This window comes from Tursiops truncatus, chromosome 8, assembly GCF_011762595.2.
Source record: "Tursiops truncatus isolate mTurTru1 chromosome 8, mTurTru1.mat.Y, whole genome shotgun sequence".
In the NCBI taxonomy this organism is placed as follows: domain Eukaryota; kingdom Metazoa; phylum Chordata; class Mammalia; order Artiodactyla; family Delphinidae; genus Tursiops; species Tursiops truncatus.
In genome coordinates, this window is record NC_047041.1 from 38,132,902 (window position 1) to 38,264,744 (window position 131,843).

At 38.9% G+C, this 131,843-nt stretch overlaps 1 protein-coding gene and 1 long non-coding RNA gene across 14 annotated transcripts; one reads left to right on the forward strand and one right to left on the reverse strand.

The window, feature by feature from the left end:
- Positions 1–28,748: 28,748 nt before the first annotated feature.
- On the reverse strand, positions 28,749–47,305 carry LOC109548058 (uncharacterized). 12 transcript variants are annotated; one of them, XR_012333361.1, is made up of 7 exons: positions 46,873–47,305; positions 45,326–46,230; positions 44,587–44,668; positions 44,005–44,198; positions 34,035–34,167; positions 33,467–33,520; positions 28,749–28,955 (listed from the first exon to the last, which is right to left on the reverse strand). It is a non-coding gene; the product is annotated as an uncharacterized lncRNA (long non-coding RNA). The 12 variants fall into 12 exon arrangements; XR_012333355.1 differs by lacking the exon at positions 44,005–44,198 and having other exon boundaries at positions 46,873–47,304; XR_012333360.1 differs by having other exon boundaries at positions 34,035–34,164; positions 44,587–46,230; positions 46,873–47,304.
- Positions 46,237–120,637, forward strand: SESN3 (sestrin 3). Of its 2 annotated transcripts, none has more exons than XM_033862123.2 (10): positions 46,237–46,586; positions 93,590–93,655; positions 96,220–96,417; positions 97,873–98,055; positions 100,109–100,345; positions 101,073–101,247; positions 106,854–106,993; positions 107,821–108,011; positions 110,396–110,540; positions 112,600–120,637. In XM_033862123.2, the coding sequence occupies exons 1-10, from the start codon at positions 46,509–46,511 to the stop codon at positions 112,684–112,686; spliced, it is 1,500 nt and encodes a 499-aa protein (XP_033718014.1). In that variant the 5' UTR covers positions 46,237–46,508; the 3' UTR covers positions 112,687–120,637. The 2 variants fall into 2 exon arrangements, with proteins under 2 accessions (XP_033718014.1, XP_033718015.1); XM_033862124.2 differs by having other exon boundaries at positions 46,239–46,586; positions 106,875–106,993.
- Positions 120,638–131,843: the final 11,206 nt, after the last annotated feature.

Sequence of the window (131,843 nt, forward strand, 5' to 3'; positions counted from 1 at the left end):
AGAGCTAGCACCAGGGAACATGATCTGGGTAATGAAGGTAGGGCCGTAATCCCCACCCTCACAGAGGACTCCTCACAATAACCGGCATAACCTTCACCTCTTTCAGAGCAACCCCTTGGGTTATACACAAGAGAAAAATGTAGAAGGCCACTCTGTATAAGGACTCTCTTATCCATCTCTATCTGGCTGTGTGTGAAAATGCTCTGACTCATTCTTCATTCAAATAGAAAAATTTAAGAGAGCAGTTGTTATAGAAATACATGGCAACATAGAAGGTTCTGTAGACACAATAAAAGTTCCTTTCCCAAGAGAGAAATCTTCTTCTGTACCAACTGACTAGTTGGAGAGGGATATTCTGATTTATATTTTCAATAAATCTTCTAGCAGCTCTATGGAGAGTATACTTTCAGGGCCGTAAGAATGGAAGCAGAAAAACCAGTTAGGAGGCTTTTTAGGAATCCAAGTGAGAGATGATAGTGACTTAGAATTCCAGCATTCACCTGTATCCATTTTCCTCACCTTCCATGCACGTGGAAGAATTATACTTCCTTTCCCCCTTGCAGTTGGGTGGTGCTCCATGACTAGTTCTGGCCAATGGATTGGTGTAGAAATGGTATGTATTGCTTCCAGACTGGAGCATTTGATTTCTGGATGAGACCTTCTTGTGTTCTTTTATCCCCTCAAACTGTGGCTAGTAAATTTCCAGATTGTGCAGACACTTCAGTGAGGGGCCTGGAGTGTGGAGGAAGTGGAGCAGAGCTCCCCGCTGATGTGCAGTGGACATGTAACTGAGTGAGAAGTAGATATTTGTTGTTTAAACCACAGAGATTCGGGGATTATTTGCTACCACAGCATAACTTAGCGTATCCTAAACGATATTGATACTAACGGTAGAAATGGTGAAAGTTAAGTAGATTTGGGATGCAGTTCAGAGGTTTGATTGACAGGACTTTCTGACAGATGAGAGATAAATGGCAAAACGAAGACAAACCAAGGATGACCACGCCAATACAATAAGCCCATAGCTGGCGTTGCTAATCAGTTATAGCTCTTGTTCATACCGAGCTCAATTCCGTTTCACAAGCCTTATTAACACAAGCTCTAGAAATGTACTAGAGTAAGAAGGAGAGATGAATGATATGATTGGCCTTACCTGGGAGAGTATGGTCTCTTGCATCTTCTAATTCTTATAGTCTTTGACTCTATTAGGGGCTTAGAGTCAGTTGGTTAGAATTTTTTATCATTGGGTTGGGATGAAGTGAACACAACCAAATTCATTTCAACCTCCCCCAACAATAAAACTGAGGACATTTCTATACCATTACTAACTTCAGAGAAAGTCAGGAAATAACTGAAGCATTAAAAGACATCTACCTCACGGGCTTCCCTGGTGGCGCAGTGGTTGAGAGTCCGCCTGCCGATGCAGGAGACACGGGTTTGTGACCCGGTCTGGGAAGATCCCACATGCCGCGGAGCGGCTGCGCCCGTGAGCCATGTCCGCTGAGCCTGCGCGTCCGGAGCCTGTGCTCCACAACAGGAGAGGCCACAACAGTGAGAGGCCCGTGTACCACAAAAAAACAAAACAAAACAAAAAAAAACATCTGCCTCAATAAATATTTTATGAAAACCAAAAATCAGAAAAGAAGAACTGACTTCTTGAGTAACAACAATTGGTAGATTTAGGTGTTCAAAAAACTTACCCTAAAATACTTCACCCTAAAGCTATATTTGATTGAACTAGATTTAAAAGGGAATTGACACAACAAACTGGTGAATATAACATAAAAGAAGCAGACTCACAGATATAGAAAACAAACTAGTGGTTACCAGTGCGGGGGAGAGGCAATATAGGGTTGAGGGAGTGGGAGGTACAAACTATTGGGTGTAAGATAGGTTCAAGGATGTATTGTACAATGTGAGGAATATAGCTAATTTTTTGTAATAACTGTAAGTGGAAAGTAACCTTGTCAAGTTGTATAAAATTTTAAAATTAAAACTAAAAAATAAAAGGGAATTTCAAAAGTCCTTTGTTGAAAAACCTTGCCTTCATACAGGACTGTGGCTCTGACACTGATTATGTGACTCTGGACAAGTCACTCTAACCTCTCTGAGGTTTAACTTAGTCATTTATAAATCAGGAGTAGTCATGAAGGTTGTTTTGAGAACTAAATTAAGTAATGTGTATAAAACTCATTGTCAACTACACAGTAGTAGTCTAATAGGTGGCATTATTATTATTTTTAAAGACTGAACTACAGGGGTTCTCTTTCCCTTATTTTTGAGCCCACGTAAAACCTGATGAAGCTACGAAGGAGACATGAGAAGTTTAAATCACTATAAATTCGAATCATGACACTGTGGCATTTTCAATGTATCACTGCCCTCTGACCCTGCATATCAACTCATGAGGGAGAAATTAAATCACTATTCACTGTTAGTTATTAGAACTAATGAAATCAGTAGAGCATGCTCTCACTAATTCAAGCATTTGTTAAGCAGCTTCTTTCTTTTTTTTTAAAATTTATTTGTTTATTTGGCTACGTTGGGTTTTTGTTGCTATGCACAGGCTTTCTCTAGTTGCCGTGAGCGGGGGCTACTCTTCATTGTGGTGCACGGGCTTCTCATTGTGGTGGCTTCTCTTGTTGCAGAGCATGGGCTCTAGGCTCGTGGGCTTCAGTAGTTGTGGCGCACAAGCTTAGCGGCTCCGCGGCATGTGGGGTCTTCCTGGTCCAGGGCTCGAACCTGTCTCCCCTGCATTAGCAGTCAGATTCTTAACCACTGCGCCACCAGGGAAGCCCTGTTAAGCAGTTTCTGGTAATAATCACATAGACTAATCTTAGCTTCATTCTCCCCACCCCCAACAAACCCTACTTCTAAGAGGCTGATAGAAGGAACATATCCGAACCTAGCTCCCAAATCACTCCAACACCAATTTCTCAATTCCCTAGATTTTAACAATGGAATTAAAGCATGACAGCTGAACACCAGAGATACAAGGTATTGATAAAAGAAAGGGAGCCCACCAAAAAGAATCTTTGAGTGACCATTAAGTTTAATGCATGCACATAACAATAGCAATTTGGTCATAAGGTTTGAAGACACCCTGTATCTCTATTACGGTGCTGCCATGAAAAATAAAGCAAACTAGTCTTGACAATAATTTAGAAATGTGATTAAATCCAATCATGGGTAGGTACAATTTTAAAGAGTTTCTCTAATTAGATTCTGAACAAATTCAACCACATCTTGACTTTTTTCCCTTTGGGATATCCAATAACTTAGATAAGACGTGTAATGTCTATTCCCTAAGTCATTAGTTTTAGTTAACAGCTAATTGAGTCTTAGTTTTTGATATCAAAATTCCTCTTTGTATCTATCTCCAGGTCTACACAGCACAAAGCAATTAAAAACTCAAACAATTATACAGTAAATCTAGGGAAGTTAACTAATAAGATACATTCAGACTCTGGTTCTGTTTAGAGTGTTTCATTCAAAATTACCTGAAGGCCTGTTTGTAGTATGAATCCACATGCTAGTTTCTTTTTTTTTTTTTTTTTTTTTGCAGTACGCGGGCCTCTCACTGTTATGGCCTCTCCCATTGCGGAGCACAGGCTCCGGACGTGCAGGCTCAGCGGCCATGGCACACGAGCCCAGCCACTCGGCGGCATGTGGGATCTTCCCGGACCGGGGCACGAACCCATGTCCCCTGCATTGGCAGGCGGACTCTCAACCACTGCACCACCAGGGAAGCCCCACATGCTAGTTTCTGATTCTCCACTATGACAATAGTTTTAAGAAATATTTATTGAACACTTATAATGGGCCAGATAGTTGTGTTAGGCACTAGGAGTGCAAAAATGATTTACACTTTCCTGCCCTCAAGGTGCTTAGAGTCTAATAAGAAAGACACACAAACCACACTGACACAATGTGATAAATGCTTAGGGAGATGCACAGGTGATGCTGAACTTTCAGCACACCTTGGCTTCCTCAAAGAGATGATACCTGAGCTGAATTATAAAGATACACAAGAGTTATTCACACAGATGGATTAAAGCAGGCACCTTGGACACAGGAAACAGCCTGATCAAAAGAAATGTAGGCGAAAACAACTATACCTCAACTAAACTAAAAAAAAACAGTAGGAGCCACAGATTTGGAGACAATGATTTGCAATTCAGCTTGGGATGTGTTGTAGGAGGATGAAGTAAACCTAGCAGGCATCTTGATAGAAAAAAAACAAAGCTGAGAGGAGAGTTAGGGCTGGGAATGGAGATTTGGAAGTCATCAAATGACGCAGGAGAGGAAGACAGGAAAACACACCAAGGGAAAAGATCGTAAGGTGAGCTTGGGATCTTGAGGAGCACCCAGGCTTAAGGGGTGGAAAAAGGGGAAGAATTCATGACAGGAAAACAGAGAAATGATCAGAATGGTAGAAGAACCAGGAAAGAAACCCAGAATGTTGAAAGTTTCAAGGAGATGGCCAACAATGGCAAATAAACACCAAAATGCAACTAATACCAGCCTAAAGTAATATGCATTCCATTTAGCCATAGGAAGAACATTTACAATCTCTTAAGCCATTTCAATGGTGTCCGAGGAGTAAGAAGGGGAGCACGAGTTTAGGTTGCGCTTCTTGACTAAGAAGAGGAATGAGCTGAAGGAAAGTTAAAGAAATAAGAGGGCATTCTAAACTAAAAAGAAAGAAGTACTAGAAAGTAAGAGATTGACTAAGTAGAGAAGACAGAAGATAGTGGAAGGCTTGAGGATGCTGTGGAAATGTGAAGGAGCGGGGAGAACGGCTTTGGATAGGCCGATGTTCTTAATATTTTTTACTGTGGCCCACTGTAAGAAATACATCTCACACAGTACACCCTCAAAGATATACGCACAATCATAGATGTAAAGCAAAGTTTATGAGACAATATTTGCCCTTACTACATATTGTGTACCCTGAAATTTTCTTTTCATTCTACTTTATTCCATTAAAAAGTGCTAGTCATACCCTGATAGTTGATTTCATGCCCTCCCGACACATCAGGGCCCACAGTTTTCAAGAACACTGGAATGAATGACTCTTCAATCTCAAACTTCAATCTCTAAATCTCTAAACCTTCCAAAGTTAGAAAAAAAATAAAGTAGGATAGAGATGAGGATAAATATATAGTTACACAGAGTAAGTTGAGGTATTTCAGTCCTCACGGCCTCACTTTTCTTTCCTTTTTTTTAGTTGAAGTATAGTTGATTTACAATGTTGTGTTACTTTCAGGTGTGCAGAAAAGTGATTCAGTTATACATACATATATATCTTTTTTTTTTCAGATTCTTTTCCCTTATAGGTTATTACAAAATATTGAGTATAGTTCCCTGTGCTATACAGTAGGTCCTTGATGTCTATTTTATATATAGCAGTCCATATCTGTTAATCCCAAATTCCAAATTTATCCCTCCCCCCCTTTCCCCTTAGGTAACCATAAGTTTGTTTACTGTGTCTATAGGTCTATTTCTATTTTGTATATAAGTTCATTTGTACAGTTTTTAAGATTCCACATATAAGTGATATCATATGGTATTTTTCTTTCTCTGTCTGACTTACTTCATTTAGTATGATCACCTCTAGGTCCATCCATGTTGCTGCAAAGGGCTTATTTCATTCTTTTTCACGGCTGAGTAATATTCCATTGTACATATGTACCACATTTTCTTTATCCATTCATCTGTGGATGGACACTTATGTAACTTCCACATCTTGGCTATTGTAAACAGTGTTTCAATGAACACTGGGGTGCACGTATCTTTTCAAATTATGGATTTCTCCAGATATATGCCCAGGAGTGGGATTGAAGAATCATATGGTAGCCCTATTTTTAGTTTTTTAGGGAACCTCCATACTGTTCTCCTTAGTGGCTGTACCAGTATACATTCCTACCCACAGTGTAGGAGCATTCCTCATTGTAGTTTTGATTTGCATTTCTTTAATAATTAGTGATGTTGAGCATCTTTTCCTGTTTCTTTTAGCCATCTATATGTCTCTTTTGGAGAAATGCCTGTTTAGATCTTCTGCCCATTTTTTGATTTTTTTTTTTTAATATATATTGAGTTGTGTGAGCTGTTTGTATATTTTGGAAATTAATCCCTTGTTGGTCACATCATTTGCAAATATTTTCTCCCATCCTGTAGGTGTCTTTTCATTTTGTTTATGGTTTCCTTCGCTTGCAAAAGCTTTTAAGTTTAACTAGGTCCCATTTGTTTATTTATGTTTTTATTTCCATTACTCTAGGAGACACAGTCAAAATGGTATTGCTAGAATTTATGTCAAAGAGATGGCCTCACTTTTCTTAAAGTAAAAGTTGAGGTCATTAGTTGAGTCCAGGGAGAATGGAGCAGGGTGGAGGGCATAATGACAATGATGAAGGTATAGAAAAGTCACTGAGGAAAATGAAACAGGATGCTGAGCAGAGAGAAGGAAAAGGCTGCCCAGTGGTGCTGAGGACCCATTTAAGCCAGAAAGCAAGCATTTGTTGTAGCCCCAGTCTTGATGGTTTTACTGATCAGGTTCTCGGTTGCATCAGGTTTGTCAGTTGTATTTGCTACTCTTTCACCAGAGAATCTGGTAAATTCTCAACAAATTGTTACTGAGTGAATGTTACTCTACCTAGGTGAGCTAGTTCACTACCTGAGTTGAAAATGTCATACTGGCCGTTTCAATTCCTGTCTCTTGTGCAGAAAAGATACAATGCACCCTCCTTAGATCCTCCTACCTCCCGCCACCCGCACTAAGGCTTCCCTTGGGAGCTTCTGCACTCGGAGAAGTGTTGAACTGTCCAGTTGACAGCACTGAGCATGGCACTTGGCACCCTGTAGGTGCAAGTTGTTTATTGATTGGCATCTAGCTTGTGATACGTTGTGAGAGCGCGCTGTATAACCAACTTTGTGTTTATGCTGTTTGTCCAACAGGACAATTCTATGCAATGAAACTGTGAAACAGTTCTCTGTGTTTGAAGCAATCTAGCTCCATTCATTCATTCAACAAATATTTATTGAACCCCAACTACATGCCAAGCACTAGGGCAAGCACAGGGATTGAGTGTGAACAAGAATGACAGGGTCCCTGTGCTTAGGGAGATAATATCCTCTCTGGGGGAGAAAGAGAGATGACTTTGTTTTATTTGGTTTGGTTTTTGAGTGATGGGGGAGGGGGGTGTGGACCGTACACGTGCAGGAAGAGAGAACAGCACGTGCAAGCTTAAGGCTGTGATGACGTGGTGCATGGTGCTGGAATGTTCCAGGAACTGAGATGAAGCCAATATGACCACAGCCCAGTGATGGAGGGGACAGGCACAGACTGGGGGTCTTGCAGGCATGTTAAAAATATCCATCTCCTAAGAACAAAGGAAAGTCATTTTGGATAGGGGAATGATGAACAGGTTGCCATTCCTGGATGTACCTAGGCGTCTGAATACTTAACCAATTGTTTATCCTAGTGAGGTATCTCTCAGCTGGCAGATCAGTCGCAGATCTGGTTTCTGTTTTGCTTTGTTTTGCTCTTGTAAGTATTGCTGAGCAGGGTCTGCAGTTTTGAGCCACTTCCCTTCCACCCTCACAATTTCATTTTAATTGTCTAGGAGAATCTTCTTCTTCTCCCCCTTCCAACTTTCAGGCCAAATGGTGACAGGAGTCTTTGGAAGAAATTTACATTATTAAGAGCCTGGGGTTTGCAGAGAAGATAGGACTGAGCACTCAGGAAGTTTTAGAGGCGAGCTTAAATTTCAGTATCACAACAGAAGGCAGTAGGGAAATTTCTCTTTGTCAGAGTGGAGGGGTTTGCCTCCACTCCAGTCCACAGTGTTGACTTCATTCCAAAGGGGGAATCTGGGAACTTCTAACTCCATTTTGCGGTGTCAGTTCTCTTCTGGATTGCCTGTTGCCCTGGGAGCTTCGGAATTCACAGGAACAACTCCCTTCCTTTCCCTCAGCTCCAGTGGTGACTGCGGTTCTAGGCTGGGGTGCAGAGCTGACTCGGGGAAGTACACCAGGCCGGGTGTGGCAAGGGAAACTAAGTTCCCAGGGCATGCACAAGGTTTATGTCTGGTGTCTGCAAATCCCCAGGCAGAATAATTCATTCAAATGACAACAGAGTCCTGCTCAAGGTGGGTGCCCAAGATTCAAGCACAGCTGTACCTCAGGGAGGCCTGGCAGTCTTGCCCCTGTGGCCACGGACATGGGGCTGATGCACTGTGTGTATTTTATTCAAAGTAACTGCTCCTTGACAGGGAGACCATGACTCCAGTCTTAAGCAACCACCTTCGTTAACTGTGAAGGATGGAAGCTATTGTCGCCTTAGGAGAAAAAGCAGGAGCTGTTAGTTTTGTAATTATCTCCACTCCATTTGCTGACCTTTGACTTCTGCCTCTTATGCATTCTGAAACTCACCCTCCCACCCTGCTAAATCAACCCCAGTTCTGGGAAGTTTCGCATTTTCCCCTCAGCTCTTTGGACCCATCAAAGAAAGTTTTCTTTAATTTAAAAAAATGTTCTATGATTGCAATGAAATGCAATTAACTCAACAAACAGAACTGGCTTTGAGGCCGAGCTCTGTGTTTTACTATTTCAGCAATCTAACCCCATCGAACCTTAGTTTCTCAGCTATACAATAGTGGAGATAATAAAAGTCATGTTGATGGGTTGTTGGGGAGATTAAATTCAGTGAGATGATGCAGTGATTGGCACATAGCGTGTGCTCAGTAAAGCATGCACTATGTCCTCCACTAATCCAGGCAGCAGTGAGTCATCTGGGGATTGATCTTATAGAGAAATCTTGGACACGAAGAAAATCTGAAGTTTGTCCACTGCAGCTCAGTTCTGTGTCTTCTTTGCTGGTGCAGAATTTAGACAGGATTTCCAGCAGCTCTAACTGCCTAGGTGAGGCGGTGTGGGTGGGGATGAACCACCTGCTGGATGCAGCTCTGCGTTATACAGATGTGCTTCAGGACTGCATGCCCTTCCAAGCAAATGGATTCATGTAATGGAAGTACAAGTATGCTTTATGTAGAGTCCAAATGCAGAGACAGGCTAGTTCCAAGCCAATAAACTCAGGGTTCCAAAGTCTTAATTTCCTAGAATTTGGTGAAATCCTCCCATAAACTGCTGGTGGGTGAGTTTGGAAACAACAGGCTAATCAATCCCATGCTTCATCCCTGTCTGTAGCTAATTCCACAGCGTGGAACCTTCTCACTGGGCCTTGGGGATGCTCGCTTTCACAGCCCTCCATTGAGGTGACTCATAGCTTGTTTACTGAACCTTGGATGGGCTTCTGGGCTCTGTGCAAAGTGTTCTGGAAACAACCCCTGTCCTTAAGTTCCCTTCCAGTCTTCTGTTTGTGAGTAAAATTGTACTTCTCCTTGCCCCCAAACGTACCTGGTTCTTTGCTACCTCCAGACCCTGGCTTGTGCTGTTTCACGTCCGGAATACCATCTCTGTTCCCTCCTCTCCTCCCTAACCCTGTTATCTCTGCTTGTCAACATTCTTCCTATTTGATTTAAGCTCAGTTCAAATACCACTCCCCCTTCTTCCTCTGAATTCTCAGCTTAAAGTCCTCATCTTATTCAAAGAATTACTTGGAGTATCATTTCTCCATGTATACATTTCTCTCCCCTAATTCAGTGTAATATACTAGGGAGAGAAATCATCATTACTAGTCTTGGTGTCTCCCATGACATTTACAGAACTTAACAGTGGACACTAAAGGTTGAGTGATTGATTGAGTCAATTCATTCATTCCACAAATATTTACTGACTGCCCACTATGGACCAGGCACTGTTCTAGATGTAGAGGATACAGAGGTGATTAGATAAGCAAAGTCCCTGTTCTTGGGAGTTCACATTCTGTATGAATAAATTCCAAAATTGTTTAAAAAGTAAAGGCAAGAGATATTAAAACAACAACAACAACAAAAAAACAACAACTAAAAAACCTTGATGTTATCACAAGACAATAAACTATTGCAAATATCTACTCTCTTTGTTATTCCTATCCTGATTTTCCCATCGACTAATATTTGATTTAAACTACCACCTTCTATTGTTTAGTATTTGCTGGGAACTCTGCTAAGTGCTTCACAGAAAATATTTCATTTCATCGTCACAACAATGCTAAGAAACAAGAACTAGTAATCCATTTGAGGAAACCATAGCCCCTGAAGGCTAAATAGCCTACCCAGGCACAAGAGCGTAAGGGAATGAAAACGCTGAGATTAGAACCCCACTCTACCTGACTCCACACAGGCTATCTCTCAACCACTGTGTTGTATCAACCTTCAAACCTTAGCAACAAGAGTCTCAATGCCATAAACCACATGACCTACAGTTTGCATTTGTTGGTCTTCTGCTAGGCAAAGTTTCCCTGAAACCAGCCTTCGTTGCCAAAACTTTGCATGCCCCTTCTGATATACGTTATCAACTGGAAACATTTTCTCCATAAATTTCAACAAGCTCAATTGCTACATTTAGAAAAACATGAGTCCAGTGGTTCCTTTCTCCAAAGATCATGTGTTGGGACAGCAGCCATTGTTAACCTGGGGCTCACCGTGTCACATGCAACAACAGCTTAACCCCTTGGCAGGATTGCCACACCCGTCCACCCAACATGGCAAACTACTCACAACGTGTCCATTCTCCACACATTGTCAATGATTAATTTATAAATCACATTCTAAAGCTCTCATGATTTCAACATAAGATGCCCCTATTGGGATTTGATACGATTCTATCCAATACCATCCCTGTGGGAAGCAGATCCAAACAGAATCAGTTGACCTTACAGGCAGATTCACGTAGTCCTTAAAATAAGGCGTTGCGGAGCCAGCCCCCAGTGGAGAACAACGGTCTTTCAAATTTATTATCTCCACTGACTACGTCTGGAACACACTCCTCATTCGATAAATGTCTGTTGAATAAATGAATGAGTAAATGATTTTTTGAATCACTCTGAAAATGATTTAAGGTAACATGTATAGTGTGGCCAAAAGAACATTGAGCTTGCCGGTTTAAAAAAACTAAAAAAGAGGTTTTAATTCCTGGCTCTGCTACTTAAGACCTGTATTGTGTGCGGCATCATGCAAGTAAATGAACTGCTTTACAGTTGCCATAAATTGAGGATATTATTTGGCCCCACTGTTGAGAAGAAAAAATGGAATAACGTGGCAGAGCACCCAACAGTCTTGGTACATGGTAGGTCTTCACTGTTGTTTCTCTCCTTCAAAAAAGAAAATCCACTTGGCTGGGTTGCCCTTTTCTGTAAAACATAAATGGAAAGAGCTAGATTAGATCTGGGGTGCACTCTTCTCTTAAAACTCTTGTTATTTGGAGAAGGGGGTACGGAGTAGGGGTTCTATAATTTTAAAAAGTCATTGACGGGCCAGAGGCAAGTGCTGAGTTACTCTACTTGCTGGGAAGTCGGCAGTGGCACATTATCTCACAATGGCCAGGTTGTTGTGCTGCTTGAAATAGCTGCAGACTTCACAGGAAGACTGTAAGTTAGTTGAACTTGATAATGGAGGGAGTTTCAAGTAACCAGAAGTTCCAATTATCCCACATCAGTGAATGTTACTCTCATCTTCCAGAGGTTTTCAGTCCAGTGATCTGATCTATCTCCAGATATCACAGAGTCCCAATAAGGGAGAATGAAGTAAGCAAGATCTCAAGAAAACACTCAAGAGTGCTTGAAACACGATAATGTAATGTCAGCTCATCTGACTTGTTCAAGAATTTCCATAAGCTCTGCCATCAGGTAGCTTCAAGAACTGTAGGTAAAGCTCAGGGCGCTGGTTCCGGGTACAGAGCAGACTCTCAAGAAATGTTACTGCCTCTCCTCACTTTTCTCCTATAAGAGATCATCATATCACAGACACGGTATTTGGGCAAAAGCTAAAAGTTGATCAGAGAAAGAGGAATAAGAGAGTGCAGGGCAGTGGCTTCAGCAGCTACCAAGCTAGTGGCTTTGCACATGTTTTTCGCCTGTGTAACTGAGTGACAACCACTTGCAAGTTAATTGTCTCTTTCTACCCTCTTATTGGTTCTTTGAGATAGGTATTGTTATCCTCCTGGTGACAGATAAGGACAACGGCTATCAGAAAGGTTAGAAAGTTCCCCAAGATCACACAGCTTGTGTGTACTAAAGCCTGATTAGAACCCAAGGTCCCTTTGACAGCAGATTATGGTTCTCATCTCCATACCTCCAGATCTTCAGCTCTAAAATGGCATATTAATCTTTTCCCATCTCTAAATCTCTAGCAATTTATTATTTAATTCATTCAAAAATATTTGAGGTTCTACTATGCTAGGTAGAGTTGGGTGATATTGGGAAGAATAAAACGTGAAATTTAAGATCTATGTGGACACACATAATAATAACACAAGATAGAAGTAGAGACAGTCCCCAAGCGGTTTTAGAAAAAGGGCCCAGGGACTTTAGAAGAGAAAGGAATTTGTCTTGCTGAGCAGGCCAAATGAGACTTCCTGGTGGAGAAAGAACCTGCTCTAGACCTCAAATGTCTACTCAGTGTCCAGAGCAAGAGACTCTTCTGCTTCCCAGGGACTGAAACTCCTGAGCTTTTTCTGCTTCTCCATTAAAGTTGAGAGAACCCCTCTGTGAATTGAGAGCTTGATGGTATTTTGGACAATTTAAAAGCAAGAGAACTCCGAGTGCCCATAATAAAGTACACTTCAAAATGCTTGCTTTAAAAGGCCCTGACATTTAAGTTTCAGTTCACCTAAATTCTTCAATTCATCATCTTTGTCATTTGTTCCACAAATCATGGACACATGGACATCCAAATAATACAGGAACCTTACCATAAAGCTTCTCCTCTTGGTTTGGGAGGGTAAGGGTTTGGATTTCAAACGCTTGACACTAAACAGAGCTCTGCTTGGGTAGAAGTCATGCTATGGCAACAGCAAACACAAGGACACTCAGTATTTGCCAGGTGTGGTTCTAAGTGCTTTACATATATTATTCTCATTTAATATACACAGTTACCCTATGAGGCAGATACTATTAATATTCCCATTCGCAGATGAAACTCCAAGAGGTTAATTAATTTGCCAAATGTCATCCAGCTAGTAAGTGTCAGAGCCCAGGAATAAACTGAAAAGCCCAGTTCTGGAGAATATGCTCATCACCGCGATTCCACATGGCTTCCTTCTATGCTTACCCAGGTTGATTTACCTGGTTTAAAAGTAATAAAGGAAGAAAAACTAGCACTATTCTAATATTTGGGGAAAGCCAAAAGTGTTTTGTTGTTTGTTCATCTTTTTGTTTTATTGTAAACTTTTGGTTCAATGCTAGTCATAGTGGTCTCAATTTTGTAGGCTTAGATTTGAAAAATGATTATTAAAATGTTTGTATTGCTATTTTCCTAACTATAAATGTAAATCAAGGTCATTGTAGAAAAATGTTTAAATACAGAAGAGACAAAAAAGAAAACAAGTCACTTATGAAGTAACCCCTGTTTACACTTTGGGGTATTTTGTGGTCAATTATTTTTTCCTATGTAGAGCTTTAGCTTTGCCTTCTAGAAGTGCCTATTGAGGATCATGGTATACCCAGTTTAGTTTCTTGACCTTTGTCCATTTTGTACCTTGTTACTAAAAATTCTTCTGAAGCCTCAGGCTTCAGAAGAGGGCAGAAAAATATTCCACCAATTGGATATCCTATTTCATCAAACCTCTATTTCAAGCATTCAGACTGTTTCCATTTTCCTAATTAAAATAAATGCTTCAATAAGCATCTTTGTACATTTTTATAACTGATATTACTTTCTTAGGCTTTGTTAAGATTATATCAGATTTGCTTAACTAATTCCACAAATACTAAATATCTACAATGTGCCAGTTGCAGGGCCTGAGGACACTGTGGTGTTACTGGGTCAAAGGGGAGGAATATGGTTAAGAATCTTGACATGTGGCTCAGGGCTTCATTCGAAAGGTTGTTTTAGTCATTTATGCTACGTGAGCTGTTGAAGAGTTTGCATTTCACTGAATCCTATATGGATTAAGAAACATATTTTCCAGTTTGAAAGATGACAATTATGTTTCATTGTTGCCTTTCTATTTCTTTGATTTTGAGTGAGATTATACTTTTTGGTATATTTATTATTCATAAATGTTTAATTTTTAAATTCTTGTTCACGCCTAGTCTAATTGAAGAAATTTCTCATTTCATATTTCTTTATAGTTTGAGAAAATGCAAAAATACTGCCTGAAAGCCTTAATGTTGCCTTTTAGTACCCATAAAAGTCAAGGTCAGGCTTTTGATGCCTCCAGCTCTCAGAAATCTGGGTTACTGGAGAATATGAAAACTGGGCACACTGTATGAACTGAGGGCTTAGAATTACCTGGGCAGAGATAGTAAACAAATTTGGGCAGAGGTATAAAATCTGTTGGTCTCCTGGCTAAAGGAAGTTAACTGTATTAATAGTTGGAGTTCTTCTTTCTACAAAATAGTTTTTAAATCCTAGTTTTGTCTCTAAGGTTAATTGTTACTTAATATAATAGCATAAATTAGCATAGTCATGTCACTTAATGGAACATGTGCATTTCACTGAATCTTAGATGCATACAGTATTTCAAAGTACTTTAAAAAGATTTTCACAATCTATTGTCAGAAATGATGTCCATTTACCTTTACCATATTCCATCAGTTAGAAGTAACTAGGTCCAGTTCACACTTAAGTGGTCACACAAGGGCATGAAAATCAGAAGGTGGAGATTGTTGAGGACTGTCTCCGAGGCTGCCACTCACACTCTCTATGCTTTACAGTTTTATTTTTTTCATAACACTTATCATTAGCTAAAATTATTTGCTTATGTTTTTATTGTCTATCTCCCTTCTCTAAACCGTAGCTCCATAAAGGCAGGGGCTTTGCCTTGTTTGCCACATTACTCCCAGAACCTCAACTGTAATTGGCACATAGTAGGTTTTAAATAAACATTGTTTAGTTACTTAATTAATTTATTTATTAATCTGATAGACTACAATGGACTGGGAAAGCAGTATTTTAGTGGTCAAGGGCAAAGTCTGTTAAGTCAAACAGACCTGACTTAAACTCCTGTCTTTGCCACTCACTAGCTGTGTAACCTTGGGCACATTGCCTCAATGTCCACATCTGGAAAATGGGGATAACATTATGTACCTTGCTGAGTTATTGGAATTCACTTTAATCATATATAGAGATATGCAATATCATATATATTCACTTTATATCATATTGTATATATATATTTTATTGTATTTATTTTATTTTGTATATATACACATATATATTTTAATACTACATAGATTTTATACCATATATAGTATATATTTTATATTTTTATATTTATTTTATATGTAGTATGTATGTGTGTGTGTGTGTGTATATATATATATATATATATATATATATATATATATATATATAAAGACTGAGAGAGAGAGAGAGAACTTGGTACACAGTAAGTGTCCAGTACATGGTCATTATCATTACAATTATAACAATTCAAAAGATGATTCTCCTGACCTGTGGGTAAACTCAGCCCAGCGACTGATGCTTTGCACTGGGCTCCTCTGCTGTGAACAGCTGCCTGAAGAGGAGGGTGTGTGTCACTTCCTCACACCCACCCAGGGTCTTGTTTGGCCAAACTTAGCCATAGAGAAGGAGAAGTTGAGGGCAGGCATCCCAAAGGAGAGATCCACATTGTGTGGAGCTCATTTCTAGTTACTCCCCAGCTCCTGGCCTCCGCCCTCAGGTTGAGCTGCTGACCTTCACGGTGAGCTTGTGCCAACCCCTCCACACCCTTTCACTCTGGTACCCTAGTAACGGAGGGGGAAGCCCTGCCCTGAAGTTTCCCAGTGCCACCTGGGGTTTGGGAGCTAGCTGCGCCTGACCCCAAAGGAGGGCAGGGCTCTATAGGAAACCAACCCTCGGCACATGTCTTGACCATCTGAACTAAAGCGCCAGGGTCACAGTCTGATGAAACAAGAGAAGTCAATCAAATTGGGGTTAAAATTTTCCACTTACAGCAAATGATTCAGTTTCACACTAATCAACAACAATACATACACACATTTCTAGTAATAATGTGTCCATTATGTCTTTGTCCAACTACTCCACAAACATTCATGTAGTACCATGTACCAAGTGGATTCACAGGTGGGAGAAAGGGTATTATAAAATCATGATAGAGTGCTGCAGGAGCTTGGAGGGAACACCTAATTCAGATAGTTATAAGGGAAAAAAAAACATTGAAATGGGTTTGGAGGAATAAGAGATTCCTTCCTTCAACTCATACTTATCTTACTTACTCTTACTCTATGCTCTTACTCTATGCTCTGTGCTCAGGTAAGTGCAAGGTAATGGAGAAAAACAGTGAATAAGATACAGTTCCTGCCCTCAAATTGCTCATGGTGCTGTGGGGAATCAATCGGTAGGTGAGAAGTCTCCTGGGAGTAGATGGGTGCAGGACTTTAGGAAAGGGAAGTCCATGGCTTGTTTGGGAGACAGTATGGTAGGTTGGCTAGAATACATGAAACGCAGGGTGAGGGGAACTTGGCAGGAGTTGGTGGGAAGCAGCCTGAAGGGAGAGGTTTGGTTTCGATGTGAAGAGCCTCATGACAAGCTAAAGAGTTTCCGCAGTATTCTGTAGGCAACATCAGGCTGGAGAAGGTGTGTGCAGAGGAATGATGTTACTGGATCCATGTCTACAAACACCCCTCAGGCACTTGTGTTATGTATAGGTCGGGGAGAACCATTTTCCAATTTTCCAAGCAAGAAATGACTGGGCCCTGACCTAAGACATGGGCAAGTGCAGAGAGAGAGAGATGGGGAGGGATTCAAGAACTAGATCAGAGGAAGAAAAACTATCACATATTGGGAAATAACTGCCTATTCTCAAAGTATGTTAGAGTCCTTTTGAATCACCTACTCCATCTCTGTTTCACGGATCAGAAAACATTCTTCCAGGAAGGTCAATAATTTGCCCAAGCATACAGATGCCAGCTTTATCCAGTCTGAAGTGACATCAGTAATTTTGGTTAATGCCATATGTATTAGTTTCTTAGGACAGCTGTACCTCAAACCAGGTGCCTTAAAACGACAAATTTATCACCTCACTTTTCTGGAGGCTAAAGTCTGACGGAAATCAAGGTGTCAGCAGGGCTGGCCGTGCTCCCTCTGAAACCTGTAGGAGAATGTGGTTTCCTGGCAATCTTTAGTGTTTCTTGGCTTGTGGATGAAGCCCTCCAATCCTCTGTCTTCAAACTGCATCCTCCCTATACATGTCCATCTTCACACCATCATTATCTTGGAAGGACACCAGTTATATCTGATAAGGGACCAGCTCTACTCCAGTATGACTTCACTTAATTTAACTAATTACATCTGTAATGAACCTATGCCCAAATAAGATTGCATTCTGAGGTACTGGGGGTTAGGACTTCAACATATTTTGGAAGGGGGACACAATTCAACCTATAGCACCATATCAAGTTGTCCTGACACAAAATGGCACTCTCTTGGAATAAATTGGCTTCACCTTGCCTAAATACAGGAAAGGATCTGCTAGGGCCTATATACAGAGGTCCAATCAATCAAAAACAGGCAGGTCTGGACTCTTGGTTAAAGTGCAGGTGCAATTTTACCCATTTCTAACTTCTCTGCTTGGATTTGAAATGATTGTAATAACGGAGGTAGGTCAGGAGATCTCAGATTTCTGTCTCATTGTATCCCTACTCAGTATCTCCATTCTGCTGTCCTAATATGGGCTGATCTTTCACAAATGCCTGAGCTTTGCCCACAAGCTATCAGTTTATCTCTCTGTAAAGTGGGATGAAGGTATCTTCTCAATACCTTCTCTCTGGTGCAATAAGCCTTGAGTGAACAGAGAATCTAAGACATTATATCTTAGACAAGCAAATGCATATTTCAAGAGAAAGGCCCTGTTGAAATAATAGAATGTTACCGTTTCTGTAATCTTCTTGACTGCTGACTAAAGAGGAACCAAGGAGTCTAAAATAGCTAATTCGGTCTCGCCCAGGAAGTACACCCCCCCACCCCGACTTCCTCCTGTCTTCTCCTCCGGGCACCACAGCTGCTCTGACCTCTAACCTGCCCCGGGGCTTTCACATCCTCTAAGACTCCCAGTCTGTCCCAGTCGCAGAACGCTTTTCTAAACTCTGGGCACAAGAAGCATGTGCCCTTCAGGGATGTGTAGATGAAGAAGGGGATGAACAGGATGGGTTCAGATACTTGACAGTTCCATCTTTCTTGTCAAGAGTGCCAGGGCTTTAGAGAAGTATTAGAAAGCCCACCGCATTCATCTCAAGGCTTCCAGAAAAGTGAAACTTAGATCACAATAAAGCCACCTTCATTTGGAGTTTGGGGTCATTCAAACAGAGCCTGAGCTGAAATTTAATTTCGTCCTAGCAGTAAGGATTTGCTGAGCAAATTAATGCTAGAGTGTAAACAAGGCTTCCCAAGTACGCCTAAGAGCCTGTAAGGGACGACCCGCTTTCAAGGCTTGGAAGCAATCTTTTTCATGGTAATTACAAACCCTTCGGTATTTGTGAATGCGGGTCCCTCTGGGATTTCTATTTGCCAACAAGTTGTTTATTTCCAGTGTAAAGGGGGCGGTGGGTCTATGAATTATTGAGTAGCTACAACGCGCCTGCCTGTGCTCAGTGAGAGATTGTTCCTCTATATCTTCACAGCCATCCTTGAAGCTAAGCATTGCCCCAGTCTGCACCTGTGGAACGGAGATTTGACCGCAAGGGGCAGAGCCGGTAAGTAGTGGAACTGGGATTCAAACTTGGGTGAATCTGATCTCCAGAACCCATATGCTTTCCTCCAGCAGAACCACCCTTTGAACATGTTAGGTCTGCTTTTCTCTAAAATAAATTCCCAGAGTCAGTCTTCTCAATATTTCAAAATGGCTTGCCCCTAATTAGCCCTAATTAGCTAGCTTTTCTCAACTCTGTCTTCATTTCAGTAATGAGGAAAAAAAGAGGCAGTCGTCCAAGAACCAAGCTGTCGAAGGAGAGAGAGGTTACGGCAGGTCTGGGCTTATAAAATCCTAGTCCGCGGTGCTTCCTGAGACCTATGGCACTGAAGGAGACAAGGTGGAAAAGCACTCCCTCTTTGTTACATACATTTTGCTTTTGGAAAGATGTTTCCACCACTTGCAGGAGAGATGCCTCTGGCCTTAGTGCCAAGTTAGTGCAATTGTCCTCCCGCAGTGCAGGCTGGGTAGGTGAGGAGCCTGCCTGGGAAGTGTAAGAAAGAGACTGGGATGCTGCGTGAGTAGGTTTAACCTTTTGCGCCCTTTTCCGAGTCTGCTGTCACTGTATACTAAGGTCAGAAAAACTAATAAAATGCCAGAAGATAACTGCATGTTCTCAGCAGTACCACAAAGCTCTACCCTCACCAGCGTGAGCCGACTTCTGCAAGTCACCTCATAACCTTCCCACTTATTTTTAAAGCATACACAAAACACATTTTAGTGCAATTAGAGAACTGGAGCTTTTGACCCAGAAATGAAACAGCTGTTGACTTCCAGTCTGCCTGTCTCCTCAGAGAGGAGACTTGAAAAATCAGAAGCAAGTTCAAACTCTATAAGGTACAGTATTGAACTTCATATGTAGCTCATGGGCCCAGAGCTGCCCAGCAGCACATAATGCATGAAACGAAACAGGTTTCAAACAATTATAAGGCATGACATATAAATCAAGCCTTTAAAATATTTATTAATACTGCATTTTTAATTGCCAAAAAGTACTCGCCGGAGAGCATAGCTATGACTCTTATTACTCATAGGACTGGCTGTTTGGACGCGAATAATCTTAACTGCTTGCACGCCCATTGGTACCCTTTCAGCTGAGGAGCCATTGAGTCTCAGCTTCAAGTGCAGAGGAAGTGCAAAGAGCCTCTGCACTTCAGAGCTGAGCTTGCTTTGCTAGGAGACCGTTGAGCAGAATCCCAGCACGCTCTGATTCATTCTGCCTGCTGATTGGCGGTTCTCCTGGCCGCTGACGTCATCCTGTTGCTGGGTGGAAAACTTCTGCCGCACCATCCTCGACACTGACTTCATTCAGATTGTCCTGAAGGGGACGGTGTACCCAGCAGTGAAATCAGATTACAGCTCAAATGGAATTAGAAGGTCTTCTTTTTGTGTGATCGTTTCAGTTACCTTACGCCTCTTAAATGAGAGCGTGCTTCCCCCTCCCCCATAATCTAGCAACCCGTTTTGTGTGGCAGTGTCTCCTCCAGGCCGCCCAACCCCCAGCACCCTCTAGAGCACCATTTTCCTTTGAGTGTAGATGGAAGGCGTTTTAAATATCTACCAGTTGAGGCTGGTTTTCTGACTAGTTTACGTTTCCCTTTATCAACAGATTTGAAGTATGTCCTTCCTCGCCATAATGATTGTGAAGTAGTGCTTTGGACTTTCTATAATAAACCCTTTCTAGCTTTCATTTATTCTCCCAGTATTCTGTGAGGCACAGAAAAACCAGGAGAAGTGAGGGCTCACTTGTCTATTGCCTTTTACAGATTGCAAAGCCCTTTTTATGTGCATCATCTATTTGTCCCTCACAGCAATCCCATGAGTGAGGTACTATTACCTCCCCGATTTTGTAGATAAGGAAACAAGCCTCCAAATATGAAATTCTTTGCCAGCCACATAGCTCATAAATGACAAGGTGGGGACTCAAACTCAGGCTTTCTGACCTTCATTTCTGAGTTCTTCCCACCCGGACATAGCATCTTCTGGTCCTGGGAAATTAAGTGGTTTGCAAGAGCCAGTGCAGAGTAAAGAGCTAAACCAGTGCCAGGACCCACCAATCCCCCCTCTCCATACAGGGCCTTTTCTTCCAAACCTCTTGCTAGATCTCAAGAGGTTTTCTTTAGAGAGGTTCTTAGATATACATTTATTTTAGAAATTTCTAGGCTTTCACAAGCTTTTACTTATTAAGTGCAGCTTTGAGGGGGGAAAAAATAGAAGCCTAATAATTTAGATGCACATTTGCATACATTACATAATGCTTCTATAAGGGGTAAGAGTCTCTAGTTGCAGGCTTATTTTAACTTTTAATAGAATGACTTTGACAGAGCAGAAATAGCAGGCTTAGTACCCAGCTCAGGTGCTTAGATGTCAGAGACATTTTTGCCCTGGCAGGTGGGGCTCTTCCTCATCTCTGAGGAGACACTGGATTTCTCTTGTCGATCTCCAGCTGGGATGATTAACTGCTCTTTGCTTGGCTTTCATCTTGCCTGGCACAGATTTCTCTTTCATCGCAGTCATTGCTCCAAACCCTTTCTCTCTTGAACTTTTCATACCCATTTGAAATAGTTCAGCTTCCCTAAGTTCCTTTTACATAAGCAGAGCAAAAAAACATGGAATCCCTGGTTTGCTCAGGTGAAAACAATTCTCCCTCCCCCATCCTTATTTTTCAGTGAGACAGAATCCTTCAACAAAGGCTGAAGAGACAAAAATGTTGGAGGAGGGAACGTGGGAGTGAGGGGCACAGATGACTCAGACACTAAAGTGTAAGTTTTTATTTCCTCTCTCAATCTCTGTGGCTGCAGCCCCCAAACACATAGCACTAGGACTTACGTTTCACAATTGACATGGCTGATTTCATGGACTTTACATGCTTCTATCATTTTCCCAAGAGTTACCTTTTTCCCTCTGGGGACATTGTGGGACCATGTGTCCCCCTCCATCCTCCTGTCTCTCGCTTGCTGTGTGTGACTGATGCACACACGTCACTCTCGATTTCAGCAAAATGCTCTCTCTGAAACTGGCTTCATTTCACACTGCTCAGATGTTCATGTTTTCACTGCCTGTGAAAGTACAAACTTATTGATTTTTATCTTTCTGGGTTATTTTAAGGTTACAAATAATTTTTCATATTGAAAAATAGAATTGGTCTCATGGACACTCCAGAGTGAACCTAGACAGTTCTGACATCCAGATCTCCCCTCTCTGTTCTGTGAACACAGTGCACCTTCACTCCTGCTATCCTTTTGCCTGAAATGTATGTCTTTAAAAATGCACAGTTAAGACAGTAAATGTTTGGGAAAAAAATCCTTGGCCACATCGCTAGTTGATGGCAGTCAAAGCTAAAATGAGATTCCAACCTCAATTATTCAACAAATATTTTCTGCTGAAGTAATACATTAATGTAGGCTTAGAATTTTGTATAATATCCATCCAATTCCAGAGCTTTGGACATGAAAGTCCTCTCCTGGGATCCCAGGAGTTAGAGTCACCCCCCTTCTCCCATTTCACCCATCCCCCTGCTTAGCCTGTCACTCTCCATTGGGAGGGTCATTTTGTCTAGAAAGTGATAGAGAGAATCAGGTTCATAAGTGTACATCATGTCCTAAGCCAGACAGTCTCAAAGGGCACTTCTCGCACAGCATTCTAAGTCTCTGGGCCCTTTGCAGAATTGTGTGTGCTGGCTTAAGAGTCTGGGTGCTGGAATCAGGCCTCATTCAAACCTCAGGTCTGCAACACTTTAGGAGCCTGGGAGGAGGGACAGAAACCAATATAAATGTATAGGCAATTTAATCTCCCCCATTTATGTCATTTTTTTATAAGTCAAGAATAGTCATATACATACCTCTTATAAGTGAGGATTAAATAAGATAATGCCTGTGAAATCCATATTACAGAACTGGGATGTGGGGTGTAGAAAAGTCCCAATAAATGTTACCAAGAATTTTTTTAATTTTTTATACCATTTTTAAAGGTTACACTCCATTTACAGTTATTAAAAAATATTGTCTGTATTCCCCTGTAGTACAATACATCCTTGTAGCCTATCTTACACCCAGTAGTTTCTATTCAATACCTCCCTCTCCTGACCAGTAACCACTGGTTTGTTCTCTGTATCTGTGAGTTTGCTTCTTTTTTGTTATATTCACTAGTTTGTTGTATTTTTTAGATTCCATGTATAAGTGATATCATACAGTATTTGTCTTTCTCTGATTTATTTCACTCAGCATTATGCCCTCTAAGTCTATCCATGCTGCTGCAAATGGCAAAATTTCATTCTTTTTCATGGGTGAGTAATATTCGTGGTGTGTGTGTGTGTGTGTGTGTGTGTGTGTGTGTGTGTGTGTATACCACATCTTCTTTATCCATTCATCTGTTGATAGACACTAGGTTGCTTTCATATCTTGGCAACTGTAAATACTGCTGCTAGGAACATTGGGGTGCATGTAACTTTTCGAATTAGTGTTTTCGTTGTTTGTAGGGGATATATACCCAGGAGGTGAAATGCTAGGTCATACGGTACTTCTATTTGTAGTTTTTTGAGAAACCTCCATACTGTTACCCACAGTGGCTTTACCAGTTTACATTCCCACCAACAGGTTACCAAGTACTTTTGTCAAACTGACAGAATTTCAGATGCAATAAGAAAAAATCAAGGTAACAAGGTATTAATAAAAGAAAATTTCAAAAATGAGTTATCTGTAGTATCCCATGGTTAAAAAAACACAAGTGCGGGAATTCCCTCGTGGTCCAATGGTTAGGACTTGGCACTCTCATTGCCAGGCCCTGGGTTCAATCCTTGGTTGGGGAACTAAGATCCCGCAAGCCGTGCAATGAGGCCAAAAAATAAATAAAAGAAAATATGAAACATGCAGGGATAATATGAAAAGCTATAAATTTGTCTAGATGATTAACATCAAAAAGAAGGATTTTTTTATTTTTTATTTTTATTTTTTTTTTGGCCTCACAGCATGTGGGATCCTAGTTCCCCAGCCAGGGATGGAACCCGTGCCCCCTGCCTTGGAAGCGCAGAGACTTATCCACTGGACCGCCAGGGAAGTCCCAGATTGTTGTTATTAATAACCTTTGCCAAATTAAACCATGGCTGTTATTATATTTGGTATACGTGTTAACCAAAGTTCTGTTGGCAAAATCCAGCCAATATGTTGGGCACCATACAGTATTTTTTTCCTAGAAACAGTCTTCCTATCTTGTAGCTAGAGATAAGTGTACTCTTTATAAGAATCCATAGGGCTTCCCTGGTGGCGCAGTGGTTGGGAGTCCGCCTGCCGATGCAGGGGACACAGGTTCGTGCCTCAGTCTGGGAAGATCCCACATGCCACGGAGCGGCTGGGCCCGTGAGCCATGGCCGCTGAGCCTGCGCATCCGGAGCCTGTGCTCCGTAACGGGGGAGGCCACAACAGTGAGAGGCCCGCGTACCACACACACAAAAAAAAAAAAAAAAAAAAAGAATCCATAGCGCTTGTGAATACCCACATCACAGTATGTGTGACATCGCATTTTAATTTTGTTACCTATCTGACTCTCAGTATGGGGCTGACATACCCTGCCCATGAAATTGCGGGATTAGTTATGTGCAGAAGGGGTTACACATCTCTTTTCTCCAGATTTCACTGCATCACTTGCAGAATCTCTAGGATAAACGGAAGACACTAAAAACTTTTATGAAATATCAGGAAATGTTCCAGAAAGCAAAGGGTATGATACTGTGGCACCGACTCTGGGGAATGAATGTGAGGCCTTATTACTGACCCGTGTAGAGCTAAACTGGCCACAGGCCTGGGAAAGGTCTGGAGGGCTAAACTCTATATTTCAATCCTTGAAGTGTATCAAATAGCCTGGCTGTTTCTGCAAATTCATAAAAAGTTATGCAGGCTAAGTCACTGAATAAAGTGTGTATTGAGTGCCCACCATATGCAATACACTGTGCTTGCTGTTGGGAATATGGTGCTGAACAAAACAGCAGTCCCGTAATGATGGTCAGAGAGGTAACAAAATTAAAATACAATGTTACAAATACTGTGACACAGGTATTCACAGGTGCTGTAGGTTCCCATAAATAGTGCACTTTAGCTACAAGATAGAGAGATTCTTCCCAGGAAAAAATACTATAAGGTGCCCAAGGTGTATTGATTAATCAGTCAATAATCACCCCAAAGGGAAACTCTGTTACTACCATGCTAAGAGGCTTAAGGTCCCTCTGACACCTGTGACCAATTTTCAATGTAGGGTCTTAAATTTTCTTAAAAAGAGGACATATTCATCAGATGGGCATGTGGCATAAAGTTGGGAGAGAGAGCTAGAAAATTGATGACCAAAGCAAGATTCAAAAAGATATCGCAGGTTGGGAGGATGGCCTGAAACCAAGAAAAAATGTGAAATTTTGTATAAAAGTATACATAAGAACAGAAAGAGGGAAAACTGGCTCAGAAGCAGCCTATGTGGGAAGACTTAGGGAATGATTAACTGGAAGTTCTTCTTGGTCTGACTGTAAGCTTCTCTAACAAAGCAAAACATCATTACTAAACTATGGTATCCTTGAGGGCAGGAATCACATCTTAAATATTGAATACCCCTCCCTTGCCTTGCATAGGACCTAATACAGAGTGTGAGCTCCATAAAACTTTCTTAAATGGAGTCAAAACTAAAGAACCCAAAGTAGTAGACTCCACGAACGAATGGACTTTGGTCAGAACCATCAGGAAAGACTATCAGCTCTCCCCCTATGTACCACCTTCCTGATACCGCTCTGGGCTTTCTCCTCCTAGTTTCTTCTTGCAATAAAAATCAGAATCCTCTGCATGATTGACGAGTTGACCCCATCTCCCACCTGACCTCCAGCCCCACCTCACAGGACCTTCCTCTATCCTCACACGCTGCTCCAGCACTTTTGATTCCTCCAAGGCCCCAGTGGCCCTTCCAGCCTGGTCTCTGATGGGAGATTCCACCCCACCCCCTCATACATATATACATGTGTTCCACTTGCTTCTCCTGGTTCACCCTGGCTTTTCACTGTAACCTATGCAGGGAAACCTCCCCTGAGCCCCCAGCCCTGGGCATGTCCAAGTTCCTGATATGTCCCCTTTCTAGCGCTTATCACCATCATCATCCAATGCTGACCATGGAATTCTTGTTTCAGATCTGCCTCCCATGCAAAAGTGTGAACTCCATGATGGTGCAGACCTCAGCTGTCTTGTGTCTTCACCACTAAATCTCAGGTACCAAGAGCAGTATTTCTCAAGCTTTAATGTGCCTATGAATGAATGAATGACCTGGCAGATCTTGTTAAGCTGCGGATTCTGATCCAGTAGGTCTGGGGTGGGGACCGAGAACCTGCTTTTCTTCCAAGTGATGCTGATGCTACGGGTCCTCTGAATCACTTTGAGTAGCCAAGTCTTACAGCACAGCTTGTCCCTGTGTCCTCACTGCCTTTAATCCATCCCCTTCTTTCCATCCTTACAGCTATTGCCTTAATGGAATCCTTTTGCATCCCTTATCCAGATGATCTTATCTCCCAGCTGTTCTTCCTGCCTCAGTTTCCTAGAGGTCCAACGCCTGGGTCTTACACCTTCAAAGTGTCTTTCTAATATGTAAACCCGTCATGTTGTCCCTCTTCTTTAAAAACTTTAGAGATTTCCTGTCACCTTGTAGGAAAAAAGTCTAAGCTCCTCAGTATGGCATTCAAGGCTCTACCCTGCCTACCTTTCTGATCTTACCTCTTTTGTACCCCAATCTCATATCCCACACTCCTGACCTATCGAGGCCTTTGCAGTTCCATGGACTCACTAGGCGGTTTCATTCCTCCCTACCTTTGCTCAGGCTGCTGACTCTCCCAGAAATACCCTCCCCCAGCTCCATCTGCCTGTCAGAAGTCCACACTCATACTCTGAATTACCTCCCCTTGGTAGGAAGCATTTCCAAGGATTCCCCTCTCCAAGGAGAACTGGCAGCTCCCTCATTTTCTTACCAAGTCCAAGCTCGTACTGCTCACCACATGACAGGTCAATAAATTGAGAGACAATTTGTTGGGGCAAGGAGTAGGGACTTTATTTGGAAAGCCAGCAGGCCGAGAAGATGGTGGACTAGTGTCCCAAAGAACCATCTTCCCTGAGTTAAATTCAGGCTTCCTTAATACTAAAAGGAGAGGGGGTAAAGTCCTGGTTCCAGGATGTGTTAATTTCTTTTTTCCTGTAGCCATTTACAGGTGGGCCTGGTCAGGAGGTTTCCTGTGGGCTAAACAAAGGCATTTTAGCTTAACGCTCATTATATGGGAGGCAGGGTTCTCAGAGATGAGCTATTATGTATACCTTAAGCTATAGGCAACATCCCTTTAGTCATTAACTTGTAGCAAAAGCAACAGAATACGAAGGTTAAAGTAATTTGTTCTTCCCTATTACAATTTGGGTTTCACTGTAGCTGTCTATGCTGGACTATCTTATTTACAGAGCAGCCTCCTCCTTCTGGGCAGTGAGTCCTCTGAGCACAAACCTGTCTCATTCATCCGTGTTACCCTTACACCTGGCACATGGGACACTTAAGTCATGTTTAACACATATGAATGGATGTTATCATGCTTTGCTCCAGATGCCATATTTTAAAGGTGATGTTTGACACAGTGGAGTCCTCCTAAGGAGGGAACACCAGTACTGGTCCAGAATCCCCGTGACACGAGAAACAGTTCAAAGAACAGTCTAAACGTAAATCCTGAAGAAAAGATGTGCCTGCACATTGTAGGTGCTCAATATTTATTGAACGGATGAACAAATGAGTCATAATAGCTCTCTTCATATGGAGCTGTCAGGTAGAAGAGAGCACACACGCATCCTGAGTTACCTGGAGCTCCCGAAGCTCCAACATTCTATCTAAGGCAGAGATTTCGGTCCATTAAAATAATGAATTTCCTAACAAGACCAAGATGTACCAAACCGCACTTCCTCTAGGAGCCACCTAAATGATTTCTTTCTTTTACAAAGACAAAAACAAAGTAACACAACACATTCTCTGGACCAGTTAGAGTTATTTTTGTGGCAAATGACAGAAAAAAGTTACGTTGTGGGTGATTTATTGTCTCTAATGATGTATGTCCTCAGGACCCTCTCTCTCCTGCCCTCTTTCCCTTTATCTCCCCACTCCCCACTTTCTCCTCTGTTGGCTTCAGTGTAGAGACTCCACACACAGCTCCAGCTCACTTCTCCCCAAAGCAAAGAAAGGACATGCTCCTCTGACAGGACCAGCTGGAACTGTGGCTGAACAAAGCCCAGTGGCCCCGGAAGACGGTTCTCTGGTACACACAGGATCACCTACAAGGGTAGGACCCAGTGTACCTGGGGGAGGAGAATAAGATGGGACTGAGGGTGAAGGAGGGGGCAATTTCCTAGACTAACACTGGCTGAGAGTTACCCGAAGTAAAAATAAAAGCTGGAGGACAAAAACAGCACTTAGCCACCGTGGCCTGAACACTTGTCCCTATTCCAGAACTTATAACTGCATTCAGTATTACATTTTCCCATAATATACTTTCAGCTGACAAACACTGGTTATTAAAAATTCCTGAGCAATTCAACCCACATTTTACTAACCTAAAAAGATTTCACTATTCCTATAACATAGACTAGAAGACTTTTTCTGAGTTGACTTTCTTTATTCATTTCTTCAAAAAAAAACGTTGTTACTGTATTGAGGATACAATGAGGAGGAAAACTGTCCTCATGAAGCCTATAATCTCGCAGAGAAGGCAGCCAAGTAAAATGACAATCACAAAGCAGGTGACAAGTACTTTAAGAAAATAACTCGTCTCCGTATTGTGGTATTGAGATAGAAAAAGATAAAGCGAAAGTTTCATCACACTCCTTTATGACCAAACATCGTTTTCTTTGTTAGCACGACTAGCTGCCTCTCTGAGTTAGGATGTCGGCTGGCAGAAATGTTATTTTGGCTGAAGTAATCTCAACGTTTCCCCGGCATAGCAGCAGAAGAAAAGGGATCTTCTTGCTTAGAGCGCTCAGTTTCAAAGCTGGAAGAACTCATGGATGTAACATTGCAGTCGTTGGAAATCAGCACCTTCAGAGCACAAAAAGCAACTGATCACTTCACATGAAATCGGCAGCTCCTATCAGTGGCTGGGTCTATAAAGAATAAAAAAAGGAGGAAGCGAGGAGATTAGCAATGTCTTGATTCCCACACCATTTAATCCCTTGTGCCACCCATACTTCCCACTCAGTCATCAGTTTCACTTATTTTTCTCAGATGGATGTTTTGAACTTCTATCATGATCCCACAAACTATATGACCTCTCAGATGTCACCTTGGCTGTGGACATCCTTTTCTCTGTCCATAGTGACATGGCATACTACTCGTCTTTCAGAATCTGCAGTAGGTGAAAAGGTTTGGGTGATACCCTTTTCTCAGGCAGAGAATAACGACATTTTCTTTTACTTGCCGCTCCAGCCTTGATCATATATTTCAGGTTATTTAGGTTTTGAGTGATGGCAGTGGTTGCTGAATTACAAAGCTCATCAGAATTCTGATCTCTGCTTCTCACCTTGCTTTTAAAAATTTTCCTGTCGCTTATGAAAATCTTAGTTGCTGTTGTTAAGTAGCAACTGTGTTAACACTGAGTTAAAGAGACATCTAAAATAACTGCTCTGGATTCTTTTGCTGTCCCTTCTGCAGGAGGCACAGATGTGGTGCACTCAGGTGATCGAAGAGGCAATGGGTTCCATTGTAATTGCTGTGGGCCCAGCTGGGCTGACATTTTAATTTCTGTCTCTTTTGTGGCTCCCATTATCCTGGGGGCCAAGGTAAGAACGTGTCTGGAATCACAATTTGTGGAAGGTTAGTGAAATTCTGGAACAGGGCCAGGACCATTCAGTGCTTGGGATGGATTTCTTGGAGTCTCTCCAAATGTATGGGTTGTCCATCAGTGCCACGTGGCCAGACCTGAGTTTAGAATAGAGAGTTAAGACAAAATTACGCTTACTGCAGCCTGGTTGTACAATGGAAAAGAACAGAACGGAGATGAGTGGTCTGGAGAGAGTTGCTTCAGTGCTTTAGAAAGCTAGCTCCACAGAGGAATGCTCCCTGGGCGTATAAAGGGTTTAGGGTGCTTAGAAAGCAGTTCTTAAATAAATATAAAAGATGAATTACAGGGAAAGTAATGGCTAAGACTGAAAAGGCTCTGGTTTGGGGAAAATGTCTGTCTCCCAAAAAGAAGGTAGTTCTATGTAATGAATAAAAGCATGGCATTCTGGTTCAGCCTGGGTGGGTGTCCCAGCTTCACCAGTTATCAGCTGTAAGACTTTGAGAAAGTTAACTTCTCAGAAAAGCAGCAGTCTTGTGAAGTTACGGTTAAATGAGGTAAGACATATAAAGTGTTTCAGCATAATGCCTGACACATAGAAAGTGTTATTTCAAGCCTTATAAGGAGACAATCTAAAATGTTATAATCCAGTGGCTTGTAAGGTTTTGGGGTCTCAAACTACCTTGGGAATTTGATGAAAACTATGGATCCTTGTTCCTCAGGGGAAAAAATGCACATATATAAAATTTGTATGCACGGTTTTAGGGAACTCAGATATACAAGGAAGTACAACCCTACACTTCAGGTTAAGATTTTTTGTTCTAGGGCTACACTCATTCCCAAAAGAGAGACTAAAGACGTCAGTTTTGTTTGTTTTTTATATTTTTTGATGATTTATAATTGTAGTCTCAACTTTTTAGAATTGGAGGGAATTTCATCTAGTCTAAAGCCCCCTTGACTCCTGCTTTTTAGGAATAATAATATTAAGGTCCTAGGAAAACTTGGTGTTTCAGATAAACAGGGAATTCTTTATCAATTTCACATTTCTATAATTAAAAAGCTTAATTTTCTCTTTATCAGCTATCCTTCATGTTCAAGATGCTTCTTAAAATTTAGTATATTTCTACTCCATTCTTAGTCCTGTTCTCTGAAATACATTTACAGCCCTCAGAAGCTCACGTTCATTCAAAGCCCATGGTATTTACAACGATCTTTTTTTTCCCTTGTGTATATTAATTAGCATATTAAAATCGACTCTGCTATACCTGTTTGATATTGTGCTATTTGGTGGAGAAGAGCCTTGCTGAAATGCGGTACTAAAGTAACAATTCCATCGGGCGGGAATTCAAATTAACAGACTTATCGGGCACCTACAATGGGACAGGCTCCGTTCTGTGCACCTGGGATGCATGAATGAAAAGAACTCAGACAGAGATGTGTGCCCTCAGGGAGCCTACAGTCTACAACGAACATGATCTTTGCTTTTGGAAGGATTTGGCTGGGGTTGAGATTCTGTTCGTGGGCAGGACCAGAGCTAACCTGAAAGGTTATTATCTACATGAATGTCACCCACGCCTCCATCACTGTTCCTCAAGGATACTTACCTTCATTTGTTTCAACAATAGCTGACTCAGCACGGGCAGCACAAAACACAGAATGGCCAAAGCGTGCCTGGGCAAAATCCCACCATCCCTTCCCCCTGGCCAGAGCATGAACTACATCAAGCAGCAAATAGGCCATGCTTGGGTAAGTCGTCTCTAGGCTTTCCACTGCAAAAATAGTTTAAGCTCTTCTCCTTTGCTTCCTGGAAACTTTGGGTGACTTTTGAGGGGAATGTGAACAAGAGAGCAAAGGTACTGGGGTTGGCAGTTTGCTCTAGTGAGAAGGGAGCAGAAAGTAGGGCTGATGATACGGGAAAGAGTCAGATGAAATAAAAGGGATGGGAGATTGGAACATGAAAAGTTGGAAGTAGGTCAGATAAGTGACATGCCAAAGGCAAGAGACATTAAAAGGCTCTGAAAAATCATGTGATCTTGTTGAATCTGCTTCTGGAGAAGCAGAGGTGACACGAAGTTGGTGTAGCTAACATGTCACTGGGACCCATGGGCTCTGAGGAAGCCACCTAATCTCACTCTGAAATAGGGTAGAATGATGTCAATGAAGCCCCGAAGATAAAGAGCAAATAGAACCAAGCTGAGGGGGCGCGGAGCTGGCAGGTGGAGCTAGAGCCGCTCTTCACCCCCAGGTCGTTGTCCTGTCTTGGGGCTCAGATGGCTGGTCTTCACTCTGAAGATACTTTGGGCAGCTCCAGGGCTACAGAAATTAGGCCACCGACACACCCAAGCATCTGCCTTCCCTTTGCTTTTTCCACCTAGAAAAATCTTACCGCTCCTTGTTACCCTCCACATCTAGAACCTTATCCTCGTCTGGCTAAATCTACTCCTTAGTTCTTTGAAAAAGGGGAGAAAATCTTATTGATGTTGTCAGGAGGATCCAACTCAGACTTTGCTTCAGGCCCTTTTTACCTGAGATGTCACTGCACAAGCAACTAAGAACTATAGTGAAAAAGCAAAAATTATGTTCATGACATCTGAGGAAGGCGAAATCAACCTAAATGAGTTACATCATTTGTTCAAGAGAACAAAATCATTGTCTCATGACGTGGTAATGCAGTGACTTCTTTCTCGTGCACTCAGAATCTTCAAGCCACAATATTTTTGTCAGATGAATCGCTTATCTCTTCTTCCAGTGAATGCTATGATAGACAACAGTATAAATATCCTGTGTCCTGGGCCCTTGGTTTTGTAAACAATCATGAAATAAATAAGGCATTTTCCCTGATGACCAGGGCAGACTCATAAATAGGTTTCTATAAACAGAGGGCAATTGTAAAAGGCAAAGAGGAAAGAATCCATGGCTTGGTCCATGCTTTATATATCCTGCCCATTACACCTCCCAGAAGACCCTCTCAGCCCAGACCTATATTTAAAAAAAAAAAAAAAAAAGACCTATTTATAGTATGGTTAAGTTCTTCTAGAGTCATACAGAATACATGAGGTATATTATCTTTTGTGATTTTGTCCATCTCCCTAAAGATAGTTACCTCCTGTAGAGTAAAACTGAGAATCATCAGCTATTAGCTAGTAGGCAAAGCTCTTGATGGCAAGAGCCAACGCACTCTATCTTAGGACTCCAGCTCTTAAATGGGTTAATACGTCCCGTTCATTAACTGGCAAACTGCAGTTCTTCAGTTAAAAGCTTAAGGAATGGGACTTCCCTGGTGGTGCAGTGATTAAAAATCCTCCTGCCAGTGCAGGTGACATGGATTCGATCCCTGGACCGGGAAGATCCCACATGCCATGGAGCAACTAAGCACGTGTGCCACAACTACTGAGCCCACGCGCTGCAACTACTGAAGCCTGTGCACCTAGAGCCTGTGCTCCACAAGAGAAGCCACTGCAATTAGGAAGAGACCCACACACCGGAACGAAGAATAGCCCCTGCTCGACACAACTGGAGAAAGCCCGTGTGCAGCAATGAAGACCCAACAAAGCCAAAAATAAATAAATAATTAATTAAAAAAAAAAAACCAAGGAATGATTATGACTCACTATCTCTAGCTTAGCAAAAAAGAATTTGTTGGGAATTCCCTGGCAGTCCAGTGGTTAGGACTCCACTGCGCTTCCAAAAGCAGGGGGCTCCAGTTCAATCCCTGGTCGAGGAACTACGAAGAACTAAGATCCTGCAAGCTGTGAGGCACGGCCAAAAAAAAAAAGAATTTGTTGAGAGCAGGACACATAAAGGCATATATCCATGCGTGTGGACGCATACACTCACCTAATACGCGTGAGAGCCCAAGTCCCAGAGAAGATGGTCCTTCTTCATCTTCATCTAGAGAGAGGTTACAATGGGGGTTACATTGTGGTCATTTAATTTCTCCAGACACTTAGGTTCTTCATTTTCCCACAGGCTCTCTGACACAGAATTCTCTATCTTGTAATGTGATTGAACAGACTAACTAAAAGAAGACCAAAATGTACTTTGTGAACACAAGTGCAATAAAGATGCTTTGATGATCAACCTTGCATGTTATCAAGTACTTGAGGCCCTTTTAAATCAAAACAAACAGTGGTAAATGGCATCAGGGAACCCAAAATATTAAAATTCAAGTAAATTTCAATTGCTACTGAACAAATATATTATTGTTGTATGAAAAATTTAAAAAATAATAATAACTAACATTTATTGAGTGCTCATAATAGGAGGAACACTGTTCTATGCACTTTACAGAAATTTTTTCATTTAATCCTCAAAAAACCCTACAAAGTAAGTACTAAAAAATGAAATTTGAAGAGTTTTTGAACAGCAACTTGATTATACAATACCGAGATAGAAAAAATTTCACCTGTACAGAGTTCTTAGGTAATACATTTCAGGTCACAGCTGAAGTTCCACTTGTGTAATATATTTCCATTTGTTTCCATTCCTCAGCATTCCAATTCCCCATAGACATGTGACTCTCTAGATGTTCATGTCTTCTTGAAGAAACAGAAAATGAAAAGCGACAGGCCTTGAGTATACAGAAATAACTGTAGAGTTATTGCATCAACAGCAAGTCCAACACGACCACAACCCTTCTAGTATGGCCCAGGGAGAAGCACCACTTCCTTTAATTTCCCATCCACAAAGTTTCCAAAGTTGTGGCAAAAACAATCCTCACTGGTCAGGTGAAGTACCTCCTTTATTTTCCAAGGTCTTAGCAAATCCTAAGAACTATTTTACCTACAAGATAGAGAATGGGTTCAAGGGTGGCTGAGCTCAGAATAAGCCCAATATAAATGAGAGAGAGAGAGAGAAGGAGAAGGGGAAAGGGAAGAAGAAGAAGGAGAAGGAGAAGAAGGAGAAAGGAGAAGGAGGAGAAGGAGGAGAAGAAGAAGAAGAAAGAAGAAGAAGAAGAGGGAGAAGGAGGAGGAGAAGGAGGAGAAGAAGAAGAAGAAGAAGAAGGAGGAGGAGAAGGAGGGAGGAGGAGGAGGGAGGAGGAGGAGGAGAAGGAGTAGGAGGCAGAGAAGGAGGAGAAGAAGGAGAAGAATGAGAAGGAGAAGGAGAAGAAGGAGAAGGAGAAGAAGGAAAAGAAGTAGAAGAAGGAGAATAAGAAGAAGGAGAAGAAGGAGAAGAAGAAGAAGAAGGAGAGGGAGGAGGAGGAAGGGGGAAGGGAGGGCGGAAGAAGGAGAAAGAGGGAAAGAGGGAAGGGGAGAGGGAAGGAAGGGAGGAAGGAGGGGAGAGAGAGACTTAGAAAGGGAAGGAAAAGCAGCGGCTCCTGCAGAGACAAGGCATGTGAGGCACAGGAATGGAAACCAAGAATATTCCAGATCTATTCTGGTTAGCTGAGTTGAGCTCCTCCAAGGCTAGTGATTGGCCCTACGGAAACAGATCACTTGTTGAGGCACATTCCTCACCTGGCAAGTTGAGTCAAATTAAAGCATTTATACCTGTTCATATTTATATGCCTGGTCCCCTTTGTACTTCATAAAGACCACCACAGTGATCTTTAACCTGCCAACTGACACAAAGCTGCCCTTATTCACTTTATCTTTTTCTTGACTAACTACTTAGTTCTTGGAAACATTCAAGGACATTTAACTTTGACTTCTGTTTTTACTTTTTAAAAAAATCTTTTTGGTTCAAAAACTCTAGAAAATCATTAAACTGGGCCAGCAGGCATGAGATCTGAATGAAGGATAAAGAGTGGAAAGGGAGAAAGCCTTTTGTCTCTCAAAGTTTTCTTCACAGGCAGTTGCTCACATAGACACATTAGAATCACTTTGACATTAAACTTGGAGAGAAGCAGTTCGGCTAATAGATTACTGATCTCCATTCTCCAACTGGGAACACAAAATGTTCTAAAAAGTTTTGAGAGCAGCCTTTCTTAATGAAACGTATGCTTAATGAAACGTAAAAATTTTCTATGTGCAAAAATCAAAATGTGGTTTTCTGGCTCAGCGCATTCCAGTTCTTTCTTTTGAATGTCTGACTTTTCACATCCATTTACTAATGAGAACTAAGAGTAATACTTCATATTTGTAAGTGCTTGACATGTAAGGGAAGGAAGATGGTTTTAGTCTCTTTTGATTGAAAGAAACAGGCACACTCAAGTTACTTCACAAAATTAGTGGTGGAAGGAGATTCAGATAGGGGAACGGGCGGTTACAGGGATACATGGCAGGGACCAGAACTGGAAACACCCAGGATCGAAGGCACTTCTAAATACAAGTGTCTTAGTGTCTTCGCCTTCTTTCTGTGCATTGTCTCTATGCTTCTTTTCCAACCAGCTTCCTCAGCCTTTACTCTCTATCTCTTCTGCCCCTTCATAGTTTTAGCGTCCATATGGTTCATGGCATCCTCTCACAATCTGACTCTGCTGCCAGCTGGTCTGGTGCCTTAGTTTCCAATTGCTGAATTTCCCAGAAAGGCAACTGATCGGCCCAGATCATCATTTTAAGCTAGTCCATCCAGATGGCTGGCCAGGTCACAGAATGTCTGTCTTCCAGCAAGCATCTACCCCTTGGTCCACTCATCTGAGACAAGGGGCAAACACACAGTATAGAGCACCACTGTGTAGAATGAGGCCACAAGCAGAAAGGTTTCCTTAGAGGAGAATCTGGATGGGACAGGTTGAGATAAATATCTCTAGTTCTCTGGCAGATTATGTGGAAACCAGTTCATTCACCTTCTTTCTTAGAGGAGCTAATCTCAACCAATCACAATGGACCCGGATCATCCTTGATACAGCATGTAAGAGGAGCATTGACAACTTCTTTCCTCTCCCCTCTCCCTCAACTTTATCTCCATTACATCCATCACTTTACCTTCATGACTAACCAAGTGCCTAGGAATCATAAGACTTACATATCAAAACATTTGGCATTTCAACTTAAAGTGTCAACAAAAGAATTTTTCACATCCCAGGATCATTTAGTTTTATTCTAGAGTAACATGCCAGTGGGCAATAAAATATTAGAATAGGGAATAATGCGTATTTCTTTTCCTACTCCCATAGCATTGATCTCAGTAGGAATCTGACTACTGGAGGTGCCCACACTGTATTTGGTGGATGTTGGGAGATCTAAGTCAGTGGACCTCACAGTTTGGTAACCTATCACAGAGAATTAGTTCAAAGAATATTTACAATATTCTGAATGTATGATGCCAAGGCAGGACTGAATAATACTATAAACACTGGCATCGAGCAAATCTGGGTTCAAATCTCAAATGTCTTGTAATAACTGTGACTTTGACCAAACTTTTAATCCCTATAAATCATTTGAAAAATGGAGATAATAATAACCATTTCATAGGCATCTTATAAATATTAGGTAAGATAATGTATATAGGATATTGAAAAATGACTGGTACATAGTAAGCATTCAGTAAGTGATAGTGGTTGCTTTTATCACTATATCTATTATGATTATAGTATCATTACCATGGATGCTGTGGGGATTAGAGAAAATAGGTTAGAGATATGAGGATTACCTTCAAATACTTTAGAGTCTTAAGAGAGATAAAATAGATGTACCTCTTAGAAATGGTGCCTACATTTAACTTGCACATGCACGGATGGAACTCATCATGGTGGTGGCCTGAGTGAGAACTGTCAAGTGTGAAATAATGATGTTAAATGATATTCTTTAATCTGGAAAAAGAAGTTAAATAGGGATAGTGCCTCTTAGAAAAAGAAAGGAGGATGGCTTCCAGCATAAAAGTTTGTCTACTGTACTGTAAGAAGTCAGGATTCATAGGAGTTTTATAACTGGAACAGGAACTATATTAAAAGGAGAATTGAAACAACAAGATGAGAGTTGCAGATGGAAAGGACCTACTGGCTGGAATATGGGGGAGTCACTGTCAGAAACAGTGGACACCCCGCCACTTGGGTTTCCATTTTACTTCCTCAGGGAGGCCTGGACCAGGTTAGATTCCCCTGCTCTATGTTCCCTTCCTGTGTTTTCCCTACTATAATACTCATTACATATTGGCATTACTTGTTTGAAGTCCATCTTCTCTGCTAGATTATCTGTTCTGTAAGACGCTGACTCTCATGTTTATCACTTTATCTCCATGGCTAGCCAAGAGCCTGGCACGTGGTAAGTACTCCACAGACATATGTTGAGGAAATTAATGTGTGACTGCAGGAATGAATTGAGTAATGAACATGGAATTAAAAGGTGATCTCATTATATACTCTTCTGTATTGTTCTCTAGTATTTGTAAGGGTTAATCCTATCCTCCTGTTGACATTGTAAATTGCATGGAGACACAGCAAGAATTCTGTATCATGTGTCTCCATCACTACGATTAAGGCATCCAGTTACAGGCATAAATGCTCAAAGGAGCTTTCTGAGTTCTTTGCTAATAATTCTCTTACCCTCTATTCTCCATTTTCTATTTATCTTTTACACCAATGCAGAGATTATACCCCAGTCTCACTATTAGATTATAAACTTATCTTTTGTTATTTTTTGTCGCCAGGACTTACTACTTGCTGAGGGTCCAATAAATAAATGAGCAAATAAAAAACTATCTGTACAGCATGTATTTCACAGTATACTCTTCCAAAGTTGCAGCCTTCCAGAATCTTACAAGATGCTATTGTGATTCCAAGCTTGCAGCTCATGTGGGAATGCCAACATTTTATCTTTGAAATTGCTGTGTTTGTTACATTTATATAATTGTTGAAAGTTGCTTCTTGAGAACAAGGCAAATTTTACCTTTGCATGAAAATCATTTTACAGTTTTAAGACAACTTGGGAACTTTATTTGGTAAAAATATGTGTACTCCTTTTCCGGTTAACAAACTCTAATACATCCAACCATTTCATCTAACAAGGTTTTTCAAGCACCTCCTCTTAGGTTCCAAGTACTTGAAATACTCAGATGAATAAGACTCATCCCTGAAGATGCTCCAAGTCTGTATGTAATTGTCACTTTCAGAAGGTCTGAAAGTGGAAGTATAGACTGTTTCCTTCTAAAGGTCCCTTCAATCCCACCTTGGTTCTACATGTTGATTTCCTGCAAATCCTTCACAATAGAATACTATGTCATCTAAGATACCCGAGTCTAAAAATTATAACTCTTCTGTGCTCTTAATTGGATCGTACTCCCAAACTCCTTCACTCTCATGGGGATTTTTGTTTTATTCACCCACTTTCTTTTCTAACACCCAGACAGCCGGCATATTTCACAATGATCTTTCCTTAAAATATATAAAATTATTTCTCTATCTCAGTTTCCTTACATCTGAAAGAAGGATACTGAGAACTGGGGAGAGTGAATTTAGATTATCAAGGAGACGAGCAGACTCACAGAAGAAATAAGGGAACAAAGGAATACCAAGGCAACTTTGGGGATTTTTGAGACTAGAGCTCCTTTTACTTTCTCCCTGCTTACTTGCAGAAATTCTCCTACTTCTCCTATCTTACTAATCCTGCTTGCACTAGATTCTCATGGAAATCCTAAGACAAAACAAATTCACAGAATTTTAGAGCTTGGAAAGGTCTTTGCAATTCTCAGACACGGATTAACCACAAATTTAATAAAATTTAAAATTTAGTGTCCATCACTAGCACTGGCCCCTTCCAAGGCCCTTGGAGAGGCCAGAGCAATGTGTTCACGTGGTCATATTCTTAATTAAATTTCAAAAGCAAGCTATTTTAACCATTATTGGTAAAGACCACAGTCTCTTTTCACTCAAGTTACCTCTTTCAAACTCTCCTTCATGCTGGAAGAATTGGGAAGCCATGTGTATTTTTGTTATTCTGGCTAAGGGAAAGTTAAGATGCAGACACCTTTAGCTTGGGTTTGGTGGGTTATAGAGAGAGAGCAAGATCACAGTCATTTCAGTGTGTGGTTGCTGTTTTGAGTTGTCCCAACGTAAGAATGGGTTCTAGGAATATTTCTATCGCCCACCGGGCCAATTCACATGCATCAGATCACAAAGATGTAGGTTGGAGGACGTTTCATGATGCCTAACTATCCTAGGGCACTAGACTAGAGAAAAAAATTGAATTACCTTTCTATTTTCTCCATAGAAGATAACATTTCAAAAATCGTTGTCATATGAAGAGGAAATCAAAATATACTGCCCAAAATATGTAGGGAAAAAAGTAATACAGGGTTGTGTCAGGTAGTTAATTAATAGAGATTTGTTATTTATTTGGATTTTGTGATGTTTATAGTATTTTCAACTTTTTAAAGTTTATTGATTCTATTGATGATTTTAAATAAGTATTTGCTTTCATAAATAATTTTGCATCCATAGTTTTATATTCTTTTATTAAGTAAGGTCCCCACATTATATAAGCTTCAATTTTCCTACAATCTGGATTTGGCCCTGACCCTACTTAATCACCCTTCCACATTTAATAGATAAGAGAACTGAGACCCAAAATCACATCATTTACAGCACTACTGAACTAAACCCTGGATCCTCTGACTTTCTGTCCATTGCTATTTCTACTACCCTACATTACCTTTTGAGAAGTACCTTGAAAATCAAAGATCTTCACAGAAAAAAAAGAAACAAATAAAAAAGATCTCCTGACCACTGTATATAATAATAGTAAATATTTATATAGCATTTCTTATATGCGAGGCATTGTTTTACAGTGCTTTACATATAGCTCATTTAATCTTCAAAACAACTCTATGACTAAGCTAATATCAATATCCTCTTTTCAGATGACAAAAATCAAGACATAGAACAGTTAAGTAACTAGACCAAGGTCACACAGTATGTAGAGAACATAACATCCTTTGTATTGTGGCAGCTAGCAGCAAACATTTTCTGAGGGCTTGCAAAGTTCTAGTCACTTTGCTGAACACTACAGTGCATTAATCTCATTCAATCTTCACAATCACTCTTTGAGGAGGTAGCATTATTACTCGGTCTTACAGATGAGGAAACTGAAGCCTAAAGACGGTAAGTAACTTGCCCAAGGCCATATATCTAGTAAGGGGCAAAGTCAGTGCTCAAATCCATACCTGACTAGGAAGAAACACTCTCATGGTCCTTCTACTATTGCCACATTCCCCTTGGTCCCTTTCTCCTAAAGCTACAATTAGAATGGGGATGCGGGCAGACTTAGAATAAGGAGTGGGGTGAAGAGTGTAAAGGACATAATAGTCCCTTCTTAGACAACTGTCCTTCCCATTTTGTACACACACATGCACACACACACACACACACACACACACGTGTCAGGGTACCTAGCTATCCATCATGATATTCCTTTTTTAAATATATTTTTTTATTGAAGTATAGTTGATTTACATATCATGATAATCTTTACATCTGACCCCTTTCCTCAACGTTTGCTATAGCCAAGAGATGATGTTTCTTTTCAATTCATATTCTATAATAAAGTTAAGAGGGACAGTCAGCAGATCAGTAATTTAGGTATTTAGGTGCTGGAGAAAGTTTATAGAGGTGGCGAATCCTTACAAGGATCAAGAAGATAATGTAAATAAAGTGGCAAAATAGAACCCCAAAGAGTGACAGAGATGTTGGTAAACTAGAAAGTGCATGTCCAAACCCAAAGAGCAGGTACTGGGTTCCAGCAGATGGTTGCCATGTGGCAGTATGAGTCCAGTGTGATCAGATCTGACAAATTTTCAGGAGACGCCAGAAATCTAGAGTTGGGGGTGGGGGGCAAAATATCCTAAATTATAAATATTTAAAGTAATTCAATGTTTAAAAAGCACTGTGCTGGCTAACATCTTGCAGGCCAAACAAATAGCAACAAACCCACGTCTGAGGGCCTCGCTCGCCTTTGCAGTCTGCTTTACATGGGGTTAAATGCAGGAAACTCTGAAATAGGAAGTTAGAGGAGAAAGCCGACAAAAATTTGGATGTTGGTGGAATATTTGTTCTTTGAAAAATGAGCTTTAGTAAGAATAATTTTCTCAGTGGAGGTGGGCGATGGAGGGGGTGGGATGGGAATGGGCACTCAAGCAGTGGCCTTTTTGGATCAGATCCTCATAATTTCTCCTTTGGAGTAGTATTGGTCTTGGACCGCAGGAATCTAATTAACAGCTCAAAGGGAGCAATCAATTTATAATTGTGTGAAGTACAAATTCCTTTGTGCACAAAACAAATTACAATATTTGCAAATTTGTAAATAATGCAGTACTTTCCCTGAAATCCAAAGGCTTTGGGTGCTCCCAGGGGAAAGAAAAAGAAGTCTGAGGAGGCAAAACGTTAGAAAATGACCTATTGTCTCAAGAAATGGAATTTAAAAAATATCTTTAGTAATTGATTTTTTTCAATCGAATCCTTATTTAGGAACTATAAAGGGGCCTGTTCTTAGGTCAGTAGAATGAGAATATCTAGAGAAATAAACAGTTTCAAGTCCAAAAGTCACAGCACGTTACTAACAGGGTATCTTCTTTCGAAAGCACCGAGCATAAAAATGTGCCTCAGCCCTCCCTCCCTACACCCTTGGTTTGTGGTAGGAAGTTTCATTTTATAAAAGAGATAGCAAGTCCCAGTTATGATCATTATGTACAATGTCAGAGAAGGAACTGGTGACAGATAAGGACACGAATCCAATCTCTCTGCTTTGCCAAATAGTTGTTTTGAGCCATTCAATTCACAAATATGTACTGGGATCCTTTTATAAGTTCCTGTAGCTGTTATTAGAGATTCAAAAGAGATGTTCTAGAAGAACTTATGGTGTACTGAGGAAAGTCAGAGTGAAAACTCCTTATTTTCTCCAAGATTTTTTAAGCACTTCTCTTCAAGTTGGTTGAGCTAGGAGTTGGGAGTGGATAAGTGAATGGAGTCCATCCCTGCCCTTCAGGGGTTCACCAGTCTAATGAGAACATAGAATTTGAACCAATCATTTCAGTATTGAGCTTGATGCTAAGGAAGAGCTACAGGAAAGCACTTTGGATGCTTTGGCAAGTGCTTATTTCTACCAGGAGATCTTTCAAAGAGAAAGAGATGGAGGGCATTCGAAGTAGAGTTAAGTGGACTATTGACTGGCCTTCTATAGGAGGATGACAGATCAGATTTGTGCTTTCAAATGATTCTCTCCCCTGTGCTCTTATTCACTGTGAGTTGGTTGCAAATTGGTTAAACCTTTCCACAAAATCTTTTAGCAAATTGCATCAAAAGCCTTAAAACATATTCATATCCTTTAGGTTAGAAATTCCATATCTAGGAATAAAAGATGCTGCCAGAAACTTATATATGAGGAAGCTTATCAGAGCATTATTATTTATAATCATGAGAAGCTGGAAACAACCTACATGTTCCATAGTGGAGTAATGGTTAAATAATTTACGGTACATCCAAGCCATGTGATTTTATGCACAACTAGGAAAAAAAAGTCACATTGAAAAAAAATAGTTCAAAACAAGCAAAAACTATTTTTAAATGATGTGAAATGTTTCGTGAAGTGTCATTCTCATTTTGTAATTAAAAAATTAAGAAGTAGTGCTCCACATTGGTTGTTAATTTTCACCCAGATCTTACTTTCCTAAAGTTCTTTCTTGTTTTAGATCAACCAGACAACAAAAGGGGCGGAGTTTTTCCTTGCTCTGTACAAAGTTCAAAGAATGGGCTTTTGTTTCCTTCCCTCTTAACTAACAATGTGATCCAGGATTTGCAAGTCACTTATTCTCTAAGTTACAGTCTCCTTCTGGTATCCAGGCTAGCTGGGAAAGAAAGGGAGGTCAGGTGAGGAATGGAAGAGAAAGGAAGTGTCCAGAAGTTGAACATTACCGTGAGAGGGGAGAAGAAGGATGATGGGACTGAGGGTGTGAGAACCAGAAGAAAGAGTGGTCATTGTGTATTGAGAATGAGTTACTGGATTGGAGATTTCAGGGGTGGGACACAGACACATATACCGTGGTTCAATAGAAGAAATGTTACAGTGCAGTACATGGTTGACTGCCAAATAAATGACAGTATAGACAATGTTACAACAGTTTGGAGGATTTGGTGGAGAGGGCCATCATTTGGTCACATACATGTATATGACCATGGATCAATGAAGAGATTCCTCTAAAACCTCCTTTTAGCAATTTTTGTTAGACGGTATAACTGTATAGGGCTGGCCTCTCTTGGCCTCCCTCTTGAGAGATTTAGTTATGGAAGAACTTAAAGGACTGCACTGTGAAAGAATTTTAGCTATTAAATAGAAGGAAAGGATATAAAAAGTATATGATAGAAAATAATTTGAAGTTAAAATACTGTTTGAGAAAACTCAGTCTCTGCACAAAAATTCACTTCATCCTTCAATTTCTCCTTTCCTTTAAAATGTATTCACATAAAATCTGCTTTACAAGCCAGGAACATAACTCAAGATATTTACCATTAAATGGGGACACCTATGTGTTTCAGTTCTTAGGACAACTGAGACTTCCTTTCTCCCTGGATTTCTTGGTTCTCTGCGTTGAAGTGTACGTAGTAATTTCTCCCTTTGCTGAATCTTCTTGCTTTTACAGTTTCTTCTAACTGCATGTTATACACCTTCCCCATGCCATTGCTATTCTAGGCTCTATAAATCTGCACAGCACCAAGAGAACGTTAGCTATCACTAGTTAAATGGATCAACACATTTACCCAACCACATAACTTAGACCCTTTGGGGGTTTTCCAGTCTATTTTAATCTATTTAAACCTGACACTGGCAGATTTCCATTTCCTTTGTTCCTTGTGTAGGCTTGGTTTATGCCTGTTGGTCTCTAAAAGGGACAGAGAGGAGGCAGCTGTCGAAAAATGAGGAGATTGGCAGGTTTAACCACACAATTTGGTCTAATAGCTTTGATATGCTAAACTTGCTAGCTCCTCCAAGTGTACCTTTCTGATTTTGCATCACAACACTACACTGAATCCCTAAGGAAACCAGGGTAGTTTTTTAAAAAGAAAGGGAAGAAAAGAAAGAAATGCAAACCAGTGAAACCGTTCTTTTAAACCATCTCCACAGATTCATTCTGCCAACTGCAGGCCTTCACAAATCCTCGTACACCAGAGACCTTTAAAAAAAAGAGAAGCAGAGAATACCGATCGTGTTCTCAACAGCGAAAACAGGTGATGTCATAACGCACAGTCCTATGTGGTCCCGGCCAAGGCCGGGTGGGGAGCTGGGGCGCCAGTGCGCACGGAGCTCCGCGCCAGTGGGCAGAGCAAGTTATCTCCGGGGTCCGGAGGACACCGGTGAGGACCGGGCACCAATCAGGTTCTCGCTCGGAGCCTGCCTTTGTTCTCACTGGGGAGCAGGTTTCGGGGCGTCTCGCGTCGTCGGGAACCAGCATTCGACTAGCATGCGCGCTGCTAGCTCCTCGGGAGACCTCGCTCCCCCACTCGCCTGTCCCCCACACCCTGCCAGCCTGAGCTTTCCCCAATTACATCTGCCTTCTCTCCCCAGAGCGTGAACGCCAAAATCCTAAATCCATTTTTAGCTTCGGAAGAGGCAGGTCCAGCCCAACAGTTTTAAATGGCAATTTGTTCTCTGAACCTTCGCTCCCAGGCAGAGCTCCATGCTCTGCGTTTATCTAACCAGCTACCTCAGAAGGACTTTTGGGTGGAAGACAACCCTGTCTCTTTGGCCTTTTCGTGTTGGACAAATAAAGGAATTTTCGTTGCTGAGAGACTGCGAGAAGGGGCTTTAGATGGAGGAGGAAACCACTCACCCACAGGTTTTGTGTCTTTTCTTCCCTCTAACTCGATTATTGGTGCAAATATACTTAAACATCTATCCCCTACCCGCTGCCGAAGCCTCAGGTAACTGGTCTTTTGCAAAACAGGGCTCACGATAAATGATGCATAAAGTTCTTTGAGATCCTTGGATGCAAAGTGCTACGTGATTGCAGTCTTCTTTACAGCTAAGATTTTGGTTAAGAGAAAGCCTAACCACTGCCCTGACGGTAAGGACGTTTTAGCTCCCCCCACCCCCATCCTCTTTCTCAAGAAATCAGGAAATATTTAGCTCAGTCTTAGACCCACTAGCGAGCTCTAGCTCCCAGTTATTTATCTCATTCCCTCACCATTTCTGCAGAGACCTAGAGCAGGGGCTGTGCCTTGTCTTAGGGGAGGGGCTGGACTTCACGGGGTTATTTGCATATGACACACCCTCTTCCTCCTATTGGTGGAGCAGCACACTGTATTCCCACCCACCCCACTACCTAACTAACCCGCCATCTCCCTTCAGTTCGGAGCCTCGGAGACAAACTTAACTTGCCCAGAGATTCAAGGCGTCTTCGGCCTCTCTGATTGGCCGGTGCAGCTCCCAGCCGGGCTCTAGTTGCTCATTGGCTGTGGGCTAGCGCCCGGGGGGCGTGGCTGGAGCGGTCCGATTGGCGGGAGGGGGCGGTGCCCGAGCGTGGAGGTGGTGAAGGTGGTGGGGAGGCGGGGGCGGGGCCGCACTGAGGCGCTGCGGCGGCGGCGGCGGCGGCGGCGGCGGCGGCGGCGGCGGCGGCGGCGGCGGCGGCGGCGGCGGCGGCGGCGGCGGCGGCGGCGGCGGCGGCGGCGGCGGCGGCGGCAGCGGCAGCAGCGCGGCGGTGGCGGCTGCTCGTCCTAGCCTGGCGGGGGCGGGGGTCTGGAGGATGGGGGCGGGTGGAACAACGGGCCGGTGAGGAGCAGCCGCCACCGTCTCCGCCGTCGCTTCGGTAGCCGCCGCGGTGGTCGCTTCGGGCAGCCGTTCGCTCTCGGGGCGTCGCCTCCCATCCCGACATCCCGCCCGGAGGACGCTGAGGCTGAAGCGCGGCCGGCGGCTGGGGGACGGTCCGGCCCCTCAGCTGCGCGGGCGGCCGCAGTGACAGCCCGGCCCCAGCCCGCCGCCCGCCCTCGCCCTCGCCCTCGGTGCCCGCAGCCACGATGAACCGGGGCAGCAGCAGCCCGTCGGCCGCCGCCAACTACCTGCTCTGTACCAACTGCCGGAAAGTACTGCGGAAGGTACGGGCTCGGCCTGGGGTCCGGCCCGAAAAGGGCGCTTCCTGCCGGCCGCGGCTCGGGCTGCTCGGCCCCGGGGCGCACTCTTGGAGCAAGGCTCAAAGGGATCCCGGGGCACCTTCCCTACGCCGAGACCCAAAAAGGGGGCATGGGTTGAGAGTGGAGGGTTTAGCCTGCTGCTGCTTTTGATGTCTGCCGGGACAGACGCTAGTCCCCAGGGGTTGGGGATTTGGGGCCGCGGGGGGGGGGCGGGGGGACCTGTGGTCTGTTCCTCCGTTCACCTCCTTACCTTGCCACCCCCGGCCTGCTCCCAGGGCGGAGGGAGGGACGGACCTGTTCGATCCTTCTCCCAGTGCTCTTGATGGAGGTCGGTGTGAAATCAGAACTGCTTGGTCTGGTCCAGAGGAACCTGGCTCCCTCTTTGCTGTGCCTAACTCTTGCGGGTGTTGTTTTTGTTTATTCGGTTGCTTCTGCCTTCCTTGCACGCTTTCCCCGAACACTCCCTTTTTACATTCTTTGGATGGTCGTCTTGTGGCTGCAGTTCGATCCTGAAAGGAACTGGTAAAGCAGCTTGAACTTTATGCCCATGGGAAATGCTATTCGACGTTACAGTTTCTCAAGCTGGGGTTGGGGGAGGTGGAGACTGAGGTGGACGTGAGTTATCCCTTTTTAGCACTTACTCATCCCCAGCCCCCCGGTGTTGCTCCAGAAAAATCAGACGCACAATCAGCTTATTGCTTCCCAGAGTGACTGATAGAAAGTTTACTCCAGTATTGTTTAGCTTACTTGGCTTAGTCGCTCCGTTAAGGGGGGTGGGGTGAGGGGGCTGTGAAAAGATGTCGTTTTAGACCGAGAAAAGCTTTTTATCAGACTTTAACAGCCGCCACTGGGTAATATTATAATCAGTTTATTCTTCTCGAGACTCTATTTTTACATTTCATTAAGTGGAAACAGTAGTTGAGGTGCTTCTGTTTGTCCAGTACAAATGAATTAAAATTGCTGAGCTGTGCAAATGCGTCGGGACTGAAAGACTAAGATGAATACTGCACCGTTTTTAGTCAGTTTCTCTAAATACAGTTCAATTGGGATTGTTCTTTATATATTAAAAAAAGAAAGAAAGAAAGAAAGAAAGCATGTAAGTAAGCAAGCTCAAATATTTGCGCTCTTTGTCCAAAAACTGTTTTTCTTCCTCTGTGGGTCAGGCCAAGTGCCAATCAAAGTTGTTTTTCAAGCCTCTTTTCCCTGCAGTAGGGCTGCTGCTTCCCCCCCCCCCCGCCCCCCCATTTTATTTGAGAGCACGAAGAAAGCAAAGGGGTTGCATATTTGAAGTTAATCAAACAGTGAAATATGCCTTAAATTGTGTTTATCGGATATGTTTTTCTTGAAACAGATTTTTATTAAATGTGCATGTTGAGTATGTGCAGTTATTTTTTTCCATAAACTCTGGGATCAAATTACAGTTGATACTTGCTCAGCTCATTGTAGGGCAGCTCGTGAGAAATGTAATGGATCAGAAGCGCAGAGCAGCTTAGTTGAATGTTAACTCTTTCACTTCTGGGCCAGATGGCATCTGAACTTAGCTTTTTAAAAAATGATGATGATGATGATTTTCCAACTTTAAAAGTGATGTTATGTCTTTAACATGAAAAAAAAAAGTGTTGTTGAGACATGTTTGATTAAACTAAAGCCTGGTTTAAAAAAAAACAGCTAATTTTTTTTTTAACTGAATAAGGGAAAAATGAGCTGTATTGACTTGGATTTTTTTTAATGGCTCTGGCAATTTGGTGGACTAATTAAATTTTTGGAGGTAGTATTAAGTTTCAAAATCTATTTTTCTTTTGAGAGAACCATGGCTGTGGATCCATGACCCTTTGCTAGCTTTCAAGACATCTTTATATCTTTCTCTTAGCTTTTAAGAAACTACTTCTATTTACCTAGAAGGAACATCCTCATTTCTAGCTATTATTAAAAGACAGAGGTAGTATATGGAAAATGGATAGTCACCATTTTCATATCTTATAATTGCTATGCACACCTCTGCTAATTCCCAGTTTTCAGTAACTCCAAGGTATTTAATATTGATTCGTGCAGTAGCATGAAATAACTTTAGATGGAAATGGGATTGTTTGAGCCAGTTATGGCATGACTTGGCAGACATTTGTAGCTTTTTAAGAGTGCCTTAAGTGCTCTTAAAAGATATCAAGTGTTTAGCATTTTAAGTTCTTCATCATTCTAAAAATAGCATGTAAGAGTTTTCTAATAAAGAAATGGTTTTCTTTTTGATAGAAAGTATATAACTCTAAGCAAAATTCATCTATAACGCTCAAAATGGGATTCTCTGGATTTATCTTGTGTTTTCCACTTAATAAAGTGTTCAGTAATAACCATGTGAGTCACAGCATTTTGAATTTTAGTTCAGTGTAGTTCATGATGGAAGAATGAAAATCATGCACATCCAGTGTGAATTACTCTTTGCTGTTATAATCCTAATTAATGATGGAGGAAGAGTTACCTTTATTTATGTGGCATGACACCTTTTTCTCTAAGTGGCTTAATTTGTTGCAATGTATTGAATTGGGGGGGAACTTCAAAAAGAACTGGATTCACCTTCAAAGAAAATAATTTGGTTCAACCCAACATCTGAAAATTTAATTGTATATTGTATGAGAATTACATTTATTCTTAGAAGTACCTTCATAATTTTGATTCAGTGTCTACCAAAAAAAAGAGACTTTTTTACGTATTAAATATACCTAATTTGGTAACCTTAGGTCAGTAAAAAGAATGGAGAGGTAAACCACATAGGGAAAGAAATGAACAAACAAAACTCTCCTCAAATCTGTAACTCCTACTTATTCTAACTTGCTCTGTTATCAAAAATAATTCAATAAAGGTTTTAATAAAAGAGGAAATGTTTCTATTTACTTTGGAAAAGTTAATGAGTTGTGAAGTGTAATACATTTTACCTGAAGAAATTCCACTGACAACTAGATAAATTTCAAAGTGGAGTGCCAAACTGCATTAAGAAAGGTAGGTAACTCTCAGTCCACTCATCTTCCAATAAATAAAAGGGTGCATATTACAATGTATTTTGAGTATTGAGCAGTTAGTGCTACTGAAGTGAATAAAACTCTGCACTTTAAGTTAGAGGATTTACCACTTTATAATTCTTAATATGTTTAGGTAGTTCCAGTGATTTATCTTTGTTGGATATTGCACTTTTTCCCCTTTGCTTATATGATCACTTATTTTGACAACTTTTTGATGAGTGAAGAGACTGGGAAAATAAAATGGGAAGTATTAGTTTAAGTCATATGAACCTCATTTTTATAGTCAAAATTGTCAGTTAATAGCAGTTTTATATGGTTCAACCAAAAGAATCGTATTGCTTTGACTGTGGATGAGTAGCTGTATTTTTCTTTGGTTAATCAGGTTTCTTATGTACATATTTTTGATTGTCAAAAGTAGTTTTTTATTTAGTTTTATCTGAAAATGAACTAGACAGAGACCAAGCAGTGAATTTATGACAGCAAGCCATTATGCAGTGGTTTTCAAACTGCTTTTTACGGAGCCCTAAGATGCTTCAGTGTTCAAAAATACTTGAGTTGGATTAAATTTTAAGTACTTTTTAAAATTATAATTTAAAAATACAACCACCCAAAAATCTTTTGTTACGAGACTATTCTTGTGCCGGCCTTGAATTAAAATTTATTCTGCTCCCTTTGTACATATACTTGAACATTTTCGTTAATAAGACATTGATCAGAAAGATTGTCATTGATTATGAAGGCACTGGCCTTTAAAAAATCTTCCTTCCTGTGCATATCTACTCATGTTCAATTTTCACTTGTGAGAAAAACTTATCAGTAATTGTTCATTTATAACTAAAACACTTATAAAAATGCTTTTGTGTATTTATGTGTTTCATAGTTCAGATTCAATGTAAGGTTTCATTTGTAAAGGGATTCTACTGCTTCTATAACCTCCCCACCACCAAATAAATAAACTGCTAAAATATAACTGCAAATGTAGTGATACTGGGAGTCACAAGATATGCTCATCATTAGGTCTTTGATACGTGTTTGAATTTTGGGCAAGTTAGTTAACTTCTTGCAGCCTAGTTTTCTCTGTAAAATGTACATCATTTCTACTTGCCTTGCAGGTTGCTGCACAGCTGGAGAGAGGTAATCTGTGTTAAAGTACTTTGTAAGCCATAAAGTACAACTACAAATATAAGAAAGACAAGTCTAGGTATTTTCCCTATTCCTAGAATAGGTCTTTTGTGTGTTGTGGCAATATATTTCAATACATACGGAGTAATTTGGTTAGTCTTCACTTTTCTGTCTTGTCTAATGATTGCCTGTAAGTGAGAGGTAAAGATATTATGCTTTTAATTAGCGTGATCAACATACTGATTTTTATTTGCATATTCTACCCCTCCCGCTCCTTAAATAGTAATCCAACGCATTGATTTTGATGTTTCAAATAATTAAATAAAGTAAAATTGCCTTTTGGACACCTCAGCAGATGAGGGATATTGGTATTAAGTTTGAAAAGACTAAGAGTTAAGGATGATCGTGCTTAATAGAAGTTGGGGCAAATCTAGGGTAAAGCAAAGAATGTTTAATTATTTTAATTTAGGAGAAGAGCCTGGAAGTAAAAACATGTCTCAATCTTTTTCTCCCAATTTCTTCATCCTCTTTTTCCCCTTTGAAGGGACTGGGTTATAACTTATGTTTGGGTAGACCTTCACAATTTTTACAGTGCTTTCACATTATCAGTTGATTCTCATAAACTGAGAAAACTTAAAAGGCATGGACTCTGTCATACAACTCGTATGAAGTCCATTTAATTTTTAATAACACCTCTGTAATAAGCTATAAACTACATTCGAATTGTCCCCTGTAGTATTGAGGCCATCAGGGAATATCCATCCCCCCCATCCCCCAGCTTCAGCATCTGTGGAATGCCTATAGGTACCTAAAACTCTCCAGGTAACATTAGTTGGAAATGTGACTTTTAGCCACTCTTTGACACATTATTGCAGATCAACTGGAGGGGAAAGAGAAGAGTTAGCTGGCTACTTTTATTATCTCTTTAACAGTAGTTTGGTTAATTCTTTAACGAGGTAAAGCACAGTTCTCAAATATGATCTTCAGACCCTGGGAGTATCCAAGATCATTTCAGCAGGCCTGGGAGGTCAAAACTATTTTCATGATCATACAAGACTTTATTTCTTCTTTCACTGTGCAAAAGCAGTGGAGGTAAAACTGTGCTGGCCCCTTAGTGTAACTCAGGGTAGTGGCACCAAACGATAATCACTGTTAAATTTTGTTAAATCCTGACCCTTGAGTGATGAGAAGTATACTATGTGCTTCTACTGCACAGCAATCTGGTTGTCTCTAGGGAAAGAATCTGTGCAGTTGTTTTAGTTGCAAGCTAAACTAGCCACTTTTAAAATGAACCCCATTTTTACTTAAAAGAACACCTGTTAGGCAAACTTTGGTTTGTCATACTTGGGTATTTGATAACAATTTTCTTAAGATTGAGTAATGTGACCCTGAAAATTTAAGGAAAAACACCGACAATATTTATTGCCAGTGATAAAATTCAAGCTTTCAAGGAATAATTCGAATTTTGGAAAATGTATATCTGTCACCATTAGCCTGAAAGCTTCCCAGTTCTTAAAGGTTCTCCTTTTGAAAGGAAGGGTGATTAATGGGTGTGATTTTTTTATAGTATATTATATTACAAAATGTGTCAACGTTTGGAAGATCTGCATGACTCAATGAGCCAGTATCTTTTAAGTGACCAATGCATGAAGACATTGCTACTCAGGACCTTGCTTGCCTTCTCAGCTCAGAACCAACCAATTAGAGCACAATGGACATAATCTTTGCCATCTGACCATTCTTTTTACCACTGCCAATGAATATTGTCAGTCGTTTTCCTTGAATTTTCAGGATCACTTGACTCATTTTTGAGAAACTGTTTATCAAAATCATGCATGGGTAAAAAATCCATTCAAAATACAACATAGAGAAATGAATTTTAATATAATATAGAAAGTGAAGTTTACTGATTGGGCTTCAGATTCCACATTGTGACTCACCTTTCAGAAGCTCTACTTGTCAGGTTTTGGTGTAGTATCAAAGCAGGGTATTCACAATTATCTCTTGCATTGTCCAACTAAATATCTGTGTGAGGCCAGATTTTCCTTCCATACCTTCAATCAAAACCTATCACGACAGATTGAATACAGAAGCAGATATGAAATCCAGCTGTCTTACATTGAACAGACGTTGAAGAGATTTACAAAAATGTAAATCTCTTCCATTTCTTCTGTTTTGAAAATAAAATTATTTTTATAAAAACCATGTGCCAGGGCTTCCCTGGTGGCGCAGTGGTTGAGAGTCCGCCTGCCGATGCATGGGACGCCGGTTCGTGCCCCGGTCCGGGAGGATCCCGCATGCCGCGGAGCGGCTGGGCCCGTGAGCCATGGCCGCTGGGCCTGCGCGTCCGGAGCCTGTGCTCCGCGATGGGAGAGGCCACAGCGGTGAGAGGCCCGCGTACCGCAAAAAAAAAAAAAAAAAAAAAAAAAAAAAAAAAAAAAAAAAAAAACCATGTGCCATGATAACATGTAGTGGATTTGTTATTATTTTAAATGAATTAATAGACATTCAAAAATTTCTGTTTTAACTTCTACACTAAATCCAATAGTAAATATTGACAGTTATAACGCACACATAAAGAGAAGCTCTTTGGGGACCTCAAGAGGAGGTCCTCTTTGGAGTTCCAAGACCAAAACTTTTGAGAACTGCTGAGCCAGAGATCCTGACAGCAGTGTATGTTGCATATACATGTAATTCTTTAGAGTGTCTATGGGGGAAATAAAATATCACTGGCAGAAAATGTAGATAAACCCAAACCAGTCATCTCTGCTCTATGTGGGGATCACTTGCAGATGCTGCCAGCACCTTTCAGTGACATCTCAGAAGCTTCTCTAGTACCACAGTACAGATGGTCCTTGATTGAGGAAGGTTTGACTTACAATTTTTTGACTTTATGGTGGTGCAAAGGTGATAGGCTTTCAGTAGAAACTGTATCTTTGAATTTTGAATTTTGATCTTTTCCTGGACCAGTGATATGCTTTATGATGCTCTCTTGTGATGCTGGGCAGCAGTAGCAAGTGGAGCTCCCGGTCTGCCATGTGATCATGAAGGTAAACAGCCAATTCACTTACAACCATTCCAGACACATACAATCATTCTGTTTTTCACCTTCAGTACAGTATACAGTAAGTTCCATGATGTATTCAACACTTTATTTTAAAATAGGCTTTGTGTTAGTTGATTTTGCCCAACTGTAGGCTAATGTAATTGTCCTGAGCACATTTAAGGTAGGCTAGGTGTATTAAATGCATTTTTGACCTAGGATATTTTTGATTTATGATGGATTTATTGGGATGTAACCCAATAAGTGAAGTAAGAGCTGTAGTAAGACTTAGACTAGCTAGAGATATCTTTCTGTAAGTTTTGTGAGCATCCCTTTACCTGGTAGAAACCGGGGATGGACAAAAACAAAGCTCTTTGGCTCTAAAGGAATGCTCTCCTTAGTACTTACTATGCAACAACTAAAGAATGGTCAGATCCAAAGATTATGTCCATTGTGCTCTAATTGGTTGGTTCTTGGCTGAAAAGGAAAGAAAGGCCCTGAGTAGCAAAGTTAGCCTTTTTTTCTTGAAAGCTGAGAAGTGTGGGAGAAGCAACAGAAGAAGGGACAAGAATCAGAAGAAAGAGGAGTATCAGTGTAGACTACTGATAACTAGATTGTTTCAATAAAGAACAAGAAAACCACTACTGTAGACAGGAGATAGGACAGCTCTGAATGTGGAAATCCCTAAATATTGCAGCCCTTTAAGGTATAGGGCATTTTCCACTTTATGTGTGTGTGTGGGGGGGGGGGGGTTGGGAGAGGGGGGGTTACCCTGTACACAAAGCTATGGCAGCCAACAACTACCTGTAATTCAGTGTGGTGTTGAAGGCATGGGCATAAGGATCTATCTGATTACATCTGGTGAGACCTATGAATGACTACCAGTAGCTGACCTGTCCATTAGACATCACTGTGGTAGGAGTGGGGATAGAGGGAGGAGGTGGAATTCACAATACACAGTACATACGTTGCCAAGCCAAAACATTTAGTCATGTATTGTGTTAACAGTTACGTTAAATGTATGAGTAGATGTATAAACTATTTGAAAATATCTATCCTATACCATCTAAACCTACAGTTAACATGTAGAATTTCTATTGTTCAAACTTTTTCTTAACAACTGTGACATCTCTAAAAAGTCTTTCCTAATCTTCAAACGTTTTTTTCTTCTGTCTTCTGGACTGCTATGCTAGTCAAGCATACTGCATTTATTGCACTTTGCATGTTGAATTATAATTAAAATTTATATATATCTTTCCCCTACTAGGTTGCCTCTTATTTGGGATCAGGTTAATGGAAAGTTTATTTTTAGCAAATATTGGCAGTACATTTATATTGAATACAGTATAATCTAGCTAAGAAAATGACAACTCTTTTCTCACTTTCCAAGATTTGTCTGTTCTTTATAGCCATATTTTGTCCTCTTTATTGATAAGATTTATCTGAACACTTTGAGAAGTTTAATAACAAAAATTATTTTTTCATCTTTGTGACCATGAGAATGTTTCGATTAAATATCATACCACTTTTTCGAGGGAGTTCTGATAGGCAGCAAGAATGTCAGTTCACTAAGAGGATCAGGACACTGGCCTTAGCAGTTGGTCTCTCTCAGAAATGTAAAATGGCCATTGCTTTGATAGGTACACATGCTTCATCTCCTGGAATCTGCTAGACTTCTCTAAGGGAAGGCTACTTTAAAGGAGTAACCTTTAAACCTCAATTTCTCTGCAGGTCTCCTCCTGAGGCTTGTTTCACCAGAGAATTCTGGCTAAGCCTTTCCCTCTTCTACCTCCCCCAAGTCTTTTACTTTGATCTCCTTGGCCACCAAAGAGATCACCCTTGGTAACTGTTAACCAGAGAATTCTTCATAGGCCTGGACTACCTCTTAGCTAGCCTTTAATTTTTAGATACTCCCAGAAGTTATTTATTGGTCTATGGGCCAGAATACTGACTGCCGCGCTAAGGGACACATGAATATTATGGGTTATTCAGTGGTGGGTTGCATTTTGCTGCTCCAAGCTAATAAGGAATGACAGCCATTTTACCTATGTTTCACAAAGAATGTATTGAACATAGCATATGCGTAAGTATGATCAAGTGTAAAACTGGCTGACTAGGGCCATGTTATTTTTTGTACCAGAGATTCTTTAAAGTATAGATTTGAGTAAGACTTACTTTCTCTACTAATTAATAGCTACTTGTACTGCAGGTATATGTTCTCATTTCTAGATATATATTTTATTTTTGCATCTTCCTATATTGCAAAGATGGAACTAGGCAGTTGAAGAAATGAAATCTCTCTTTCTTTTTTTTTTAGATATATGCAGAATTAGAAAGGTCAAATTTACCTCACAGGTAACTAAAACTGGATTTTGTGGAAGATTATGGTAATTATCTGAAACTGTAACTCTTAGTTTTGAAATGCGTTTTATAATGTCAATAACAATAGTAGCTTCTATTGAATACCACCTATGTGCCATGGACTGTGCTAAGTATTCAGGCTCTACATGTGTATTATTATATTTAATCATCACAACAAACCTATAAAGAATTATTATTCACACTTTATGGATGAAGAAACTAGAGCTCAGAGAGCCTTAGTTACTTGCTTAAAATCATAGTACCAATAAGTGACAGACTCAGGATTTAAAACCAGTCTAACTCCAAAGCCTGGCTCTTTATACAGCTATAAACACTGCATTGCCTTGTACTCCACATGTTTTCTTTATGTACAAGATTCAGAAAACATAAAATTAATGAAACAATAGGACCTGATTACTTGAGATTAATAGGAGTGATTTCAAGTTCAGATATTTTCTACTACTTTAATTTTACATGAAAAATGTAATTTTTTCTCTTTATAAGATTAAATCAATGAGAATCAAATTGAAGTTCTCATTGGACAGTTTTGACCTATCTAGTTCATTGTTTTATCTATGTAAATCTATTGTTAATTTTGTGACCATTCTTATCCCAGGATATATTTTTCCTAATTTCCCAGCAAACTTTGACCGACTCCTTTTGCCAGCCAGCCATACATTAGTTCAATAACATTGATTCATTCAATAGTGCTATAATGTCTGTGACCAACGACACTGTCTAGAAACATTTTACGTATTGTGTCTCATAAAGAGGACCTCTAGAAAACATTCTCACTTTTTGGTAAATTTTTTTTTGCAGTAACAAAGAGTTAATTTATGAAGATAAGAAGTAGCATGAATGATTATTTCCACTATTCATTTTATTTAATTAATTAATTTTTATTTTTGGCTGCGTTGGGTCTTCGTCACTGTGTGCGGGCGTTCTCTAGTTGCGGTGAGTGGGGGCTACTCTTCGTTGAGGTGTGCGGCTTCTCAGCAGCAGCTTCTCTTGTTGCAGAGCATGAGCTCTAGGCATGTGGGCTTCAGTAGTTGCGGCACATGGGCTCAGTAGTTGTGGCTCACGGGCTTTAGAGCGCAGGCTCAGTAGTTGTGGCGCACGGGCTTAGTTGCTCCGCGGCATGTGGGGATCTTTCTGGACCAGGGATCGAACCCGTGTCCCCTGCATTGGCAGTCAGATTCTTAACCACTGTGCCGCCAGGGAAGTCCCTCCACTATTCATTTTGGCTTCCTGTGTTAAGGCAACAATGATAATGAAAGAAAACGAGGAAACCCTGGGACTTCATCCTTCCACTGGCCTTCCCCTGCCAACACTCCTACAGTACTGTGTCTACAGAAGAGTTTTTTGTCTTACAAAGGGAGAGAGATTTGTGGGAAGACGTGGTTTTGCTATTTGTTAATTGGAACTCTTGAGAGTTTTCTATAGAAACACAGTTAAGATATCTAGTTAGGTTCTGCAGTACTATTAATGTAACTAGTATTCTTAATAGCCATTTACTGATTAGGCTGGAAACCTAACTACTAGGTATAAGATTGTTTCCAGGGGAAGATACATTGTGAAATCGTAAGTAACTGCTTCACTGGAGCTGTCTTTCCTAACTTGTATGCTTAACACTAAGAAGGGTAATGATTTTGACAAAAAATATTTTTTAATATGTTCACTCTGAGAATATGTTTGGTTATTGGTTGTTGTGTCTAATAGGAAGACTGCAGTATCATCCAATATTCAAGCAGGAGTTGATGGAAGGGATAAAAATTGGATGATAATCAGGATGTTGAGATAACCAAGGGCCAGTATCAAGCTGACCTATCTTTATTCACTTTGTGCTCAGTAAGACTCTAGTCCAGAATGGTGCATTTTAAGCTGTTTCTACTACCCATTGTTGTCTTTAAGGTAATATAAATGAAAAAAATAATCAATTTTAACTCCCCAGCAAGTTTCCTTTTTATTTGAAATTAGGAATTTAACATGTGTATCTTAATTCTTTTGATATAAATTAATAAAGAAAACAAATTAGCCCAGCAAGTTTACTCCACTCAAAAAGAATTAAAACAAAACAAAAATCATCTAAGCTAAAGGTACCTTAGCACTAAACCCCAAGTGATGCTCAAATTCTTTTATCAAAGCTTTTTTGTATAATATATTACTTGAAATTAATGAATTCTCAGATGGAGTGTGGAATCCTATTTGTGTTATAGTTTTATTTTTTTAAGTATGACATATAGTTAATAATCTTGTGAAATATCAATTGTTTTATATTGTACAACTATTAAAATGACTACAAGGTCTAGGTTCTAATATTCTTTACACAAAGTATGTTGATTATTGAGCACCCAAGATTAACATGAACTTATAAGTATTCTTTTGACTATGCTAGAGACCTATTTAACATTTAGTGCCCTTAAAAATGAGGGGAAATATATATTTTGGTAAATAGGATTGTAGAAACAATTTTCCTTTTTTGGTAAAAATATATGGATTGCCATTTTACACTCATTCTGTGTCTCAATGCTATCACCCTTTAATGGCTTTCATATTCTCAAGCAGGCAAGAAATGTAAAGGCTGTAAACATTTATAAACCACTCACAAACTTTGTGAATATCTTTCATTCATTTATTCACTCAACAGACATGTAGTGCCCCTGCCTGTTAGACGCAGAAAGAACCCCAAGTGAGGACATCAGGGTTCTTGCGTAAGCAACGTGATGAGTTGCAACACACACCTGGATCTCACAAAGAGATCTTCAAGATTATGCCCCTCCCCTGGCAGATAGTATAGATCATGTTTGGCAACTGTTTCTATAAAGGGGTAGATAGTAGGTATTTTAGGCTTGCTGGCCCAAAGTAAGGGCTAAGGAGCTGTCTCTGTGACAGCTACTCACTTCTGCCTCTGTATTGTGAAACCAGCCATAGACAATTCATTAAAGAATGGATTCGGCTTTATTCCAATACAGTTTTATTTAGGGGTCCTGAAATTGTAATTTTGTATAATTTTCACATGTCATAAACATTCTTTTGATTTTTTTTCAGTCATTTAAAAATATAAAACCCATTCCTAGCTCCCAAGCAGCAGAAAAAGAGGTGGCAGGCCAGATTTAGCCAGCAGTCAGAAGTTTGCTGACTTCTTGGTGTAGAAGCAGTGCAAAGCATTTTGCATCAGAGACCTCGGTTAGGTGACCTTTCTGATAGGCCTATTAAAAAGTTTTTTCTATGTAATTCTATCTACTTTCATTGGTGTACAAAATTAATCAAAAGCCAACTATGTAATAAACATTACCATTTGTAAAAACAACTAACTGGAATGACCTGCCTATTTAGTACCTGGATAGAGAGCATGTAATTTGGATGGATCCAAAGTAAAACTTTAAAAATCTGTAGATACTGAATATACTTGAAAGCACATTTGTCAGGTCATTTAGCACTGATAAACAGAGTGTTTTTTACCTCTTTTGAAATTGTCACACCTTGTTTGAGTTCAGTGGAAGTGCCATTAGTATTACAGAGGCTAACATTTTAATTAAAGTTACATTTCGAGAGTTTTCCAAAATCTAATATGAGTTGTTTGGATTGATATGTCACAGTGCACAACTTATCACTTAAGAATCTGTTTTTGTGCTGGCCAGAGTCCCCGTGTTAGTATCACAGAGCTCTGTTACTCACACTATCTTTGAGGTCTCACATGAAGAGAATATACAGTAGCTCCATAGACATTCCTATGACTACAGATTGGCAGTGCAACAAGCATTGTAGTTTTTTGTTTGTTTGTTTGGTTTTGGTTTTTTTGCGGTACGCGGGCTTCTCACTGCTGTGGCCTCTTACTGCTGTGGCCTCTCCCGTTGCGGAGCACAGGCTCCGGACGCGCAGCCTCAGCGGCCATGGCTCACGGGCCCAGCCGCTCCGCGGCATGTGGGATCTTCCCGGTTCGGGGGCACGAACCCGTGTCCCCTGCATCGGCAGGCGGACTCTCAACCACTGCGCCACCAGGGAAGCCCTGTAATTTTTATAGTAAATAATTTTAAAGAGTTGAACTCTGTCTTATTCCATTAAAGTCCTAATTCCTTATCTACCTTCCTCAACCAACATTCACATAGCGGCACTCAAGAACATTAAATGAAATGAACAGATGCTCCAGAGCTGACAAGAGTAGTACCTGAATGCAGAGATACGTGAATGTTGGTATTGGAGGGTGTGTGTGAGGGGAGGATAATTCCATGGAAACAAACCCCTTTCTGGTGAGTAGAAGTGATGGCTATCAGTAATTTAAACCTGGAAAATCATTAGCTATTCAAAATACTTTTTATGGAAATGAGCTTTAAAAATTTCACACTGAGCATTTAATCAGTGACTATAACATGGCACCATTTATCCAGGTCCCACATTTGTAAAAGCATCAGTATATGATATTTTCCATGCTTGAGATCTAATGATACCCAGAGCAATGACACAGCTAGTGCAACGTGCAAGATTCAAACCTAGTCAGTCACTCAGAATTTTCATTGAAATGAAGATCGGTAACTATGCATTTTAATAATGTGTCCTCCAAACTACATCTGGTAGGGAGTTCTACTGACCAACTCTTGTTACGATTGCATATGGTTATGATGATATATGGGAGAATTAAATGTACATAACCCATGTATTGATACGGATGATCATTCTTGTTCTTCTATCTTATGAAGTAATCACAAATCTGATGCACTTGGTTTAAAAAAACAAATTTCCATAATGTCTAAGCAGCAGATATTAATGGAACACATTTTACTTTTAACTGATGTTAAACTTCTCAAGGTAAGTACGTGACATCAATGTGTTTTTCTCTTGCTTCCTTTACTAATGATCTGGATCAAAGCTATTGCAGAGAACATATTTGTCACAATGGCAAATGGAAAGATTTGATAATTAATGAATACCTGGATGATAAGTTCATTTAACTTCAGATATTTTTAAGGAACAATTTCTTACTGAGTAAGAAACTAACTCAGGTTCCTGCCATCAATGTGCTACAGGGTGTTGAATCTTTTAGAGTGCCAGTAAAATTTGAACATGTGTGGCAGTGTGCATTTAGTAATTTTAGCATTTAACAAACCACTGTGTTTCATGAAAGGTACTCTGATGTCATGAAAGTGAAGTAATTTGTCCTCTAGAACTCCTAACTCGTCCATCACTTTTTTTAGTGACAGGTATGCATTTCATGACCATAAAAAAGGAGAGGAGTGCGCTGTTACTATAAAAGGCCATTTCCTTTTATTCTGTCTTTATAGTCATTTTAATGCATTTTAGTGTTTATGGGTAATTAACTATCTGACAGAGCTGTAGAGCACTTGAAAACTAAAACATAATGTGCTGTCAGTTTTGGATCAATCAATCCAAGATCAAGGATTTCTAAAAATGAAGATGTAAGTCAGTGGAAAAGCTAGATGGGACTCATAGAAACTCGATACATATACATTTTCTGGAGCATATGTAATTGTCATAATTGATTTACAGTTATTTCTAAGAAAATTTTACATTCAAGTACTAAGTTCCTCTGCACAGTTTAATAGTAGATACTTGTTTTTCAAGGATTCACAGGCGACACAAGCCATTTATTGCTGGTCAGGGGCTTATTTTCCTGAATGTCATTGTAACCTCACAGCAGTTATCCAACCACTAGATAGCAGTTTTTTAGGAATTAACATAGTCTTGATTGAATTAATAGCCTTTCCAAATTGCTATGATTTACTGTTTTCCCCGAGGGACTGAAGCTATTGTTTTCTTTAAAATGGTTCATTTTGGGAAAGATTGAAGTAATTTTTAACAAGGAATAACAATTCTCTCATCTAAGGAGTTTGTTTAAGGTCTAGGACAATGGTTCTTGAAGTGTGGTCCTGGAGCTTGCAGCATCAGCATCACCTGGGACTTCGTTAGATGTGCAAATTCCTATACCCCATCCCAGACCCGCTGAATCGGAAACTCTGGAGGTGGGACCCATCAATCTGTATTTGAATAAGCCCCCCCAGGTGATACAGATGCACTCTATGGATTGAAAATTACTAGTTAGGATTCTTATCTAAATACTTCTACAAATCAAAATTTACACATCCATTTTACGTTCAGTATGCGTTATCAATTATTTGAGAAATATGGTAAAGGAGGAAATGGTTTCCAATTAAATTGATTCTAAAGCTCTACTCTTTAGAGATAATAATGGCAAGTACCAGCTCTAGAATCAGGAAGATTTCTTTTGCCTGTTTTAAAAATACAGATTTGAGACTTTCAGGTACAATTTGCTCTTATCTTGAGAAAAATGTTATTACATTGTTGCTAGATTCTGAACTTCAGCTTAAGGGAAAAAAGGGATGGGTTTTGGAAACTTGTTTATGACTGAAATCAAGTGAAAATATCTCCTGGAATTGCTTGTCTACATAAAAATAGGTGTTTTAGCACTAACACTGGTAGACTCTGATGGGTTTTATCATCTTAGGTGACTTTTATTGCAAGGAAGATTGATGTTTTAAGTTTTCATGGAAAATAAATTATCTTAGTTTTTTCTTAAATAGAAGGAGAAATGAATATATGTGTCTTAAAGACAGATTTAGAATTGCCACATTGTCCTTTTAAATTATTTTGAGTCTCTTAGATAAGATTAAATATGTATATAAATTATGAGTGTTCTTTTTTACCTGTAAACTGGTAGCTTACTCTTCAATTACGAATGGGATGTCAGGAAGCCTGAAAATTAAAATAAAACAAACTTAAGGAATGTATATTACACATGGGCCCTAGATAAAAGGATAAAAGATTGCTCTTTGAAAAGGAAAGATAGTTCCAGTTAGTTGCAGTTCATCTAGGATAGTGAATATAAGTACTTTTATTTTGTTGCATCTAATTTTGAGGTAATGGGAGTTTTCTTCATAATGTCTCTACCTTAGTACTAAAATTTAACCTGTGTTGCTCTTACTCAGGAAAAATAATGGACTGTATTAAATTGCCCCCTCCTAACCCACTCCCAAATTTCCCTTCTGTGTTGGCTGCCCAAGAAGCATTTTTAGTGACTTAATTCTAAACCATGGAGATCGATGCCTTTTTATTGACCACTTTTTTATCCTCCTTCTGTGAGGAAAGGACTAATGTAGTACCTTAAATAGAACTGTCTCCATGGCAATGGGCAGTCAGCTTTTGACTTTGAGACTTATAAAAAAGGAAATTTTAAAAGGCATTTTCATGGTCTAAAATAGCAGTACAGCAAAACTAAGGTATGAGACTATTTCCTGTCAGTTATTGCATGACTGATTAAGCTAGCATAACATCTTTCTTTACATAGCACTTTTTGTCTGAGTATTTCAAAATGCTATACAACAATTCCTTCCCTTAATTAATGAGTGATAATTGTTATCTTCAGATTAATAGAAAATTTGAGGAGCTCAGATATAAGATTAGAATTGGGTCCCTGAGAAAAAAGGGTTGCCTAGGTCTGGCTGTATTTTTTTTTTTTTTTTTGCGGTACGCGGGCCTCTCACTGTTGTGGCCTCTCCCGTTGCGGAGCACAGGCTCCGGACGCGCAGGCTCAGCGGCCTTGGCTCACGGGCACAGCCGCTCCGCGGCATGTGGGATCTTCCCGGACCGGGGCACGAACCCGTGTCCCCTGCATCGGCAGGCGGACTCTCATCCACTGCGCCACCAGGGAAGCCCTGGGCCATTCTTGATTATAGTTAAACAGAATTATCTCTGAAACACTGGAAACAATGACAAGATTAAAAATAAAAGCTTAACAATTTCTGCCATCTTTTTCTAACTGGTTCCTACAGTTGGGGATCTGTGCATTACTTCTCCTGTTAAAAGACTTCCTTGGCAACCGCCTCCCTTGTTGCCTCTTGCATCCCCACCCACTTAAGAGGTAAAGCCCTGTAGTTCTCATTGTTGGGCCACCTAGCCTTCCGTAAATGTCAGGAGTGTGCTGTATATTAGAGGTTAAAGAGTAAGACCACATTATCCTTTGTAATCTTCTTTCGTCCTTTTCTTTTCTGTATTCATTTCCTCCTTGACTAAGCCTTATCTTAGTATGGGGTTAATTTCCAGTTGAATCATCTCTCAACTTAAAAGTATCATCAGTAGGGGCTTCCCTGGTGGCGCAGTGGTTGAGAGTCCGCCTGCCGATGCAGGGGACACGGGTTCGTGCCCCGGTCAGGGAGGGTCCTGCATGCCACGGAGCGGCTGGGCCCGTGAGCCATGGCCGCTGAGCCTGCGTGTCCGGAGCCTGTGCTCCGCAACGGGAGAGGCCACAACAGTGAGAGGCCCGCGTACAGGAAAAAAAAAAAAAAAAAAAGTATCATCAGTAAATACTTAATACCCTGATGTTACCGTTAACAAGGGAATTGATTAAACAAATTATGTGACATAAATGCAGTGGAGCACTAGACAACTCTCAGGATGTAGATCTATGTGTTGATGTGAACTGATGTCCATAATAGGTTATTGGATGGAAAAAAAAACCCTTTATTAAGGATATTAGGTTTTTCCTTTTTTTAAAAAAGATAATACAGAAGGAGAGACTCCAAAATAAATAGTATTTGTTTCTGGGTGGTGAGGTTACTGGAAATTATTTTTACCATCTGTTTCTCTTCATTGCCTTTTGTTTGTTTTAACAATAAATATGTCTTTTATAAAAATGTTAAGACTCTCAGCATTTTGAAATAATAGAGTAGAACAAATTAAGTGAGGGATAGTGCTGAGAGCAAATCCAAGTGAGATGGTAAATTGAAGATGCCTTGAGATGAAAACAAAAGTTCATGCATTTAATAGATATCCATTGAAGCTACAGATAAACTGCCAAGGGAATAATAATGTGTGTGTAGGTGGCTAATGAGAGCTCAGATATGTAGCCACAGATGTATACAATCTGAAAATGAATGAAGGTATCGTAGCTGTTTCTATACCATATTCCTTTATGTTATCATAGCAATCATTCCAGGATTTCCCTTTAGGAACCTTATGTACTTACTAATATTTAATCAGAAAACTAGTTTTTTCTCTTTAACTTAGAATTCAAAAGATAGCTGCAATTGTATTCTTTTGCTTTTATACTCTATGGTAGGTGAGACATTGTATTTTCAGAAGTGTATCAAATCTGTAATTTGAAGATTATATATTAATCTAGAGGTGTTTTCAATTAAGACCTAAAGATAGGAAAAGATGCTTAATTTGTGAAATAATTTAATTTACAGTTACTTAATTGGTATTTATGTTCAAGGGTTTTTGAAGAATACAAAGGTATACAGAATATGACCTAGATTTTAGAGAGCTTACTGTGTGGTTGGAAAGGAAGACCTTTTCTAAATTATTATGAAGGGAGGTAAAAAGGAAAACATATACCCTTTTGGCTTTTTATAGATAATCATAGATTATTATTTATCTTTAACAATTATGAAGTCATGAATAAAACTTCAATCACCCAAATATGCTAGTGTATCGACAGAAAGGTTAATCAAGTATTAAATATCAAATACTTGTTCTTATTTTTAAGGCAGAGTGATGTGATCTTGATGACTTTCTGCATTTTTAAGGATTTTTTAAATCTAAATTTTAACTCTTGAAAATGAGCATCACATTATAGAGTATCTATAACCAATTATTTTGTAAATGAGTGTTTCTCACTTAAGTAGCTTTATTTTCTAATTTTGTTTTCCATTTTTAACTGTCTGGGTCATTTGTTGAGCAAAATAGTGAATTAAGCGACTACTGTGAGTCAATAGTTTTCTAAATCCAGTCTACTCTATAAATCTTTTCTTTGACTTGTTAGATAATGATTAAGCACTTTGACTAGTTACACTGAACTTTATGAACTTGATGTTGCATAATTCTAATAATAGCAAACACATGTAGTAGATAATATGGCACTGTTTTAAGAGCTTGACAGGTATTAGCTCATATAATGTTTTTACTATCTGTTTCAATAGCCTTTTATTCACCCCATTAGTGAGGAAGGGATTCCTAGCTTTGGGTCATGGGGATCACCAAAGAAACAACGCTCAACACTGGACAGGTGAGATCAACAGTTTATTAGTTACATATACCACAGCCCAGGGAAAGAAAACACCGCATGCCACTCAGGCCATAGGGAGGTTGCACTCAGGAGTGAGCAATCAGGGGCCCTGGGAGGGAGGTTTTGTAGTATCAAGAAAGTACCTATTGGTTCCTGTGGGAATCTGTGATTGTCTTGCTTGAGTAATTCCATGGCTGGTGGGGAGGGAACTGAAACCTGCCGCTCAGAGATCAGCAGGAATTGCACCTGCTCCCTTTGATAAGAAGGGTTATTTCGCCAAGGGACCTTATCTGCACGAGCAGAGTGGGGAGAGGAACTTGCATTTGAGCCATCTGAGGTCTTCCTGATTTCATCAGATACCTAGGCAGCACGTAATATTGAGCCTTAATTTTAGGCTTTACACTATACGACCCTATGAGGTAGGTACAATTATTAACCCCATTTCATAGATGAGGAGATCAGGTACACAAGCTAACTTGCTTAGAACTATGATGACCACACCTCCAACCGTTGTCTTATATGTTTATGTTCCCTCAACCTAGATAGAAATTCTCAATATCCAGAAATAAAAGGAAGGCATATAGAAATTCAATGTTTTACACCCATTTCTATCTCGTAAATAGAAGTGAACTGCTTTTGTGTTTGTTTACTAGTTGTCATGAGTTTTCATGCATGCGCCCTGATGATTTTATTTCATTTCCCTTTATAAATCTGTAAACTCTGATATAAGTGAATACCTTTGCATTTCTTGATTGAGAGTTGTTGGATATAGTCATAATCAAGAGAGGTAATAGATTTGGGTTTTGTCTTCTAAGAGCCTTTAAAAGCAGAAGAAATATTAAGATAATTTGGATTTTATTCTGTCTAGCATGGGAGGGAATGGTCTACTGATCTAGTGTTTCTATGAGTAACTTAGCTATATTTCTTATAAATATTAAAAAAAAACCTTTGGGTGATAGAAATTTTGCTGGTTTACTTGATTCCAACTTTGGAATTTGCAAATGTGATTTTTCATTATATTTTTAAAAACATACTTTAACTATACAACGGAAAGTAACTGATGGTTATCTGCGATATATATCCTGTTTCATCACTCTAATGATATCAGAACATCTCATTTTTCTTGATAAATTTGGATATCTTTTTCTGTGGATTTGGTCTTCAAATAATGCAAATCTAATTATAAACTGCCTGAATTAACCCTGGTTTTGTTTTTACTTTTCTTTTTTATTATGGCTAAATCTTTGATATAAGGAAGATAAATATTTATTTATAGAGTATTACTTATCATGAACTATATGACAATTAAAAGCAGAATTTCCACACTTGAGTTTTTCTCATTGCCTTCACCTTGCCTGTGAACTTTGTCAAATTAACTTTTTTTTTTAAATAAAAACAATTTCACATCTATTTATTAAATAGTCTTGAGTCATCTGGTCCATAGGGATAATAAACTTTTTTAGTATTCTTTCTGTCTTAATGAGAGCTGTGCTTCACTGATGTAGTGTCATAATGCAACATGCTGTTAATTCTGCTGTAACACTTATGCAGATTTGTTCCAATTGATGTATTAGGGAATAATTTGAGCATGATGGTGAATTTTGCATTTGCTTATGGGCAATTTCATCCAAGAGAAATACTAGGTGAATTCAGAAAACCACACCTAGTTGACCTGAACTGCCTAGGAATACCCTAAACACACATGTTGCTCAAACATTCACCCTCCACCTCAGTTCACCAGTGTGTTTTGAGCTCTGTCCATCCACATCTGGTGTCACAACTTTCCATCCAATTTCAGATCATCTTCCTTCCACTGCTTCATAACTCACAAGCTGTAGACCCTCCAGCACGTACTTCCATAAACGATCTTCAGATCTTTTTCAAGGTAATGGGCCATATTTGCTGTAATGCTTATATATTTTTTAGCAATTTAATGTGTGTGAAACTTTGATACTATTTTTTATTAGGTTCTTTTTTTAAAGTGTAAAACTGATGCACTTTTTTTAGTATTGTGCCCTTAACGTCACTTTCCCCATAAGCCTGTGGTTTTATTGCATGATTTTGCACAGTGCAGTGAATTTTTAGGGGCACATGTATTGTGTTATAGCAGAATGACTGTAATTGTAAAGGTTATCTTCTTTTTTTCCCCCTAAATTACCCTTGGCTTTCAGTTAATTCATTGTAATAGTGTGATTAGTTTAGTAAATTTACTAATTATAAATGTGATAAATCAGGCATAGAAACTCAGTAGATTTTTTAAAATAATTAGATCATTAGAGATCACAGATATCTTTAAAATATGTCACCTGTGAGGGCCCCAGAGGGAACTGTCATGTACTCATCACCTAAATTCATGGTTAAAAGCATAATTTATTATTGTAACATTATTAAAATTTATGTTTGGGGGAAATTATGGGGAAAAGGAAATTACAAAGTTGTAAAAAATCATGATCTCTAGTACATTTATATTTTTGCATCTACATATGTATGCTTAGAAAAACATTGGAAGGATAGAAATCACCATGTTAACAGTGGTAGTTTTTGTATGAAGAAATTATGAAGAATTTTTGTTTGTTCTCTGTGTTTTTCTTTATTTTCCATCATGAGTAAAAGTTAAGCTTTATAATGAGAAAAAAAGAAAAACTACAGAGGGGGGAAGAGCACACAAGTTGTGGGGTGCAGTATGGTACTAACAATCATGTAATTTAATTTTTAATGAAGCTCTTAGGAAAACATAATCCAGAATGGAGGGAAATTAGTAAATCTTGCCAGAAATTCTGTCTAAAATTTGAATATAGGGCTACTTTTCATTTTGTGCCCACTATATTCTTGACACAGTACTAAATTTTTTTCTTCATACCTTATCTCATTTAATCCTTATAACGTATCTTATGAAGTTGAGATACCATCCCCACTTGAAGAGAATAAATTGAGGCTTGAAGAGATTAAATATTTACCTGCTGCCTTGGATGCTGCACTATTATCAATATAATGCATTACTTTTTCTCTGAGGAAATGTGTGTTTTTGAAACACTTTTGTTTATTTTTTATTTGTAATAAGAAAAACTATCATATTGTTCTCTAAATTAGAAAAAAGCACTTATTTGGGGGAAAAATGTTGTTAACTTTTGTAGAGAAGGACCCCATTGCCTTAAAATCTTGTAGAACATTGCCACTCAAGGCTTATGAATCTGTATTTCATGTTTTGCCGCTAAAGGAATAAATGTTACTTCAAGGCTTATCCGTGAAATTAAACTGGGCCCTCTGTTCCATATAGCATTCTTATTTGATATTTTCATGTTTTTCTCTGAGAAATCAAATAATAACATTAACAAAATACAAAAGAAATCATTGGCTATCGGAAATGCAGATGTCCCTTGGTACCTTGCAATTATTTAAAAAGTATTTGCCAACTAAATTCTGATGATTCAATAATCACACGTCTATTCAAACTGTTATTTAAAATAATTGTATTCACATGGGTAAGAGAGTCAACTTCGTTAAGTTCACTTCTGCTCTTGAGTATAACATAAAATCACCATTTGATTCGTCTTTAAATCCTCTAAAAACTATCATTGGACTAGTTTTATTGATTTGGAAATGTACTTTCTCATATGAACTTAATCGTGAGGTCTTATAACCACTTATATAATTGTGCTGAGAAAACTCAGAGTTGTTCCCACTGTAATACACTCCTCTTAGAGAAAAGATAGTTTGGAGCACAACTAGGGAAAAAAATTCTTTGCTTTAGAAAGTAAAATTAAGCTTTGAAGGGCAAACAATAAAAACTCATGGGGAAGATCTGCAGCTTCAGCTTTTCCATTTGTATGCTTCTTTTTGGACCCACTGCCATATTGGAGGAAGCAAAAGCATCTTCTTCTCCATGTGGAGAAGCAGCAAGACACCCATTAGACAGCCAGCACCAGCTGCCAGCAATTGAGTGAGGCATCTTGACCTATCAGGCAGTCTGTACGTGCTGATAATTATATACATGTTTGGCATAGCAATGATCATGTGGCTCTTCTTATAGAGGAGAAAAATCTTGTATCTTTTGGAGACTGCATTCTAGGGAAGAAACAGCTGTATCTGAAGACCTCTAAGATTATATAAACTCCCTAAAAATATGTTAGGGAAAATTAGAACTCACAAATATAGACAGGCCTAGTAATACTTAATTCTGAAGCTAAAAATCTGTAATACATTTTTAAATAGAAATATCTGAGAACAAGTCCGTACATCATTTTGTGATGACTTTGAAAAATAATTTATGGTATTTATGAGAGATTATAAAGATTATTAATCTTATAAAGATTACTTACAACGCTTTCATCATTCACATAAAACAGCTTATCATAATCCCTTGATTTATTTTGGGGGAAAAAGAAACGAGAGAAAGAAGAAAACCTTTAAGCAACATGGATCCTGACAAGAAATAGTTTTTTTTATTTTTAACTTTTTTGGAGTATGGTATGTTTTCTTAACTGGATTATTGAAAAGAATCTTAGATATACTTAAAGTCATTCTGTTTTAAATATGTATACATTATATATATATATTTATCTATAATATAGGTTATCTTCTAATCTTGGCTTTATAACATTTTATCGAAAACTCTTTTTTAGTTTATTAATAGACTATAAGTAAAATGGTTATTTTTAAAATAACATTTATTTTAAACTAGTTAAAACAATGAGAAAGTAATTCTAAAACAAATTGGTTATGTTGCTTCTGAAAACTTTCTACCAGCATTTAGAGCCCCTCACAACATTGTGTATTACCAGAGAATGTTAATGCAAAAAGGCCCTCAGAGATCATCTTTCTCATTTTTTATTTTTCAAATGAGAAAAGTGATGCCCCAGAAACTGATCAAAGTCTCTCAGTGCTTGAGAAGGGAAAAGAACTCAGGTTTTTCATACCCTTTTCATTATATTACCTTGCCTATACCATTCAGTTACATATCGTTCTGTTTATTATTGTTTGAGGTATATATGTCTAATTTCACCAGCTAGGTTGTAAGCTCCTTTTAGGTAGCTTTTATATTGATACTTTGTATATTCTTAAGAGAGCTATTACATAAGCTGTTTAACAATGAAGAATTCAGTGCATAACTGAATGGTTATGGATGGTTGTTTGATTTGAATATGTGTTTTTAACTTAGAATGCTTAGTGCAGTGTTCTGGTTCCCACTAGATGTCCTTTTAATGCTTAAAAATTAGTAATGCTTAAATCACATGAATGATCGTTATTTATTTTGAGTTAACCAGAAGACAATTCAGTATGCTAACACTGAAGACTTAAGTACAGGCCATCCTTAGTTAAAATAAGTTGTCTGTTAAAATAGAATAAGAAAGAACAGAACATTGCATGGATAACATCTGTATGTAAGCTAACCTGGAAAGTGGGAGGAACTATCAAGAGAATGACAAATTAAAGAAAGTCTTCTTGATTATTAGAAAATAATTATTTTCACAGATCTCAATTGTAACATAGTTGCAGCATGTTCCTTCAATCAAAAACTACATCATGAGAAATTTTTTGCCAAAACAAATTCAAAAGCTTTGGATGTTGTGAAACAGCGGTCCCCAACCTTTTTGGCACCAGGGACAGATTTCATGGAAGACAGTTTTTCTGCGGGGGAGGGGGGATGGTTCAGGCGGTAATGTGAGCGATGGGGAGCGGCAGATGAAGCTTTGCGTGCTCCACGGCCACTCACCTTCTGCTGTGCAGGTGGTGGTGGAGGACCCCTGTTGCAAAATAATTCTATTCATTTATAATAGGTGTGTGTGTGTGTGTGTGTGGGGGGGGGGGGTGCTTTTTAGGACTACCATGAGTCCAGGATGCCAAGAAATGATTTTTAAAGTGGTTTTTGTCCAAAAATTGTTACTTAGTATCATTAAATGCGTAATAGGCTCAGTAATACATAGGAAAATTGTGATCAATCAACATTTATTGAGCACCTGATTTGAATTAATTATTCAAGTTAATTAAGATGGAACACTTCTTTTATAATCAAATTGGTGATAGAGAAGATAAAGACATGTGTAAAGGTATAACCCAGAAAGGAGACAGTTCACTGGATTTGAATGATTCAATATAGTGTATGTGGGAACTCAGTTGGGCCTCATGAGATGAGTGAGCAACATTGTAATAAATATGAAGAGGGGACATGGCACTCCACATGGAGGTTCAGGGATGAAGGAACAGAAATATGCAAAGGAATATTTCGGAGTCAGCAAATCAGTGTAGCCAAAGTGAAGTGTTCAATTCGGGAACACTTGGAAAACAAACACTGGAAAGCTAGGTAAGGGCCAGAATGTTGAAAACCTTACCTTTTTTGTTTCTACTGTACTTCCCCCAATCCCCATCCCCCACCCCCACCCCCGCTGGGGATAAAGTAATAGCCTAAAATCAGTAGTGGTGATGGAAACAGAAAGCATAATAGAGTCACTGAAAGAAAGTTTGTGAGCAGGCGGTATTAGAACCTGGTATGAAGTTATTAAGTGTTATGGTGTTATGCATGATAGGAAATTTGGGTCTTTAAGTGCAGATTAAAATGATAAAGCACTTGACTCTTGCCAGCAATTTCATCTCCCTGAACCCCATATCCTTCCATATACCTGCCTTATAAACGTATATCTCTGGATTTTTAGAATCAACCTCAATCCAAGCTGCCTCATTCTCCTGATTTCTTTTATACCAGTTGGTGTCACCATTATTCATCCATCCATTCATCCAATTCCGAATTCTGCGAGGCATCCTAGACATCTCACTATCCTCATAGCCAATCCGTCACTCAATTCCGTTTATTCTACCTCCTAAAAAGCTCTCAACATAATTCCTTTTCTTAATCCATACTGCTTAGTTAAGCCAAGTCGTCTCTTTCCTAGAACTTATAGTAGCCTTATAATGGGCTTTATTTCCTCCAACTTCCCCACCCCAGCCCATTTTCCAACTGATGTCAGAAATGCTTTCTCAAAAGACAATATCCTTTTAATATTGTCTGTCATTTATATGAATTCAAAACTCTTGGCATTCATATATGGCTCTTGCTTATGTCTCAAGTCTTATTCCCTGAGAACTATCCAGGGATCATATAGAAACAGCATATGGTTCTCCAAATGTATCATGTCTTTGTATTTTCTTTTTTTTTTTTAACATCTTTATTGGAGTATAATTGTCTTTGTATTTTCTATTCCTTTTCTCCGGGATGTTGTACCCTCATGGACCTAGCCATCTTTTTCTAGGTAGTCTAACAAATCTTTATTTCTTCGTAAAGAATTATCCCATCTGGAGGGCAATTTTGAACCATCCTCTTGCAGAATTAGGCTTATCCTATCTTGGTCATCTCCATTAAAGCTCCTAACAGGTATTGTAACTGTGCATCCAAATTTATTCACCTCGTGTTTCCTTGAGGTCAGCACCTATACTTTATTTATCTTTATACGTCCAGTTCTTAGCCCAAGACCTTCCAGATAACAATCTTTAAAAAATCAAAAAAAAAATTGAATGAATTAATAGTTCTTCTTTATAAAAGTTACAACGCTTAATCTTAGTAAGGTTTAAATATACATAACACATTTTTTCCTCTAACTTGTAAAGTACCAAAACTTTATTGTAATAATTGCCATTTATTAAATGCCTGTTGCATGTCAGGGACTTCGCTAGGCACCTTTAAAAAACTATCATGAAAAATGTCACTCTACACAAAAGCAGAAAGAACAGTGTAATGAGCCTCCAAAACCTATCACCAAATTCAATATTGGCAAGATTTTGCTACTCTTACTTTATCAATACTGTGGTGGTGTTATTGTTGCTGAAGTAATTTAAATTAAATCTCAAAACTCATTTCCTTTTACCCCTACATATGTTAGTATGCATTTCTAAAATATACAGACACATTCTTGTATAGCTACAATGCCAGTATCACACTTAACAAAATTAGCAATAATTGCTTGATGTCATTTAATACCTCATCTTATTCAAGTTCCTGCCAATTGTTTAATGTCTTTTCCGAGGTAACTGTTTCTGAATTAGGTTCACCATTACATTTGGTTGTTAGGTCTTTTAAGTCTCTCTTAGGAGTAGTTCATCCTTTTATTTTTGTTTTTGTTTTTCATGGCTTTAACTTGTTGTTTTCAGCTGTCCTCTAGAATATTTTGTAACCTAGGTAGTTTTCTATGCTTCCTCATGTCATTTCACTTGCTCCTCTGACCTTCTATTTCCTGTGAATTTGAAGTTGGGCCTGAAGGCTTGATTAAGTTCAGGTTCAAATTATTTTTGTATATAGACATTTTCCTCATCCTATTTTATGGCTGTATTGATAGGTTAGATTCCCGCAAGTGGGATTGCTGGGTCAAAGGGTAGATGAATATGTAGTTTTTCTAGACATTGTCAAATTCCTATCGGTGGGGAAGGGTTTGTTTGATTTTGCATTCCCACAGTTTTTGGGACTGCCTGTTCCCCTATAGTTTTGACAATAAATATGTTGCCTAACTTGGATTTTTGTCAATCTGGTGTGTGAAATATAATATTTGCTTTTCTTTTTATGAGTTACTTCTGTGAATTGCCCATTCTTTGTTCACTTTTTGATCTTGTTGTCGGTTTTTCCCTCATGATTTACAGGAGCTCCTTATATAATTGATATATTAGCCATTGTCTGTGTTAAATTGCAAATATTTGTCTTCTGATTTTGTTTATTGTATTTTTGTACCATACAAAAGGTTTTTTTTTAAGTGTGTGTGTGTGTGTGTGTGTGTGTGTGTGTGTAGTTGAATTAGCAATTTTGTATTGTTTCTGGATTTTGAGTCATAATTAGGGAAGTTCCATTGGTTTGTCTATGTGCTAACACAACTCCTTTAATTATAAAACTACGATCTTTTACTATATGGCAGAGCTTGCACCCCTTCTACATTGCTCTTCTGTTATAGGGTTTTCTTGATCGTTCACGCTTAACTGTTTTACAATTAAGTTTATTTTACAAATAAGGAAATGAACACTTCCACAGAAGTTCTATGACCATGTAGTAATGAGAAAAGTAAAAAATAATAATTGTTCTTAATGGTTCCTTAACACTTTGTCTTCGCGTGAAGGTTACTTTTAGCAATCCTTTTGCAACTGTAACCGTTCATAAGGATACATAATTAAAAGGAGGAGAGACGAGAGTGTATTGGAAACATTTATTTCAATCAGTGGTTCCCAAAGTGTGGCAGTGGACCTCTAGCTTTTAGCACAAATCAAAGCAGTGGCATTACCCTGAAATAATAATCATTATTTAACTCAACAGCCTGTATTCACACACACACAAAAAAAGTCCGTTTCACTGAAGAATATCCTTGATGAAACAGTAAAACTTATGCATTTTATTAAATCCTGACCATTGAATACTTATCATTTTAATAATCCCTGTTTCAAAATGGAGAATAAAAACAAAGCTCTTCTCCATGCCAAAGTATGGTGGCTGTCTTGAGGAAAAGCAGCTGTGGGACAGAGTTGTGAGCCAAACTAGTCATTTTTTTGAACACCATTTATTTTTATTTATTTATTTATTTTTTTGCGGTACGCGGGCCTCTCACTGCTGTGGCCCCTCCGGTTGCGGAGCACAGGCACCGGACGCACAGCCTCAGCGTCGCGTCCATGGCTCACAGGCCCAGCCGCTCCGCGGCATGTGGGATCTTCCCGGACCGGGGCACGAACCCGTGTCCCCTGCATTGGCAGGCGGACTCTCAACCACTGCGCCACCAGGGAAGCCCTGAACACCATTTTTATATGAAAAAATGACCGACTCATAGCTATGGTTATTCAGACTTGGGTATTTAGTAGATACTTTTATAAAAATGAACAAAGTGAATCCATCACTCCCGGGAAAACAACTGATAGGATTTATTGCCAATGATAAAATTTGAACTTTGAGGAGAAAAGAATTTTGGAAAACAGGTATCTCGACCATGAGCTTGACCGCTTCTCAAAACTTAAAGACTTTTCTGATATGAACAGTGCTGACATTAACACATTTTATTTTAAATAATATATTCGATGTGTCAACTTTGGAAAACCTGTCAAATGCAGTGATCCACTATTTTCTAAATGACCAATGGTTAATAATACAAAATCTTGCATGGATAAATGATCCCTTGAAAGTATAAGATAAACCAATGGATTTTTTTTAATTTTTTAATTTAATTTTATTTATACAGCAGGTTCTTATTAGTTATCTGTTTTATACATATTAGTGTATACATGTTAATCCCAATCTCCCAATTCATCCCACCACCACCACCACCCCCCTGCCACTTTCCCCCCTTGGTGTCCATACATTTGTTCTCTACATCTGTGTCTCTATTTCTGACCTGCAAACCGGTTCATCTGTACCATTTTTCTAGGTTCCACATATATGTGTTAATATATGATATTTGTTTTTCTCTTTCTGACTTACTTGACTGTATGACAGCCTCTAGATCCATCCATGTCTCTACAAATGACCCAATTGCATTCCTTTTTATGGCTGAGTAATATTCCATTGTATATATGTACCACATCTTCTTTATCCATTCATCTGTTGATGGGCATTTAGGTTGCTTCCATGACCTGGCTATTGTAAAAAGTGCTGCAATGAACATTGGGGTGCATGTGTCTTTTTAAATTATGGTTTTCTCTGGATATATGCCCAGTAGTGGGATTGCTGGGTCATATGGTAATTCTATTTTAATTTTTTTTTTTTTTTTTTTTTTTTTTTTTTTGCGGTACATGGGCCTCTCACTGTTGTGGCCTCTCCCGTTGTGGAGCACAGGCTCCGGACGCACAGGTTCACGGCCATGGCTCACGGGCCTAGCCGCTCCGTGGCATGTGGGATCTTCCCAGAATGGGGCACGAACCTGTGTCCCCTGCATTGGCACGTGGACTCTGAACCACTGCACCACCAGGGAAGCCCTATTTTTAGTTTTTTGAGGAACCTCCATACTGTTCTCCATAGTGGCTGTATCAATTTACATTCCCACCAACAGTGCAAGAGGGTTCCCTTTTCTCCACACCCTCTCCAGCATTTGTTGTTTGTAGATTTTCTGATGACGCCCATTCTAACTGGTGTGAGGTGATACCTCATTGTAGATTTGATTTGCATTTCTCTAATAATTAGTGATGCTGAGCAGCTTTTCATGTGCTTCTTGGCCATCTGTATTTCTTCTTTGGAGAAATGTCTATTTAGGTCTTCTGCCCATTTTTGGATGGGGTTGTTTGTTTATTTTAATATTGAGCTGCATGAGCTGTTTATGTATTTTGGAGATTAATCCTTTGTCCGTTCATTCATTTGCAAATATTTTCTCCCATTCTGAGGGTTGTCATTTCGTCTTGATTGTAGTTTCCTTTGCTTTGCAAAAGCTTTTTAAGTGTCATTAAGTCCCATTTGTTCATTTTTGTTTTTATTTCCATTACTCTAGGAGGTGGGTCAAAAAAGATGTTGCTGTGATTTATGTCAAAGAGTGTTCTGCCTATGCTTTCCTCTAAGAGTTTTATAGTGTCCAGTATTTCACTAAGGTCTGTAATCCATTTTGAGTTTATTTTTGTGTATGGTGTTAGGGAGTATTCTAATTTCATTCTTTTACATTTATCTGTCCAGTTTTCCCAGCAGCACTTATTGAAAAGACTGTCTTTTCTCCGTTGTATATCCTTGCCTCCTTTGTCATAGATTAGTTGAGCATAGGTATGTGGGTTTATCTCTGGGCTTTCTATCTTGTTCCATTGATCTGTATTTCTGTTCTTGTGCCAGTACCATATTGTCTTGATTACTGTAGCTTTGTAGTATAGTCTGAAGTCAGCAAGTCTGATTCGTCCAGCTCCATTTTCTTCCCTCAAGGCTTTGGCTATTCAGGGTCTTTTGTGTCTCCATACAAATTTTAAGATTTTTGTTCTAGTTCTGCAAAAAAATGCCATTGGTAATTTGATAGGGATTGCATTGAATCTGAAGATTGCTTTGGGTAGTATAGTCATTTTCACAATATTGATTCTTCCAATCCAAGAACATGGTATATCTCTCCATCTGTTTGTGTCATCTTTGATTTCTTTCATCAGTGTCTTATAGTTTTCTGAGTACAGGTCTTTTACCTCTTTAGGTAGGTTTATTCCTAGGTATTTTATTCTTTTTGTTGCAATGGTAAATGGGATTGTTTCCTTAATTTCTCTTTCTGATCTTTTGTTGTTGGTGTATAGGAATGCCAGAGATTTCTGTGCATTAATTTTGTAACGTGCGACTTTACCAAATTTATTGATTAGCTCTAGTAGCTTTCTGATGGCATCTTTAGGATTCTCTATGTATAGTATGTCATCTGCAAACAGTGACAGTTTTACTTCTTCTTTTCCAATTTGTATTTCTTTTTCTTCTGTGATTGTCGAGGCTATGACTTCCAAAACTATGTTGAATAATAGTGGTGAGAGTGGACATCCTTGCCTTATTCCTGATCTTAGAGGAAATGCTTTCAGTTTTTCACCATTGAGAACAATGTTGGCTGTGGGTTTGTCATATATGGCCTTTATTATGTTGAGGTAGGTTCCCTCTATGCCCACTTTCGGGAAAGTTTTTATCATAAATTGGTGTTGAGTTTTATCAAAAGCTTTTTCTGCATCTGTTGAGGTGATCATATGGTTTTTATTCTTCAGTTTGTTAATGTGGTGTATCACATTGATTAATTTGCATATATTGAAGAATCCTTGCCTCCCTGGTATAAATCCCACTTGATCATGGTGTATGATCCTTTTAATGTGTTGTTGGATCGTATTTGCTAGTATTTTGTTGAGGATTTTTGAATCTATATTCATCAGTGATAATGATCTGTAATTTTCTTTTTTGAAGTATCTTTGTCTGGTTTTGGTATCAGGGTGATGGTGGCCTCATAGAATGAGTTTGGGAGTGTTCCTTCCTCCTTAATTTTTTGGAAGAGTTTGAGAAGGATGGGTGTTAGCTCTTCTCTAAATGTTTGATAGAATTTACCTGTGAAGCCATGTGGTCCTGAACTTTTGTTTGTTGGAAGATTTTTTAATCACAGTTTCAATTTCATTACTTGTGATTGGTCTGTTCATATTTTCTATTTCTTCCTGGTTCAGTCTTGGAAGGTTATACCTTTCTGAAAATTTGTCCATTTCTTCCAGGTTGTCCATTTTATTGGCATAGAGTTGCTTGTAGTAGTCTCTTATGATGCTTTGTATTTCTGCGGTGTCCGTTGTAACTTCTCCTTTTTCATTTTGAATATTATTGATTTGAGTCCTCTCCCTCTTTTTCTTGATGTGTCTGGCTAAAGTTTTATCAATCTGTTTATCTTTTCAATGAAGCAGCTTTTAGTTTTATTGATCTTTGCTATTGGATCTTCATGTTTTCGTTGTCATTTGTCTCTAGGTACTTTCTGATTTCCTCTTTGATTTCTTCAGTGATCTCTTAGTTATTTAGTAACGTATTGTTTAGCCTCCATGTGTTTGTGTTTTTTACGTTTTTTCCCCTGTAATTTATTTCTAATCTCATAGCATTGTGGTCGAAAAAGATGCTTGATATGATTTCAATTTTCTTAAAGTTACCGAGGTTTGATTTGTGACCCAAGATGTGATCTATCCTGAGAATGTTCCATGCACACTTTAGAAGAAAGTGTAATCTGCTGTCTTGGGATGGAATGTCCTATAAATATCAATTAAATCTATCTGGTCTATTGTGTCATTTAAAGCTTGTGTTTCTTTATTAATTTTCTTTCTGGATGATCTGTCCATTGGTGTAAGTGAGGTGTTAAAATCTTCCACTATTATTGTGTTACTGTTGATTTCCTCTTTTATAGCTGTTAGCAGTTGCCTTATGTATTGAGGTACTCCTGTGTTGGGTGCATATCTATTTATAATTGTTATATCTTCTTCTTGGATTGATCCCTTGATCATTGTGTAGTGTCCTTCTTTGTCTCTTGTAACATTTTATATTTTGAAGTCTATTTTATCTGATATGAGTATTGCTACTCCAGCTTTCTTTTGATTTCCATATTCATGGAATATCTTTTTCCATCCCCTCACTTTCAGTCTATATGTGTCCCTAGGTCTGAAGTGGGTCTCTTGTAGACAGCATATATATGGGTCTTGCTTTTGCATCCATTCAGCGAGCTTGTGTCTTTTGGTTGGAGTATTTAATCCATTGACGTTTAAGGTAATTATCAATATGTATGTTCCTATTACCATTTTCTTAATTGTTATGGGTGTGTTTTTGTAGGTCCTTTTGTTCTCTTGTGTTTCCCACTTAGAGAAGTTCCTTTAACATTTGCTGTAGAGCTTGTTTGGTGGTGCTGAATTCTTTTAGCTTTTGCTTGTCTGTAAAGCTTTTGATTTCTCTGTTGAATCTGAATGAGATCCTTGCCGAGTAGGGTAATCTTGGTTGTAGGTTCTTGCCTTTCATCATTTTAAATATATTGTGCCACTCCCTTCTGGCTTGTAGAGTTTCTGCTGAGAAATCAGCTGTTAACCTTATGGGAGTTCCCTTGTATGTTATTTTTCATTTTTTCCCTTGTTGCTTTCAATAACTTTTCTTTGTCTTTAATTTTTGCCAATTTGATTACTATGTGTCTCGGCATGTTTCTTCTTGGGTTTATCCTGCCTGGAACTCTGTGCTTTCTGGACTTAGGTGGCGATTTCCTTTCCCATGTTAGGGAAGTTTTCGACTATAATCTCTTCAGATATTTTCTCGGGTCCTTTCTCTCTCTCTTCTCCTTCTGGGACCCCTATAATGCAAATGTTGTTGTGTTTAATATTGTCCCAGAGGTCTCTTAGGCTGTCTTCATTTATTTTCATCTTTTTTCTTTATTCTGTTCCATGGCAGAGAATTCCACCATTCTGTCTTCCAGGTCACTTATCCGTTCTTCTGCCTCAGTTATTCTGCTATTGATTCCTTTTAGTGTATTTTTCATTTCAGTTATTGTGTTGTTCATCTCCGTTTGTTTGTTCTTTAATTCTTCTAGGTGTTTGTTCTTTAATTCCTCTAGGTCTTTTTTAATCATTTCTTGCATCTTCTTAATTTTTGCCTCCATTCTTTTTCCGAGGTCCTAGATCATCTTCATTATCATTATTCTGAATTCTTTTCCTGGAAGCTTGCCTATCTCCACTTCTTTTAGTTGTTTTTCTCAGGTTTTATCTTGTTCCTTCATCTGATACAAAGCCCTCTTCTTTTTCATTTTATCTATCTTTCTGTGAATGTGGTTTTTCTTCCACAGGCTGCAGAATTGTAGTTCTTCTTGCTTCTGCTGTCTGCCCTCTGGTGGATGAGGCTATCTAAGAGGCTTGTACAAGCTTCCTGATAGGAGGGACTGGTGGTGGGTAGAGCTGGGTGTTGCTCTGGTGGGCAGAGCTCAGTAAAACTTTAATCCGCTTGTCTGCTGATGGGTGGGGCTGGGTTTCCTCCCTGTTGGTTGTTTGGCCTGAGGTGACTTAGCTCTGGAGCCTACCTGGCTCTTTGGTGGGGCTAATGGCGGACTCTGGGAGGGCTCACGCCAAGGAGCACTTTCCAGATCTTCTGCTGCCAGTGACCTTGTCCCCACAGTGAGCCACAGCCACCCCCCTGTCTCCACAGGAGACCCTCCAACACTAGCATGTAGGTCTGGTTCAGTCTCCTATGGGGTCACTGCTCCTTCCCTCAGGTCCTGATGTGCACACTACTTTGTGTGTGCCCTCCAAGAGTGGAGTCTCTGTTTCCTCCACTCCTGTCAAAGTCCTACAGTCAAATCCCGCTAGCCTTTGAAGTCTGATTCTCTAGGAATTCCTCCCTCCGTTGCCAGACCCCCAGGTTGGGAAGCCTCATGTGGAGCTCAGAACCTTCACTCCAGTGGGTGGACTTCTGTGGTATAAGTGTTCACCAGTTTGTGAGTCACCTACCCAGCAATTATGGGATTTGATTTTATTGTGATTGCACCCCTCCTACCATCTCATTGCTGCTTCTCCTTTGTTTTTGGATGTGGGGTATCTTTTTTTTTGAGTTCCAATGCCTTCCTCTTGATGATTGTTCAGCAGTTAGTTGTGATTACGGTGCTCTCGCAAGAGGGAGTGAGCACACGTCCTTCTACTCCGCCATCTTGAACCAATCTCAAACCAATGGATTTTTATGTAACAGAGTAAGAAGTTTATTGATGTGGTTTCAGATTCTACATTCCAACAAACTTAAAAGCTACTACTTATCAAGTCTTAATGTAGTATCCATGAGGCTGGATTTTCTTCATGTTGTACAACAAACAGATTGAATACAGAAGTGGATATAAGAATCCCGTTTTCTTTAATTAAGCCAGATATTTACACAAATGTATAATGATGTTACTCTTCTTAGTAAATTTGTTTTGTTTTGTTTTGGAAACTGTAGTTTCAAAAACATTCATTTGTGTTAAAATGTAATGGGTTTATTCTATTTTTATTTTTAAATGAATTAATATTTAAATTTTTTCTTTGATTTAATTTCTAATGTAATAATTATTGATAGATATCACTCACATTAACAAAAGCTTTTGGGGTCAATATTTTTTAGCAATATAAAGAGGTTCTGATATCAAAAAGTTTGTGAGCCATCTACTTACATGAGCATAACAACTGGTTTTAATTCTGATTATAACAGGTTTTAAGTTTACCTGTATACACTAAAGCACAGTTTTGTAGTCCTCTGTTAATAGATTTAGGGATTGACAAGATAGAGATGAAGAGATGAAGTTCACGAGACAAATCCTATTTTCTATTCTAGGCAAAAATTAAAACACAATTGTTCCTTTCAAACTTCTATTCTTTTCAGTTGTATTGAAACTGAAGTTTAATATAATTCGATGTAAAACTGAACATACTTTAATTTGCTCAGTTGTGTTCCTGGCAGGCTGTGTGAAAGGTACTTTCTCAATTTAAATGAGAGCATGAGTTCTTGTTATTTTTGACAACTCAGTGTATAAAGAAGTACTGGTTTTTCAAATGGCTAAATGCTTGTTTTGAAAATCTCTAGAAATCAATTGTATTTAATGTTTTTTTCCCTGATTCCTCTAAGCTGAGCAAGTGACCTGTATTTTGTTAATCATTGGGTTTTGAAAAACCTGGAAACTGTCCCGTCATTCTGTTTCATTAGAAAAACTTAGAGGCCTTTTGATTTTGTTACAACATGGGTGGTAGGTACTAAATACAGATGTTTGACTTAAAACTCTACTTTTCCTTCATATACCAGGTAACTACATTCACAGCATATTTTTTGTTTCTCCAAAAGACTAGTAGCTATCAGCCATATACTGAGTAATATTAGAATGTTCTGTAGCCATAATTGTCTCTAATAGGAGTCTTAATTTCAAAAACTCCCAACTTTTATTTCTTTTAATCTAATTGGAACATAATTTTAATAGGTAAAGCTTTCTAAAATTAAAAGCAAGTTTTACTATTACACATTACAGACATTAAAAATTGTTTGAGGGAATTCCCTGGTGGTGCAGTGGTTAGGACTCTGCACTTCCACTGCCAGGGGCCTGGGTTCGATCCCTGGTCTTGGTGAACTAAGATCCCACAAGCCTGCGGTGCAGCCAAAACTAACTAAATGAATAAAAATAGTTTGTATGGAAGTAAAGCACTTCTTAATACTTTTGTGGGACCTGGGAGTGATCTTATAATTAGTGGTAGTAAAGTATATTGTCTATATGTTAATAAGGAAGCATTGAGTTAGGTAGCTATTATGAAGTTGCATTATCTCAGGTACAAGGCATAGTTCTCTTCTCATTTTCTTGCCCTTAGCCCAAAATTTTACAGCATGTTCAATGAGTATATTTTGTCATTCTGCATCTCTAAAGAAAGTGCTTAACACTTAAAAGCTTTTATAGGAGTCTTTGTTGCTCAAGATCAGTGTCATGACATGCAATATTATTACTGGTTTTTAAGAAAGTAGTACAAATTATAGGAAGTGTGCAGGTCTTGCTTGTTTTAACAACATAAAAAGATAAACAAATGGAGAAAAGTGAATATTTGTCACATAGGGGGCCCAGACGGTACAAGGAAGGTAATGGATTGATGTCCAGGACTGTGGTTATTAGTTTAATTTATTGGTATTTCTCAATAAGAGTGCAGAGAACTGCCTCGAGTCCACAGGATGCTCTTCCCTGCTGAAGGAAGAGAAAAGGGGTGGAAGAGCCTGTACCAGACTCCTGTCTCCTCAGTTTAACTCAACAAATGTATGAGCGTTTATTATTTTCATGTTGCTGTACTGTAATGCTATAGATACCAGGTTAGAAATGGATCCTGCTCTCTAAGGAGCTTACTTATGGTCCGAAGGGAGTGATAAGATAATGACATATGTTAATAGCTATAAGCGAGAAACAAAGTATGATTGTGAATCTTAAGAAGAATAGATTTAAATTACTAGAAGAGCTTGAGAGTTGGTGGGAGTGGAGGAAGACCAAAAGAGTTGGTATTTGAGCTGGGTCTTAGAGGAAGAATGGGTAGAATTTCAATAGAGATAAAAAGGGAGGGCAGAGCCTCAGGAAATGCTGGTTCAGATCTATCTAAATTCCACAGGACACAGAGAAGATCTGCCATGTTAGAAATATCAATTTTTAATTTACAAGTAAACCTAACTTAATTGATTTATGCTACTCTGTGGTATTACATGGAAAGTGGAAAATGAGGTGTATTCTTTGCTACTTGCCTCTGGATGGCACTGGACTGGAGCATGATTTTAGGTTTACTTTCGGTTTAAAGGATTAGCTAATGGTGTAGTTTAAAGGCTATCCTAGGCCCATATTTGTTCTTCTTTGTAGGTTTGTGTCACTGTGTGGTTGTAGAGGGTACTTGTGGTCCTTTGTTTTTAGAAGTTTGCTATTTCATAGACAGGATGTAAATATGAAAACTTGCCTGCACTTTGAACAGGGTCACCCATGTGTTCTAATGAGTAAAATTTAAGGGATTTTGGTACTAGCCAAGGGGAAGCTCATTTAGAAACTCAAAGTTTAGAAACTTTGCTCTATGGATATTCATTTTTAATTCTTTTAGTGCTAGGATGAGGTTTATCTTTGCGTACTTAATTGCATCTACTACAACAACTACTGCTGATTTCTACTAGTGATAGTAATACTCATGGCTACTGTTTCCAGAGTACTCAGTAGGTGAGTTTGTTTATCTTTAGGCCCACAAGTTAGTAAACCAAAATTTATCTAACTGTTCCTACCGAATGGCACACCAAGGTTTTTTGGTTTTTTAGTGAGAGTTGCTTAATTCATTTCCTGAAACTCATTTTTTGAAAAGAGATTCTGTTATTCAAATGGCCACTATGTAGAACTTTCAAAAATGGACCTGAAGTTTACCTGACACCATACACCATACTAAAGTTGAAATACTCCAAGATGAACAAGGTACTGTCCCAACCCAATAGCACCTGACAGCTTAGTAGGGGAATGAGGAGGTAGGGAAATTGATAAATGCAGTACTTTTAGTGGAAATGTTTTGAGATTTCAAGTTAAAAATCTTACTCAGTATATGTTGTTGAAGAAGGCTGAAATTCATGTTATTAGTGACAAGATCTTTGCAGTGTTCCTCAAGTGACTATACCCAGTGGTGGAGCTGTTGCAGGAAGGGCTTGGTAGCCTTGGTTTTAATAGCTTGGTTAGAAGGGGAACTGAAATCTCAGGGTCTTGGAGACAGGATTCCCCACTTACGAAGGGGAATTTCTAGTGCTCTTAAGAGCGTCTGCAAATTTCTGCCACACCCTACATGTGGGGCTGGGCTCCTGGTGCTCTTGGGGTCCCTATACCACTCTAGCTCCAAGGAATGGAAGAGATGTTGTGTGATTTGCAAGATTCTTGCCCTTGATGCTATTGCTGTTTTCTGCTTACCAGTCTTTTCTCACTAAATGACCTTAGATCTCAGTTAGTTATTATAATACATATCTTTATTGTATTGAAGGTCAATACATATTTTAACCTAGAGTAGGAGAAGTCACAATTTTATTAAATAGTCTTTTAGACCATTTTGGGATGGTGGGAAGTAATGTATATTCCAGGTAATGACAGACATTTAAATTTGAGTTTACTATAAAATTAAAAATCTATTACAATTAATCTAATTTAAAACCCATCCTTTTCTCATTTAGGGATAGACAGTTTTTAGAATATCTCTGTGTTCTTTTCCATTTGCCCTTTCCTTCTGAAATATGTAATGTCATCAATTTCTATAAACCCAGTCATTATTCCTGAGATTGTCTGCTAAGGAATAAAAAGACGACATCAGCATTATTTCTTAGCATAGAGCCACCTACCCATCTCTGCCCTTTCTGCAGTGGTTTCTGCCAAAATGGAACATCTAAAAAGAATAGAAGGAGAGTCAACAACTGTAATTTACTGTTTGTGTTGATAATTGCAGTTAGCTTTCTTATGGTCACAATTAAAATTTTTATTTGGAGTATGTGTTTTATACTTAAGATATTTTGTCATTACAGTATGTTAAAAAATGTTGAAGTTATTAAACTATCTTCTAAAGATACCTTTAAAAATCTTCAAAAATTGAGGGATTAGTATGTTAAGTGGAGTCAAATTTCTGCTTTGCCAGAATTTTTTATATGTTGAACACATTTTTTTAACCTCTTAATGTCTGTATGTAAAGTTAATTATACACATTACTCTCAATATTATTGTCTCCCATAGATATAAATTCATAAGCAGCTTTTACATTTTAATGGATAGAATTTGTATGTTTTTTGCTTTTCCATTTTTAATGAAATAAACTAAAGAAGATAAATGTAAAAATTAAATTGAATAATTTATTTTAAAGATATTTAGTAGCTTAAAATGCAGCAATTATTTCTCCTTAGCAGTTGGCCTTTTAGGGGCAAGTAATTTGCTGATTACCTCTAAAGTCTCATAATTTTAAGAATTCCTAACGTCCACATAATTTTCTAGTGGGATTAATTTATATAAAGTGATCTAGTAAATTGCCTAGCAGTTAAGTGTCAAAATAAGCAATTTTCTAAATATAATTCATCTTTATCCTTTTAGTGTTTTGTTTTCCAGCACATAATTACTTAATAGGCATAATTTTACCTGATGAATTTCAAGCATAACTTCTTTCAGCTATAATAACACATCTGAAGAAAGAAACTTTCCTTATGTAGCATTCTTGAGATCACAACCCTTGTAAAATAATCTCTTAGGACACATGGAACTGATACATAAAAAGTATCAGTTCTTATTTTATAACTAGTTTTTCTCTTGATTAAAATCGTAGGATTTTATGGGAAAAAAATTTAAGCAAATACTGTGACTGCTGTCTAAGATATTTGAAGACAAATCACAATTAAATTTACTATTGTTTAAAATTTCTTAAATATTTTATACCCCCTTTTATTTTTAACATGAGTCAACATTTTAGAGAATTTCCTTTCTTCTTTTTAAGTTAGTGACTTGAAAGTTGTCATCAAATTAAGACTCTGGGGGCTTCCCTGGTGGCGCAGTGGTTGAGAGTCTGCCTGCTGATGCAGGGGACACGGGGTTCGTGCCCCGGTCCGGGAGGAAAAAAAAATTAAGACTCTGAAGAATGGCATCTGCCAACTTTTCTGCCATCGTCGTTAATTTGTTGGTTTTATTGGTTTTGCAGTCTTACTATCCAAATAATTTTTATATTTCTATGAAGTTACCTTAATACTTGTCTATTCTGCTTATGTTCATTCCTGAATTTTTAACCATTTTGTATCTTTACATTATCCGAGTAGCTGAAATCAAGACTAATCAATGCTATGGAGCAGTGCTGTACCATAGAACTTTTGGCAATGATAGAAAAATCCAGCTTGGTACCCACTAGCTACATGTAGCTATTATACACTTTAAATGTGGCTAGTGCAATCAAGACACTTAGTTTTTAACTTCTGTTTAATGTTAATCAACTTAAATTTAAAGAGCCACATGTGACTAGTGGATACTGTAATGGAAAGTACAGTTTTTAAAAAATCCAGGACTTGTTTTTTGGTTTTACTTTTTCACAGAAATGAAACAAGGTTTATGATTTCAAGGTCATTGTGTAAGATTCACTAGTATGATCAAAGTCACATATTCCCCAGGATAAGATATTAGCTTTATACTTAAGAGAGGAAAACATGGCAATATTATTCCTCAAAATTAGTGTAGCTATGGGTTATTTTCACTTCTAATATAGAACAACCCTGGAATTCTTCTATTAAGAGTAGCATCTGTTGAGAAAGTATATTACAGCTGTTACAGTTTGGGGTGTTTTATTATGCTTTAGGGAAAATTGACAGAAGAAAAGTTTAAAATGAAATATTATTTTGTCTTGTACTTTGCGAGTTTTTTTTACATTTTTATGTGTTATCTCCTCAAAAGCAAGGGCCTGGAATTGACATGATTCTCAGCTGTGAGGGGAAAATATTTCTCAGCATAAGAGACACTCTTACGGTTGAGATGGAGCTGGGGAAAGGGTAACTGAAAGATTTTGTTGGGAAAAGGCAATTATAGGATTTAGCAGCTGTTTGAATGCAGATTCCTAGGATGGAGAGTCAAAGATAACTCTCAGAGCCAGGGTTACTGGTGTTGTGTGGTGATTTATAACTTATAGAGGAAAGTGAGGAACAACCTGTTTAGGGTAGGAGATTAGTCTGAAACATGTTGATTGTAAGGTTCCAAAATGCCCCAGCAGTTCAAAATGCCCCAAAGCCAGATGGAAGGGCAGAGCAGAGCTAGCTCTGAGCTCAATAGCAAAGATACAGCAGTCAGTTGCAGGGCTTGCTTGTTTTTCACATCACATGCCCTTCTCTCTCCTTAATCTGCTCCACCCTCCTCCCCGCAATATAGTGAAGCTCAACAGTTCAGCAGAGTTTTGTTTGTATCAAGAAGATGGAAGCTATGGACGAGAACGCTCACTTGAGAGAATGAATGTCAATGAAGGAAGTAAAAGGAATGTCTAGGAAGAGTGTAGAAGTGTTCAAAGAAGTCAGTGTATTGGATGGTTCAGTGCTAGGAAAGCTGAGCTAGGGGAGAGTTGCCTAGCAAGAAGCAGATGTGAATTGTCCATGGAGATGAGAAGGCCAGTGATTGCAGGGGTAGCATCTCAGCTGGGATCTGAAGAGTGTGGGCAGCTGTTGTTCAGTGGGTGTAAAGTTTCAGTTATGCCAGATGACAAAGTCCTGGACATCTGTTTTCAGTACTGTACTGTGCACTTGTTAGGAGGGTAGAGTTCATGTTCTGTGTTTTTTTACTGTAATTTTTTAAAAGGGGAAAAAAAAAAAGTCCTTGATATCTTTTTGCAGGCTGTAATATGTGCAGACATTGAGACAAAGATTCTCAGAACTGGCTGATTTTGGTTTTTTTTTCTTTTCCTGAATTGTTTCTGTCTGGATTCACTCTCAATTCGGTTGAGCGGATTTCTGCAATTACATTAAGATGCTTGGTTATGGGATTCAGTAGGTGTGACCATCAGACCAAAAACTCTGCAGAGCAGTCATTTAACATTTCAAAAAGGCATTAAAATGCCTGAAGATGTGATTAAAAGAAAATCAGATGTAGTCTCGAGCAGCGTTTCTGTGATGGTAGAACCTTCTGTGACGGAGATGCCTGCACAGGCCTGTACAGTAGGAGCCAGAGCCACGTGTGGCTGCTGGGCACTTGAAATGTGACCAGCATGATTAAGCAACTGGATTTTGAACTTTATTTAATTTTAATTAATTTAAATGTAGTCACATGTGGCTGATGGCTGCCACGTAAGGCAACACAGGTCTGGAGACTTCAGAAAAGTGAATCAGGACATGAATAAAGTAGGAACCCAGTCCTTGGTCATTTTAAATTTGAAATAAAAGCTGAGGAAAGGTATTACAAGGTATTACAGGGGACCAGAACTCCAGCTTATGGTTGTAAAGGGAATCTTTTGGATATGGTGCTATCCTATTTCTTTTGTGTTTTATTTTATCAACTTTAAAAAGATACAGAAATAGAAAGTAGGTGGGGAAAAAACGTTCAGGAAAATGAGTTTTAAGGAGAATTTACAAGCTGCCTTGATTGTTAAAAAAATTTTTTTTACCTTCATATAAATATGCAACACAGTCAACCGAGACAATAGTAGAGTCTTCACCAGAAAATATGCTTCTTTTACAGAAGCTGGAAGTAGACTGATCCTTTCAATAGTGACGCCATTTTAAAAATATAACCGAAGAAGGATACATGCTGGTATAACTTTAAAATGTTAGTTTTCCCGTCTCTTCAGTGTATAAATAGCTCTCTTAGGTGAGGCCACGTCATCTATCCCCTGGGCTATTGCACTAGCTTCCCAACTAGGGTTTTGTTTTGTTTTGATTTTTGGTTTAGGGTGTTTTTTTGTAGTTTTTTTTGGTTTTGTTTTGTTTTCTTTGTTTGTTTGTTTTGTTTTTGTTTTTTGTCTCTGGCCCAGGGACCACATCACTCCCAGAATTGTATTATTAAAAACACAGATCTGATCACAACTCTGCTTCAGGAATTTTACCTCAAATATGTATACAATTAAAAGTTTCAAACACATTTTTGAAGGCTGTTTTTCACTTTTGAAGTTAGTGGGTTCAGTGAACATTTTCTCAGCTGCTGAAAATAGAATTGGTAAAACATTTCCATTAGCATATTGGTAGTATGCAACAAGAACTTTAAAGATTTATAACCTAAACCCTAGTAAATCCACATCTGGGAATTTTTCTAAAGAAACCATCTTAAATACCACAAAATGTGCCCCCAAATCTCTTTATACAAAGATATTCATCATAGCATTATTTATAATAGTGAAAACTGTATATAACTTTAATGGAAAATGACAAAGTAAATGATAATTAATAAAATGATGTCTTCCCATATCACTTTGTATATGCATCTGCTATGGACTATATCATATGATGTAGTTAATGCATTTTTGCCAATCTACTCCTTTTTTGTGTCCCCACTGTGCCTAGCACATTGTGAATGCTCAGTGAATATTTGCTGAATAAATGAACAAATGAATGTTGACACAAATGAAATCGTGTCAGTTGCTTCTTATCAATTGGTTAAAATTAATAGATGTTATATTCTTTTAAGTGCAGTAGTGTGCAGTTCCATTTGTGATGAAACTGTATTTCAGATTTAATTCTCTGCTACTCCAGAAAATATTTTTGTAGGCAAAATAACTATTTCAGACATTTAAAGGTAAATTCAGTTGATAAATATATCAAGTAATGATTTTTATAAATAAATCATATTAGTAATAAATCATTCTCTTTCTCCAAAGTCCCTTTGTACACTTTTAGTTTATTTTTCTCTCCCTGTATTTTCTCTGAATTTTATGTATTTTTATGCACATAAATAAAAGCCTCCACTTATCTCCCTATTGATATTTTTCCCCTCAAACCTGTGATTTGTCCTCACAGTCAGTTCCTCTGGCTGCTTTGTTTATTTGGAATGATCAGTTGTCAAGGAAATTGCTTTTCACATACTAGCGCATTAGGCTATACTATATAGAGAGTATTTGAAATTTTATTTTCTATAATTTACTAAGGCTAGCAAAGGGAAGAAATCTGTTATTTTCTTTTAAATTATTTTTCCAGGTAAATCTAGATGATAGTTGATGCAGACAAGAAATACCAATATTAGAAATTCTAAATTATTCCTTTTTACATGGAATCCTCTAATGTACTTCACCAGTAGATAGAGATCTATTTGTCATCACTTCACAAGTATAACCTAGATGCCTACTTCTTTCTGAAACATTAGCAGTTTGAGATGATTATTATTTAATATATTTATTTCAGTAGAACCCTGAAATTGTTGAAGACTGTGTGCCAAGCTCCCAAGGGCAGGGACCATATCTGTTTTGCTCGCCCTGTGTCTTCAGTCTATCACAGTATCTGATTAGGTTCTCAAAGAATTGTTGAATGTCTGACTGCTTCCTAATGAAGTAAGGGATTTAAATAACTGTTTTGTGTTTGGTAGGCTCTTGGATTGTAAGGAACAAAAAAAAAATTCAGGTCACCTTGTGGAGAAAAAAGAGAGAGGGGGAAGGGAGAGAAAGAAGAGATGATTAGGCTCTTCTCTTGCGAATCTGTAGGAACTCTAGTGGTTTTCCCATAGAGGCTGGTATCTGTTGATGCCACTCTGCTGCTGCTTCATTGTTTTCTCTTTGCCTCTGCTTCTGAGAGCTATTTTGTATCTCTTCTCTGTCAGATTACATTACTTTCCTATAACTCTAGTACTCCAGAATCTTACTGGTCCAGCCAATTACCCTCAGCTCTGTCTGGGTAGAACTTTTTTCATCAAGGCACTCGTGGGCTGCAGATCAGTTTCTGTGTTGATTGGTCTAATTGGCTGTGGCCAGGACACAAGGTCATGTGAAATAGTTATTGCCATCCTCAGATAGGAACCACCTAGAGCTGCTTCCTCATTTTAGCAGTTTCCTGAGGAGGGCTTGGTGGCAAGCTTAATATTAACACTCCTTTCCAGCAGACATCTGTTCCCATGTTCTTCAGTTTCCCAGTCTTTATAATATTTATAAACCATGGCATAGTCCCTATTTTTATGTAATGACTTTGGAGGGCTTCTATTTCAGAATCTTAGGCTATCACTTTTATTATAGAAAATTAAGTAGCCATTCCTCCTATCTCTTCTCCTGGTTAAAAAGGATTTCAAAGCCTGAGAGTTCTTCATCATGCGTACCGAGAAGGAAGTTAGTCCCTGATTGAATGGGGACACCAAAACGATTTAACAAAAAAATTAAAAACTTAAAAAAATAAACACTCAGACATACCACTGGCAATCTAGCAGTTGCTAATACTAAATAGAATAGCAGTGGAGCAATAAGCATTGCTATAGTCTACATTTCTTAGATTAAATTAACCTCTGCTTCTCCAAGGTTTACATTTTTCTTACTTAAAGCTTCAAAACTTTATATTAAATATGCTTATCCCTATTTTATTCAGAAAGAAGAACACAAATCAGATCATTGCTTTGGGTAGTTGTATGTAATCCTCTTAGAATTTAACCTTTCCTTTAGCTTTCAAATTGAGGTCAACAGTGTACTAGTATACTATTAGATACGATTTTATTAGGGAGGTTGATGGTTTTCAGTCACGTCAAATATGGGCTAAAAAATCTATGGTGCTGTAGAGTGTTACTGAGGGAAATGACATTTGGGGAGCCTACTGTGTGCCCTGCACTGTGGTAGGAGCTTGTCTGTCCCATTATCTTGTTCATGCAATGGCCATATGGGGTTTTTGTTGTTGTCGTTTGTGTTTTGCGGGGTGGGTGGGGGGAACCAAGACCTAACACTTACTCTGATTTTACATAATTCTATTTATTTATTCCATTTATTTTAGTACCTCAGCAGTCAATCTGCACCGATTTAACTTTACATAGAAAGTCATCATTAATACATAAAACTTTTCTTTTAAAAACAGGATAAAAGAATCAGAGTATCTCAACCCTTGACAAGAGGACCAAGTGCCTTTATTCCAGAGAAGGAAGTAAGTTGATGTCTTAATATACATAAAGTGTGATTTAAAAAGTAGCTTAATTATGTCAAAGAATATCTCCATTTTTTTAACATGGAAGTAAACCTGTGTTTTGCTCTTATTTCTTATTTATATGTCAGAAAACCACAGAGGTATTTTCATTTCAACTTCACTTAAAAGACTGTGCGTGTGATAATCTGCCTTTTTATTTTGGAGTTAGGTAGTACTGCAAAGTTAGAATAATATAAATTTTACCATATTTGATTTCAAATATAACTTTTCTAAATAAAGCTGCTAACAATAATAAAACAATATTATTTTGAAGGTTTAAGGTTTTAAAATGGCTAGTGTTTCATGGTGATTATAGGTTACATAAATGTTAAGAAAAGACATTTTGAAATGAAAAAGTGAGTTTTCCAACTAAACCTGTTGAAGAAAACATGATATTTTATCACTAGTAGTTAATCTTTTCATTTGGTTCTAAGTCTCTGGTGGGACAGAATGTCACAGAATCTCCACTGCAAGCTGCACCTTTGATGAGGGTGGGAAGTTAAGATGGTAAATGTTGAAAGAAAAGATGTAAAATGACACAAAGGAGATTATAATCAATACAAGATTTCTGTACCTATTTAATGGGTATATATCTCTATGAAAGATCACAGCAATCTTTAGGACCTGTAGATTCCTAGATGCCTCTAAGTTATATTTGGGCTAAGAAAAGTTTAAGGACCACTAAATGAGTTTTTCTCTGTTTCAAGGAGTTATTAATTCATATTAACTGTGGTTACATATACTGATTTACTATTGGCTGCAAAGATATCATTTATCTTAAAGCACCAGCATTATTCTTTATTGTTCAGAAATTAGTCAACACATATTTATAGAGTACCTATTATGTTTCAGACAACGCTTAAAAGAAGGGATACATGCCAGGCCATTGCCACAGTCAGCAATTCCATCATGTTCATTTGCCTTTTTAGCGACCTTACCATCTACATGAAACTCCAAAGTTAACAGTAGTGTTTCAGGAGCTCAGTGACTGTGGCTGATCTAGGTGGTGACCATTCATTAGAGAAACTGCTGTGCTTGTCCTATTTCCCTCATAGAGCACAGGGTTGCTCTTAGCGGAGTGATTGCCTCATATATATATAAAGACTTCCTGAAACACAGCCATTTACACAGTACGTATTTGAAGACAATCTGGTTTGCAGAAGCAGCTGCTGTTTTCAGGCTCTGTTGCATCATATGAATCTATTAATGTATTTTAGGCATCAGTTAAACAGAAGAATCTGCTGCTGGAAAACAAAACAAAAACAACAAATATTCTGTCCCTAATTATATGTAGTTTATCTTGATCCTATCATATTTTTAACTATCATCTTGGTTCCCTGTAGTTGACAAAATGGGAGGAAATGGGCAAATGGAAATATATTTGGTTTTATAATGAGCCAAAGTGGAATTGCCTCTTTTTTACACCATTGTAATTAACATTTCCTCACAATTTAGACTTTTCAAACATTACATTTCCTTTGGGATTAAATTTTCCTCAGTCAGTAGTGTCTTTGTATAATTTGTATTTATTTTCAGACTGTGAAGCCAGCCCTGAAAAGTAAACAGAATTTCTTAAGAGCAGTGTGGATCTTTGGAAAGACCATGAGTCTGGACTTTAGGAGATTAGATTTTAGACCGGGCTGTGCTATTAAATAGCTGTATGAGTTGAATTTAATCTTGAGTCTGTTTCCTTATCTAAAATAAGGAACACATTCTTCTTAGGTCTAGAACTCTAATTCTAAAATACCAATAAATAATGAACCAATCTGAGAAATACACATCTGATGTGTATTAATTCCCACAGAGCATGGTCCTTCTAAGAGGTGCTAATAAGCTCTTAACACCTTCGGAGCCAATTCTTGGTATGACACCCGAGCTGTCATTGTTTATAAAGCTCTATGTAAATAATCTATTTTTGAGAAAGCTCTTTTGATTCTCTCCAATGCAGCATGTTCATTGTAATAATTTACTTTGTTTTTAGTAATTAATATGATGGGCTCAAAATAGGAATTCTAGTGTCCTTATTAATTTTTCAATTAACACTTTCCTATAAATTATCATATTTTTCTTTGTCCCTAAAAAGACTGCAGAAAGCTTTTTTATGTTGAATAATGAAAAAAGCAAAGGATCAGTCTGAAAATACTTGTCTTAAGATATAGTGATTAAGTATCTTCATAGGCTATTGAGATAAAATTGTAAATATATGTAATCAGATGCCAGTGCTTTTGCCTCCCCAATTTTGCCTTATGTGCCTGGCAAAGCAGATGGGAGCTTCTTTTCTCCAATTTCATAGCTGTGTGTATAATGTTTGATAATTTGACATTTGTTGTTTAATAAATTGTGGTCCCAGAGCCAAAAATGCATGGGCTTTCTTTTTCATTTCTGTTTCCAATATGAGCAACTACATAATTTCAGTGTCTGTTAATATAAAAAGAACATTCATTTGCTTCAATCGTGGCATAATGTATGTAAACCAAGGGTGTGTTTACAAAAATCATGATATTGTTTTGTTTCTTGATTGGAAGGTTGTCCAAGCAAACACAGTGGATGAACGTACTAACTTTCTTGTGGAAGAATACTCTACATCCGGTCGCCTGGACAACATCACCCAGGTCATGAGTCTGCACACGCAGTACCTGGAGTCCTTCCTGAGGAGCCAGTTCTACATGCTGCGCATGGACGGCCCCCTTCCTCTACCGCACCGGCACTACATCGCCATCATGGTGCGCTGTGTTCACGTGACATCATCCTCACTTGGTCCCTCTCCCTCCTAGTATTATATGTGTGTGCACAGCTAAGTATAATTAGGTAGAAATAAGAACTGAAAAAGCCTGTGGACTTTTGGATCCCAAGTCCATTGGATACATTTTGAATGCTTTAAGCCACTCAATGTACTGAATGTTTCTCATTTAATTATTAGTAAAGTCATTTTCCATGTTTAATCTCTTATAATTAAAGATGCTTGTAGGGTCCAAAGTAATATCTCTAGTAGCCCACAAGTTTTGTTTTTGCTCCTGATAGCTTTGTTTTATTATTAATATAAAACAGGTTGTTTGTGCCATTTTAGTCATTCTTTACAAGATGAACATCACTAATTTGGCCAAATAAGAGGAAAGTATCAGCCAGCACCAAAGGAGGCTCTGGATAAGAGACGAATTCTTAAGTGAACTCTTACACTTCTAAGTTTAGTAGTTGGTACAAACTAGTTAGCGAGTTAATGTTTGAGGGGGAGAATTATAAATTGGGGTGATAGGCAGCAGGAGTAATAAGGGTAGAAGCAGTGCTACAGTTGGACTATTGCTGGAGGAAAGAAGAAGACAAGATGCAAGTGCTATATATTTGGAGAGGTTAGTGGAACGGCTGGGCTGGCAGAGTGAGCAGAGCCGGCCAAGAGTTAGTTTTTATCCAGTTTAATTTGTTTATGCTCTCACTGAAGTTTTAAACAACAAAAAAGGGCTGCATCCTGTGTTTTATTAAATGATGAACTTGACAAAGATTACTCAGCTTAAGGTTTTGATGACAGTAAGGCCGAAAGCCAACTTAGAATGGTCACCAATGAAGAGAGAAATAAGATGTAGAAAATAGAATAAAACAATACTGTTGAACTGAGAAGCAGCCTTGAGGAAATGAGAGGTGAAAAGTCTGTTTTGCGTGGATTTACCAACTTATCAAGGCTGACGCTGGCTTACATATGAAAGAAAGGGTCAGTGAGCTTCAGTTTCACCTCAATAGGGGGATGGGCACAGAAAAGGCTGATTCACAGTTATCTCAAAGGGAGTACGAGAAATACTCAAATTAGCATACATTCTGAATTGGTACATACAAGTTAATGAGATTCTATTGCTTTTTAGGTAGAATACAGTTGATATCATTTACCATAATGAAATGGACATGTATTTCCTTAACATAAATAGAAAATGGGTTCTAGGTTGACCCGTACCACTTCTGGATGGGAAGTAATTGGCTTCTTGTGACATTAGCTTATATAAAGTATCAGCTTTATGTATTGACTCAAGAATCTATGACAGCATTGTGATGAAAGTTTTAGGAAGAGGATTTTGTAAGAAAAGAATTATTAGCTATAACAATTAACTCTATCTCAGTGATTGGCTTAGTAATAGTAGAATAAGACCATACCATGACTATTTTATCCACTAACTTTTTTCTTTGTGTATCAGGCTGCAGCTAGACATCAGTGTTCTTACTTAATAAACATGCATGTGGATGAATTTTTAAAGACAGGAGGTATTGCTGAGTGGTTGAATGGTTTGGAATATGTACCACAAAGACTGAAAAATCTTAATGAAATAAACAAGCTGTTAGCACACCGACCCTGGCTGATCACAAAAGAGCACATTCAGGTACTGAGTGTTTCTTTCGGGGAAAAAAAAATAGTTTACTAACGATTCTCACTAAGAGTTAATTCTTTAGTTAAGTATTTTACTTAAGACTTAATTTTAAATACTTGCATATTAGGAACTTGAAAAATAAAAAATAATGTATTAATATGTGTAAAAAAGATAAATTTAGAAAGTCAGTGGGTTTAATTTAAATGTAAATGAATATTTCTCTTCAAGTAATCAGTAATTAGCTTATACTAGTGCTTTAGCGAGTAGCTATAAGAAAAGTTGATTCCTATTTTCAAGCAGTAGATAGAACAAAGAACATGCACTAGCAGGATAAGATACCTGGGTTCTAGTCTCCTAACTTTTTTACCCACAAGTTTGTGACCTTTAGTAAGTTTACTTCTGTGGGCCTTGGTAGTTCACCCTGCTATAAAATGAGGGACTTAGATTAAATGAGTTCTAAACTCTTTTCTAGTTCTAACATTTCATAATTTTAAGATTTTGAAAAAGTGGTTTTGCAAATAAAAATGATTTGCTAACTGGTGTGTGTATGCTTACATGCCTCTAGAAACTAGAACTTAGATAAGAGAGAGAACTGTGATTGACTGGAGCACTTGCCCTTCAAAAGGAGTGTCTGTGAAAGGCCTCCAGGGTGAGGTTGTTGTATAATATGCTTAGCACTGTGCTTGGCACTTGGTTACTATTCAATAAGTAGGAGTCATCATCTAAATCACTATCAGTAGAAGCCTTAGGTATTTAAAATCCCTGCTTCTAATGCATAGAAATGTCCTTGGTTTTGTTTTGTTTTGTTTTGTTTTTTCCTCATCTTGTTAGTTATTTACCCAGTTAAACCAAACTTAACTTTTGTCAATATGCATACTCTCAGACTTTTATTATCTATTAGGGATTGTTTATAAAAATATGAACAAAGTTATAGCAATTTGAACGTGTAAGGGAATGGAGATAAGTGTAAGGGAATGGAGATATAGTCCTGGGCTACAATATAGCCCATGCTTAATAATTAATAGAAGACAGTGGAGCCCCATGAACATTGCACTTTTCAAAAAGTTTGAAAAGCAGAGAAAAATGTATGTATACTCGGATTATATAATACTACTTATAAAAATAAAAGAAGATATGTAAAAGTTACATTAGAGTGGTAGAATATGATTGATTTTCCCTTTTTTTCCCCTGAGCTTTTGGTCATATATTAAATTTGTGTGTAGTTAAATAATGGAGAGTAAGGCAAAAGCAGTTTTTTGGTTTTGGGTTTTAGCTGTGAAGTGAAACAAATGAAGGTTTTACATTTGTGGTGGGGTGGGGGGGGGGGGTGAAGGCACAGCAGGACATATCCCCACACATCCACTGAGAAAGAGACAGACAGACAGATAGACAAAGATGGATGGGAGAGGATCCCTGATGGATTAACAGCTGGAATTGGTATTGGAGGGATTACTGCTTTTAATGGCTTCACTTACGATTCCATCATTCATCTGGAGGATCCAGTAAAATAACGTATAAAAAAGTGCTTTGATATTCTTTATGTCCTTTCAAATGTGAGCTAGTATTCTACAGTTTCTCTCATCTGCTATAGGTTCTTCCTCCGTCAGAGAAGATATCTAAAAGATTACTAAAAGTTAACTTACTGAATAAATTTTTATGTGATTTTTAAGGTAGAGTCTCTACCTTAAAACCATAAAATGAATGATTTTGCTAGAGAATCTTTAAAGTCCCTTCCCTACTTAAAGTAGCTTCAGTGTTCTTGGATTCTCTAAAATACCTTATTAAAATAGCATAATATGTAAAAGTGCTTTGGAAGCAGAAGTTCCATTGTATATATAAGGAATTTCAGAGAAGCCACGACATACTTCTGCTGTTAGGTTAGATAGGTTTAATGTAACATTGTTTGAGCAAAGCTGTATCTTTAATATATGAAACATGTTTAAAGGGAATTTTAAGTATTATAAATGGACATGTGAAATTTTATAGATTTTTCCATACTTTCTAAAATTGCTTTGTAGCATTGTATGATTTTTCACTTTTACTCTGATTTGCTTTTTCGTTTCAGAAACTTGTCAAAACTGGAGAAAATAATTGGTCTCTGCCCGAACTGGTACATGCTGTGGTCCTACTGGCACATTATCATGCTTTGGCAAGCTTTGTTTTTGGTAGTGGCATCAATCCAGAAAGAGATCCAGAAATCTCCAATGGATTCAGGCTAATATCAGTCAACAATTTCTGTGTGTGTGATCTCGCTAATGACAACAACATAGAGAATGCATCTCTAACAGGCAGCAACTTTGGGGTTAGTTTTCTTAACTGTTTTCTTTACTACTTTGCCTTTTAACTTGCTACGTTAAAAATATCTAGAGGGCTTCCCTGGTGGCGCAGTGGTTGGGAGTCCGCCTGCCGATGCAGGGAACACGGGTTCGTGTCCCGGTCCGGGAGGATCCCATGTGCCGCGGAGCGGCTGGACCCATGCGCCATGGCCGCTGAGCCTGCGTGTCCGGAGCCTGTGCTTCCGCAACGGGAGAGGCCACAACAGTGAGAGGCCCTAGTACCGCAAAAAAAAAAAAAAAAAAAAAAATCTAGAGAATTTATCTGATTAAACAGGATATTATGTACTTGAAATATTTCGTATAATTTTTATTACTGTAAAAATTTAACCTGTACCTGAAGTTCTGAATTGTCTTAAGGAAGCTTTTAAAGCAAATAGATTACAAATCGTAAGGCTGCCTCAATTTTCAAAATAAGTGTTAATGTAATTTAATATATAGCAAATTCTAGAATTCTAGATTAAATAAATCCATTCATATAAACTTTTTGTATTTATACCTGAAGCAGAAACACTACACTTCTGAAAATGTTTGATTTTTGTCATATGATTTTCTTTGGAGTTACTGGAAAACCCACTTAGGGACTTAATAACTCTGCTAGTGCCACTATGCATAAGGTGACATTGGGAGATGGAGACATTGACTGGAACAACTTTTAATATTAATAACACCCAGTATTATCTTCTCTGGCTCCAGATCGTCGATTCTCTAAGTGAGCTAGAGGCCTTAATGGAAAGAATGAAAAGGCTTCAAGAAGAAAGGGAAGATGAAGAGGCATCTCAGGAAGAAATGACCACTCGCTTTGAGAAGGAGAAGAAAGAAAGTCTTTTTGTGGTCTCTGGAGATACTTTTCATTCATTTCCTCATTCAGGTGCTTTTTTATTTCACTGTCTTTGCCTTTTAGTTGTTCTTAGAACCCTGACAGACCACCTTCAGTGTTTTCCATATGGATATGTCCAAACGGTTTTACTACCACGTTCCTTTAATTTAGTTCTCCTCTACCTGACCCTGATGCCATTGCTTCCCCTCTTATGTTGGTGTATCTTTGAATATATTTCAGATTCAGTTGAGAGGTACTTCAGTTTTGTAGTTCATATTCTATCCTGAATAAAATGTTTTTTCAGAGCAGACCAGTTGCTTATAAGGTTAGATAGGAATATTTAATCCATCCTACTTTTGTAATTTTTTTTAATGATAAGTAAAATTCTGTTTCGACAGATGTAATTTGTAAGAAATATCTCTGCCTTTTTTGTGGGTGGGGAGTTATGTGGGAGGATTGTTCTCACACTGCCACTTTTTTCCAGATTAGTTCTAAAATTATACTGCACTTGCATTTGCATTTCTTTGGAGAAACCTTTGGAATTTTATAAAAATATATTATTTAGGTCATTTCTTAGATTATATTTGGAGGAATTCATTCTGTATTAAAAGCTAGGCTTCTTTGCTCTAGTCTTAAGAACACATTTTTTTCCTAATACTCTGAGAGACTTTGAAATAGGAGGGAAACTTTCCAATTATGACTAAAAAAGATATTGAACACCACATAGTAAATGTTATTAAAATAGCATAGACTCAGTAGACTTTGAAAGCTTAAACCCTTCAAAGTCATCAATCTACATAACATTTATTTTTACAGTTCCCTTGGTTTAAAAGAGGGCTTCCAAATGACTAGTCATAAAGCTAGTCAGTCTCATAAATCCTGAGGGTAATTGATTTGGCTATGTTTGTTAAATATAACGTTGACCAATAGCTCTCAGAAGTTTTACCAGGAAGAACAAGAACCCCTTTTATCATTTCCCCAATGATTTTTTTTATGAAAGATTTTATCTACCAAACTGAGTATATTTAGTAATAATTTCTCAGAGCTTCTAACCAGCAGGAAATGCCAAATATAAAGAAGCTTATTGTTTTGGTTATTGATTTACTGTTCGTACTACAAACATTTATTGTACCCTATGTAATCTCAGCAGGGTGGTAGGTACTAAGCTTTCCAGGCTAAATAAGGCATGATTCCTGCCCTCTGGGGGGGCTCTCATTGCTAGTGGAAGAGAAAGAAATAATTACAATACATGACAGAATGTGAAGGGTATATGGACCCAGTCGTGGTGGGGGAGGAGTGTGGACAGAAGGGGTCCTAGAGGAGGACTTCCTCCAGCTGCCTGGCTCGAAGCTAAATCTTAGAGACTTGAGTGCAAGGGAGTCTGACAGTGGCTGGGGGATGGGGAGTTGGTGGTGAACAGCATACCTGCCTGAGCCAAGGCACGGTGCTAAGGAAACAGGATGCTGGGTGCAGAAGCAAGTGGTTCTGCATTAGGACGTAACTCACGAGGTAGGTAATGTGAGGAGGAAGCTGATTAGGTAGGTAGAGGCCTTATCATGATGACCTTTCTAACCTTAAAGAGCAAGTAACCTGCCCTATTTTGGACATGTTGAGTTGTGATGTCTCTAAAGCTTCCAGTCTGGAGACATCTAGTACAGTGCTTCTCAAACTTTAATGTACACTTGAGTCACTGAGGAATCTTGTTGAAATGCAGATTTCTATTTGGTCCATCTGGGCCAGGACCTGAGAAGCCTCATTTCTATCACGTCTCCAAGTGATGCCCGTGCTGCTGGTCAGCAAACCACACTTGGAGCAGCAAGTGTTGAGCAGGAGAGAGTTTTAAGCTCAAGATAAAGTTTTGGAAGTTATCAGCATATATTTGGGAGTTAAAATCAAAAGCGTTGTTTATAAAAATCATCCAGGGAAAACAAATGGGACAAAGGAAAGTAATGAGCCTTCTAGGTAAACCAATATTTTAAAATGTAATTGTATTAAGGTTAGTAATATCTGTTCACTTTTAGACATTAATTTTTGTGTGTATGTATGAAAAATTTTAATATACACCTCTTTATAACTGAAAGAGTGAGTAGACAAAAATCCAGAGAGTATTTAAACTTATTTAGCACACTTTAGCTAACTGACATATATAAAACACTATATCCCAATCTGCAACATACAGCATTTTTTCAAGTGCACATAGAAAATTTCCCAATGTCAACCATATACTGTTAATAAAACAAATCTCAACAAATTTTGAGATTAAAATTTCATGGAGCATAACTTTTGACTGTAATGGAAGTAAGCTAGAAATCAGTAACAAAAATAACTGGAAACTTCTCAAGTGTTTAAAAATTAAGCAGTATACTTCTAAATAGCACAGAGTGAAAGAAAAAGTTACAATGGTTAGAAAATACTTGGAGCTGAATAGCGGTGAAACATGGCATAGACATTAATTTTTTAAAGCTTCTCTAAGACCATTAGAGCTTAAAGGACATATAAATGTTTTATTTCTTTTAGGTTTCTTTTTTTAGTATTGAAAATATATTTTACCTTCTTGGACCCTTGAGCAAGGACTTCTAGCTTCTATAGTGAATTTTGACTAGCAAGTCTTAGACCCTAGCCAAAAATTATGTTCTGGTTTTAACAGAAAAGGCTGCGTCATTTATAAATTATTCAAGGAAATAAATTGTTTCATTATTAACTCTTCACCATTCCCAGTACTAAATTTGCTGGTCACACAAAGATAACAGAAAAATGACTCAGTATGTGGCTAATTGAGTTATTTTTATAGACTTACTACGTTTTAAAATGGACATAGAAATTTATTTTTCCCTATAACAAGTTTCTTGGTTTGATCAGTGTGATAAAAGCATTTTAGAGTCCATGCAGAGATTCTAAGAATAGTTTTTCAAACCTCTTGGAGAAAATAAATGTTTAAATTGTTCTACAAGGGGAGAATTCTGTAGCTTGATAACAGAGTTAACTAGCTTTTATTGTTGTTTTTTTTTTTTTTTTTTCCAAGTTAGAATGGTGCTCCATTACTGTAACACAGTATTTTCTGTAGTATATTAGTAGCCACCTCTTGGGAGCAGAAGAATGCAAGTAATATGTAAAATAATACTTTGAGTCCAGAGTTTGAAATATTTGTTTAGATAGAATTAAGATTAGAGTTTTATATTTGTCGATCAGACACTTTTTTTTTTAATTTAACTTCTTAAGGTAAATTTAGGAAAAAAATATTTGTAGTGTGAGAGAACTTTGTATATTTCCTTCTATGGACAAAATTGTCTAGAATATAGATCTTGACTGACTCTTAATTTGAAAATGAATAGATGGATATTATTTGTAGGAAAAATTCTATCATATTTGGTTTTACTCTTTATTGTTTATTTTAAAATGTTTAAAGTTCCTGTGACAATTTAGAAATATATATGAGCAAAACAAAAGCTAAGAGCAAAGTCAAAGGAGCCAGCTGTGTAATAGTCAACTCCAGGATCGATGTCCGCCAAATTAGACCACCCGGCTGTACAGTGTAGGGGGAAGATCACTTCAAGAGAGGAACTATTTTATAGAACTTATTTATCAGTTCTATAAAATAAGTTTATTTTATAGAACTGATAAATAAAATAAGTTTATAGAACTTATTTATCAGAGACTTACTCACTGGTCTTGGTTTAACCTGCAAGACTCCTAGTTTTCATAGCAGCCTCAGTGATTGCTACTACATTTTACATTTTTGGCTTCATTTATATTTATTATGTGATGAACTGAATTCAGGAAAGCATAACGTCATCCATACATGTTAGGAGAGAATGCATTGAAAACACCATTTTTTAAGTGTTTCTATTTATCTGAACAGAGGCTGGAGCACAAGGAGACAGGGCAGTGGTTGTGGGGTTGGGTGGGAAGAAGCCTGAGCTTTCTCTTCGGAGAACTGCAAGTCACCTAAAAGCTTCAGATCAGTTTAAGTAGTTTAATGTGTACAAGTTTCCCACATCATCTTAAACTAACCCACACTGTATTCGTTACTGACACTCAGTACTGATAATGGTATTAGTAACTTACAGTTAGTTTTATTTCTTAAGTATATATTTCTTAAGTATATATTTATTTTCATATTATTTCTTAAGTATATATTTCTTTTCATATTAATGAAACAATGAAAAAATAGATATTAAGTACATAGCATAGTATCTGGTATATTGTAAGTACTCAACAAATGCTAGTTTCTTCTCTTTATGTGTAATAAGTTACGTAAGATTTTAATAAGCTGCTTCCTAGGTTGGGTAGCCTGGGCACTTGAGCTTTCCTGCCTATATTAAGCACCCTAATTAGTCCATGCCAAGGGAACTAAGGAAGGGTCGAAACTCATGAGAAAAGAATAATTGCTAGGATTTTCATGAATAGCAAAGATTAAAGATAATTCAGGTACTACTAGTCTATTAGGTCTTTCAGATGAATTACTGTAATTGCACTTGTATTTTAAGCTTCTCAAGACTGTCCACTTGAGGATTATAATTTTTATTATGTCACAAAATTGTTTCATTAACTACTTATTTAATATTTATTTATTTATTAAATGTTAAATTTACTTAATATTAATTAAAACACTTATTAGGAAAATACTGTTCTTTATGTGGAAGAAACTAGTGTTTTATTTTGAAAAATATGTGTTCATTTTCTAGAGTAGAAGGTAGTAAATAAAGGTTGTTCATTCCCTTTTAGTGGTTGAAATCAGAAAAAGAGTAATTATAAAGACAGACTAACCTAGGAAAAAAAAAAAAGTTAAAAAAGAATTATCTTTAAATCAAATTAACATGCATTGGGCATTTACAATTTTTCAGTGGTAAATTTTTAATATTATCAAGTATACAGAAGTCAACTGTCTTAAAATATTATTATAGTCTTCTGTCTTTCTGAATGCCATTTTGATAATATTCTAATCACAGTCTCAGAAGCACATTGTTTACTTCATATGTTGTATACCTTGTTTTCATGTACACAGAAAAGCGCATGTATCTTAGGTGTAAAACTTAATGAACTTTACACACAAACTGATCCTTCCTGTTTAACTAGCACCCAAATCAACTCAGGGAATAATAGTGGTCCCCAAAAGTCTACTTTCCTCCCTATTGTGAACCCTTACAAGTTCTCCCTGGATGCCTCTTTGTAAGCTAAAAATGAACTCTATTGAACTAATTTTCACTGTGAATACATCCAGATGAAACACCATCTGATTTTAATAAAATTCATCTTAACATTAAACTCAATTTTAAGTGGTCTTTCACCTCATCCCTTCTCTTTCCCCACATCCTACTTCATCCCCTGGAAAGATCAAAAATTTTTTTAAGCTTTATATTCAAAGGCCTGTGCTATCTTCCTTTTCTAAATAAGTAAAACACATGTATTGATCCTTGACTACTACTATTTAGATATTTAGTCAATTTTTTGCCTGGGTAACTACAGCTGAATGTTACAATTGCCAATATTTGGTAATGAAATTGTATTCAAAACGTCAGGTAAAGGTATTTTATGTGAATTCAAGCCATGTAGTCAATATTGTCACTTTGGAAAGCCATGGAAAAGCTAAATGAAAAAGTGGAGGAAAACGAAGCTGATTCATTTGTTCTAACTCCGTATGGTTTCCTTAACACTAGGTTGTTCATTATTGTCCTTAGATTTTGAGGATGACATGATTATAACATCTGATGTCTCCCGATATATCGAAGACCCTGGTTTTGGGTATGAAGACTTTGCCAGACGAGGAGAGGAGCATTTGCCAACATTCCGAGCTCAGGTATCAGATGCCTTTAATTCAGAGAAACTGGAGAAGAGATACTGTCATTTTAATTGTGAAATGTTGAAATGTAAATAAATTGACTTCTAAATAAATTAATAGAGCATTTCGATAGAATCTGTAACTATCTTTATTTAACCTAGTTTTTGGCCTTGTCTGATTTGATGTCCCAGTTGATGGTTTATTATTTCAACATTAACCCCCTTAGAAGGCAAAAGGAAACTGCTTTATTCAGTTACTTGCATTATTACATGATAGTTGTTTAATGTCCTTTTTTGGAGAGGGCAGGGAGGAAATTGAGTGATATGTTCACATTTATAATAAAAAGGCATTTTGTAATAAAATCATATACATCAGTAGTTACGGGCTTAAGGACCAGCCCCTCCCCAGCCCTAGAAAAGAGCCATAGTAGTGATGTGGTTCATAAAAAGAGAATGAGTGTGAATAAAGACAGACTCCTCCATGCTTGCTTCATATGATCTGCTAACCATCCGTGTCACTGAGTAGGTTTAGTCACATAGGAATATTCCAAGGTCTTCTGGGGTCCTTCCAAATGACGGCATAGTTTGCATAGTACTTGACGACAGGAGGTAACCAGAGTTCATCACCAGTGTGCCAAACCCTGGACCCACCGAGGAAACAGCACAGCACTCCCATCTACAAACTGATGTGAAGCATTCTTGGTAAAGCTGCAAACTTGGAATTAGTGAAAGAATTACGGACTTTGAAATATCTCCACTTACTTGCTTCAGTAGTTACACTTAAAAACATAGACTTTAAATGGAGAGTGACCATTTTGTAATTGGAGATACATTTTATGTTTTTAGGACTATACCTGGGAAAATCATGGGTTCTCCCTGGTGAACAGACTTTATTCTGACATTGGACATCTTCTTGATGAGAAGTTCCGCATGGTCTACAATCTCACGTATAACACTATGGCCACCCATGAGGATGTTGACACAACCATGCTGCGCAGAGCTTTATTTAACTACGTTCACTGTATGTTCGGAATCAGGTATGGTCATCATGGAGACAGTTTTATATGTTTCTAAGTGAAAATTCTGGCTTGCATCTTACTTCTATCCCATTGAGAAGTATATGCTTCTGGGGAGAAAATATTACATGTGGACTTCTGATTTTTAAAAATTAATTCTGTCTTATAGAAAAGCATTTTTCTTTGTTTAGCTGTTACAAATCTTAACATGCATATATAACTATAGTAGTTAGAATCTACTAAGAAGGGAAAAGAATATCAGTAATCATTGGGGATAGGAGAGAATCACTCAATTTGAGAAACCTTACTGGACGAACTGGACATTTAAAAATGTATATATTATGTCCCTTTAGATGGGACATAGTGCTGGGACAAGAAGTGCTGGCTGGTTGGTTGGTTGGTTAGTTTTTGGAGGAATGGTAATTAAGGTATAAATAAAACTAGGGTAGAGTCCTCCCTCATAAAGCTCACATAAGAACACTGAAACGGGGCTTCCCTGGTGGCACAGTGGTTGAGAGTCTGCCTGCCGATGCATGGGACACGGGTTCGTGCCCCGATCCGGGAAGATCCCACATGCCGTGGGGCGGCTGGGCCCGTGAGCCATGGCCGCTGAGGCTGTGCGTCCAGAGCCTGTGCTCCGCGACGGGAAAGGCCACAGCAGTGAGAGGCCCACATATCGCAAAAAAAAAAAAAAAAAAAAGAACACTGAAACGAAACTGTAAGTCAATATAAATTAGTGGTCTCTAAATTTAGAAAATTAGAATTGAGAGGACAGGGAGTCAATGAGTGAACGAGACTGAATGGTCTAATCAGGAAAGCTCTTTTGGAGAACATCCTTTTTGAGCTGGGTTTTGAAGACTTTTATGGAGAGGGATTTGCAGAAGGAGAAAATCCCCTTCAGTCAACTGAATGAATACATTCAGTTGACTGAAGAAAATCCTCATTCAGTCAACTGAATGGATACATTCAGTCGACTCTATACTATATCCTTTCTGATATAGTATCAGAAAGCCTTTATGGAATGGAATTAAAATTCAATTTGTTAAGCAACGTGGTTTCTATAACTTTTTAAAAGATCCCAAATTTCCTGAAAAATCAACTAATAATGAAATAGTCCACCTAAAGGACACTATTACAATGGTAAATAATAAATCTGCTATTTGGCCATTTACCATTCTAGAAAGAATCATCACACTTTAAAACAGATATTATACCAACCTAATTAAGAAAAATAAACACTAATAGATTTTAATTCAGTTGCAATAAATATTTATTATGTTCAAGACAATAAATAACAAATATTATGGTGATTATTTTTCTCTGTTGGATGCTACTAAATAAAGTTTATATAAAATCCTGGAGGCTTTTTTTTTTTTTTAAACTAAGCGTTATGTTTGGGTTAGAAAGTAACAGAAAATATAGAAGAGAAATCCCACAAGCTCCCACTACTACATTTACCCTTGTATCTGCCTCTGTGCCTGTTTGCTCTTTCTTCTCTCATATTGTGGATGAACTGTCTATACTCCTATGCTCTTGGGCATAGAATCCCATCTCCTCTCATCTTCAGAAGATCCCTGTTCTAGCAATTCTCCCTTCTCCCTCCTGCATAATCAACTTTACTCTCTTAATCAGATCTTTCCCATCAGTATATAAACATGCTATTATTTCTCTCATCATCTCAAAAAAACAAAAATCCTTTCTTCATCCTTCTATTCCCTCTGGCTTTTGCCTCATGTTTCTGCTCCCATGCACAGCAAATCTCTTTGAAAAAGCTTTGTGTGTCTACTGTCACCATTTTCTCATCTCCCATTCTCTTGTGAACCGACTGCAGTATCAGGCTTTTACTCCTGTTATGTCAACAGAGCTGCTCTTACTGAGGTTGTCCGTGACCTCTGCATAGCTCCTTGCCATGGTCAGTTCTCAGTAGCATCTTCTTTGACTAGTCAGTAGCATTGGACGCAATTGATTATCCTCTCTTCCTTGAAATGGGAAGCCCTAGACTCCTGCCTTAGGGCTCAAATGTCAGCATCTCAGAGAAGCCTTCCTGCCCGCTCTATCTAAAATCACAATTCCCCTCCCGGCCTCCAGTTGCATTTTATCTCCATAGCAGTTATCACTATCTGATACATTGTATGGTTTTCTTTTTCATTTCTTTCTTTTTTCTCCAGTAGAATTTAAATTCCACGGGTCCAGTGATTTTTGTCTATTTTGTTCATTTGTGTATCACCAGTGCCTAGGGGGGAGTAACATGGCACATAATAGACACTCAGTAACTATTTGTTAGGTGAATTAACGAATGAGCGTTTGGTATTTAATTACTAGATAATTATTGTGTCTTGGTATAATTTTAGAAATCAGAAATTTTGATTCTGTCATTCTAAAGCTTGTTGTCATATTGCTTATAGGTATGATGACTATGATTATGGAGAAGTTAATCAATTACTTGAACGAAGCCTGAAGGTTTACATTAAGACAGTGACCTGCTATCCTGAGAGGACTACCAAGCGCATGTATGATAGTTACTGGCGTCAGTTCAAACACTCAGAAAAGGTGTGTTTCATGACTAAACCTTTTATCGTAGACAAATATTCAATATAAGAAGTCATGATTATGAAAAAATTATACATGAAAATATTAATAAATTAGCTCCATCAAAGAAATGGAAGTGGCATTATCTGGCCATCTGTTTTTCTTTCCGTGATTTTAAATTAGGGTTTATTAACTAAATTTTGGTTCTGTGTTTTGTCCAGTGTGCTGTATAAAGTAAAAGTTTAGCATTGGCCTTTGAAAGATTGGATCTGAATATTGATATTTTAAAAGGACATTTGGGAAACTGTCCACCATCCTACTAGTAAAAATCAAACCTTCAGAGATGTTGTGCGAGCTATAATTGTATATTATTGTATGCCCAGAAGGCATACCCATTTAGAGATTCCTTCACTCTAGCCATTACAGTTAACCTCTTAGAACAAGGGCGTCTCACTCCAATTTGGTAATTTGGTATTTTGACAATATAATGGATTTGGATCTTTGAGCCAAATATGTTATTATATGAGGATATTTCTTTGGATTGAAATATATAGGAATCCTTATTTAAGACCTAATAAATGTTAAGGATCTTTACCAATATACTAGTACTAGTATAAGTATGGCTATAAATCCTAGGTCTTTGACCATAAAGGCCACGAATCTTCCATTTATATCACAGTTTCTAAGCTTGAGAGTAAGAAAACCTTTTCAGGGTTCTAATATTCACTCAATAACCATATGACTTAGATAAAGAATGTTATGACCTCAATCCCTAGCAGACCTTCTTGAAGTCTTAGAGCCGATCACACATCATGTAAATACCCATTTGCCTCCAGCATCTCTCCGAGATGGATAGCTATGCTCTGCTTATATGATTGCATTAGATTTTCTCCCTTTACTAGGTGGTATCTAGAAATTCTCCTTACTCATCAAGAGAATAGATCCAACAATACATCTAACCTATAGAAAGATATCAAAATAATCTAAATATATCACAACATATTTCTTTGGAAACATTTTGAAAATATGTGGGTATATAATTTAACCTATCGGATGAGCTGTGTCCCCCCCAAAAAAGTTAGGTGCTTGTTCACAGCTGTATCTGAAAGACTCTAGGCAAGCTGTGCATATCTAAGTACCAGACACTAATTCCAAACTGCTTTAAACTTCACATTTTCACTTTAATATCTCCCAAGTACAGGCACACCTCAAAGATATTATGGGTTTGGTTCCAGACCACTGCACTAAAGTGAATATCACAATAAAGGGAGTCACATGAATTTTTGATTTCCCAGTGCATAAAAAGTTATGTTTACACTATATTATAGTCTATTAAGTGTATAATAGCATTATGTCTTAAAAAACAGTGTACATACCTTAATTAAAAAAATACTTTATCACTAAAAAGTGCTAACCATCATTTGAACCTTCAGTGAGTCATAATCTTTTTGCTGGTGGAGGGTTTGAAATGTTGTGAGGATTCCCAAATGTGACACAGAGACACAAAGTGAGCAAACGCTGTTGGAAAAATGATGCCGATAGACTTGCTTGACGCAGGGTTGCCACAAACCTTCAGTTTGTAAAAAACACAGTACCTGTAAGGTGCCATAAAGCAAAGCACGATAAAACGAGGTATGCCTGCAAATCGTAAGAAATGTTTTTAAAAGCTTTCCAAGGAATAAGCATAGGCTATAAGAAATGTGGGGCTGAGTTTTAGCCATATAAACTTTTACAACTGGAAGAAAGTATAATTTGTAGGAAAATTGTGATTTGTGAAAATCAGTTTTATTTTATAACCCAAAAGATTGACTGGCTTTACATAACATCGATCCTAACAAAATTATTGGACTTTTTAAGACTTTAGGGGTCATTTTTACTGCTCACTTTTTTTTTATAAACACAGTTTTCTTATGAGTATTACATCACGTACCCGCATAAATATGCCCAGGCATGTGTGTTTGTACATGTGTCTGTAATACCCATGAAAAACATTTGTGAATGTCTGATATATGAAAAAAAAATTAAGGTTTTTTCAGTTGTTTATGATGGTCACTAAATTGGTAACACTTTCATTTTCTAGGTTCACGTAAATTTACTTCTAATGGAAGCACGGATGCAAGCTGAGCTTCTCTATGCTCTTCGTGCCATAACTCGACATTTGACCTGAAGCATCATCCAGGGAAAATGTCATATATGTGTAAAGACCTTTTCACATAGGCTATACATCAGAAGCTGTTTGTGATGTAGCATCAATCATTATTCAATTCTCTAGTGTCAAAGTTTTAGCCGTTTTTTTGGGGGCGGCTGTAATGTGCAATGATGTATTTTCTTTTTCTTGATGCTTAACATGACTAACAATTGCAAAAGTAATACTGAGGAGCACTACTTGGCATTGTTTATAGTTGGGTTTTTGGATACTGATCATAAGTCATGAACCTGGTTTGTTAATGCTTAACTTCAGTGCTTTGGGGTTTGTGTGTATGTGTATTTTTGTTCTTTCCTTTTTTTTTTTTTTAAATATGGAAAAGCGCTTACAATCTGCTCAAGCAATTGTTTTTCAGATATCGGAATTCAGCAATGAATGACCTCCTCTGGCCATTCTAGAATTTTAATGTTGTGTCCTAAATCTGGTGGAGGAGAAGCATGCGCTGTTGAACTAAGCTGCTCACAGGACACTCATCTGTGTCCCCAGGAGATTATTTGTCAGGCACTGTTTATTTTTTTTATTTGTTTATTTGTTTGTTTTTTTTTACTGCTATTGGCGATAACATGAAATGTGATACAGCCATTGTCCATAATTTAATGTGAAATTGATCATGATGAATTCTATAGCATGCTACTGAAATGCCAAATTCAGCTAGTTTCTTTCTCTTCTGAAACAGAAGTTTCCGTTTTCCATATCAGATGTATATATTAAAAGTGGAATTATGCACAATCCTTTCTATCACTGACAGTAATCCTCAGTCATCAGAAATAATCAGTGCTTGCAGGGCTACTTACAGTTCACTTAGTTGGCACATATAAACATGTACCCACATAAGACTGACCAAAAATTTTCTTTGCACATTTTTCTTTTCTCATAGTGTTTTCTATATTGCAGTAAGCGGAGGAAGGTTATAATATACCTATATTTTTTCCTGTTAGGCTTTTAGAACTTATTTTCCATGGTTTTTCTTATGATAGGTTAAACAGTTTATTATTCAAAGGTAAAAATTGTGTTTCTATGCATTAATGTGATTGAACGACAACAACAAAAGAGTGCAATATGTTAAAAAAAAAAAAAAATACTCAACAGACTTTCCCCCTACTATGTCACTGCAGAAGTGTCCTTTTAACACAGAGCCATAAAGAAATTTGGTTCAGATTTCTTTATCGCCCAAGGCTTTTGCCTTCCTGGGGTTGAACAATGTTCCTTTCATAATGCCAAAGCATCCCCTTCCCCAGAAAAATCTCTTTGGACAACTGGTTAAAAAAAGATCTCAAGTCTTAAGGGAAGAAAAAGCATCCCAAAAGTCACATTTTTGCATTGGTTTATGTTGCTTGATTAGATTATCTTCACAGAGCACAACATTATGTGTTTATAGCTTTAATTTATATTATGTTAATGAACCAGTGAAGTGCCTAAAGAGATGCTTACAGCTATCCAGTAGGACACAACTGCACTGCTTAAACACTTTTTGGTTAACTAAGGGTGACTTGAATTTTACACAAACATGCTAATTGTTTTAAAACAGATCCATTTTTTCATAGTGAATAAGATAGTTAAAATTTTCCGTTAGAGTTCCCACAAAGATTTCATTTTAGACTTACTTGTTATCTAGGACTTACTTTTTTTCTCTCATGAAAGAATTGTGGACTAGTGTTCTGTTCAGTCATTTTCCCCTTCCATTTATCATCCTTTTCTGGTACGATCCATTAGGTTGCTTTCTTTTAGGCTTTGTTCTAGATAAGAAAATAGAAAGATGACTGTAAACCTATGAATATGAGATAGTTCTGCATTTTTAGATTCCAGGATTTTGTTTGAAATCTTCCACGTGAGGAAAAAAATTGCTAATTTTTTTTAAGACAGGGTGGTTTATTTAAAGAGATTATTCAAAGAACTCATGTCAGATCTAGTCTGTTTTGTTTATTGTGTATACCATATGTTGATTTTATGCCATATCACATTATATAGATATGTGTTAAATACGAAGAAAGTCTTTAGGGGAATGGCAAAATACGAATGACAACATGCATGTCCATTTGACTTCCCTAATTTTAGAACTTTCAGGTTGAGGATATCCTTTACTCTTGACTTTTTTTTTTTTTTTTAACTAGAATTCTTTCAGTTAATATCCCTATGTTTTTGTGCAGGTGACCTGTATTACAGGATAAAAAATGATTTTTATATATTGAAAAGGAGGAGAAATTCTCACAGAACACCATATGAGCTTTAGACCAAAAGGGGAAACAAGGTTTAAGTAACTAAAATGGCCACTTAGTTTTTGTTTTTTGTGTTCCCCCCAACCCCCGGAAATGTAGGTAGTCGGAGTTGGGTTATGGAAATCTTAGTGCCTTTACTAGATCTCTTTCCTAGCAAGGTTTCGTATTAGCTCAGCATTGATCTGTCTCATCACTAATCAGGAAAATCAGTTGACTTGGAACTATAAACAAAGACAAAACAATATATTTATGAACCTCACTGAATCAGCCTAGAAAAGTTGACTCTGAAGGTGCCAAAGCACCTGCCGAGATGCAGCGCGCACAGCCTTCCAGGTTGTGAAATCCATTGTACAGCGAGTTTGCTGTGAACTTCAGCTAATGCAAACTTGAAATTCTGATGCGGTTTTCCAGGGTGGTATTTTTTCAGAGTATTGAATTTACTATGTAGTAATTTATAGTATAGCTTTTTATATTAAAATGTGATATTTTTAAAAGAGATATCTGGTTCAATTGGTGTATTGATGTGACTATACGATCTGCTAACCCACCCCTTGGGCTCGCATTGTGCCAAACTGAGATGTGCAGGTGTGCGTGAGAAAAGCACACGTGAATGGGAAGCCTCTAACTCCGTTGCTTATTATTTTCAAAATAGTCTAATGATCCACTGCTGTATGTGCTCGGTGGATAGCCGTTTACTTTTGAATTTCAAATTTTCCCACTTCCAGTTATAACTCTCAATTTCTCAGATCACCTTAGGAAAATCCAGCTACTCTCCTCTCTGAAAGTAAATCTTGAACCCGACCCCTTGACTGCGGGAGTGGCCAGGCAGGTGCCTCCTTGGGAGCCTTCTGATGAGGCTTCCTCAGATGGACTTGTGATAATTAGAGGAAAACAGGCTTTTGAGACGGGACAACTTATTATTTCTTCACCTTTTTGAGCTAAGGATGCTATCTCAGTCTCAGGAAGAATCTTTGTCCCATTTGGGGTACTTTTTAAATAAAGAATGGCTAGTGTGGAATCTGGGGCATGGCCTTGGCCTGTAATTATGACTTTAAACTCAAATAATATTGACAGAGCAACACAGGACTGTCTTAGAACAGAAAACTCGATGTCAGCTTTATATCAGAATCATATTTGAACCAGAGCCCCTATTTTAATTGTATTATAAAGTCCCTTAAATTGGGATTGACCTATATACACTAACTAATATGTATACAATAGATAACTAATGAGAACCTGCTGTATAGCACAGGGAACTCTACTCCATTTCGCTGTACAGTAGAAACTAACACAACATTGTAAAACAAATATACCCCAATACAAAATAATTAATTAATTAAGTCCCTTAAAGATTTTAAATGCTTCTAACAGCTAGTTAACATTATTCCTGAGCAACTTTTTTTCCCACCTTATAGAGTTTTTAAATCCAAAATCTTAGATCTTTATGCCACAGCAAAATGAAATTATCAACGAACAATTAAAGATCTGTACTTAAAAATAGTTCACCACTTTCATGCAGAGCGCATGCATATATGATGGTAAGATTCTTTTAAACACTAAGGACAATTCGTGAGGGAGAAAAAAATTTCAGTGCATATTATAAAAATGATTTGCACTGTGCTAGTAAAATGAGGTTTTTGTTTTGTTTTATGTTGTGTTTTAAAGACAATTCTAAATCATTCCTCTGGAAAGCAAGACCTTAAACTCTTCTCTTTATCTAAGGGGACTTTTCTTCTTTTATGCAAATAGACGGTCTTGCATGAAGCGAAAATTATGCAACAATAATGTTATATAAGTAGTAGAGGAAATCTGCTAACAGTATAATTCAACAGTAAACTGAAAGGTATATGGCTCCTCTATTCAGATCGAGTTTTAAGTTACCTAATTTTATAGTCAGAACCTATTCTAGGTGGCCATAATCATAAACTGTGTTTCCCGATTATATCCCTCTGGAGACTGAGAATCAAATAATCTTTCCTTAAAACAGTACTGTAACATGAATGTATTCATCTCAGTCAACAGAACTTCAGTGCCCCCTGTATATGGGGCTTACTTCCATGCTAATTTGGCTTCGTTAGTAGTATCCACTCAGGTGAGACCTAGAACAAAAATATCTGGGGTGAAATGGATCATAGAGGTAGAGGTACCTGTCAAGGCAGAAACCTGTGAGGAAGGAAGAGTCTTTCAAAGAACACATGGACCATAATTCTAAGAGCGTGGCTGCCGTCAGCATCACACACCTAATCTAAAGGAGCACTTCCTATTGTGGGAGCTTCTGCCTACATTCAGCCCGTCCTTTCCTGCCTGCTTTCTCTTCCTCCAAGTGCCTCGACCTCTACCACGCTCGCTCTCTTCCCCTCCCCTCAGCCCATCTTGGTCTGAGCGCCTTTTCACAATCCAAACGAAACATCACCAGCCACCTGCTGATCATCACCAGCATTTACTTTTCCCAGTTACTTCTTCTCCATCCATGAGGAATACGACTTGTCCCAACTCCCTCGAAATCCCTCTACCATCTAGCTATATTTTGGCTAACCTTTGCCCTGGACACCCTCCCAGATCTAATGCAGCACCACGTGTAATCTCGTCCATCCCATACTGTTCTACCCTTTCCCAGCTGCCAAAATATCTTGCTCTCCTCTACCTCATCCCCAAAGAGCCTATAAACTCAGAGTATCCAACCTTTTCATGGATTCACTCTCCGTTGTTCAGTAATACTACTTCCATATTTTAAATAAATCATAGAAGATTTTTGCCTTCTATCAAAGTAGGAATCTTTATATTTATACATGATACAGAAATTGAACTATTTCTACCATGCAGAATTTAGCATTTAGCAGGATTTTAAAGTGATTGAATTGCCATCTTAACCTGGATCTATATTTGGTTAGTCCAAGTTATTTGAATGTAAAGTGAAAATTCTCCAACAATCCAGATTGATCTGTAACCTATCAATGGAACAGGAAGTTTCTGGCATACACATGGGTGGTGTTTCAGACATTTGTTTTATTGGTGTCATTTGGGCCTTGAAACACATTTCCAATAGAAGGACATATGATAAAGCATGTTTAGGTGGTCCCACTGGATCACAGAAGACCATTTGATTTATAATATAGATAAAATACCATAAAATTGGCTACATAATGGTTTGATTAAGCTTCCCTAGGTTAGACTAAGCTTCTAACCCCTATTCCTACCCTATTCTCATGCGGGAAAATGAGCTACGGGATGAAAAGGGAATGCACTGCCTTCGTAGTCCTTACAACCATGGCTGCACTTCCGGTATATCTAGACAGTATCATTAAGGAACAGGAAACGCACAGAAGAGGAAGAAGCATCAGTTCTTCCTCTCTGGCCAGTGCCTGCTCAGTGTGGTCCATAGATGAACACTGTCAGGCTTCTAACGTGGGGCGTGTTTATCTATAGACCTGAAGACAAACCCCCCTTGTTTGAAAGTACAGATTATTATGATCTACAGTGGTATTTGGATGGCCTTCCACGCCCGTTCATGAACAACCCAACCTGATAACAGAGTCTAGTCGATTCCTTTAAGGGCCCAGAAATGAATAGATGCCTAGTTAAGAAATGAGACTTGAATGATGGAGACTGAAAGGATGGTTTTTATTAAATCATATGTCATGAAGTGTTCATTCCAGCTTTAATTACGACTGCACCACCACCATGAAGTCCAGAGTTGAAAAAAGAAGGAATATGGGGGCGGTGGGCGGGGGGATGCCTATCTGATTCTTTTCAATGCTTGTGGAAATCTTTGAAATAAGAAAATGCATACTATAAAATAGCCATTAGAACAAACACCCCATTTTACAGCTCATAGGACAGCATCAAATGTTAGTAAGTCTAAATATGATAAATGTAATTTTTAGTATATAAATTTGCTAAAACAGTCTATTTTCTTGCACCCCTCAGTTTAACCTCTTAAAAATGAATGTATAATTTTAACAGAAAGAATATCAAAAGGAGAGACACTCTCTAGTCTTTAATGTTAAAATATTGTTTATGAATGCTGATTAGCTTAAGTATTCATTATGACACTTACTGAATGGAACTGATCATACGTCTCTTTCTTGAGTTAGTCCTTACAGATTGTCAGCTGACTCCCAAATCTGATAAGGAAGGATCAAAAGGTAGGATAAAGGAAATGTATCAGTTGGGTAGCCAAGAAATTTCCTTCGTAATGTTGAGACTGTTTTCTCCTTTCTGAATTTCACTGGTTCGCTAAAATAAAGGGTAAGCATTAAATGGTACCCTTGTTCATCAAGGAAAGAAAGTCATCCCAACTCTATATCTACTGCAGATAATTTCCTTTACATCCATATATCTTCCCTGGAAAGAAAATGCAATTTTTCCCTTCCTCTTTCTCCTCACGTTTACTCTTTTCAGTCGGATAAGATAGACACAGAAAGCAAACCACAAGCCAGTTTGGCATCTTCTCCATGCTAATAGAATACTCACAGCCACATGCACAGTTGGAGCAAGGTTACAAAGAACCCTGTCAGGTCAACTTGGAACATGGCCTTGCTACTGGGATTAGCTCCTTCAAACCTGAAAATAACTTTCCTGGTCATGGAAGAACTGGATGTATCCTTTAGCTTAAGAAATAGGATTTGAACTTGAAATCTCTTTTTTTTTTTTTTAAACCTGATTTTGCAGAGCAGCTACATCATGAATGTATATATTAAGACTTTGTAGCTGAATTGCACATGAAATCAGATTGCCAACTTCTTATCTTTCAATTTTAGACATCATTTTATCCTTAAGTTGTGAGTGATATATGTAGCATGCTGTGAAACGTCTGTTATAGTTCTTTAATTCATCAGTATTAATACAGAATTATCTTTTGCGTTCCTTGGTACTTTTTATTCCATGTAATCAGAAGCTGTGATGTTTTGCCTTTGTAGTCCTGTGCTTTGTTACTGTAATTTTTTTTTTTACGAAGCACGTGACTTTGGACTAACGTGAGGCGGATGACGTGATCTTTAAGACTGCTATATATCTATCAGTCTCTTACTATATAAGGTTTTCAATTAGAATAAGCTTTTATCAAATAGATCATTGATGCAATTTAGGATTCACACAATTTTCAGTGTCAAATGGCGGTCATACATTTATAGTTTCAATTCTGAAAATAGCAAACTTGCTAAACAGCCACTTTAAACTTCTTCTGGCAAATCAGACCCTGCTGTAGATATAGTCTAAGTTAGTTAACCATATAAGGCTTTTCAACTATTATGCCCTCCACATAAGTCAGCAGTTAAGAAGATTATAGAACCCATGAAAGCTTTTTGTGTGTATAACTAGGTTTTATTTTTCTTATGTTGCTGATTCTACAGTTCTGACTAAAGCTGACCTGAATGGATCAGTTTTTGTGTAATATTCTAGTGCTTTAATGCCTCTTTTTTTTTCCTTTTTTTTTTTTTTTTGGAGGGATGGGTAATATTATTTGAACAGATGCAGAAGGAACTGTTGGTGAGTCAAGGCAAACACATTTGAAATAAAGGAACTGTGTATTAACATGTTAACAATTCATAACTGCACTTTTTATGACATTTTGAAAATCTATTTATAGGTACAGAACAATGGGTTTTGTTAAACTGTATCACATTTATACTTGCAGAAATTTATTTCATTGTTATTAGTAGGAATTTTATTGGTTCAATAAAATTGGCAAAACTGAACACTGTTTGCTTTTATATATATATATTTAAATTAATATTGGAGTAGCATTCTTGCCTAGGTTTGTTTCTGCTTAAATTACTGGACATGCATTCTGAAAGACATCAGCATTGTAAGAGTCATTTTTTTCCCCCTTATTTCTTCCTGACCCAGTTTTCTTGTGGTATTTCTTACAGTCACTTGATACTGCATTAATAGAATACTGCAATAGTGTAAGTTGTGCAAAACGTACAGTTATTGTTACCTTTGAAAATGTCCATTGTGATCTCAGCAATAGGCAAATTAGTTTCACTATTATCTCTTATTAACCAAAAATAGTAAGGTAGAATGAGGAAAGGGGCATTGAACCTGGGGTCAGAGCTTGAATTCAAAGCTCGTTTTTCACATTCTACTAGCTTTGTGACCTTAAGGAATTTGATCTCTAGGAACGTCGATTTCTGTCCCACAATCTGAGGGGGATAATGCCTTCTTGAGATGGTTGTTTGAGATCAGGTGAAGTGTAATAATATATTTGAAATATGCAGTACAGTGATGACTCTGAGTGAATAAATGAGAAAGCCCAGAGAATACTCTTGTTGCTAATTGAAATAAAGAGTTAGGAAGGAGAATTTGGGGGGAGGGAGGTTTATACATGTGTAATGTGAGGTGACAGTAAGACTCCCAAGTAGAAATGTAAAATAGTCTTTGGGAAAGTTATAGAGGATATGCAAAGCCTTTTGTGCAAGGTATTCCAAGGAGAGCCCTTTTTACTTCTCGTAGCTTGCTGATTACATAAAAATTCATAGCAAAGGCCAGAACTCTCCCTTTGTGCCATGTGTCCAGCTGTACTGGGAGATCAGCAAAAACCAGCTTCTTGCTAATTAGAGTCTGCCTTTTTCACCAATATGCAACCTCTGGGAGAGATAAAGGACAGGACACATCAGACCAAACTCAGCCAACAGCTAAGTTTCCACTTCTCCCCCAGTTCAAACTCCAGCTTTTTGACCCTAGCTCCCTAGGAATTGATTAATAACTTTGAGCCATTTTTAAAAGTAAAATGAAACTCCTTGTTTATGTGTGTATTTGATCTTTTCACATATATGATCTCATTTAATCCTCATAATAACTTTGTAAAGAAAGGATGACATTTTACGGAAGAGGAACTGAGTCTTGAGAGCTTTGCCCAAGAGTTGGCACTTAGAATCAGCACAGTGGGAATTTGAACTCTGTCTTTCTGATGCCACATTTATACTAAACTTCACTGCCTTAATTCAGCCTAAGTTTCTTAGGTTAATGATATAAATGACTATGCTCTCAACAGGACATTTTAACTGAAAAATAAAAGGATAGTCCGTGCTCCAAACAAGAGGTTAGATAACTTACCTCTCTGGCTAACTTGCAACTTTTTTTAAATTTTAAAAAACAGATTTTTTTTTCCTCCAGTCCTGAATGGGCCTTACGATTTAAAAGACGCTCCCCGAGGGAGAGGTTCACAGACCAATATATAAAAGCAGGACTTGTCAATTTAAAGGCCAGAAGTCTCTCCAAAGAGAACAATAAGCCTGATCCTAAAGAAGACTCAGGAAAGCTTACAACCGTGTTACTTTTTTATTTTTAGGACCATTCTGTATGGTGGAAGTTACCAATGCAAAGTCATAGTTTCTAATGTATTTAATTTTCTTCTCCCATAATCTCACGTACTTGAGATGTTTCAAAACACAGGTGGGCCCAAATTCTTCCATAGAACTCTTTTTTAAATATATAAACTTACTTACTTTATTTATTTTGGCTGCGCTGGGTCTTCGTTGCTATACACAGGCTTCCTCTAGCTGCAGCGAGCGGGTCTACTCTTTGTTGCAGAGCACGGGCTCTAGGCACGCAGACTTCAGTAGTTGTGGCTCGTGGGCTCTAGAGCCCAGGCTCAGTAGTTGTGGCGCACGGGCTTCATGCTCTGTGGCATGTGGGATCTTCCCAGACCAGGGATCGAACCTATGTCCCCTGCGTTGGCAGGCGGATTCTTAACCACTGCGCCACCAGGAAAGTCCCTCTTCTTTTTTTTTTTTTTTTTTTTTTTTTAATTCATCCATAGAACTCTTTAAAAGGAGGTTGAGACAAGAATTCTTAATACTCCCTCTTACACTGGCCTGCTTCTAAAATAAACATAAACAAACCCTTCATCTTCACATCAAGAGGAAACTCAGGAAGAGTCTCCTGGTTACAGTACTTTCACCGCCCACTGACTGTCTCCTTTATTTGTTGAGGCAGCGGCGCCAGCCACTCCACACACACCAGCTGCTTCACACATCAACCACCGTGGCCCATCGCTAACTCCCTCCTGCCCTGTGCTGTGGCCACCAGCTCCGCTCAGGCTGGGGCCAGGTTTTCCCAGAGACAGTGGGAAAGCACCTCTTAGGTCTGGCTTCCTGCCCCGGGGCTGCTCTGAGTGCTTGTGGCAGGGTGCCAGATGGACCTGCCTCGACACTGATCGTGCACAACCACAAGTGAAGGGAGTTAACGGTTAACCCCTGAGCAGTGACTAACTAGAGACAAGGGATGAGTGTTTCCTTCTTTCCATCTCCCAGGTTGCAGTTCAGAGACTCAGAGGGCCTGGTGGAATCGAATACCAGTCTACTCTTTCCTCCTTTTCCTATTTCACTCCCCCGGTCCTCCACTCCGGCCACTTGATCTCAAAGAAACCTTGTTCTCGGGCCTTGCTTCCTGGAAGTCCACACCAAGATAAGGCAGGGCAGTGCAGTGCTGGGGTTTATCGAGCAGGTCCTAGAATAAATTCAAATCTCAACTCCACCATCGGGAACTATCTGGACTTGAACAAACTACCTGATCTTGTGGTTCCTCCGTTTCCTCATCTGTAAATACAGATAACAGTAATGACAAAGAAGACATAGCCCTTGTCGTTAAGAAGGGGGAAGTGTGGGTAAGAAGAGGGTAAAACAGGCAACATCAGACAGCATAGGAAAGAAGATAATAGCTTGTAATGTGGGGTCGTAAAAAGAGCCATCATTTATCAAGTTATCATGTGTCCTATCTAAACGTTAGAAACTTTAAATAATTTTATTGTAGCCCCCCTGCAAGCAGGTATTATCCCCATTTTAGAGAGTTAAAAAGAACCTTCCTTCCGAGGTAATGAGCATTAAGCTAAAATACCTTTGTTTAGCTCACAGGAAACATCCTGACCAGGTCCACCTGTGAATGCAGGGAGGAAGAAATTAACACATCTCCTCCGGAGGCTGATGGGAGCCAGGACGTGTTTGACTTTACTCCCTCCCCTTTTAGTATAAGAGGAGTCTGAATTCTAACTCAGGCAAGATGGTTCTTTAGGCCACGAGTCCACCATCTTCTCGGTCTGCTGGCTTTCTGAATAAAGTCGTTATTCCTTGCCTCAACAACTCGTCTCTCGATTATTGGCCTGTCATGCGGCGAGCAGCACGAGCTTAGACTCAGTAACCAGATGCCAAATAAAGAGGAGAGTCGTGCATTTTTGTCTGCTGTTAACAGTGATGGCTTTTAAAACAGTGAATATTGAAACAGGCACTTCTAGAATTGCTACGATTTGGACTTGCAGAGATTGAGGAACTACATGTTTAGGCAAGGAGGTCGGAGGGAGCAAAAGCCTGCTGCAACATGCAGTGCACGTGTGCGGGACCTACATTAGAAGATGAATTTGGAAATTGTAATTTGGTCAGATGTGCAGGGTCTGAAAGGTCAGGCTAAAGGACTTGTATTTATTCATTTGGAAAAGGAGATGAAAGCCATTTTCAATGGGTCTTTAGCACAGGATGGATGTGTCCCACTTTAAAACAATAGCATCTCCTTGGCAACCAGAGCCCAACTAGAATTTCAGGGCAGCATGGAAACAGGATCTGCAAGGTAACTGTGATGCCTTCTTTGGGACGTTTTCTGAATATCTTGAATAATTTCCTGAATACTTTTGCACATCCCCCTGGATGATGTACTCCAGGCCATGACTGGTAAAGCTTAACATACTCGAAGCAGACAGTTGCCATACAAGGCCTTACCTTCCCACCTACGTGCGCAGAGGCTCCTTCGATGCCCAGGACCAGTGTGAGACCCTTCAGAACTTGGTGCCTTCTAGCCATGCGATACCTAAACGGATAACGATTAAGTGATGGATGTGGTAGATTATTTGTATAAATGGTACCATTTGATGTCCTCCCTGGACCCACACGCTTTGGAATGTGACTTTACAGCTTATCTTATTAAGAGGTAGGGTCTGTTTCTCCACCTCCTTGAATGCGGGCCCTTCCTGTGACCAAGTTGGCCAACAGCGTGGCAGAAGTGGCATTGTACAAGTCACAGAGCTAGGCTCTAAGGCCTTGCACGCTTCCACACTCTCTCAGAATTTGGGCATGCCTGGGCTAGCCTGCTGGAGGACTAGCCACTTGGAACAAGCTGGATTGCCCCAGGGGTTCTGGCCAAGGTGTGGGAAAGCCCAAGCAAGATCATTCGAGTCATTTAGCCTGACTGCTAGCCTGACAACTGACTGCTGACTCAGGGGGGTGCCTCACCCAGCCCAGTTCAGATCAGCAGAATCACCCCGCCAACCCACAGACTCATGAACAGCATTGTGATTGTACACCATTGAGGTTTTAGGGTTGTATGTTACACAGCATGGCTGTGGCAGTAGATAACTGATATCACATCAGTGCTGGAGGTGGTTAGCACTTCATCCACAGAGAAACTGGATTGGAAAAATTATTCTTATGTCACAGTCTCTGAAGGATAGCCTTGAGAATAGTTGTAGGGATTTTCATTTATAATCTCTAAACTAGAGTCAGCGTCGTTGGTAAAAACAATCAGCCCTTTGCTCATCCCTGTCCTCAGAATGTCCATCTTCATGGGGTGAAATGTATCACATTCCTGTTAAGCTTGTTCTTAGGTCTTCATCCTCAATATTTTGGATCCAAAGTATGACTGTACTCATAACGGGGCTGGTGAGGTTAGGGCCAAAAAACCCAAACTTTAGAGTATAAGAGTCCCTGAGGAACTTGTTAAAAATCCAGGTTCATGGAACCATCCCCATTAATTCCGATTTAATGAATATGGGCAGAGACCAGGGGTCTCCATTTTCTTTTTTGGAATTTTTGAATTTTATTTATTTTTCTATACAGCATGTTCTTATTAGTTATCTATTTTATACATATGAATCTCCATTTTTAAAAAGTATCTCTGGTAACTGGGGGCGGCATGGTCAGACTTTGAGGGGAAAATGGTTCAGGTTACAAGACGAGCTTTCCAGTTCTGAATGTAATAAAACTATAATATGGGGTCATGCAACCAGGTAATAATTGAAGTCTGTGAAAAGATAAAAAGCAAACCAATCCACAGAAAGACAAGTGGACACAGAAAGTCATCATGAATAAGGTACAAGGAAAAGAAATATTTTTCTCCTGGCCTTTCACTAAAGTTTCCTGCGCTACTTCTGTTTCTACCTCAAGTGAAGTTTAGGCTAGATTAATAGTTCTCGACCATGTTGCACCTAGAATCACATGAGGACTTTAAAAATACTGATATCTGAGAACCCCACACCCACCCCGAGATTCTGGTGGACTTAGTCTGAGGAGCCAGCAAGACATTTGGTTTTGAAAAGCTCTCCTGGTGATTCCAGCGTCCAGCACATTTTGAGAACCAGTGGACAAAATTAATAACACCTCCCACCAAGTAGATCTCTTCCTAACAGTGGAGAGAATCACAGCCCAATTTATGACCTCCGGGCAGAATGGAGAGAAGACAGCTGGATTAGGCAGAGAAGAAAAGGAATTCTCATCTGCTTCTAAAACCATACTTCATGGCAGAGTCTTAGAAGTGCTGGGACAGTGAACACGGAAACATACACCCAGTTCACGTGACCCCAGGAAAAGAAGGCAAGTGTCGACGCTTGCTTGTGGGCAGAACAAGTTTTGCATACTGAAGTCATTCTAGATGTCTCTGTCTCTGCAGTGTGTACACTTAAAAGTGTGGTATACAGGTTACATCGGGTCTTTGATAATTAACTCTCTCCCTCTAAATTTGTGGTAAGAATGCTTGTCTGGTATTTCAGATATTTCTTGAATGCACAGATCCTGTGTGACGTACAATAGTCCCATGAAAATAAGACTTAGGGGAATTCTTTAAAAACTAAATGGACTCTGGAAGATTACAAGTCTAAGCAATGGTTCTCAAACCTTCTTCCTGTGCATCGAAATCTACAGGGAAGCTTCTTAAAAACAGAGATTCCTGGAAACCACCCGAACTTACTAAATCAGAATGGGAGGTCAGGGGTCAATACAATTTCCCTTTTTACAAGTTCCCCGCACAAATTTTTATGCACTCAGTACCACAAGAGTCTCCTTTTGAGAACCATGTATCTTTGGGGACAGGCCCCCTTAGGGGGTTTTACACAGAGTTACACAGCCTTAAATCCACTTTGACTGTCTCCACCCTCTCTCCATGTTCAGTATATGACTGGGAAACCAAAGAAGGTTGCCATGTTATCAAAGCAGCAAATCAAAAGGCATCCAGAAGAAGCTGCATCAAAGATGGGTTCCTGGGCTTCCCTGGTGGCGCAGTGGTTGAGAATCTGCCTGCTGATGCAGGGGACACGGGTTCGAGCCCTGGTGTGGGAAGATCCCACATGCCGCGGAGCAACTGGGCCCGTGAGCCACAACTACTGAGCCTGCACGTCTGGAGCCTGTGCTCCGCAACAGGAGAGGCCGTGATAGTGAGAGGCCCGCGCACCGCGATGAAGAGTGGCCCCTGCTTGCCACAACTAGAGAAAGCCCTTGCACAGAAACGAAGATCCAACACAGCAAAAATAAATTAATTAATTAATAAACTCCTACCCTCGACATCTTCTTTAAAAAAACAAAAAATGCATACGCCCTTAAAAAAAAAAAAAAAAAGATGGGTTCCCTATGGTGAAAATGAGCTCCCATTATAAACTTCGGTTACAAATGTCTACTGAAATGGAACTTCTCAGTCAAAAGGCAAAAACACTCTTAATGCTCTTCATACACATTTCTGAATTGCTTCCCAGAAAGGTTGTGCCAGTTTACACCTTGCCAATGTGCATGAGATGCCCATCCCTATGGTCACAAGCACTTCAGACGAACTGTAGCTCCTACCTAAGTTTGCCCAGTGCTGGCCTTGACGGGATAAGATAGAAATACACTGTGCCTGGACCAAGCAGTCAGTGAGGGGCAAGGCTCAGACAGCCATGGGACTTCTGAGCCAGAGAGAAGGACTCTGACCCCCTGATTGATTCTCTGTGGTTTTCAAGAGAAGTGTGGCTCTCAGCCCGGAGAGGCTGTGGGGGCCCCAGATGCTTGGCAGAAGGTTGAGGGATGCTGCCTATGGAAGCAGCTCCTCTGGGCTGAGGCCAGGGCTGACTCCATGGAGAGGGCCCCCAGGTGGGGTAAGGGAGTGACTGAGAGGGTGGGAGGTCAACAGAGGCAGCGAGGTTGAAGGCTTCAGAAGACCCTGTCCTCTAACTTCAGGTGACACAGCCAAGTTATCCCTGTGTCCTCTCTCTCAGCTTCCTGGTGCTGCTATGGGACTCCAGGCAGCTTGGGGCTGTGCCTATCAGACTTCTCCTAAAGCAACATACCCATGTCTCTGAGGGGTAGATTCTAGCCAACTCCTTCCATAGAGCACTTTCTATGTAAAACAGTATTCTGTACCTAGACCCCTTTTTACTCAGTTCTGGTGGGCCCCAAAGGATTTAGGAGTTGGCGACGTGCTCCCATATTCCAAAGTGAAATAATGGCTCATGAACTCAGGAGTGGCAAGAGAGGTCCTCCCACACCTGTTTGTGATCCTTAACCTCAACCCCACTCCTGGCTAAAGGAGCTGAGGTTGAAAAGGCAGGAGGAGATTTCTTTACAAAGAACTATGTTTGAGCTCCTCACAGAGACCATTCGGAGGCATTTATACACGTCTGGTGCGGTTTAAAGAACCCCATGGACAGTGCTCGCCTCCAATCTAGAAGAAAGCACACAGGCTAGATTACGACTCAAGTTGCCCAGGTTGGCATTTGGCAGGGGACGGTGCGTGAGCACTCTTAGACCAGAGGAGACCTTGGAAGATAAGCTGGCTGAAGCCATCTTGAAGGGACACCGTCTAAGAGGGGGCCTGCCAGAGGAAGGTGGGATCACAAGAGGACACCCAGAGAGTGCATGTCCTGAGTCAGCCCCCGTGTTGTCAAGCCTGTCTCAAATTGTGTGTGTGGAGGAGGGAGGGATGACGTGATCGGATCTGCATTTCAAGAACATTCTGGCTGGAGCATGGAGAATGGAGGGGACCAGAAGAGCAGTAAGAAGGCGTGTTAATAGCCAATCAGGTGAAAGGAGCAGGTAGCATGGACCAGGACGGGGACTGCAGAGATGGTGAGAAGTAGCTGGATCTAGGAGATGCGAAAGAGGTCAAAGTGATTGAATTGGGGGGAGGGTAAACAAGGAGGCACCCACGACTCCTTGTTTCCTGATTTGCCCATGTGGCTGCCTGATGGAGCCATGGACTCAGAGAACCCTGGAAAAGGACCACGTTCCAGGGAAGAGACCATGCGTTTTGCCTCGGTCATGGGAATTCGGGTGACTTGAAGACACACAGACAAAAATGTTAAGTAAGCAAATGGAAGCTTTGGGCAGGGGTGAGATGGCTTAGGAAAAAGAGTGAGACGTGAAGGCAGTCTAAGAGCCCACCTTGAGAAACTCAACAGTCAAGGCCAGGACGAGGAGAAGGCACCAGTGCCGGAAAAAGGGGAAGAGAAGGAGCTGCCAGAGACCTGACCAAAACGCCACGTGCTGCACCTGTTCTCAACGCTGGCTGCACAACAGGGAATAAAATAGATGAGTTCCCTGCCCGCACGGAGTTTACAGTCAGGGGCAGGGAGGCAGGGAACAGTAAGCAAGAAAATCTTAACATTATAGAACTAGAAATCGGAATAAATGTTGTAAAGGGAAAGACAGGGAACAAGAGTGAATTGTGGGGCAGGGAAGGGTTCTCGGAGGAGGTGACATTTATGCAGATTAGCTCACCCACACAGGATGCTAATTTGGGGCAGCTGTCCTGGGGCAAATGTCACCGGGATCCCTGGCGATTTCTTAAACCCTTGGCATTGGAGGCGCCAGTGCACAATGAAGAGAGAAGTGTTTGGAGAAGGGGAACTCCCTGGTGCCTGTTATCTGCTTCCCCAATGGAGAATGTTCTTCCCTCTCCAGCTCCTTCCCTGCAGCTGCCAGGGGCCCAGTGACTAAGTGTCTTCAACTAGTGAGTGTCTCCCCAAAGAACGGGAGAGGACCTGCAGAACTGACCCAGGACACAAACGCCCGGCCGTGAATGGGTGGGAGAGAAGCTGTCACAGCCCCTGGTCCAGTCGGAAGGTGTTTGGGCTCTTGTTCAAGGCCTGAGACCTGAAGACCTGGCTGGCACTGGCCACTAAGGGAGCCAAGTCCTTGTTCAAAGCCAAGTGCCCCAGAGGGTGTCAGGTACCACTCAGCCCTGCCAAGCAGTCTGCAAAGAAATGCTAACCTGGGTTGCCATGGTGATTGCTGTGCTACAGGCAAGCGGGTGGGGTTGAGGGGTGGGTGTCAGCTGGCGGTGCCTCTGGGGCCTGAGCGTTGGGAATACAGCCCAAGAGCTCCACCACCCCGCCTGAAAGACACCCTGGCCTAAGGGTGCATTTATACACCCAAAGCCCCTGTCAGACTGTTCTATTGGATTTCTTTTAATTGATTTCCTTCAAAGTAAACAGTATAGTATTATTTATATACAATCCCATTAACTAAGCAAATGGGAAGCCCCGTTTTAAGGCAGCCTCCTTAAGCACTGTGAGAAAGCGCGAAGCCACAGTGAAGAGCTTAGGCTCTGGGGTCAGACAGACGCAGGTTCAAAATCCAGCTCCACCACCTGCCAGCTCTGCCCCCTACCGGTTCAGTGACAGGCAAATTCCAAAACTTCCTTCCGCCTTCCTTTGGTTTTATAGGATGAGATGACAGAACCTTCTTTGCAGGGGTGTTGTGAGGATTCAACGAGATGATATCTGTAAGGGACTCGATAATAATAGTAATGATAACAATGCTAACATTTATCGAACACTTCAAGTACGTTGAACGTGGTCAAAGTGACTCACCCGAATGAATTCATGACCTAGCTCATGGAACTGGAGATCCTTAGGTTGAGATCCTGAAGATCCTTTCCCAATCTTAGCCTGACCCCACCTTTCTGGACTCCTTTTATGATTTTACTCCCTCCCCAAGCCAGACACAAGTCCTTGGCTACAGCTGCGCCGGCCTCTCTTCTCCTCCTTTTCCAGCCGCTGCCTTCTCTCACACCTCTGACCATGCTCCCCCCTCCCTGGGTTTACTCGGCGCCACCTTGGTCTACCAAACTCCTACTCACCTTTCAGGGTGCAATGCAAATGTCACCTGCTCTTTGAAGCCTCCCCCGCCGCATCCAGGCAGTCAGCTGCACCCTCCTCCGTGCCCCCACGCACTTCCTGCACACCTTCTGAATGATAATAATAAACACAGGTGCCAAGCACCATGTTGAAGTCCTTTATTTTAGCTCATTCGATCCTCACAGGCACCCTATAACATAGGATTGGTAATGAACCCCGTTTTAGGATGCAAAACTTAAGGCCCAGAGAAGCTAAGTAACTTGCCCAGTGCCACGTAGCCCATAAGCAGCAGAGCCAGGGCACAGGCCTTATGACTCCAGAGTCGGTGCTGGTAACCGCTGCACCAGACCGCTTCTCCCTGCCGCTGGGGGCCCAAGCCCACCTCCTCCAGCAGGTGGGGAGAGCCAGAGATGGCGCTGCATTCATTTCAGCAACCCTGCCATCCAGCATAGCAGCTGGCGCCCAGGCACATGCAAACTCCCCCTCCACGCAACCCCACACACACTAAACTAGACTATTTAAGGAGAAACCACTAATCCAGTAAACTCACCCATGTGTCCTGGTCTCTTTTTCTTTCTGCCCTTGATTAGGAAACTCAGCTCTGAGTCCTGTCCAAGGGGCCCAGTAGAGTCTCTTTGAAGTTGATGAATAATAAAGAGCTTCTTCAAGTTTATTGAATTAAAAACAAACAAACAAAAAACAGCTGTTTTTTCCCCCTGGGGAGAAGTCTGGAGCCTAATGATAAAATAGAGACATATTATTTGTCATGACACCTTTTCCCATTGAAAGGAAGGGAATCCATTTCTAAAGAAAAG

Coding starts and splice junctions, on each gene's coding strand:
- SESN3 (XM_033862123.2), top strand. CDS start 46,509: ATGAACCGGGGCAGCAGCAGCCCGTCGGCCGCCGCCAACTACCTGCTC. Junction 46,587..93,589: donor GCCGGAAAGTACTGCGGAAG/GTACGGGCTCGG, acceptor TTTTAAAAACAG/GATAAAAGAATCAGAGTATC. Junction 93,656..96,219: donor CCTTTATTCCAGAGAAGGAA/GTAAGTTGATGT, acceptor CTTGATTGGAAG/GTTGTCCAAGCAAACACAGT.